General features: G+C 45.0%; 1 protein-coding gene across 1 annotated transcript; it reads left to right on the top strand.

Annotated features, from left to right (window-relative positions):
- Window positions 1–9,764: 9,764 nt before the first annotated feature.
- LOC144250063 (forkhead box protein L3-like) lies at window positions 9,765–91,368 on the top strand. Its single transcript, XM_077792454.1, has 5 exons — window positions 9,765–9,860; window positions 9,974–10,243; window positions 90,264–90,364; window positions 90,752–91,267; window positions 91,299–91,368. Exons 1-5 carry the CDS (start codon window positions 9,765–9,767, stop codon window positions 91,366–91,368), a joined length of 1,053 nt encoding a protein of 350 aa, XP_077648580.1.
- The last annotated feature ends 15,431 nt before the right edge of the window (window positions 91,369–106,799 follow it).

The raw sequence follows: 106,799 nt of genomic DNA, 5'->3' as shown, positions 1-106,799 counted from the left end.
CTCCTCCCCCTCCTCCCCCACCCTCTCCTCCTCCTCCCCCTCCTCCCCCACCCTCTCCTCCTCCTCCCCCTCCTCCCCCACCCTCTCCTCCTCCTCCCCCTCCTCCCCCACCCTCTCCTCCTCCTCCTCCTCCACTTCCCCCTCCTCCTCCCCTCCTCCTTCTCCTCGTCCTACTCCTTCTCTTCCTCCTCATTCCCCTTCTCCTTTTCCTCCTCCTCCTCCTCCTTTTCCCTCTCCCCCTTCTCCAATTCCACTTCCTCCTGCTCCTATTCCTCCTCCTCTTCCTCCTCCTAGTGTTCCCTCTCCTTTGGCTGCCTCTCCTGCTGCTCCTCTTCCTCCTCCTCCTCATTCCTCACCAAGATCCACTCCTGTCCCTTCCACCCCAAACCCCAATACCCCGGGCCAGCACTCCACTAGGAGTGTCCCTCCCACCCTAATAGCCATGTCATCGGCTCACCTTTCCAGAATCCCGCTGTGCTGCCTGAGGACATGGCCATGGACACCACTCCCCCTTCCATGGTGGTCATTTTGCCGTCTTCTGTGTCCAGTGACAGCAATGTCCATGGCCATAGGCAGCTCAGGCAGCCAGCAAAGGGACCAGTCCTCCCCAGCCCCCCAACCCTTCAGGTCTCCCAACCCAACCCCAATCTGTCCCATTCCATTGTCCCACCACCCACCCTCAGCCTTCATCTAGGAACCCTGCTGGACAGCAAAGAGCCTCTCTTCCCAATGCCCCCACGGTGACCACAATGCCAGTGAAAGACCACTCACCGGCCTCCACCCTGGCACAGAAGGCCTCTGCACCACCGGCCTCCACCCTGGCACAGAAGGCCTCTGCACCACCGGCCTCCACCCTGGCACAGAAGGCCTCTGCACCACCAACCTCCCAGGCTGCCAGTGAAGAGCCCATGGATACGACCCCTCCACCACCGGCCTCCACCCTGGCACAGAAGGCTCTGCACCACCGGCCTCCACCCTGGCACAGAAGGCCTCTGCACCACCGGCCTCCACCCTGGCACAGAAGGCCTCTGCACCACCGGCCTCCACCCTGGCACAGAAGGCCTCTGCACCACCGGCCTCCACCCTGGCACAGAAGGCCTCTGCACCACCAACCTCCCAGGCTGCCAGTGAAGAGCCCATGGATACGACCCCTCCACCACCGGCCTCCACCCTGGCACAGAAGGCCTCTGCACCACCAACCTCCCAGGCTGCCAGTGAAGAGCCCATGGATACGACCCCTCCTTCGAAGGCTGTCAAATTCTAGTCACCTCCTGCCTGACAAGTTCTTAGACTGACTCAGTTTGGTAAGCAGGGCAGATACGTCGACAGCTATTTCTATATTGTAGGCCTGGTGCCACATATTTGGGGTTTGATTTCTGCTTTCTATTTTTTCCCAATGTTACTTTTGAGGTAAAATGTGCTTTGCAAATGTTGGCTTTTGATACAATAGCTGAAGACATAATCACCAATGAAGCAGTGCATATGTGTACGTGCACACACACACACACACACACACACACACATACACAGAAATGCCACAGTCTTTGTCTCTAAGTTTCAGAAGTAGGCAAACTTGAAAATTTTCTGAAACTATAAAGGAGTCTAAAGAGATGTGATAAGTGTATGAACTGTGGGAGCCTGAACTTAAATCAAGCATGGAGGATGGCAACAAGACAACTAAGAAATTGGGCTATAGACTAGAGGAAAGTATTATGTCAATGTTAGTTTCCTGAATGTAGGAATTTTCCAGGGTTATGGGAGAGAATGTGCTGTCCTGGACAATTCACAGCAGAGTAAAGGCATTAAGTGCACAGGGGTAGGAGACACAAATACTCTACTCAAACTGTTCAGAAAGGTTGAATTAGGGAAAGAGGCAAGATAAAGTACATGTGGCCAAATGTGAAAAGTCTGTGACTCCTCCTAGACATTCCAAATAACTCTCATGGAGAGACAGGAAATAAAGTTTGTCCAGGCAGTTTCAGTCGTCTTCCCTCCCCCACTAGGAAGAAAAGCTTGGCATTCATTTGCAAACACACTTCAATATTTCACATGTATAGATGAATCTTTCAACTATTATAATATAGACCTGTCTCCCTCATTAATGATGTGTTAAAAATCCTTAAAAGCTGTTTGCTCAACAAGATTAGTTCAACAAGATTGGCTAGATCAATTAGGAAAGAATTCCCATATGGAATTCTCTTAAGAGTATTTCTAAAGTTTGAAAATCCTGCAGAGTAAAAAATATCTAAAATTACTATAAAGAGTAAATAACAATGGATTGGAACTGATGTAACAATGACTGCAGATTGTGTTTACATAGAAAAACAGAATTGGGCTTTACAGGAGGAAATGTGAGCAGGCCAGAAACAGGGCAGCAATGAAGTTATGTAAGTTGTCAAGAGTTTGATAGCACCATGACGTTGATCATAAAACTGTTCCATGATGTGTGTGTGTCCTCATGAGAACCCTGAGGTGCCCGTTTCCATGACTCTGTACACTATGCTTTGCTTTGCTTCACATTCTCTATATTGAAGAAGCTGGAGTAGAGCAGCTTTCTATTTCTCAAAAAGATTCAATTTAATCTCAATTGGAGGAAGACCTTTCTAACATGTGGGACATGAGTAGTCACATTGGGTCTGGCCTTGTGATCCTCAGGTGGCGTATTTGTCATCAAATATAGCAGTTGACCTTGTGGGGAGGATCAGTATTCAGGGTCAGTATGACCATCACAGGTTGAAAGCAGAGCACTGCAGCACCAAGAGAATGAGGTTCTTGACTCAGCTAACCATTGGTGAATTAGGCTAAGGCTTGTTGAATATTTGTTGATACTTGCCCTCAACTAGCTTTGAACTATGAATAAATATATCTGAGCAGCTGGCTCTGACAGAGGGCAAGATGGAAGCACCCAATAGAGAATACTATGAACCAATGTTCTTTTCCCTGGAAGTGTCTTTCTTACTCTGATTTTTCTACTCCTTCCCATTTGCAGGCCCCACCTCCTTTGCCATAGGAATGAACTCACCACCTGGACTGGCCCATCAGGGAACTCAAACTTCCCCAAAGAAACAAAGGATGCAAGGTGGAGAGGTGTTCCATAGGGAGACCACCCAAGTGGAGGAAGGGGAAAAGAAAATCAGACACACTGCCATGAGGACTGGTCCACACTGTTTATTTTTTTGCATTAGCTTCAACCAAAGGAGGAACGGTAGTTTTATTGTCTCAGTGAGACCCTCCATATCATTCATTGTCTTCTGAAGAGACTACTGGTCACTGCAGAATAGAAGAAAAGATACTCATGCTCAAATTCCATTCCACTGTAAAGTGCACAAAAAGAGTACTACCACATGAAAAATTCATGTGTCAGGAAAAAAATTCTTGAAAGACTGATCACAATTTTTATTAGATGTTTTGGCCATGAGTCATTTATTCCCTTTATGATTTTTTTTTTATTTCTGGGGAAGTAAAGCAGAACTTGCAAATGAGAAAAGTTAACATTCTTCACTTTTAATAAAATATGGGTGTGTTTTATAAACTAATTCAAAGATCTTACATCTTATTAGCTTCATCTCTTTAATTCCAGTATGGCAACAAGAATAACTGCTCAATAAACTTAAGATAATACTACTAAACTGAATAAAAAACAGATTAATAATAAGATTTCATCAGTTCATCTGTCATATCAATACTTAGGAATTAATTGTGGATTGTAAATTTCATTTTAGTTTACTTAGAACTATATATTTGGGTGCTTCCCTATGATTTTGATCTAAATATATAAGTAAATAATATTTTTAGATTGCTATAATAAAATCTGTCAAAGTTATGTTTATTTTTATGGTAATTTCTTTCTCTTCCATTTCAAAGTGTGAGGGAAAATAAATTTATCTGTTCAAATTCTATTTTATGTTTTGTATTAACAATTACCAAAAGTCTTTCTTGAACATATCATTTCTGGAAGAGGATGATTATGATAAAATGTGAGGATACAACTAGAGTAGTAGTTACAACACTAACGCCACATGCAATGTGAAGGTCAAGAGTAATTACTCATAAGTATTTATTGAGTATATTCTCTGCATGGTACTACCTATAAACTGGTGATGAGCAAAATAAATATGGCCATTACTTTCAAGTAATTTCAGACTAATGGGAGGGTAATGCTTCTAGGAAACAAAAGTCTAAAAGAATTGCAGTGTTTAAGCACTCTATCATAATTCCCTTGGTGACAGGGACAGAGACTGGAGACAATAAAGATCTTTTTTGTCTTAGTTTGGAGGAAGTAACTAATTTTCATATATAAAAGTGTGGTTATGTTAGGAGACATCAGAGGACAATAAGGTAATAAAGGATATAGAAATACTGTGGTTTTCCTAACTAATGGGGTGATTTCCATCAGGAAGGATAGAAACTATGTAAAGTTTGAGGTGTAACCTAAAAACTTAACCTGCAGTTATAAAGAATGCTCTGGGAGAGCAGTAAACTGAATGTAACTAAAAGAGATCACTTTAAGGAAAAATACTAGACAATACAAGAAAAGAAAATTCTACAAGGGAGAAAGGAATGTAAACAGACATACAAATATCTGAAAACGTCCAAAAGATCACAAATCATGCCTGTAGACCTTGGGAACCTAAAACTTAGAAAGAATTCAGAAAGAACTTGTTAACACAATTATGGGATGTTAAGAGTGTATAACGAAAGTAGTTTTCACTGTATATATGTTATAGTCTCTTAAGTTAACTCCTCCTAAGTGGAGTAATCATTCACTGCATTGTCTATGTTGAGTTTGTGTGTATAAATACAATCCAAACAAAGTGATATAACACATTCAATTAGTGTAACCCACCCAGGAAGCTCAGCCCAGGCTGTGGGCTTGAACTCAGCAACCCTTCAACCCTGAATAGCAGCAATGGGCTGCTTGGTCTTGTGGATATGATGTCAACCCAGATGCCCTTGTGCACATCACTCAACAGCTGGCTAGGCTTTCCTGTAGTGCAGTGCAGGGGTTTAGAGTCTCCAGGACAGGCTTGGACTTTGTCACAGGTGGGCTGGATATGGGACATCATATCCAGACTTCCCATTTGCCAGCTTCCCTCTCAGGCATGAAGTGGTCTTGAAACCTGCACTGCTGGGCCTGGAGGGAAAGCTGGTTTTGAAGTGCTCATTCAAGCTGGTTTTGAAGTGCTCATTCAAGTCCTGGGGCCCACAATGAAGCCCAGGTTTAAACCCTGGGTCTAGTATAAGAAAAAGTAGTCCCATGTTGGCCGAGGAACTGACTTTCTTAGCAAGAATCCTAATGCACAAGAAGTAAAATCAAGAATCAATAAATGGGATATATTCAAACTAAACTGTCTCCTCAGTAAAGAAAACAATAATGTGAAGATAGAGCCTACAGAATGGGATAAAATCTTTACCACATGCACCTCAGATAGAGAATTTCCAGAATATATAAAGAATTCAAAAAACTCAACACCCAAAAAACAAATAACTCAATTAATAAATGGGCTAAGGAACAGAACAGACACTTAACTAAGAAGATATACAATCAACCAACAAATACATGAAAAAATGTTTAACACCTCTAGTGGTTATAAAAATGCAAGTCAAAACTACTCTAATATTTTATCTCACTCCATTCAGAATGACAATTATCAAGAATACAAGCAATATTAAATGTTGATGAGGCTGTGGGAGAAAAGGTACAGTCATACATTGCCCGTGGCCTTGCGGATTGGTGCAAACATTATAGAAAGTGGTATTGAGATCCCTCAGAAAACTGGGAATGAAACCACCATTTGACCCAGCTATCCCACTCTTAGGTTTATACTCAAAGCACTTAATATCAGCAGACTACAGTAATGTAATCACATCAAAGTTTATCAATATTTATCAATTCACAATAGATAAACTATTTAACAAACCTAGGTTCCCTTCAACAGATGAATGGATAAAAACATGAGGCATATGCACACAATGAAATATTACTCAGCTTTAAAGAAGAATGAAATTACGGCTTATGATTTCATGACCAGTATGATTCTACATCACATACAAACCAAAGAATGAGAGGCTATACTCCATTTATGAGTCATGTGTCAAAATGCATTCTATTCTCATACGTAACTAATTAGAAAAAATTAGAAAAAGTAAAACAAAGAAAAAAACTGACTATATTTATATTGTTTGATTCTCAGTCACAAAAGGGGAAAAAAGGAAGATAAGTCACCACAATCCTGATCTTCCACATGAGTACTGCATTGAAATGAATAGGTATTGGACTTGGTTGAATGTGGCATATGTGCAAAAAGTGATATATATCTTGACACACCACGTCCTTCAATCCTCAGATTGAGAAATGTGTCCCAGGTCCTAGGAGGCTTCACAGCAGCTGAGGGATTCCAGGACTGGGATGTGTCCCACTCGTCCTTGAAGCCATACTGTCCCTGCTTGAGGCCAGGACTGCTTGCCCACAGGGCTGCAAATCTGGGTGCAGTGGGTGGTCCTGCCTGCAGGAGGAGCCTGGGAGACTCTGAAGGCCAGGTTTTCCCAGTCCTTCCACACCTAGTGATTCACTGACCATGGCCCTGATGAGTTGGGGTTGGACAGGCAGAGTGGTTGTCAGTCCCTGCAGAGTAAGAGACTGAACCTCTCTAGTGGCATCTCCATCAGGGACACAGTGGGCAGCCCCCCACCCCAGTCACACACCCTGGTGCCAGCAGCACCTGCAGCCTCTGCGTCTGGATAAAGGAGACACGGAGCCTCATCCTGGCAGCAGGAGGAGCAGCTAGGGAGTGGTGATGGATTCCCTGGGAGAGTGTTCTGAGGCTGCTTCAATGAAATACGTGGATCGTCCCATCCTCTTGTCTCCACTTGTGAGCTCACACAGTAGCAGCCTCTGCGGAGCTCCCCTCAGTGTGTCTGGTTTCTTCCTACATCATCTGCCAAAAAAGTGAGCCCGGCACTTTAGAACATGGGCACCCATTTGTCTTACTCTGTATCCAGCCCCCGAATCTCACACTTCCCCTCTTCCTCTTAGTATCCTCTCATCTCCTTCTTCCAGTAAACTGGATTCTGGTGTAGGAGGTTCTCCTTCTCCCCTCATCTCCCCACAGTGGTGGGGTACACACACTCATCCCAGACAAAACACTCCTGAACTATCCAGTCCTCGCCGTGCCCTGTTATCCAGATGTTGACGGTGAGGAAGAGAAGGTGATGCTGCTGCACATCCTGAACCTGCAGAGAGTGGGTGCACTGCCCTCCCTCCACCTGACAGATGACAGAACTTTGTCTCCTGGCTCCAGGTTGTGCCTGTGAGAGTTCAACCCCCACCCTGTGCCCTGTCCTCCTGCCTTCTGCCATGCACAGACACAGCAAGAATGCCCTCAGCAGTCCAATGCTCAGCACCTGCATCTGGGACTCCATGGTCTCCAGAGGTGTGAGAAAGGAATTTCTCTTTCTCTTAGATGACCATCCCCAGGTAATTGGTTGCAGAGCAGAAAGAGTCTAGGCAGAAATAAACACTCATCCCAAATAAGATCTCCTGGGCTTGTTGCCTAAGAGGTCATCACCAATCAGAGCCCAAGGCTAGATGTTTGGGTGACAAGGAGAGAATGAGCTCATCTCCTGACAAAGGTCAACTTTCCATATAGAGCTAGAAAAGGTGGTAACACAGCACACTCAAAGGTCATGGAATCAGATCTCTTGACACAAGGTCATTAAGATATGAAAACTATAAAGAGACCTGCATTCAGACATATATTTTTGGATTCAAAACTCCCTCCCCAGGTTCAAAAGCAGCAGTGTCCTCCAGCTCTTACAGAGACCTGCTCCCTTGGTGTCCTACCTTCAGTGTGTGACTGTCTAGTGGGTCATCCCATTCACTGCTGAAGACAAAGATACTCTCCAGGATCCAATCATACAAAACAGAAACAAACACCAGGTGGCTACGGAGTGGCTCTGCCATTGCTCCTACTGCTGAGTCAATGCTGGGCCACACAGCATCTTCTTGCTCTGACTTCTGTGTTGTCAGGCCCTCTGTTGGGCACAGAGTCAGGTCAGGGATGGGCCACCGCCCAACAATGGCAGCCACCTCTAGGACTCTAGGCTTCCAGATCCTTCTTGCTGATTAGGAGGAAAAGCCAGCCCAAAGAACCCGCCAAAGATCCACCAGCAGCAGCCCAGGAGCCCAATATGGAACTGACAACAGGCACTTACAATCACCTGGCCAATTGTAATCTGGCACATTTCCCTTAGGGGCTATATAGGTCCCTAGAACCACACCACTCCTGCTGCAGATGCTTCTACCTATGCTAAATAAACTGATCTCTGGACAACTTGGTGTGCTCCCTCACTTTCTGACTTCCAGTGGTTGGGGTCTTTCACTCTCCCTGGGTTCTGTGCAATCAGAAGCCTTCCACAAGATAGTGTAATCAGAACAAAGGCTCTTCCACTTGGAGTTTCAGGAATCTATGCCTCTAATTTGGAAGCTCTTCAGTGAGATCCACAGGATGTTCTACATGAACGTAGAGTAAGTGTCAATACATGGGTCTGGTTGAAGATTTCTCAGGCAGCAGGGTATGGACACAGGGCTGGAGTGGTTGGGGGTGGTAGAAAAACACTCAGAGATTGCTGAGAGCCACAGCCGAGTCTGTATGGCTCCTGGGCATTTTGCCAACAGTATTGATTGACAGGCGAGGCATTAATATCCTCCTCTGCCGCTACTTTTGCATTCTCCCGCTATTTTGGACTTCTTGCGCTATTTTGAGTTCTCATGGGGATTTCCGGGGATTCCCCGAGAGTTCCCATTGGTTGGCGAAGTGCAGGAGGAGGGATTTCCCGGGGAGCTATTTCCCGCTGGGGTTTCCTGCAGGAGCCTCCATGGCTTTTTCGGGAGGATTCCCCAGGAGCCTGTGTGAGGTTTTTTCTTGCAGTTCAAAAATAAAGTTTGTTCCTGCTACAGTGGCTCGTGATTTGTGCCCAGCCAGACTGTGGCAAGAAACAGAGTTGCTGCTGGGACATGATCTATGGTGGACAAAGAAATATAAAGGCATGGATCAGTAGGGCATGAGAAGTGGAGCCTTGGCTTCTCTAGCTAAAGCCCTGCTAATCAACGTGGGATGGAGAATTTACCAATGGGTTAAAACATAATAAACGCACTGTACAATTCAAAGGCAGCATCTCCATCTCGCCACTCCTCCTGCCCATTGTGGAGTCCTGTCAAGTCCCCACTGTTCTTTCTCAATATTTTATGATCATTTGGCTTCCTTGTTAACTCCATGTGCTTCTAGAGAGCTTTAAAATTCTTTTTTTTTGTAGTATGCTGATTTATTTTTAAATTGATTAATTAATTTTAATTAGGTGTATATGACAGCAGAATGCATTGTGATTTATTGTACACAATTGCAGCACAACTTTTCATTTTTCTGGTTGTACGCGATGCACCATTTGTGCATTCCTACATGGACCTAGGGTAATGATGTCCATCTCATCCCACCATCTCTCCAGCCTCCATTTCCCCCTTCTCAATCTTCCCTCCCTTTGCCCCATCAAAGTTCCTCCATCCCCCCTTCTCCAATTATGGATCAGCATCCACTTATCAGAGCGAACATTCAGCCTTAGATTGGAAATAGCTGCAGAGTCCTGCGCTTTCCTTGGCGGCTTGGCGGCTGAGTGGCCGACCAGCCAGCAGGGGGCGCACTGTCGGCCGTGGTCCCTCCCAGCGCCCGCGACCGCTAAGGGAAGCCTGGACGGCTGGATCCTGCGGGATGGCGGTGCCGCTCAGGTCCCGCTCTGGTCGCTACCTGCGCTGCCCGGGCACGGCATCCACTGGCCCGGCCTCACGCTCCGCCCGTCGCCGGCAGGTGTGCAAAGCCGGACCGGCCGAGGCGGCCATTTCCGCGGCCTGAGACCCGCGGCCCGAGGCAGCTGGAAGCTGGTGGCTGAACCAGAACTTCGGGCGCCTCTTTCCCGCTAGGACGCTGCCTGCCCCGCGCGCCAGGGCTGCGGGCAGGTGTCCTCCAGGAGGAGCCTCTGGGACCCGCGGCGGGCGGGCGGGCGGGGATGGCGCGCAGCAACCCGTGTCTTCCTTACCTTCGTCCCTGTGGTGCCCGCTGATGGGGACTGGGTGCCGCGGCCCACCCAGGCCGGCCTGCCGCCTGGGGCGCCCTGGAGCTGGGTAGGGGCGGCGGTTGAGCACCTGAGGGAACCTGCAGCCACCTGTCCGCCGGCGCGGGGTGGGGGCCAGGTGAGTGGTCGGTGAGCATGCGTGGGCTTCAGGTGGTGCAGAGGGAACACCGCGGGCTGTGCCAGTTGTGCCTCCAGGCAGGAGCACCAGAGGATGAAGGACAGGCCTTGCTTGGCTGCCTCCTGGTTGATTTCTGTCTGTGTCAGGTCCCTGCTTTGGAAGCTTTCCCTAAGGATGACCACTCACTCTGAAAGCTCCTTTTTCCACTTCTTCCTTTTGTACCTAGGCAAACACTTTGTCATGTGCCATGCTTTGTGATTTGTGTTTCTAAGTTTGATTATTCACTTTCTATAGATCAATTATGAATCTCTCCAATTAGGACTTTAATGTTTTTCTCAAAATTCAGTTTTTGTTTTTGACCTAAAAGCAACCCAAAACTTAGCATTTAATGCATGCCTTTTTCTTCATTAATTCAGCTAAGAAATATGTATGGAACATCCACTGTGTGCATTGTGCTGGGCACTGTACTGGACACCTCCATGCATATTTGATTAAGGCATAGGCTTTTGCTTCACATGTCCTTTCAGTTTGGAGGAAAAGAGAAGAGAATCAATTGCTCATTATCTTTCTTGCTTGGCATAATCTCAGCCAATACTCTCAAATTTCACTTTTGTTCAAGGATTCTGATTCTTGCAAGAACATTTTAATTTCTTTGGGGAGTTCATTTAGTATCTGAAATTTTGTGTGTATTTTATGCTGCCTTTCTATAATATGCCTTTACTGGCTTTTTAAAGTGCACATATGTAACTTTTCTGAAGACAAAAATGAGGCCTTTACCTATAATGGAGTCCTGTTTGGTTTTTAACACAGTATGCAGTGTGGTTACTGCTGAAGCTGAAAACCTGGTATTCTTTCTCAGTAGTGGTAATGTTTTTCTGGCAATTGCCATACTAGGCCTTTCACATTCTTGGAGTATATTGGAACTTTATGAATATAGAAATGTTTAACAGGCTTCTGACTTTATCCCATGTAACACTTCAATTGAGAGTCTCTTGTTTTCTTTGTATATACTCATACCCCAAATTCACTACTTAATTTTGAAGTTTATCTTTCATTTGATGAACTTTTCCCCCTCACAAAGAAACCAAGTTTTTGTCAACTCATGAAGCCGATGATACATAAACAACTGTAAAGAGAACCACAAACTGAGATGTGTTTTCCTTGCTATCTTCATCTAGACACAGTTATGTCTGTCTCCTGTCCTACCCCACCTTGGCCTTATGATACAAATTCATAACCCAGCAGAATTACAAAGTGTTAAGTCCACAAATAATTGCCAAGTCCTGTTCAAAGTCATTCTTTCTCACCTGCCTTTACCTGTGCTTTGATTTTGAATAGCTTGTGCTGTTTTGGAGCCTTCATTTCTTAAAAGTTAAAATGGACTGGTAGAGAATAAACAGAGCACAGGAGGAGTGATTTCAGTGACTTAGTCACCAACCAACACAAAATATTTTAATGAATGAATGGGATTCAATTGTCATTTTGTAAATGATCATCTTTCTTCCTTTTCTGGTAGGGTTTTTAGACCCTGAGGAGGAATTGGAGCTGATCCACATTATGGGAATGGAAACCACCGAACCTGAGCCAGACAGTGCAGTGCAGCCTGCCTCTTGTCCTGATGACCTTTCATGCCAAATGAGACTCTGAGAAGATCACTCCGTTGAAGACTGTTCTACGAAAAAGCAGGATCAGAAGAGATTGGGAACTCAAAGAGGTCTTGAGACCAATGTTAAACACTTTGCTAGAATCTGGATCAGTTCATGGGGATTTTAGATCTAGAGACGAGAGTGGTGATGAGAGCAGTTTACATGAACCTATGGAAATGAAACCTCTGGAGATTAATCCATCATGTCCAACAGAAGAAAATGGTGTATCTGTCCTGATTCCTGTGGGGGACCAACTACCAGAAGCCCATCTTTCCACTGATGTTCCAGAAAAAGCGGTTCCAAATCACAGCTTTCCACCAGAAACCACGAGTGAGACAGTGGTCCATTCGACCGCAGGGCACTTCCAGACTGACCTTTTTTAAAAATTTATTTATTTGTTCTAATTAGTCCTACATGACAGCAGAATTCATTTTGATTCATAGTACACAAATGGAGCACAACTTTTTATTTCTCTGGTTGTACACAAAGTAGAGTCACATCATTCGTATATGTATCTAGGGTAATGATGTCCATCTCATTCCACCATCTTTCCTACCCCCGTGGCCCTCCCTTTCCATCCCTCCCCTTTGCCCTATCCAAAGTTCATCCACTCCTCCCTTGCCCCCTCCCCCATTATGGATCAGTATCTACTTATCAGAGAAAACATTCACAATCAGTTTCAAGTGATATTCCTACTAGCCCCGACTGCATATACATTGTAATGGATTGATTATATTCCAGGGATTTTTCAAGACAACAGGCTTATAATTCAGTACATTGGGACATGAGCGATAAATTGAGTACTGAGCTCTTCCAGGACAAAATTGAGGAGGCTTCCCTTGACCTAGTGTTTGAGCTGGTAAGTCAGCTACAGTGTCACACTCCTAAAGAGAATGGAATTGAAATTTGCATGGGGTTTCTGCAAGGCACTTGTATTTATGGCAGGAATTGTTATTCATGCTTAGAGCACTGTATATTATTTTTCCTATTTCAAGAAAATTTACCATTTGTAAAGGAAACCAACTTCCCATTTAAAATTGTCTGTTAACTATGAAAGCTGTATACTTGAGTCATTTGTATATCTCTTCATACTGTAGTGGTCTTTCCTTTGTTATTGACTGATACAGTACCCTGATTACAAGGTTATTTTGTACTTGTCTTAATACATTAGTATAATAACAACTGCTTAAAAATAAAATAAAATAAAAGTACCATGTGATATACATGTATCTTGTACATTGATGATTAGTGTAATCAAGCTAATTAACATATCCACCCACTCATATATGTGTGTGTGTGTAGTGAGAAGAACACTTTCAAGCAGAACAATTAAAAAATTTTTTTAGTTGTAGTTGGACACAATACCTTTCTTTTATTTATTTTTGTGTGGTGCTAAGGATTGAACCCAGGACCTCACATGTGCCAAGCAAGTACTCTGCAACTGAGCCATAACCCCAGCTCACAGAGCAGCAAATTTAAGCATACAACAGAGTGTTATTCACTGTGGGGACCCAGTTGTAGGACAGATGTCCAGAATTGGCTCATGCTGCATCACTGAGGTTTTGTACTCTTTGGGTAACAGCTCCTGTTTTCCTAAACCCCAAGCTCCTGGGAACCACCATCCTGCTCTCTGCTTTTACAGAGCAACTGGTTTTGATTCCACACTTCATTGAGGTCACAGAGCACGACCTTCTACATTTGCTGTTTTCACTTAGAATAATGTCTCCTAAAGCTCATTAGGGTTTCAAATAACAAGATTTCCTGCATTTTGAAGGCAGAATATTGTTCTGGGTGTCAAATGGTTGACATGTTTTTGTATGTGGACATAATCTTAAAACACCAGTTAAGAAAATTAACGAGAGTTTTTTTCAGAAGTGATTTATGAAACATTATTTTTATTTGTTTTAGTACCAGGAATTGAACCCATGGGAGGTTAACACTGAGCCATATCCCAGCGCTTTTTGTTTGTTTGTTTGTTTGTTTTCAAATTTTGAGACAGAGTCTTGCAAAGTTGTTTAGGGCCTTGCTAAATTGCTGAGACTGGATTTGAACTTGCAATTCTCCTGCTTCAACCTCCCAAGCTCTGGAAAGTAGTACAGAAATCCCTCAGAAATCTTGCAATGAAACAAGCCTTTGAACTAGTTATCCCACTCTTTGGCATATACCCAAAGTACTTAAAATTGGCATACCATAAGGATGCACCCACATCAATATTTTTTGCACCTTAATTCACAATAGCTAAGCTCTGGAACCAACCTAGGTGGCATTCAACAGATGAATGGAAAAAAATACACACACATACACATACGTACACACAAACATACACACACACAGGAATATTACTCAGCCATAAAGAATGAAATTATGACATTTGCTGGTAAGCAGATGGAACTGGAGATGGAGACTATCATGCTAAATGAAATAAGCCAATCCCCAAAAACGATGATTGAATGTTCTCTGATATGTGGATGCCAATGCACAATAAAGGGGTGGGGAGGGAAGAATAGACGTTCATTGGATAAGACAAACGGGAATGAAGGGAAGGGAAAAGGGATGAGAAAAGGAAAGACACTAGAATGAACCAGATGTAACTTTCCTATGTTCACGTATGGATTCATGGCCAGTGTAAATCCTCGTCATGTACAGCCAAAATATGGGGAGTTATACTCCATGTACCTATAATGTGTCAAAATGCATTCCACTGGCATGTATAACTAAAAAGAACATAAAACATTTAAAATTCATCTGCCAGAGGCTTTAGCGGGGCCTATCCTGGATCACAGGGTGGGCAGTACATGGAACAGCGGTGTCAGAATGGCCCAGTGAGCGCAGGAGGAATTGTGTGGTCCATGACAGGAGGGTGGGTCTGTGCACACAGTCTGGACCTGCCTGCTGGACCCCATTTTGCACTGCCATGCCAGGCTGCACAAGCTTACTGGGCTCGTCTCTCCGAGCTGTCACGTATGGGAGAATTGTTCCTCAATAAAGAGTGGGGGCATCAGAAGTACTTCCACTGTGGGTGGGGACAAATGGAGTAATTGTGTCCTAGAAAACCTCCTTGGTGCCTGGGACTGTTGCACTGGTCAAGCAGAGTCTTCTGGGCAACCAAGACACCTGCAGGGACCGAATCAGGGGGTGACAGAAGCAGCATTGGGTGGTGGGGTGGGACATGGCTTCCACAGATAATCTTACTTCCAATAGTCCCAAAGGTGTAGACAAGTGTCCCAGCAAGGATGCAGGGTGGTGGCAGCTGCCACATCTAAGCCGTGTCAAGGTTCCACAGGATGAGAGCAGCTGGCTACCGGGCTGTGTGACAGGGTGTTGGCGACTGTAAGTCCAGCATGTGGACCACTGTACCCGACAGGAGAAGATGGGGAGCATGTTGTGGCAGTGACAAACAGACACCTGTCCCTTTGTTTCCCGCCTTTCCAGAGGGAATGGGGTTTGTGCCCTCTGATCCTTTGCCTGCCTTCTCCATTTCCTGATCCCAAGGTGGAAGCAACATGGGTCTTTGCAGTGCAGGGTCCAGCAGAGGTCACAGCTGGGTGTGGTCACAGTGATGCAATAGGCAGCAGGGACAGCAGACTACCATGCACCATGGGGCACCTAGAAGAGCATGTCCCTACACTGGTCCACAGTGGAAGCAGCCAATGTGAGTGTCAAAGTCAGAATGGTGCCTTTTCCACTGTTTCTTAATGAGAAAACACAAGGATGTTGGACTTGCTTTATGTTTGGATAGGGAGTGACCAGGAGAGAAAAGCAAACACAAAACCATCAATTGCAAAATGAAACACACCTATCCCACTCCTTGAGTTATGCCTGAATGACTTAATGTGACACAGCCACATTAATGTTTATAGCAGCTCAACTCACAATAGCTAAACTATGGAAGAAACCTAGGTGCCCTTTAGCAGATGAAATGGAAAAGAAAATGTGGTATATATACACAATGGACTATTACTCAGTCATACTAAAAAAACAAAATTATGACATTGGCAAAATAAGCTAATCCCAAAGAACCAGAGGCTGAATGTTTTCTCTGATTTGTGGATGCTAATTCACAAAAACGGGGGAGGGTGCCTAAGGAAGAATAGAAGGGCTTTGGATTAGACAAAGGGAGGGGAGGTGGCATGGGAGTAGGAGGGATAGTAGAATGAATCAGACATTATGAGCTTATGTGCATATATGATTCCATGACCAGTGTAATTCTACAACACGTACAGCTGGAAGAATGAGAAGTTATACTCCATTTATGTATGATGTATCCAAATACCATCTACTGTCATATAAAACTCATTGACTCTGGATGGGTACAGTCATGTCCAGTAGAACCGTGGAGATACTTTTGGAGCCAAGTGGAATGACTGCCTAGGTAACCCAGAGGAAAGCAGCCTCAGAATGACCCTCTGGAGGGTGAGGATAACTGTGTGGTGGGTGTGGGAGAAGAAGCAGCACAGTGTCAGGAGGAGCCTGAGCTCAGACCAAGGGGGGGTGGGGGTCTCTTCACCCTGGAGCCTTCCTTTGACCAACCGCCTTGGCTCAAGTCCTTTCTGCGTCACAGGTTCCATCCAACCGTCACAAGGGCTAAACTGGAGTTCAGCCTTTGGTCCAAGGAGGAGCTGGCTTCTCAGCCAAGCTGCTCTGTGCTGACCAGGGTGGACTTCTGTCTTCCAGTGACGAGCCCCAGTGCCCTCCATGGGCAGTCTTCTTAGCCAGTGCGGGCGCAGGCTGCGCCGCAGGGCCCTGGTGGCCCATCCAACGCCCCTCCGCCTCGCCCGGGAGGCCCCCGCTCCTCACAGGGACCACCCCGCCGCACCTGCCTCTCCCCCCAGCCCTGCCAGCAGGCGTTTCCTCCAGGATCCCCGACCTCCACCTCGGGGGCCTCCTGCTGCTGCCAGGGCCAGAGGCCCGCTCCTCTCTAGGGGCATCCTGCTGCCCGTGTCCTGGGGGCCAATCCCTAAAAAGCCGCTGCTATCGAGGAACAACTCCCGGATGTTCGGCCCCTGGACAGCAGTCGGGGTCCCCCCTCCTGGGCGCTGGCCACTCCTCCTGCCTTCAGTTCCTCAGCTCATCCACCAAGCTGAGGGGCCCATGACAGCTGCTCCCTGCCCTGTTGGTGCATCGAAGGCAGCTGAGCGGAGGGCCCAGGAACAGGGAGAAGAAACCAAGATCCACCGGGAGGAGGAGGAGGAGGAGGAGGAGGAGGGGGAGGAGGGGGAGGAGGAGGAGAAGCTGAAGGAGGAGGAGAAGGAGGAGGAGAAGACGGAGGAGGTCACTCGGGGAGACCTCAGTGCCCTGGAGGCCAGTTCGTGGCCCCCAGAGGGAAATAGTGTTCCCGAGAGGCCCCCCCGTGTCTCCCAAGAAGTGGATCTGCCTGTCTGCCTCCCCATCCATCCAGGGAGAGCAGGGCCTGAAGCCGACCTGGGTTCCATCCCAGAGTTGGCCCTCACTAACTGCTGCTTCCAGGAGGCCGCCTAAAAGAAAGCTGCTCATGCCAGTGGCCCTGCCATCACTGATTCCCTGGCATCAGGATGGGCTGCCCCCACCTGCAAAGCGGCCACTTTTATGTTCCAAAGGCACCCCAAGGATGGTTCAGAGTGCCAGAAGTAACAGGAGGGTTCACAGTGCCAGAAGTCATCACGTGGAGCCTGAGACACAGGTCGCCCAGGGCGGAAGAGAGGCTCTGGAGGACCGCACCACCACTGTCCATTCATCCTCCCCACCTGCAGGCCCTACCTGGAATGCAGGCCCCCTCCCCCCACCCACTGACCCCTCCCCCATCCCAATGGAAGTCCAGCCTGCTGGGCCCCTGAACCTACCCATCCCTCCACCTTCCCCCTCATCTAATATTCCACTGCCTCTTCCCAGGAAACCTCCTTCTCCCTTCAGCCCCAGTCCCCAGGTTGGAATTACCCCTAATGTGTTTCACCTTCCCACACCTCTTACCCAGGTCCCTTTCCCCTCCAATCCTACCTCTTCCAGAATGGAATCCCCAACCCCCATGTGCGTCGATCCTCCTCCTCCTCCTCCTCTTCCTCTTCCTCCCCCTCCCCCTCCTTCTCCTTGTCCTCCTCCTCCTCCTCTTCCATTTCCTTCTCCTCCTCCTTCACTTTTTTCTCCTGCTCCTCCTCCCCCTCCTCCTCCTCCACCTCCTCCCCCACCCTCTCCTCCTCCTCCACTTCCCCCTCCTCCTCCTCCTCCTCTTTCTCCTCTTCCTACTCCGTCTCTTCCTCCTCATTCCCCTTCTCCTTTTCCTCCTCCTCCTCCTCCTCCTTTTCCCTCTCCCCCTTCAACATTTCCACTTCCTCCTGCTCCTATTCCTCCTCCTCCTCCTCCCCTTCCTGCTCCTCCTCCTAGTGTTCCCTCTCCTTTGGCTGCTCCTCCTGCTGCTCCTCTTCCTCCTCCTCCTCATTCCTTCCCAAGACCCACTCCTGTCCCTTCCACCCCAAACCCCAATACCCAGAGCCAGCTCTCCACTAGGAGTGTCCCTCCCACCCTAATAGCCATGTCATCGGCTCACCTTTCCCGGAATTCCGCTGTGCTGCCTGAGGACACGGCCATGGCACCACTCCCCCTTCCATGGCGGTCATTTTGTCCTCTTCTGCATCCAGTGACAGCAATGTCCATGGCCATAGGCAGCACAGGCAGCCAGCAAAGGGACCAGTCCTCCCCAGCCCCCCAACCCTTCAGTTCTCCCAACCCAACCCCAATCTGTCCCATTCCATTGTCCCACCACCCACCCCTCAGCCTGCATCTAGGAACCCTGCTGGACAGCAAAGAGCCTCTCTTCCCAATGCCCCCACAGTCACCACGCTTCGAGTGAAGGACTGCCGCAAACTGCCCGGGCCCCGGGCCGGCTGAGTCCTGCTCCTGCTGCCGAGCACTGCCTGCGGCACCCCTGCTGAGCGATCCCCTGCTGAGCTGTCAGTGCACAGGGGCTTGCAATCTTGCAACCGGGTTGGGCACAAAAACACAAGCCAGTCAAACTGAGACAAAGTTTTATTTAGAGAGAGGCCGTGTGCGTCCCCTAACAGGTGGGTCCGCCACGTGTGTGTTCTACCTGAGCGGGGGGGGGGGGGGGGGGGGGGGGTTCCCCTTCCCCCGGAACACCCTCCTACCATCCTTTCCCAACCAATGGGAACTCTCCCATTACAAGAGTGACATGAGTAACCTGAGTCCTGAAAATGGGCCCAGCTAGACAGCATGAGTCCAATTACCATATGAATGTGAATTGCTGGCTGGCAGTCAATAAAATCCAAAGGTGCCTGTATCAATATTTTTGCTGTGGCTCCTAACAAAGGACCACTCACCGGCCTCCCCCCTGGCACAGAAGGCCTCTGCACCACCAACCTCCCAGGCTGCCAGTGAAGAGCCCATGGATACGACCCCTCCTTCGAAGGCTGTCAAGTTCTAGTCACCTCCTGCCTGCCAAGTTCTTAGACTGACTCAATTTGGTAAGCAGGGCAGACACGTGGACAGCTATTTCTATATTGTAGGCCTGGTGACACATATTTGCGATTTGTTGGCTTTTGACATAATAGCTAAAGACATAATCACCAATGAAGCAGTGCATATGTGTAAGTGCGCACACACACACACACATACACAGAAATGCCACAGTCTTTGTCTCTAAGTTTCAGAAGTAGGCAAACTTGAAAATTTTCTGAAAGTATAAAGGAGACTAAAGAGATGTGATAAGTGTATGAACTGTGGGAGCCTGGACTTAAATCAAGCATGGATGATGACAACAGGACAACTAAGAAATTGGGCTATAGACTAGAGAAAAGTATTGTGTCAATGTTAGTTTCCTGAACGTAGGAATTTTCCAGGGTTATGGTAGAGAATGTGCTGTCCTGGACAATTCACAGCAGAGTAAAGGCATTAAGTGCACAGGGGTAGGAGACACAAATACTCTTCTCAAACTGCTCAGAAAGGTTGAATTAGGGAAAGAGGCAAGAGAAAGTACATGTGGCAAAATGTGAAAAGTCTGTGACTCCTCCTAGACATTCCAAATAACTCTCATGGAGAGACAGGAAATAAAGTTTGTCCAGGCAGTTTCAGTCGTCTTCCCTCCCCCACTAGGAAGAAAAGCTTGGCATTCATTTGCAAACACACTTCAATATTTCACATGTATAGATGAATCTTTCAACTATTATAATATAGACCTGTCTCCCTCATTAATGATGTGTTAAAAATCTTTAAAAGCTGTTTGCTCAACAAGATTAGTTCAACAAGATTGGCTAGATCAATTAGGAAAGAATTCCCATATGGAATTCTCTTAAGAGTATTTCTAAAGTTTGAAAATCCTGCAGAGTAAAAAATATCTAAAATTACTATAAAGAGTAAATAACAATGGATTGGAACTGATGTAACAATGACTGCAGATTGTGTTTACATAGAAAAACAGAATTGGGCTTTACCGGAGGAAATGTGAGCAGGCCAGAAACAGGGCAGCAATGAAGTTATGTAAGTTGTCAAGAGTTTGATAGCACCATGACGTTGATCATAAAACTGTTCCATGATGTGTGTGTGTCCTCATGAGAACCCTGAGGTGCCCGTTTCCATGACTCTGTACACTATGCTTTGCTTTGCTTCACATTCTCTATATTGAAGAAGCTGGAGTAGAGCAGCTTTCTATTTCTCGAAAACATTCCATTTAATTTCAATTGGAGGAAGACCTTTCTAACATGTGGGACATGAGTAGTCACATTGGGTTTGGCTTTCTGATCCTCAGGTGGGGTGTTTGTTATCAAATATAGCAGTTGTCCTTGGAGAGGATCAGTATTCAGGGTCAGTACCAACTGCAGAGAACTCAGCCCATCACAGGTTGAAAGTAGAGCACTGCAGCACCAAGGGAATAAGGACGCTGCTCTTTTACATCCACTCTCCAACAGTTTTCATTTTCAATCAGAGTACTTAAGTAGGATTGATTGTTCTTCCAATGGTAATGTCCAGTTCTTTGTTCTCTCAAGAGCAAAGCGTACCAATTGTAGCATAAAATATTTTGCTTAAAAATATTTTTCTATTACATAGAACCTTTATAGTGTCATACACTCTGTGCAAAACATCACATCATGTTATGTAAGTTTCACAATTCTCTGAACTAGATATTATGAGTCCCATTTTACAGGTTTATAAAATGAGCTTAACGGAGGGAAGCTTGGTTACTTTTCTTCCAAAGCCACTCAGTGGTAAGAAAGAGCAGAGGTGATTTCAAATCTGATTCCAAATCCATAATGATTTTCCTGTATACTCAACAAACTTTACAACATGGACGTGCTGAAAAGAGGCTTACAAACTGCTTTATGAAGAGTTTCTTATAGGAAACCTCACAAATTAGGCATTCAAAATATGCTACCATCCATTCAGTAACCATGTGTGCCAACTGTCTTGTAGGACCCTGACAATGAAATAACAAGTTGAAATTAATCATGTAATAAATATAGAGCAAAAAATGCAAAGAAGAGATATTTTCACCAATTATTTAAAATTAGTATGAAAAGTACATTTTAAAAGGAACTAACATATTGTAATACAATTCAAAATGCAAGATTTGAGTCCTGTTTGTGCTTAGCAATGCCAAAAAATACTATATGAATACGTTCTTTCCAAATTCTGTGATTTTCTGAGGATAAATTTAAATTTATTATTGTGAATCTTATTCAAGCTATAGCTCCATTAGGCATCAGATATTTCAAAATATCTGATTCCCTCTTAAACACTAACCCTGTGTCTTCCATTTCTGAGTTCATCTTCAGCACTAACCCTGTCCCTTCATTTAAAGGAAGTTCAGTGAAGTTCAATTCCCCCTAAATTACTGAAAAATATCAAATTCAATTTTTGAAAAGGTCTGAAAGAAACAAGGGTTTAATAAGATGCTGACTTTGGTTTCTGTTCCTCTCATCATCATCTTGAAGCATCTTGACTCAGCTAACCATTTTTAATTAGGCTAAGGCTTGTATGTGTTGATACTTGCCATCAACTAGCTTTGAACTATGAATAAATATACCTGAGCAGCTAGCTCTGACAGAGGACAAGATGGAATCACTAAATAGAAAATATTAGGAACAAAATGTTCTTTTCCCTGGAAGTGTCTTTCTTACTCTGATTTTTCTACTCCTTCCCATTTGCAGGCCTCACATCCTTTGCCAAAGGAATGAACTCACCACCTGGACTGGCCCATCAGGGAACTCCAACTTCCTCAAAGTAACAAAGGATGCAAGGTGGAGATGTGTTCCACATGGAGACCACCCAAGTCCTGCAGTGGCTGATTGCTGTGAAAGAGAAATGCCTCTCCATCTGACATCAAGAACTAAACAAGCCAGATATATGTGCCGCCCTGTGTGGCTTCTGTGAATGGGAACACGAGGATGCAACATGGCTGCATTTTCCTCTCATGGTGGTGCTAGTCACCTTCTAAACTGCTGTTTGTAAGGCCAGACAATCTCTCCACCTCAGCTGCTTCCTTCTTGTTCAGTAAACAAAGACCATCCCTGCTCAGGGAAAGGAGGGTGGGTATGGAGTTTTCACTCTGATCCAAGGCTTGTTACAGCCTCCATTACCACGGCCAAGAAGGTGACTGAACATTCAAGAGCCAGACTGGATTTCCACACAACCTTGTTCTTTTGTTGTATCAAGCACTGATGCACGAGTTAGTTCCATGTCACAAAGTTGGATGACATCTACCATTAAGAATTAATTTTGAAAGACAAAATGTGTCAGTTGGGCAAAGGCTTTCCTACAATGCCATTGGCAGGCCGGATCTTTTCTTACTTGATGGAATACACCGCTTAGCATCTCTATCCCAATTCCTGAAATTTAGTACTCATAGGAAAATATTTCTCCTTTACTTAATTTTTTAAGCATACAAAATATTTCAATTGTTAACTATTTATAGGAATTCTTCTGGTTTCTCCCTGTAATTAATTTAAATTTCTACAATAGGTGCTTCTGTCAACTCAGTGACAGTGCCATCATAGCTTTTACACCAGATCACCCTGTAGGTGAGTGGGCTATGCCTTCAAGTTGCAGATGCACAAAGTAGACTGAGGACAATGATGAAAACTGCAGGTACTGAACTCAAATGTCCTCCGAGTCATCAACTGACTAAGAGCTTTCATGCACTGCAGATCCATGCTATGCATCCTGCCAACTCTGTAATGGAGGAGTCAAGGTTTCTAGTGCCTACAATGCTGGGCAACCTCTGTACAAGACAGACAAGAGTTGGGTGATATTTTATGATACAGGCAGAACAGCACGGATCATCAGGATGAGCAGCACAATTCATGTGCTTCAGTATTTATGCACAGAGTTGGTCCATCATTGTTTTACTATTTTTTTTAAATGTGTGTGTCATATGTGAAGAAATGACAGATGCGACAATCACAGGATCTTTGGACAATGACAAGGATTTGAAGGTGCTCATGGAATGGTTTCATTTTGCATTACTACTAGTCCACATCTGAACCACTCCCAATTCATCTACAATTACATTTTTCACTTTGGGACAGCTTCTCAATGTGTTAGGGATTATGTTCAGATAAAGTTGTACCCTACCTCTTTTTATTGGCATGAACCTTGGTTATAGGCTTATGAGTCTATTTAGCTCAACTGTCTTGTATCAAAGTTCCTCAGGCACATTCCCACTGTGCAAACATCACCACCACCTACCACGCACTACTTTTTATTGCTACTCTATTTCCTTCCTGTGACATGATGCTTCTCCCAGGAGGTGGTGTTCAACTGTACTTAGAGTTCTGGGGACTTGCACACAGGTCAAGCCTTCATTATCCACTAAAGAAAGAATTGAATAATTCACATGGACTTTCTTCAGTGAATTTAACTGACCTCATCATGTTCTACTCAGGAGTAGGGACAATTACTATGAATTTACATACTGAGCCTAGACCTCATATGAGTCTTAGAAAGAAATATCTACACACAAATTGGAAAATTTAAATAGAATTAAAATAATTTCTCTACAAGAAAAAAATGACTGGTTATCAATGAAGCCTCTGAAACCGAGAGACATGAATTATTTTTGCCAGGCACTAAACCAGGTAGAAATGTCAGAATGCTAGATTGTTTTATGCACTGTAGAGACTGTACATTTGGGAGTCCCATCAGCAGTGTATGAGTGTGCCTTTCCTCCCCACATCCTTGCAAATAGTTATTGATTTTGTTCTTAATAGTTGCCATTCTGACTGAAGTCAGATGAAATCATGGAGTATTTTTTATTTGCATTTCTCTAATTTGTAGAGATGTTGAGCATTTTTCATGATTGTGTATAATTTTCTGAGAGGTGTCTTGGTTCGTAGCAACCTTTTCTTTCTGTGTGTCTATTTCTCCCTTTGGAATGGAAATACTCTCTGCCACTGAATATTGGATATACATAAGTTGATTTTGATTTCCACAAAGGCTGACAAAAAAGAGTTTGAGTCCCAGAAGAGACTTTGGACTTGAAGTTTGGGGAAATGCTGGAACTGTTCAGATTTGTATCTCCAGTGTGTTCTGGAGATACACTGAATGTATTTTCCATGGTGAGATGTTCATAGCCTTTTGGGGATCATGCTCGGCATGTGAAATTTTAGAATTAGGAGTATCTCAAAAGCTGAAGTGAGGTAATGCAGGAATGTTCAGAGGTGAAATTATTACATTATGAGACTGGTAACAATCTATGAACAAATCCATTGGGTGGATGAATAATTTGAAAGTACTGGGTAGTAAATGGAAAAGTTTGGGCATGTCTGGAAGAAGTAGGTCACTGGGGGCATGTCCTTAGAGATTATATTTTGTCACTTGGTCCTCCTTTCTCTCTGCTTCATAGCAGCCATGAGTTTAGAGGCTTCCTAAAAAATGCCCTTCTTCCATGATGTTCAGACTCACCTCATGACCAGAGCAATGGAGCTGGCTTCCCATAGTTGAGACCTCTGAAACATGAGGTGTTCTGAATCACCTTGGGCCACAGCACAGCAGCCAGCCCAACACAGACTGAGATCTCTGAGAAATGTGGTCCTAGGCAACAGCAAGAATATTGGGTCCCCTAAAGATGATTCAGAAATAAAGGCATATGTATTATTTTTTAGAATAAAAGGAACTTCATCCCAATCAAAATGTCCTTATTTTGCCTGAAGCTAATATCAAAAAGATAGGCACCATGACTGGTCCTGATTTCTGTTGGACTGTTCCTTCCACACACCATTCTATTGGTTTTCTAAAATTATAATATGCTGCAAATTATTGAGAAAACCTGAGTTGAGCAGTTCAGGAGTAATCGGTGTCAGTTTTGATTGGGTAATTGATAAATCCAGATGACTACCTCGTGTCAAACAGAAGCCATACAGATATTATTTGGAGTCATGTGGTATAAACACCTAAATAACCAATAAGAAAGCAGCCCCAGAATAACACTCTGAAGAGATGAGAATCATTTGGTGGAAAAAGAAGCATCGCAGAGTCCCAAGGAGCTCTACACTCAGACAAACAGTGGACATTGGGCCTTGCTCCCTTTCCTGGGGGCCTTCCTCTGACCAACCAGGCTTGTCCCCAAGCCCTTTCTCCATCATACTTTCCAGCTAGAAGTCACAATAGGTGAACTCAACAGTGCGCCTTTGGTCTCCAGAGGAGTAGTTGTCCCAGCCGAGCTCCTTTGGTCTTGTCACTAGTGTCCAGTCAGATCTCACCAGCTGACCTGAATGGTCAGTCCTCTTAGCAAGCATGGTTAGGGCCATGCCACCTGGCCCTTTTGGACCATCAAGCATGCCTGACCCACAATGCTTTGGCTCCATGGCAGGATCACCAAGCTGCTCCAGGAGCTGCCATCATATCTGTCCCCAGGCAGTTCCACCAGGATCACCATCCTCCCAGGCCTGGGTCAGCTGCCTCACAGACCTTCTCCTGCAGGTGCTGCCCTCCTCTTGGGATCCTGCCGCTGGTGTCCTGAGGTACCTCCCTCATAAAGCCAGTGCTGTCCTACACCAACTCGCAGATGTTTGGACCACCCAGAACAGTAAGGGTCTCTTCCTGCTTGCTGCAGACCAGTACTCCCACCTTTACCAGTTGAGCAAGTCCATCAGGCTGTGCAGACCATGATATCCACCCAACCCCCTATCCCTCATTCAGAGGAAACAGAGCTGACAATCAAAGAGCAGCCTGAAGAATTAGTGGTCCACCAGGAGGAGGAGGAGATTTCCCGAAGGAAGAGACAGGCAGGAGGATCTGGAACTGGGTGCCCTGAGAATAGAAGAAGAAACATTAGTAAGGCCTCAGGAGACCCAGGGAGAACTCAGTTCTCTGGAACCCAATCCTGTGCCTGGGGAAGGAAACACCTTTCAAGAGAAGACCCAGGACATTTCCAAGATCTTCCGTGTGGGGGACATGTCATCTGCAGCTCCCACAGACCTGTTGCAGGAGGGCTGACCATGGCTCAGACTGATGCAGAGGCAGCAGTGCTGCCAGAGCTAGACCCCAGCTGCTCCTCACTTCCAGACAAGGGGGCCAAAGAAAGGCTGGAGAAACACCATCTGCCCAGTTCTCCCAGCTCCCAGGGCTCAAGCAAGGTAATGCATGGACAGAAGCATTTCTGTGGTCCATCAGAGAGATGTCCTCCAGCCAGAGCTTCTACCTGGAGGTCCAAGAAGAAGAAGCCAATGTCTATGGCCCTGCCAATGTGGCTGCCCTGCTATCAAGATGGTCTGCCACCACCTGCTAAGAGGCCTCTCCAGTGCCTAGAGAAAGACACAGGCACCCTGCTGACAGAGGTTCCAGGTGCAAAGAAGAAGAAGTTGGAGGTAAAATGAAGAACTTGGAGGGTAGAAAAGAAGCTATGGAGGACTCTACCACCAGACTGCCTGTTTATTCTTGTGTCCTACCTGGGGCCCATAGTGAGACTACTGACACAATGACACCACACACAGACCCCTCCCACATCCCAGATATCCAGCCAGCAATCACTGGCAATTGCAGCCTGGTGGACACCTAAACCTCTCTGTGCATCCTCCTTCCCCCTCACTAAGTAATGATCAGTGGGGAATCCCTTGTTCTATTCCCCTGCTTCATCCCACTAACCCTGATCTCCCATGAGGCCCAGTCCCAATGAGGGAGTTACCCTACATTGTTTCATGTCCCTCCTCACCTGAGAAGGGCTCTGGCACCTCCTATTTTTCACCTTCCCACACCTCATATCTTGTTCCCTTTCAACTCCAAGCCTACACACTGCAGAATGGAATCCCCATTGCCCATGGGCCTTGATCCTCCTCCTCTGCTTCCTCCTCATCCATCTGTTCCATCTCCCATTGGTCCTCTTCTTGACCCTCATCCTGATCCTTCTCCATTTCCTCTTCCTCTTCCTCCTCCTCCTTTTACTCCTCTGTTGCTTCTCATCTTCCTCCTCCTCCTGCTCCTCCTCCCCTTCATTCCTTTCCAAGGCCCACTCTAGTCCTTTCCAACTGCACCCCAATAGCCTTGGCCAGAACTTAACTGCTACAAGAGTCTCCCCCACCCACACAGCCAAGTCCTCTGGTCACTTGACTCACCATCCACTCTGCTGAGGCCATGGCCATGGACACTACTCCCTTTTCTCTGGCAGTAATATTTCCAGCTGCACCTGCCTCCAATGACAGCTCCTGCCCATGCCCCAGGTCCATGGCCCTAGGCAGCATAGGCAGCCCACTGGCTCCCCAACATCTCAGGTCTCCCTCCTCAATCCCCATTTGAACCAGTCCTTTGTCCCACTAACCACACCTCAGCCCTCATCTGGGAGCCCCCCTGGGTTCCATGGAGAACCTGCCTTCGAAATGCTGCCCTGCTTATAGCAATCCCAGTTAGGGTCCATGCACTGCCTCCCACATAGTACACAGTGTCTCTGCCATCATCCTCCTAGCCTGCAGCACCAGAGGAACCTTTGGATACCACCCCTCCTCCCTAGGCTGTCTTAGCACAATCCCTCCTGCCTCCTACTAAAATTTTGGAACATAATATGGGCTGCTTCCTGGTTCTGGGAACATCCTCATAATGGCAGATGATTCCAGATCCCCAGCAGTTCTAGAGCCACCTCTCAGTCATGTAGGAGCCCTGGTGGGCGGTGGTAGCATAACATATTCATTTAAGGTAACCCACCCAGGAAGCTCAGCCCAGGCTATTAGGTTAAACACATACCCTTCAACAGTGAGTGGCAGCATTGGGCTGCCTAGTCTTTTGGGTATGATATCAACCCAGTCCCTCTTGTGCACATCACTCAACAGCTGGCCAGGCTTTCCTATAATGCAGTGCAGGGGTTTCAAGTCTCCAGGACAAGCTTGGACTTTGTCACAGGTGGGCTGGATATGGGACATCATATCCAGACTTCCCATTTGCCAGCTCCCCCCTCAGGCCTGCAGTGGTCTTGAAACCTGCACTGCTGGGACTGGAGGGAAATCTGGTTTTGAAGTGCCAATTCCTGACCTGGGGTCCAAGCTGCAGCCCAGTGTTAAACACTGAAGATCTAAAACACTCACTGTGGAGCATAGAGATCTACATATATGCCTGACCTGACGCCACCACAAAACCCACACTCTGGTTTGATGGTATCCTGTTTGATCTGAGCTGGGCAATTTTCCTGGCCATCAACCTGGCTAAGACATTCATTGCTAGCTGAAGGGGCTTCCTATTCCCTCATGTATTTGCCTCCAAGGCCTTCATTTTGCCCCCAAATGTGCTTAAATTCTTATTGTTTTTTCTGACTCTGTTTATGCATCTACATTGCTTTCTGATTAGATGTCAGAGAAAGTCATAGTATATGTTCATGGTAATGTGTGGAGCCTGACATTATGCAAATTTGGAATAACAACATGTTTTGTGTGTCCAGTAGATAGATCCAAAGGTGCACTTCCATTGAGGTTTACAGAATGCTTTTTATTTTTCATTTTGAGATGGGGACTCACTCTTTGAGATTCTGCCTCAGCTCCTGAATGACTGGGATTACAGGAATGCACCACCGCACCTGGATTGCCTAATAACTTTTAAGTCCCTTTCCCTTATTTCTTAAATTTAAACCACATTTTTTTAGAGTAAAGCCTCATCTTCACCATGGTATAGAATGTATTCTCTCATCAAACAGCATGGGCCAGTGCTGTCTGAGAAACTGGGCTATGCACTGTGTGTCCTGGGCTCACTAGGTCACTTCTGGTCATCATTACTGGGTGGTGGATATGGGAACATGTATAGATTTGGACTGGAAAATAACATAACTTTCTATCTCTGTTTAAGACAAGTGAGTGGCCAATGAGCCAGGAGGCCCTTGTGACCCTCAAGATCCTACCTCTGTGGTTAGGGCATTTATCATCCTTTGTGCTCTGTCTATGCCTTCAGCAGCATAGCATCAGCATGTGGAGGAGAACCTGTTGCTACCCAGGAGCCCTGCCTCTCACCTTGAACCCTCCCATCAAGTGCCCCAGGACGGTGTTCAGACAAGCCATTGACCTTCCCTCTCCACAGCCTTTGTAGCACTACTCAGTGCTTAAAATCGCCTACTACAGCACTGCTCAAATTCTTTCCTCCTCTGTGGTTTCAGAACTCCAGGTTCATCTATCCAAATGTGATGGATGAATCCCTTCCCTTCAAGGCAGGTGTCCCTTCTAGAACATCTAGCTGGTTTATAGAGCAAATACAAAGATAAGTCCCATCCTTCTGTAGCCTCTCAGAACAAAGCTGCCCCTTCTGCATATAGAGGATGTGCCCACCCTTTCCATACTTGTCTTTGCAGCTTCCTTTTCCCCCTGGGCTCCATCAATGGAATGTGTGAGAGGAAGGTGATTCTGGTACCAGGGGGTCAGCCCATATGAGAAGACAGAGAGCCTTATAATGACTTGTCTTCAGACACAAGGAAATGATAACTGCAACAGTGGGAGAGGTCCTGGGTGTGTGGGAGAAAGAATGCTATGAAACCATGGCTGCCTCTCCCTGAAATCTGAAAAGTTAAAACAGCAGAGCATCTCCACACCAGATATATACAGGTTGGCCCCAGGTAACTCCCCTATTTAAGGGATACTCAGCTCCTTAGGTGACCCAAAGCCTGAAACTCATGGACACAATACCATCAAACCCGGGACTTGCTGATAGTGCCAAAAAATGACTGGCACAGGAGGGTAGATGTGCTTTGATCCTGGGACAGGTGCCAGTGGTCCCCACACACAGAGCACCATCCCCCAACCAAGCAGGGCTGCCGATGTATCAGCTAGATTCGAGGGCCCCACTGCCCCTTCTAGTCATACCAGCCCCTGATTTCGCCAAGTGGACCCACCATTCTCCTTTTCACTGCAAAAGGAGCCTGTATCCCTAGAGATACACAGTTTAGAGGCATAATTGGAGGGTCCTGGAGTCAAGGGGTCTCCTGGGTTTCCAGTTCTGACTAGCCTGTCCTGTGGGGAACTCCTAGCACACTGCTGTGTAAGATTACCTCAGAACCACAATAGTCTGGTTCTTATAGTCTCAGCCCCAGACCCTGCCCTAAGACCCATTGCCCTCTTGCTATCAGATTGGTCTTGGCAACACCAACAGGTCTAGCCATCCCCATGATGACTGGCTTTTCCTGGTTATAGACAGATAGGGAGGGAGATAGTCTAGCCCCCAGGCCAGCCACATCTGGTAGATGGCAGCCTGGGTGGAGCGGAAGGGAGGAGGAGAGAGTAAGCAGAGAGGCAGGGAGGGAAGCAGGAAGGAAAACAGACCCTGCATTTGTCTGACCCAAGACCTTGGAACTCAAGTTGCCCACTAGGTGCCAGCAGAGGACAGGGTTCCTGAGAACTCAAGCAATGACAGCAGTCCCTGCCTCCTGTGATCCCATGCCAGGTCCCAGGTGAGCAATCCTATGTACCAGGCAATGGTGTCAGGGAAGAGGACATCAAGGGAAGGAGAGTATGAGACTGGACATACCTGGGTACTGAGAGAGCCAGGATCAGCCTTGCATTTGGGACATGCTGGTGGGCAGAAAGAGCAGAGTCCTCTCATGCAACAGCCACAGGTTACACAATGCAGGTTACACTGGAGAGAGCTGCATCTACCATCAAGGAGGTAGCCCAGGCTGTCCTGCTCTAGGTGGAGTCCAGCACCCAGTGGCTCGCAGACAGAACTGAGACCTCTTGGTGGCCCATATGGGGATCGAACCCGTGACCTTGGCGTTACCAGCACCAAGCTCCACGATGTGCCCGTACACTGCTCCCACAAAGATGCATTTATTACTTGGTCTCCAAAAGGGGGGTTCTACTGACACCCACCCAGACAGTGGAGTTCACAGAGGTCAGAGAACGCCCCTCACATTACCCTTTTTTACATCTGCCAACACCTGCCCCTTCCAATGTTGTGCTCACCCCACAGGGTGATGAGCTCTCCTTGGCAATGTATGCCAAGAACTGCCGACTGAAGGGGCAGAACTGAAGCCCAATAGGTTATGCCTCTTGGAGGTGCTGCACTGGGCCCAGTGTCTCCCTGTCTCTGCCACTCACTGACCATGTGCCTCAATTTACCCCTCTTTGGCACAAGTTGAAATTCCACCCTACATATCTGGTGGCGATGTAAGTCCAGGACAAACAGTTCTGTGGCTGAAGCACATGCAAGTAGGACAAAAAGGCTCCTGTCCTCTCTTGCCTAGGAATGACATCCATCAGGCCATAGGCAGGCCAGCCAGATATGGAGGGCCACTTCTTGGGCTGGAATGGAGAGCCTTGTTCTCAGTTCATGTCATCATACATGAGGTCCTCAATGCCCTGGAAATCTGGGTTGGAATGGAAGTAGACCAGCCCTTCATTGTCAAGCCCTCACAGGTTATCCCAAGGTAGAAGAATCAAATTTACACTCATTTCTAAAGCTGGTTACCACCTGGAATTTGGACTTTGGAATGAAATGAAGTCTTGTGGTTACCATCTCCAAACACCTGGTTTTGCCCACTGAAGCTGGTTGTATCTGGAGTGTGCGAAGTGTTGTCTGGTAGTAATATCATCTATGAAGTAGAGGAACCCCATATGACCCTGAAACCAAATAAACTCTCCCCACCCAACATCTTACACATAGACACTATGCAAATGCTTTCTGTTTTTTGTTTGTTTGTTTTGTACCAGATATTGACTCAATAGGCCCTTCAACACTAAGCCACATCCCCAGTCTGTTTTTTATTTTTTATTTTATGACAAGGTCTCTCTACATTGCTTATGGCGTCTCAGTTGCTTAGGCTGGCATGTGATTCTCCAGCCTGAGTTTCTCAAGACACTAGTATTGCAGGCATGCTTCCTGCAAATTCTTAACAATGTTAGAAAAGTTGTGAGGTCAGTTGGAACCAGACTGTGGAAGATTAATGAGGCCTTACCAGGATTATCCCAATTAATCCTGGAAAGAAATCTGCCATTATTGAAACTATTGGACAGGTAAAGATAGTGGGGTTGGAGTAAGGCATCCTGAGCTTAGATAGGAAGCAAGCTGCAGCCCTCCAAGTCCAGCCAAGGTCTGCAAACAGAGGTGGTACAGCTCACACTACATTCCACTGTAGATCTTTCAGACTTTCTGGGTAGCTGCCCTCTACCACCTCAGCCTCCTGCATGTAGCTGCAAGGTAGGTCATGGGGGTGCAAGTCTGGGAGATGTCTGTTGGCAGGGACAAGGCTCTTCAATGTGCAGGTGCTAGGAGGACAAGGGGCACCCACTAAGTAGCCCACTGTGGGAAAATTCCCCCCACTCAATTCCATGATGTTCTAGTAGTTAGGATCCAGCTCTCCAATAATGTCTCTGATGACTTTTGTAGCTGGGCAGGGACATAGCCTCTTGCCAAGGAGGTGCACAGACTTTGCAGTCTCCTGGAGGGTTGGACAGTAGCCAAGCAGTGCATGATGAGAGGGGAGCTGTGATTCTTCCCCTGTGCTGGCCCCAGTGGCTCTCCTTCTTGTCGCTCTAGTACTTAGGTCAATGAACATGGGAGACAGTGAGAACAATGTTGGGATTGAAAGGTGTCACCTGGTCCTGGAGGTGGGGCTCCATGACCCAGGAGCTGGGGTCATGAGATGGGGCTCTCCAAAAGGGTCAGGTTCCATCTTCTAAGTCCATATTGTGGCTTTTGCCAAAGTTGCCATGAACTCAACCCCTGGAGTTGGGGGTCTGAAATAAAAGGAGCTTTCTTTCTGCTCAGGACCCCAGAATGAACACTGGGAAATGTAGAAACAGCCCACCATGCCCTTTGAGAGCCCTGCAGCTTGTCCAGGAGATGTACTAAAAGCTGCTTGCTCTGGCTATTATGCCAGGTGCATGGGGCAAGGAGAGGTATTGTATTGGGGACAGGAACAGAATTCAGGTGCTACCCTTTGGTTTCCTTTCCCCACCAAGCATCAGTTTCCATTCCTAACTCTTCCTTCCATGCACAGGCTCATCTCCAGTGCTGGTTAGATCCTTTCCTACTTGCAGCTCTCAGCAGCAAGCGCTCATCTGTGCCTGTGGAGGTGAGAGGGCCCCTAGGCTTTGGGAGCCACAAAGGCCACTGCCTGGCTGAGTGGTAGTGTTAAGGCCTGTAGGCCTGGGTGGGATCCATAGCTTCCTTGGGAGGCAAGCTCTGGCTTCTGCCCTCCAGGATATTGGGCACCAAAGTGATGAGGGTGACTCTAAGGTCTGCAGAGGAGGAGGCCAGCTCCTTACCTGGGTGAGCTGGTCCACCACTGGGCAGAAAAGATCACTGTGGCCAGGTTCCTGTACTCTGACCTCTCAGACTAATAGATGCCACCACAGCTATCCAACCCTCTAGGAGACTGCAAAGTCTGCTCACCTCCTTGGCAAGAGGGTATGTTCCTGCCCTGCTGCAAAGGTCATCAGGGGCATTATTGGAGAACTGGATTCTAACTATTAGAGGGGCATGGGATTGAGTGGGGGAATTTTCCCATAGCAAACAAGGAACCTACCCAGAGAGTGGTTCTGTGCCTGGCCCACAGCTGAATTCAGAGCTGTTTAAGCAGTGCCAAATCTGGTCAGCTCTCTCTACACCCCTACTCTGTGTGTTTTAATCATGGAAATAGCATGTAAACATAAATCACACCCTTATCATTATTTTAAGATGAATAAGCTCTGAGTTTGTATCCCATAATTGATACTCAAAGGAAAAAAATATTAGGTAGGTTAAATTCAGTGGAATTTATCTGAGCAAGAGGGAAAAACAAAAATTAAAAAGCAGTGTATGAAAACATGGCCTGCTCCATTGGGCCAGGGCTACTTCCACCTAGTCCACCAAGGGTTGGCTCCTGAACTGCTTGCAGAAACTGGGACTAGGAACAGGGCCAATTGCCTGCTAAGGAAGATGGAGAGATCCTTTCCAACAAGGTTCTGTGTGTATTGACCCAAATCATGTGTTTCCTCTGAATGATTTTTGTTATTCCAGAATTTCTGCACACCTCTTTCACATGCATATTTCATAGCATTCATGGAGAAGATCATTGGAGGCCATTTGGCACACATCTTGGAGACTGAGTGAGTTCCTGGCTCTCTTGTCAAGAGACTGAGTAGTGACTCCAACCGACACTGTAACTGGTGTTTCTCAAAGGTCATCTTCCCTGACTGATCTGAGGACACTTGGAATTTGTACACAGGTGGCAAACAAGATATTATTGTTCCATGAATGCAATACATTTTTTAAATGTTCAATTTGCATTGCAGCAATCAGGGTTAAATCATTTGCATAAAATTAAACAAGATTTTTATAATGAATGTAAACCTTTATCTTAATGTTACTTAAAATAATTTAAAAGAGAAAAATGGGAACTTAAACCTTTTTATGCTTCTCTTACATTTACATTGAATTTCTATATTCCCAATTCTTTAATAAGAGAACTATATCAAGAAAAATCTTTTTTTCAGAAAAATTGCCTTTTTCCATTTGTTAAGAATTTTTATATAAGAACAACAATATATGCCCTTTCTTGTACTGTGGAATATGTGCTGGAAAAAGAGCAACAAAACTTTACTACCCAATGAAGGGTATTTGTAAATATTCTAAACATCTGTAAACACTCTGATAAAGCCTGGAGATGATGCAGACAGAACCTCCCGCCCATGTGTGATTTCCCCAGGAGGCTTGCTAAGAGAAAAAGAAGATGACACTCCTCCAGGAAAGTGTGATTACCCCCACAGGCTGGTTAACATTAATTTGTTTTAAAATGTGATGTCATATGGAAAACTATTTTGATAGAATTTTAAAATTAAAAGGATATAGTTTTGTCTTCTGTAAAAACGATATGAAATTTTTCTGTGGTGGTCACTTTTTTGTCACTGTGACCAAAATACCTAACAAGAACATCTTAGAGGAGGAAAAGATATTTTCACAATATCAGAGGTTTTTGTCCATGATCAGCTGGCACCATTGTTCTGGGGCTGAGCAAAGGCAGAATTTCATGGCCAAAGCCCATGAAGGAGGAAAGCTATTCTGTCCCATGGCAGCAGGAATACAGAGGGACAGAGAAAGCTCCTGGGGACAAATTATAACCCATACGAGCGGGCTCCCATGACCTCCTTCCTGTTGACTCACATCACCTGCTGGCAGTTACCACCCAGTACCTAGTACTCTCAAAAAACCCTCTCAAAGCCATCAGGGTCTTTTAGGTCAACTGTGAGGTCACAGCACTCATAATCTAATCACTTCACTGTGAGCATTCCTGCATTGTCTCCCATGAGCTTTGGGGGACAACTCATACCCAAAGCATAACACATATTAATTGCCAAACAGCAAATAGTTTTTGCTTAGTATACAAGTAGGTTGATCATCACCAAAACATAGATGCTGTAATTCTGTCCATTCTGTGGCCTGGTGAAACCACTTTCCAGGACTTCTATGGAAGTTCCATCAGATCCATGCAGCACAGCAACACATTGGCTAATATCTACACCCAATTATGTCCCATCTCAAGTTCCACTTCCAAGGCAGTAGCATCAGGCACTACCACTTACAATGCAGCAGTTTTTTCTATACCTACTGGAGTCTTTGAAGCACAGCTGCATTTTAGATGATGCTTTGTTCAAAGCCCCACACTGCTTTTGTCTTAGAGATGGTGCTACATCTTCATACTTCCCCCCACCTTCAATTAATGCTAAAGCTACCAGCACTGGAGCCCTCCCAAGGCGCACAATGCCACAGACAGCAATGAAACAGCCAGATCTGATTTGAGGGTGATACAACATCAGTAAAAGCCAATCAAGCACATGCATGCCTTCTTTCTCCACAAGAAGAGTGTCTAGAGTGGCTTCACATACTCTTACTCTTGGTGTAACTCCAAATCTCTTAAATTCTTCTTCCAATTGACCTACATTTTCATTGAATAGATCCTGTGTAGGAAGGAATCTTACTTCATACACATGACATTAATTGAAGAAAAGATAGCCTCTTCAGGGGCTGGGGTTGTGCCTCAGCAGTAGAGCACTCCTCTAGTACATGCGAGGGCCTGGGTTCGATCCTCAGCATCACATAAAAATAAATAAAATAAAGTCATTGTGTCCAACTACAACTAAAAAAAATATTTTTTAAAAAGATAGCCTCTTCAACAAATGGGCCTGGGAAAACTGGAAATCCATATGTAAAAAAAATGTAATTAAACCTTTATCTCTTACCCTGCTCAAAACTCAACTCAAGTGCACCAAAGACTGAGGCAATGGAACACAGAGCCTGGATCTAACAGAAGAAAAAGTAGTCCCATGTTGGCTGAGGAACTGACTCCATTAAGAAGACACCTGATGCACAAGAAGTAAAATCAAGAATCAATACATGGGATGGATTCAAACTAAACCTTTTCCTCAGTAAAGGAAACAATCAGTAACATGAAGATAGAGCCTACATAATGGGAGAACATCTTTACCACATGCACCTCAGATAGAGCATTAATCTCCAGAATATATAAAAAACTCAACGCCAAAAAAAAAAACCACCCAATGGCACAATCAATAAATGGCTAAGGAACAGAACACAGCTGCTCTGTTCTGTTTTTATTAGAAAGAGGAGAGTAAAGGGAAGGAAGGGGGTATGGTTGGAATAAGGATAATAGAATGAATCAGATATTTTTACCCTATGTGCTTATATAATTACATGACCAGCATGATTCTACATCATGTACAACAACACTTCATGGAAGAAGAATAGAATCAATCAACAACTATATGAAAAATGTTTAACATCTCTAGCAATTAGAAAAATGTATACCAAAATTAAAATTTCATCTTCCTCCAGTCAGAATGGCAATTTTCAAGAAAATAAGCAACTGTAAATGTTTGTGAGGATGTGGGAACAAGGTACACTCAAATATTCCTGGTGACACTGCAGATTGGTGCAACCATTATGGAAAGCAGTATGGAGATTCCTCAGAAAACTTGGAATGGAACCAACATTTGACCCAGCTATCCCACTCCTTAATATATACCCAAAGGACTTAAAATCAGCATACTACAGTGATGCAGTTACATCAATGTTTATAGCAGCTCAATGCACATAGCTAAACTATGGAACCAACATTCTTTATCATTAATCTATTGAAGTGCCCTTCAATAGATTAATGGATAAAGAAAATGTGATATATTTTTAAAAAGGCATATAACTCAGCCATAAAAAAGAATGAAATTATGGCTTACACTGATAAATGGATGGAGCTGGAGAACATCACACTAAGCAAAATAAGCCAATCCCAAAGAATCAAAGGCCAAAGGTTTCTCTGATATGCAGATGCTAATCCATATTGGGGGGTACCTTGGATTAGACAGAGGGAAGTGAAGGGAGAGGAGAGGTTATGAGTATAGGAAAGATAATAGAATGAATCAAACATTATTACCCTATGTGCATATATGATTATAAGAGCAGTGTGATTCTACATCATGTTCAACCTGAGGAATGAGAAGTTATATTCCATTTATGTATCATGTGTCAAAATGCATTCTAGTCTCACATATAACTCATTGTAACAAATCAGAAAAAGAAAAACTGACTATATTATTTGATTCTCAGTCACAAAGGGGAAAAAAGGAAGATAAGTAACATACAATCCTGATCTTTTAACTCTTCCACATGAGCACTGCATTAAACTGAATAGGTATTGGACTTGGTTGAATGTGGCATATGTGCAAAAAGTGATATATTATATATCTTGACACACCATGTCCTTCAATCCTCAGATTGAGAAATGTGACCCTAGGAGGCTTCACAGCAGCTGAGGGGTTCCAGGACTTGGATGTGTCCCAGCTTATCCCTGAAGCCACAGTGTCCTTGCTTGAGGCCAGGCCTGCTTGCCCAGAGGGCTGCAAATCTGGGTGCAGTGGGTGGTCTTGCCTGCATGAGGAGCTTGGGTGACTCTAAAGGCCACGTTTTCTCAGTCTTTCCACATCTAGTGATTCACTGACCATGGCCCTGATGAGTTGGGGGTTGGACAGGTGGAGTGGTTGTCAGTCCCTGCAGAGTAAGAGATTAAACCTCTCCAGTGGCATCTCCATCAGGGACACAGTGGGCAGCCCCCTCTTAGTCACACACCCTGGTGCCAGTAGCACCTGCAGCCTCTGCATCTGGGTAAAGGAGATATGGAGCCTCAGCCTGGCAGCAGGAGGAGCAGCTATGGAGTGGTGATGGATTCCCTGGGAGAGTGTTCTGGGGCTGCTTAAATGAATTATGTAAATTGTCCCATCCTCTTGTCTCCACTTGTGAGCTCACACAGTAGCAGCCTCTGCGGAGCTCCCCTCAGTGTGTCTGGTTTCTTCCCACATCATCTGCCAAAAAAGTGAGCCTCGCACTTTAGTGTGGGAGGCCAACCTTATGGGTGACTGAGTTACACTCCCCAGCTGGGTGCTGAGGTGCTCAGTCACAGAAATGGGTGTGTCTTGCTACAGCCCCATGGGAGTAGCTATGCTCACCTGTTCCTTTGTAATATAACCCCTTGCCCTGTTTAGGATAGACTCTTCCATGGAAGTGCCTTGTGTGTGTCCCCTCCTCTTACTGTGCCCTTGGGTGTGGCCTACCCAGGTGTCAGTCAACCTGCTGACAGTGGACATCATGAAGATAGACTCAGCCCCTAAAACCTGACCCCTTGCCTCATTTGAATAGCTTCTCCTCAATAAAAGGGGTCATCACGTGCCCTCGCTCTCTCTCTTTATGAGGACCCTTAAGGTCAGAGGAGCCATCACAGCAACCCCAAAGAAAAAGGTATTTGTGTCTCTTGTGTGGTTATTTTGTGCAGCCCAGTTAGCCCAGTTTAATTAGAGTGACCCCTGAGCCTTTTAGTTGTGAGAACAGAAACCCAGCACTTTAGAACATTGTCACCTGTTTGTCTTACTCTGCATCCACCCCCCAAATCTCACACTTCCCCTCTTCATCTAAGTTTCCTCTATTCTCCTTCTTCCTATAAACTGGATTCTGGTGAAGGAGGTTCTCTTTCCCCCGTCATCTCCCCACAATGGTGGGGCACATACTCATCCCAGACAAAACACTCCTGAACTATCCAGTCCTCGCCGTGCCCTGTTATCCAGATGTTGACAGTGAGGAAGAGAAGGTGATGCTGCTGCACATCCTGAACCTGCAGAGAGTGGGTGCACTGCCCTCCCTCCACCTGACAGATGACAGAACATTGTCTCCTGGCTCCAGGTTGTGCCTGTGAGAGTTCAACCCCCGAAGACCATGCCTTGTCCTCCTGCCTTCTGCCATGTGCAGACACAGCAAGAATGCCCTCAGCAGTCCAAAGCTCAGCACCTGGATCTGGGACTCCATGGTCTCCAGGGCTCTGAGAAAATAATTTCTCTTTCTCTTAGATGACCATCCCCAGGTAATTTGTTGCAGAGGAGAAAGAGTCTAGGCAGAAATAAACACTAATTCCAAAGAAGATCTCCTGGGCTTGTTGCCCAAGAGGACATCACCAATCATAGCCCAAGTCTAGATGTTTAGGTGACAAGGAGAGAATGAGCTCTTCTCCTGGCAAAGGTCAAGTTTCCATGTAAGGCTAGAAAAGTTGGTTACAAACACAGCACACCCCAAGTCATGGCATCAGATCTCTTGACACAAGGTCATTAAGATATGAAAAATATAAAGATACTTCCACTCAAACTCCATCCCCAGTTTCAAAAGCAGCAGTGTCCTCCAGCTGTTATACAGACCTGCTTCTATAGTGTCTTACCTTCAGTGTGACTGTCTAGTGGGTCATCCAATTCACTGCTGAAAAGAGAGATGCTCTTCGGGATCTAACCATACAAAATAGAGACATAAACATCGGGTTGCTACAAAGTGGCTCTGACATTGCTCCTACCTCTGAGTCCATGCTGTGTGGACAGCATCTTCTTGTTCTGACTTCCTGTTGCCAGGCCCTGACTGGGTTCTGTGCAATCAGAGGCCTTCCAACAAGACAGTGCAATCAGAACAAAGCCTCTTCCACTTGGAGTTTCAGGAATGTATGCCTCTAATTTGGAAGCTCTTCAGCGAGATCCACAGAATGTTCTAAAAGAACATAGAGAAAGTGTCAGTACATGGGTCTGGTTGAAGATTTCTCAGGCAGCAGTGTATGGACACAGGGCTGGAGTGGTTGGAGGTGGTTGAAATTCACCCAGAGATAGAGTTGCTTTTGGGACATGATCTATGGTGGACAAAGAAAGGTAAAGGCATGGATCAGTAGTGCATGAGAAGCAGAGCCTTGGCTTCTCCAGCTAAAGCCCTGCAATGTGGGATGGTGAATTTACCAATGGGTTAAAACTTAATAAATGCACTGTACAATTTGATGGCAGCATCTTACCACTCCTCCTGCGGGGGTGAGGTTGTGGCTCAGAAGTAGAGCACTTGCCTAGCAGTGTGAGGCCCTGGCTTCTATCCTCAGCACACAAAAATAAATAAAAATAAAAATATCATATCCAAATAAAAAGTAAATATTAAAAAAAGAAGAAAAAGCCAACATATAAATGACTTAACATTACATCTCAAATCCCTAGAAAAAGAAGAACAAATCTACACCAAAGCAGTAGAAGATAAAAAATAATTGAAATCAGAGCTGAAATCAATGAAATTGAAATAAAAGGAACAATTGAAAAAATTGACAAAAGAAAATTGATTCTTTGAAAAAAATGAATAAAATTGACAGACCCTTAGCCATGCTAACAAAGAGAAGGAGAGAATAAACTTAAATTACTAACATACAGGATGAAAAAGCAGATATCACAACAGACACTACAGAAATACAGAAGATACTTACAAATTATTTTGAAAATTTGTAATCCAATAAAATAGAAAATATCAAAGGCATTGACAAATTTCTAGAGTCGTATGATTTGCCCAAATTGAATCACGATGATATACACAATTTAAACAGATCAATTTCAAGTGACGAGATAGCAGAGAACATCAGAAGTCTACCATCCAAGAAAAACCTTGGACTGGATGGATACACAGCCGAGTTCTACAAGACCTTTAAGAAGAACTATCACCAATACTCTCCAATTTATTTCAGAAAATAGAAGACAAGGCAGCACTTCCAAATGCATTCTATGAGGCCAATATTACCCTGATTCCAATACCAGGCAAAGACACATCAAAAAAATAGAAAACTTCAGACCAATATCTCTAATGAACATAGATACAAAAATTCTCAATAAAATTCTGGCAAATGAATTACAAAAACATATCCAAAAAAATCATGCACCATAATCTAGTGGGATTCATCCTAGGGATGCTAGGTTGGTTCACCACACAGAAATCAATAAATGTAATTCATCACATCAATAAACTTAAAGATAAGAATCATATGATCACCTCAATAGATGCAGAAAAAGCATTTGACAAAATACAGCACACCTCCATGTTCAAAACACTAGAAAAATTAGGGATAACAGAAATATCTCATCATCATAAAGGCTATTTATGTTAAGCCCCAGGCCTACATCATTCTAAATGGAGAAAAATTGAAGGCATTCTCTCTAAAAACCTGGAAAAAGACAGGGATGTCCTCTTTCACCACTTCCACTTAACATAGTTCTTGATACACTGGCCAAAGCAATTAGATGATAGAAATTAAAGGGATAAACACAGGGAAAGAAGAACTAAAATTAGCATTATTTGCTTATGATATGATTCTATACCTAGAAGACTCAAAAAAAATCCACTAGAAAATTCTACAATCAGTAAATGAATTCAGCAATATAGCAGGATATAAAATCAACACCCACAAATCAAATGCTTTTCTGTATATCAGTGACAAATCCTCAGAAAGGGAAATGGGGAAAACTATCTCATTTACAATAGCCTTAAAAAAAATACTTGGGAATCAACTTAACAAAAGAGGTGAAAGATCTATATAATGAAAACTACAGAAACCTCAAGAAAGAAATCAAAGAAGACCTTAGAAGATGGGAAGCTCTACCTTGCTTTTGGACAGGCAGAATTAATATTATCAAAATGACCATACTACCAAAAGCACTATACAGACTTAATACAATTCCAGTCAAAATCCCAATGACATTCTGCATAGAAATAGAAAAAGCAGTCATGAAATTCATCTGGAAAAATAAAAGACTCAGAATAGCTAAAACAATCCTTAGCAGGAAGAGTGAAGAAGGTGGCATCACTATACTAGACCTTAAACTATATTACAGAGCAATAGTAACAAAAACAGCATGGTATTGACACCAAAACAGACTGGTAGAACAATGGTACAGAATAAAAGAACACAGAGACTAACCCATGAAATTCCAATTATCTTATATTAGACAAAGTTGCCAAAAACATACATTGGAGAAAAGATAGCCTCTTCAACAAATTGTGCTGGCAAAACAGATAATCCATATGCAACTAAATGAAATTAAACCTCTATCTCTCACCATGTACAAAAGTCAACTTGAAATGGGTTAAGGACCTAAGAATAAAACCAGAGACACTGCATCTCATAGAAGAAAAAGTAAGCCTTAATCTTCATCATGTGAGATGAGGCCCCAACTTCCTTAATAAGACTCCTATAATGTAAGAATTAAAATCAAGAATCAATAAATGGGATGAATTCAAACTAAAAAGTTTCTTCTCAGCAAGGAAACAATTTGTGAGGTGAACAGAGAGCCTACATCCTGGGAGCAAAGTTTTTCCCCTCACACATCAGAGCACTAATCTCTAGGGTATATAAAGAACTCAAAAAGCTACACTCTAGGACTGGGGATGTACCTCTAGTTGTAGCGTGCTCGCCTAGCATGCGTGAGGCACTGGGTTTGATTCTCAGCACCACATAAAAATAAATAAAGATATTGTGTCCACTTAAAAACCTAAAAAAATATTTTAAAGAAAGCTAAACTTCAAAAAAACCCAAATAACCCAATCAACAAATGGGCCAAGGACCTGAACAGATACTTCTCAGAAGAGGATATACAATCAATCAACAAATATATGAAAAAAATGTTCATTATCTCTAGCAACTGGAGAAACGCAAATCAAAACTACTCTAAGATTTCATCTCACTCCAGTCAGAATGGCAGCTATTATGAATACAAACAACAACAAGTGTTAGTGAGGGAAAGGGTACACTCATACACTACTGGTGAGACTGCAAATTGGTGCAGCCAATATGGAAAGCAGTTTGGAGATTCCTTGGAAAATTAGGAATGAAGCCAACATTAGACCCAGCTATCCCTCTCCTTGTTCTATACACAAAGGACTTAAAAACAGCATACTATAGGGACATAAGAGTCCAATTCACAATAGCTAAATTGTGAAACCAATATAGATGCCCTTCAGTAGATGAATGGATAAAAAATGTGGCATATATACACAATGGAATATTACTCAGCAATAAAAGAGAATAAAATCATGGCATTTGCAGGTAAATGGATGGAGTTGGAGAATATAATGCTAAGTTAGCCAATCCCCAAAAAACAAATGCTGAATGTTTTCTCTGATATAAGGAGGATAATTCATAGGGTAGGGAAGGGGAGCATGGAAGGAATAGATGAACTCAAGATAGGGCAGAGGGATGGGAGGGGAAGGGAGGGGGCTTGGGTTTAGAAATGCTGGTGGAATGTGATGGATATCATTATCCAAAGTACGTGTATATAGACACGAATTGGGGTGAATAAATTTTGTATACAACCAGAGATATGAAAAAATTGTGCTCTATATGTGTAATATGAATTATAATGCATGCTGCTGTCATATATAAATAAAAAGTTAATTAAAAGGGAAGATTACAGTAAGGAAGTAGCACTATGAAGTATATTACATTAATATTTCAAATCAATCCTATCACTTTCCTCATTGAGTTCACTATTATTTTAATCTATTCTGGTGTTAGCAGTAAAAATATGACTAAATACTCATCTTTGTACTTTGAGGACTAGATCAAGAAGAATAATCTATTAAGTAGACGTACATGTGTAGTGATTATTCATTTGCTGTCATCTGTGAAAGTGACAATTTTTCAGTGGCACTATTTCACTAGCAACCTATTTCTGGCAAGGGTGTTGTATGTGCATTTTGCATACAATCCTTCACTAACAAACCATTAATTTCACCTCCCTTTACTCTATTTCTCACATATGCAAAGTCAACTGTGGATATGGGAAAATCTACAGAAAGCTATCTTTAAATATGGTGACCCATTGGTTTCCTTTAAACCAGCTTCTACATTCTTAATTGCTTGTTAACAAAGTCCCAGAAGCAGCACTAGAGAGTAACAATCCAACAATTAAATTCTATCACAGGGAAATTATTGCCCCAGTCAGTCAAATATCCATCGGTAAACTGAGTCAGAGATCAGCTAACTTCAATAATAGAAATTATGCTCTTCTTATTTCCAAAAATAGGGGATGAATCATCATGTATATGTAGCAATGTCTACATAGGAGGTATATGGAATTCTTTCCTTTACAAGAATTTACATACTGTATTATCAATTGAACTAGGAATGGATGCTTAATTTAAAAATGAACCATTATATGAAATAGAAAAAAAGAAAGAAAAAAATTCGAGAAGTGATAGACTATTTCAATAAGGAGATAGAAATCCTGAAGAAAAATGAGTCAGAAATCTTTATAATGAAGAAATTTATCAAACAAATTAAAAACTCAGTGGAAAGCATCACCAACACACTAGACCACTTGACAGATGGAGATTCAGGCAATGAAGACCTTGTCCCTCTCTTGAAAGGAATTCACTTCTGAGTCTCAGGACTTGGTTTTCATGGTAATTGGGTCTCCCTGTGTCTCCAGAGGCTTGGAGGGTAATGCTTCACCCTGGCTAGGGGCAACACTTTACTCTTCACCCAGCCCATCTGTCTCTCTGTGGCCCTCCTCCTGCTCCTCACCCACCATGATTCCTCTGGCTGCACCTGGACCCTCTCCTCTATTTTCTTTAGTCCAGGGAAAGGGAGGCAACTGGGTATCATACATTCTACAGCTTGGAATACCTGTTCAGGACCGGACCTCCATAAATGGGATGCTTGTGAATCTGGTATTGTTGAAGAAGCAGACTGGGTGAGCCAATTTAAGTGCCAGGGCCAAGAGTAAGATGGATCATAACTGAAAAGGTAAAAAAGTGGGAGAAGAGGTTGAAAATTTCCCCTCTCCCTACCAGCATGTGCACATGTCCATGAGAGATGACACTCTGCTTGGTAAAACTGGAGAGTATGTACAGGAAGAAAGCTAAGGAAATTACAATAGAATGGCTATTTTGGATTTGGGACACTGGTGCTGAAGATATACTCATATTAGAGTAAAATGAGGAAGAGCACATTAGTCACAACCTAATCTACATTACAACAATGTATATACGTACCTGTAAATGAGGAAAATGAGGACACTGCCATCTCTTTATTGTCCTGGCTGATAGCTTCCTGAAATTAGGATTGGCACAATATGTTGAAGTCACCCATGGCACCCTGTGATGGAAGTCCATGGAAGAACTCCAAGACCTTCTGAGGAAGTTAGGGTGCAGCAGGCCCTTCATGCAGCAATCTGCACTGGTCCTGATAATGAACCATTCACAGAAGAACTGAAGGACCATTCTCCTAGCATCTATGAGGCAGTGTCATGGAAGCATGGGGTCATTCCTGATCTGTTGATTGGCATTTGATGTTTCTCAAGCCACACAGGTTGTGGCTGTATGGGATAAAATAAAATGATAAGGAAGTGAGGTTACAGAGAATATATGTTAGAAGTGGGGAGAACTAAAGGGGAAAGAAAATACAAGATGTCCAATGAGGAAAAGCAAGGACGATATGCATTTGTGTTGGAGCGCAAGGGTGGTCTCTGTTCTTTCACAAGGATATTTGCCTAGTCTACTCTATGTTATGGGATGGTGTTGCCACCTCTGAGCTGGACATAACCTGAATAAGTACCAATGTTTTATTATTATATTGATGATGTGGCTTTAATATCTGTATCTTTACTCCACCTAGAGACTGCAGCTCCAAGAGTGTTGGCACATCTCCAAGACAGATGATGGGGTGTAAACTCCTCCAAGGTGGAAACACCTGGGGTGTCTCTCATGTGTTCAGGGGTTATTTGGTTGTATCCTGCTGTTGCACATAAAAAGCAAATTTTCCCAATTCCCAGACACACACCTTTCTTGATGTTGAGATGTTTTCATAATTTAGGATTAATGTTGAAGACTTTGTGTGTTTCAGTAAAAGCTTGGCCTGGTGGGACTGGGAAATGGAACATCTCAAGTACTTTTCTAAACAAAAATCATTGTAGAGGAATTACAAGCCTTGGGTATATTAGCCCAAGCACAACCCTATAAATATATTTTCCTGCCTTGATGGTTTTAATGGGTCATTAGGAAATATCAGGGTAATAAATGAGTTCAACTTTGGTCTTGGTGACATCCTTGGAAGAGGCAAAGATAATGAAAGACATTTGGGATCAACCAGTGCAGACTGTGCTTCCCTGTGGGAAGAGCAACAATGGACTTTGTTTTCCACGTGGCATTTACATAGCTTGATAATAGGTTATGGGATGGTTGTGGCAGCTCTGATCTTGTGGACAAGATCACAGGAGATGCCAGAGGGGACCAATTGAGTCTATTGGCCATGGGAATGGCAAAAGGGTCTCAATGATGTGGTTTGCTAGTCCATGGGCAAAGGGACTAGACCAAGACATACAAATAGGGGAAAAAAAACCTACCAGTAGAGAATTTTTCATCTCTGCGTGAGTTTCTCATTTCATTATGGTCTGTAACAACTGCATTGTTGACATACTTTTCTTTGCACAAGGACAACTTGAACAAGAAATATGGTATTGTAAATGTGGTGATGGGACACAGGCTGGAACTATCCTCACTTAGATTCATCAGGTTGCTTATTGTTGCTGAATAATCCAATTTGTCTGTATTCACTCCTGTGCCACTTTATCCTTAGAGCTAAGGTATTTATATACCAGACAAATATCATAATAGATGTGCAGAAGAAAATGATTTCTGGTTGTACATTGAGGTGCCTCTGTCCTCTTCTTCTCCTCTCCCGTGGCATCTTCAGTCAGCCACCTTGGTGTAGAGGGTGCAAATGTGAAAACTAGAGCCCCAGCTGCAGCTCATGGACACAGCTGGACAACTGCCCTATAGAACTGAATGTAAATGTATCTTCCTTTAATGAAACCAAATAGCATGACTTCCATTGTATGTGGAAATAACTAACTATGACAAAGCTTTTTCTGGGGTCCACTGTGTTTGACAGCTTGTGGTGGCTGGGTACAACACGGGTGGAAATGACAAGGAAATTTCCTCCCTGCATAGAAAGACACAATGACAATACCTCCCTCACCTGGTAAGTTTGGGCTGGCTCCCTATCCATCAATGTAATTTAACTACTCTCCCCACCGACCCTGACTGGTTGGTGACTGTCAGTTGAGCATGTGGACCCCTGTAGCTGACATTTGAACAGTTGGGAGTATATTGTGACAGAGATCAACAAACACCTTTAAAATTCCCTTGAGAAGAGGAACCACTAGGAATGGGTTTCACCATGCTCCGTCAATCAGATCCTCAAAGGCTGCCACAGCCATGGTTTCAAAAGACTTAGCTACTGCTTCACATGGAGATATACCCTGGCTTCAACCACTTGGTGCTGGCTCTGCAGGAATGCAGGATGCTGTCCTGAGGTGGTCATGAAGGCTTCCAGCAAGATTTCAAAAGAAGGCCTAGCAGGTCAAAGTATAATGAAGCTAGAATCCCTGTAGGTAGTCCCTGAGAAGGTAATTCGTGCAGCTGTGAGAAGAAATCTGAAGCTTCAGAAGAGAATCCTTGGATTAAAAGATGCTGATAATGTGCAATATATGTCAGGCAATGTCACTAGCTGAGCACTGAGCTAGCCTACATGAGACGCCAAGGGTCAAGGCTGCCCAAGTCCTTTGGAGCCCACTGTGACATCATGTGCCCCAGATGCTGAGCATGGGGATAGAGGACCTCTTGGCCCAGCTGGGTTTTTGTCTTGACTTCTATCCTTTTCTTCTTTCTATGTGCCTATTTCTCCCTTTTGTAATTTAAATATTTATTCTGTGCTACTATACATGGATACACATAAGTAGATTTTGATTCCTACACAAGACACAACAAGAATTTGATTTGAGTCCCAAAGGAGAATTTGGACTTGGGCTTCAAGTTTTGGGCAAAGCCAAAGCAGTTGAGAATTGGGAATCTCCTGGAGATCCACTGAATGGATTTTCCATGGTGAAAAGTTCGTAGTGTTTTGGAGACCAGGGGTCCTGTCAGTTATTGAGATTAGGTGTATTTCAAAAGCTCAAGTGAGGCCTTCAAAATGCTAAGAGGTAAAATTGTTAGATGATGACATTGCTGCCATAATGTATAAGTAAATCCATTGGGTGAATTAATAATTTAAAACAACTACTGTAGTTGGTCATAAATGGGGAAGATGGGGCATGGCTGGAAGAAGTACGTCACTTGGGGCATGTCCTTGGAGATTATATTTTGTTACTTGGTCCTCTATTCTTTCTGCTTCATGGCTGTCATAAATTGAGAAACTGCCTGCAAAATGCCCTTCTTCCATGATGTCCTGCCTTACCTCAGACCAGAAAAATGGTTGCTCCTGGCATGAGACCTCTGAAATGTGAGGTGTTCTGCATCACTTTGGGCCCAGAGCACTGCACTCAGCCAAATATGAACAGAGTACCTTGAGAAATGTGGTGCTAGGCCACAGTAAGAATATTGGATCCTGGGCTGGGGATACAACGAAGTTGGTAGAGTGCTTGCGTTACATGCACAAGGCCCTGGGTTCAATAACCAGCACCACACACACACAAAAAAAAGAATATTGATATGGTTCAGAAAGAAAACTATGTATATACACTAGTTAGAATAAAAGGGAATTCACCCTAATAAAAAAGTACATATTTTGCCTGAAGTTAGTATCAAAGAGTCGGGCACCATTACTGACTCCAGAATCCTGCTGGACAGTTCCAGGAACTAAATTTCTAGTATGCTGGGAAATCATGGAAGAAAAACTACCAGAGCTATTCTGGGTCAATTTATGGCCATTTTGAGTAGGTAATTGATGACTCTAGATGACTACTTCAAGCAGAATCCATACAGATATATGGAGTCATGTAGAATGAATGTTTAAATAACAAATAGAAAAACAGCCCCAGAATAACCTGGAAGAGGTAAAAATAATTTTGTGGTACATGTGGGAAAAAAAGCAGAGCAGTGTCCCACAAAACTCTAAGCTCAGACCAGCAGTGGACATTTGGCCTTGTTCCTTACCCTGGGGACCTTTTTTTTTTTTTTTGACAAAACTGTCATAGCCCCAAGCTCTTTCTTCACCATGCATTCCAGTTACACATCATGAGAGATGAACTCAACAGTGGGCCTTTGTCCTCCACAGGAGCTGGTGACCCAGCTCAACTCCTTTGGTCATTTTGGTGGTATCCTGTCAGACTGCCCCAGGTGATCTGAATGGGCAGTTTTCTCAGCATTGTCACAGGTCATGCTGCCCGGCCCTTTTGGGCCATCAGGCACCCATCCATCTGACGTGCAGTGCTCCCGTTCCTTGGCAGGATCACCCTGTGGTCCAGCAATACCATCAGCCCTGCCTGCAGGGACTCCCACCAAGATACCTATCCTCAAGTGCCTGGCTCAGCAGACTGCCACAGAGGCCCTCTCCTACAGGTGATGCCTTCCCCTCTGGGGATCCTGCCACCAGGATCTTGGAGGTCCCCCCTCTGAAAAAGCTGGTGCTGTCATCCATCAACTCACAAGGGATTGTACCATCCCCAATTGTAAGTCCTTCCTCCTCTTCAGAGATCAGTCTCCCCTCTTATAAACCTTGAAGTCCATTGAGTAATGAAGTCCATGATACCCGATCAACTCCCTGTTCCTCAGAGGAAGAAGAGCTGATAGCCCAAAGCAGCTTGAAGAATCAGTTGTCCTCCAGGAGGCAGAGGAGTGTCCCCAATGGAGGATACGGAAAAGGCTGCCTTGACAAAAGGGGAAGAAACACCAGCAGACCCTCCCCCTGGAGACTCAGGGAGACCTCAGTGCCCTGAGGCCCAGTCTTGAGCTCTGGGAGGGAAACACCTTTCAATAGAGGGCACAAGTGCCTCTCAAGAATTTCTCTATGGTACCTACCATCTGCAGCTCCGACAGACTTGCAGCAGGAGTGCTGACCATGGATCACGCTGATGCAGAAGCTGCACTGCTCCAGGAGAAGACCTGGGCAGCTTCTCACATTGAGAGAGTAGGCCAATGAAAGGCTGGACAAACACCATCTGCCTACTTCCACAGTCTCCCAGGGCTCAACCAAGGAGTTGCAGGGCCAAAAGCTTTCCTGTGGTCCATCAGAGAGCTGTCCTCTACCCAGAGCTGATGCCTGGAGACTCAAGAAGAGAAAGAAGCCCATGCCAATGGCCCTCCTGCTGTCCCTACCCTGGCATAGAGGTTGGCTGCCCCCAGCTGCCAAGAAGACTCTTCTGTGTCTGGTGGAAGATGTAGGCACATTGCTGAGGGAGGTTCCAGGTGCAAAGAAGAAGGTGGAAGATGATATCAAGGTCTTGGAGGGTAGAAGAGAAGGTGTGGAGGCCTGCACCACCACTCTGCCTGTCCATTCTTGCTTCCCAGCTGGGCACATAGTAGAACTTCAGATTCACTGACTCTACCCATGGACCCCTCCCAGAACCCTGCTGTTCCTGCAAGCAAGCAGTGGGAATTGCAGGCTGTCATGCCCCTTAACCTGCCTGTCCATATACCTCCCCACTCACCAAATAATGATGAAGGGGAAAACCCTAGTTCCCCTTCTCTGCCTCATCCCGCTAACTCTCTTTCTCCATTGAGGCCAAGACGCAATGTGGGAGTTACCCTTATTTGGTTTCACCATGTTGTTCTTACAATAGCTGTGGCATCTCCCTTACCCCCCCACACACACACACATCATATCCAGGTCCCTTTTCCCTGCTAAGCTACCCCCTGCAGAATGGAATCCCAAACCCCCATGTGAGTTGATTCTTCTCCTCCTTGTGCTCCTCCTCCATTTGCTTCTCCTCCTGCTGTTCCTCTTACTCCTCCTCCTCATTCCATTCCAAGTCCCACTCTGGTCCCTTCCAATTGCAACCCCAATAGCCATGGCCAGAACTTAATTACTGCACGTATCTCTCCCACCAACACAGCCAAAGACTCTGCTCACCTGACTCATCATCCCACTGTGCAGCCTGAGGACATAGCCATGGATACTACCCCCCCTTCTATAGCAGTGATATTTCCATCTCCCACTACCTCCAATCACAGCTCCTATCCAGGACCCCAGGTCCACGGCCCGAGGCAGCAGAAGCAGCCAACAAATGGATGAGTCTCTACTGGATCCCCAACTCCTCAGCTCTCCTGCCCCAACTCATATCTGAATATTTCCTATATCCCACCAACCACTCCTCAGTCTGTATCTAGGAGCCATCCTGGGGAGCAACAGAGAGTCTTGTTTTGTGATGCCCTCCTGTTCATAGTGATCCCAGTTCTGAACCCGCACTGGCCTCCCTCCTGGCAAACAGAGCCAGTGCACCATCAAACACAAAGTTTGAATTACAGGAGCCCATGGATACCACCTCTCCTCCCAAGGTCCTTACAATCTCCTCCTGCCTCCCAGAACCTCTTTGGGCCATAGTATGGGGTGTTTACAGGTTCTAGGATCCTCCATCAGACTCATAGCATTACCCCAGCTCCCTTATCCAAAAGTTGGGGTACACATCATGCTCAGGGACCACGTGCCAGTGTCCACAATACATGAGGTTCTGTAGCCACCTGTCAGCCCCCATCTAGAGCCACTGGTGGGCAGCAACAGCACACACATTCTTTTTGGGAAACCCAGGAAGGAAGCCCAGCCCAGGCTATGGGCTTAACTTTTCAACATTTCAATTGCTGAGTGGTAGCAAAGGGCAATCAGTACTTGGGGATATGACATCCCCCCAGGCCCCTTGGGTACACTACTCAAGAGCTGGTCAGCCTTTCCCAAGGTGCAGTGCAGGGAGTCATAGCCTCCTGGACTGGCTTGCACTTGCCCACAGGTAGGCTGGATCTGGGACAGGGCTTCATAATTGTCCAGCTCCACTCTCAGACCTGTAGTGTTCTTGGGACCTGCAACTGCTAAGACTGGATAGAAGGCTGGTTTTGGAGTGCCCATTCCAGACCCAGGGTCCAAACGCGCAGCCAGCCTTAAACACCGTGGATCAAAAACATCCACTGTTGAGCATGAGGGAATCTGCATGGACACCTGGCTTGACACCCCTACAAAACACACACCCTTGCTTGAGGTGAACCTGATTGATCTGAGCTCTGGACCTTTTCCCTGGCTTTGGATCTGACTAGGATGTTTATTGCTAGCTAGAGGGCCTCCCTTTCCCCTCACCTTTTTGCCTCAGTGGTCTTCTTCTTTCCCCAGAAATGTACATAAATTCTTGTTACTTCAAGTTCTTCTATCTCTGCTTATGTATCTTCCTTACTATATTAATGATGTTATAAGGTGATCGCTTAGATGTAATCCAATGGATTATGTGAATTCCTAATGGATGAAGACACAAGACCTAATATAAATACAGATGGTCTCTGACTTGCAATGCTTTGACTTAAGATAACTCAACTTTACTATAATGCCAAAGCCCTAAGCATGCAGTGGAAACCTCATCATAATAGATGTAAAATAATCACCATAAGCCTATGAAAAAATTCAATAAACTCAGCAAAACCAGAAAACCAATGGCTAAGCAATGCTGAGACATATAAGAGATGTGAACAGAGAGTGAGAAGGCAGATAGCCACACAGGTGTTTCCCTGACTAAAGGAGTATGTCACACATGGTCTAGATTGCTCTTATACATGTTCTCTTGGTTTTGCATTATAGCATCATACTTGAAGTACTGTGTACTCACACCATACAAGTACTGTGCTGGGTTGTTTGGCACTGGATCTTTCTAAACTCCTTATGTATTGGTAGGATTCAGCATGAAAACAGATTTAAAGACATAGCTAAATATTGTATAATTTTATTCAAAGTCATTGGACAAAAAAAGATGAGGCAGATCTATACTCTCCTTCAGGCACCCTTGGCCTCTCTCAGCGTCCAGGATCACCTTCCTCTCTGGCCAGTCTCCATGCTCAGTCCTCACCCCAGGAGCCAGTAGTTAGCTCAGAGCAGCACCTGAGCATGGATGGCCTTGACTGTGGTGGGCTGGTGTCTGCCCAAGTGCTTTGAGCCCAGAGCTGCAGCTGGGAGTCTCTGGGTCCTTCCACTGATGAAGCTCTCCAAGGCCTTCCCCACCTCTTCCTCATCCTGGTTCTTCTGCTTTCAGCATAGAGAGCATGGCACCAGTAGTGCGATCAACTGCAGGGGCTACAGCTGGACATGCTGCAGTGATGGTCTCCTGGTCCACTTCTTGCTGTTCAGCTTCTGAGGCTGGCAACCTTTGGGGCTCCCTCTAGACCTTCAGTTCCATGGTCGCTGTCCCCATCGAGCTAGGAAGACCTAACTCTTCACTGACTTCCACCAGGACGCGCTGTGGTCCAGGTGTGATGCAAGCTGAGCCCCTGTGCACCTCCTCAGGCCAAGATCTGGTAACCAGACCAACTCCGCCCTCTCCAGCTAGGAACCAGCTGCTTAACATGGCCGCGTCCTGCAGCTTCTTACAACCTGCAGCCACAGCAGCTGCAGCCACTACCGAGTCCAGGTCCCCGCTCTAGGTGCCCACCACCTGCATGGGTTCCATGCTGCCTGGCCCCCCTTACCTGCAAGGGGTGGACAGCGGCCCTCCCACGACGCAGGCGGCACATCAACCCTCACTGGTTTGCCCCAAGCCTCAGAGGACAGACCCCCACAAGGCAGCTGAGGTGCTGTTGCCAGAGGGGGGCCCCAGAGCCTGGCTTACTTAGCCTACTCACTGAGCACCTGACATCCCCTACTTGCTGAGCCCTCCCACGTCCAATCACGCAGCGCAGATGCCCGGGGGGCACACCATACGGGGGGGCATCCGGGCGACAACGGCGTGAGCAAAGGTGGCTGGAGCAGCCTGGTACCCATTGGCGGCCAAGAGCGCCAGTACAGGTAGATGTCTGTAGCCCGGAGCGCAGAATACCATCATCACCGTCACCACCTGAGTCTTTAGTTGCCTTCATGGGTGCCACTGATGCCTGCCTGGCTTACTGTGGCCCTACCAGACTAAGGTGCTGCTCAGCTTGCAGAGCCAAGCCTGAGCCCTGTTAGCAGTGCCTAGGGGCCCAGCCAGACCTGCTGGAGGACTTGCAGAGAACCACAAGTGCACATACTAGGCTCCATCAGATGCCTCCACTTGATACTCTCAGTGCTTTGTGTTTGAAGTTTAGAGTGTGCTACATGAAGTGAACCTGCTCACAAGGAGCAGTGGTTCTTCAATCAAGCAATACTGAGATTAGAGAAAAGAAGTGCACTGACTTCACCCTGCCCAGACCTCTAGGTTTCAATTAGCTCTTTGCATTCCAGTGTAGTTCTCTTATGGGGGCATCCTGGTGAAGTCAAATTGAATTCCACAATTCACTTATCTGCACATTTGTCATGATTTTTCTTGCAGAAATGTCCACTGCCATTCATATATTCATAAATGCATGGCCAAGGGCACCCTGGAACTGAGAAATATGTTTACCCTTGAAGACAGTGATGTCATCTTGCAGTGGTTCCTAGGGGAGGCCTTTCATTCATGGTGGTGGCCACAAGGCAGGGTATTGCAGTGTTTGTTGCTGGGTGGATGCAGCAGTGCCATAGTGGAGCAATAGACCTCCATGCAGTGAGCAGCTCCCTGGAGAGCCCAACCCAGAAAAGACCCTCAGCCAAAGGAGCCAATATTAACACCAAGTCCAAAATTCTGTTTTGGGCAGTTTTTATAAGTTATAAAATTTATAATCCAGGCAGGGTGGTATACATACCTGTAATCCCAGAGATGTGGGAGACTGAGGCAGGAGGATCACAAGTTCAAAGCTAGCCTCAGCAACTTATTGAGGCCCTAAGCAACTCAGTGAGTCAATCTCAAAAGCAAAAGTAAAAAGGGGTGGGATTATAGCTCAGTAGTAAAGTGCCCCTGGGTTCAATCCCCAGTACCAAAAAACAATAACAACAAGAACAAACATATGAAATAAAGAAATTTTAAAGACAAAACAGAGCCCAGGAGTTAACTAAGTGACTCTCACTATGATAACTTATATAAAAAATATACCTCAGAAAGAATAGTGATCATATAAGATCACAGATTAAAGAACAAATATTGTGCAAAGGAAAAAGGACATAAACATGGACTGATGAGAACAAACATTAGTTATCTTGATTACTGAGGGATTTTTAGTGCTTTCTTAAATTTTGTGCCCAAGGCACGTTCACTTTACCATAACTTGAGGAAGTATCTCACCATTCTATGTGAATAATTTCACATTACCCTATATTCAATATGGTCCCCCACCTCCTATCTCCATCCTTAGCTATCTAGAGTTTGGCTCAATATTTTGAGATAATTAACTTCTAGACTTTTTTTGTGGAGGAAGATTGTTGTTATGCAGACACCCAGAAATTTTCCTGCTTTTATCCTTACATGGGATGCTTTTTATAAATACTCAAGTATTTTCAATTCCTGGACCTTTCAATCCCCAGTACAAAAATAAATAAATAAATAAATAAATAAACATACACAAAAGGATGAAATAAAGACATTTTAAAGACAAAACAGAACTCAGGAGTTAACTAAGAGAGCCTCACTACAATAATTTCTAAAAAAACAAAAAACCTCAGAAGAATAGTGATCACGTAAGGAAGATCACAGATAAATGAAGAAATATTGTGCAAAGGGAAAAAATATTGTGCAATGTCAATTGACTTCCTTTACCGCTTTCTCCACTGCCAGCTTAGGTTTCAATTTTTTGAGGGTTCATCAAGTCAGTTATCAACTATCTCTCCTGGCCTCCAAAATTGTGTTCTTTACTTCTATTATCAATGCCCTTGTGAATTTGTATTGCTTTAATTTCTTTTCATAATGCAATTAAAACTGCACTGAGATTTCATTTCACTCGAGTCAGAATGGCAATTATCAAGAATATATGCGCTGGGGTTGTGGCTCAGTGGTAGAGTGTTTGCCAATCATGTTCAATGCCCTGGCTTCAGTCCTCAGCACAACATAAAACAATAAATAAATAAAATAAAGGTATTTTTAAAAAAGACTATGAGAAGAAAAATTGTTTTTAAAAAAGGATACAAGTAAAAATATTTGTTGGCAAGGAGTTGGGGAAAGGGTACACTCATACATTGCTGATTAGACTGCAAATTGGGGCCACTCACTGGACCAATTGAAGATTCCTTTAAAAACTAGGAATGGAAACACCATTTGACTCAGTTATCCCACTCCTTAGTATATATCCACAGGATAAAATCAGTATACTACAGTGACATAGCCACATTAATGTTCACAGAATCTCAATTCACAATAGCTAAGCTATGGAAAGAACCTAGGTACCCATCAACAAATGAATGGATAAAGAGAATGTGAGATATATACACAATGGAATGTTACTCAGCCACAAAGAAGAATGACTCTATGACATTTGGTGGTGAATGAGTGGATCTGGAGACTTCCATGTTAAGTGAAACAAGCCAACACCCAAAAAACAGAGGTTGAATGTTCTCTCTAATATGTGGATGCTAACATACAATGGGTGGGTGGGTGGTGAGTGGTAAAAGTTCAGTGGATTAGACAAAGGAGAGTGAAAGACAGGGAGAGGGGTTAGGAATAGGAAAGGCAGTGGAATGAATCTGACATAACTTTCCTGTGTACATGTGTGAAGATTCCACAGTGAATCTAGGCATTATGTACATCCAAAAGACTGGAATTAAAATACAATATATCAATTTTGTATTTGTATAAATATATCAAATATTTATTATAAATATATCAGAATCGATTCTACTGCCATGTATAGCTAAAAAGAACAAATAAAAAAATTATAGAGAGAAAGAAAAAAGAAAACCCAAATTCCTTTTCCTAGAATGTTAGTAGAGTTTTGGTTGGATGTGGAGATTTTCCCAGTCTGCCATATTTCACTTTTAGTCCATCTCCTGTGACTATATCTTTACTAGTGATTTCCCCAGCAGACTTTCCCTTTCATCTCAACCCTCAGAACTAAGTCCCACTCCCAATCTCAAACTGACTCAAAAAGAGAACAGCACTCTCACACTGATTTGGGGGGGTGTAAATGTTTGAGACCACCACAGCAGTCCCTTCTGAGGTTTGGATGTGATTTTCCTCCTAGGTTCATGTGTTGGGATCCTCAGGGGGGCAGTATTGAGAAAGGGTGGATCCTGTAAGAGGTGAGGCCAAGTGGGAGGCCAAAGGTCATTGCAAGAGTGACATCAGAAGGACACTCTGTGGACAGAAAAACCCTGGTTTCTGTCTGATGATGTGATTTTTTCTTCACCATCTCACATCAAATCACTGTATTTTTTTTGTTGTTGTTGTTTGTTTTTTTTATATATACTTTTTTCTTTTTTTATTGGTTGTTCACAACATTACACAGCTCTTGACATAGCATATTTCATACATTAGATTCAAGTGGGTTATGCACAAGATGTGGCAGAGCCAAGAGGGCCCTGACAAAACCCATGCCCTTGAACTTGCAAAACTATGAACTAAATAAAACTCTTTTTTTAAAAAAGAAGTTAGACTGCCTCAGGTATTCCATTAGCCATGCAAAAGTGACTATGTAGTCACCTTCAAAAACCTTAATTGGGGCTTAGAGAGTCAAACTCCAAACCACTACTCAAATGAGGAAGTAACCTCTTCAAGGCAATGGTCATATCTCTTAATGGTTTCCATCTTTAGCAATGGCTGTGGGTGTTTGACTGAGGGATAATCTATTTCATAGATACAAGATATGGAGAACATACTTATGCAAAAATGGTGAAGTCATAAAGGCAAAATGAACCTGAGATAAGAACAGGAATAGTGGGGAAAGGAAAGTTAAAGTCTGTGTTTATACTGTCTGATTTGCAATGGGCTAACCAGGAAGAGTGACCCTTTCTTTCTGTGTGAAGAGGCATATTAAATGTCAAGAAGCTAAAAGACAGGATGAAGGTAGCTCTCAAGTTAAGACTAAATCAAATTACTTCAAGGCCTGTTCTCTTAAGGTCATGTTGATATAACAATGGCCAAATTGCACTAGGCTAAAAAGTCTGGGCTGTTCTCTTTACTGTGGTCTTGTATTTATACCTGAGGCATTCATTTGGAAATCCCAGTTCTATTCTGCAAGACAGTAAAAGAGCTTCTAAAAAATTTAATCAAGCAATGTTTGAGAATGAAATTAAAATTGGACACAATCATAACTTTGGCTTAATATGTGATATTAGAGAGAATATCAATTCACTAAATAGAATAAGTCATAAACATTGTATTTGAAGAGGAAAGAATTGGAGACAATGAGCCCCCCTGCCATCCCAACCCCCTTGTAGTACTGGGTGTTCAATCCAGGGGCTTTTGCATGCTAGGCAAGCACTCTACTACTGAGCTGCATCCCCAGCTACAGAAAGTATTTTTCCCACTTTCCTTTACAGTGTTTTGTTGAGAGTACTGAAAGTACTTTTACAATTTTATCCTTTTATTTTCTTTTTTTGGAAACATTTAAAAATCGGCACAAAATAATTCTACATATATATTACATATAGTGAGATGTTTCAATATATGTACTCAGTTTATCAATTTTTGTGTTGTGAACATTCATTTAATGTATTCTTTATAAAAATATTATTTTTTAGTTGTAGTTGGACACAATACCTTTACTTCATTTATTTTTATGTGATACTGAGGATCGAACCCAAGACCTTGCACTTGCTAGGTGAGTGCTCTACTGCTAAGCCACAACCCCAGCCCCATTAAATGTACTCTTAAATGCATATGTTGGCATAGATTTGGAGTTTAAGTATCTGAATTTATCTAAAACTGTTATTTGAACTTGGCGTTCATGCAGAATGCCAGAAAGTCACTAGCCACTTGGAACAGCCAAAGATACTGAGCCACAAATTTTTGAAAAATTAAGATATATAAAATCATGGACTTCTTTCAAAGAAAATTGAACAATTGATTGCTTTAAATATTATTTTTTTATTTTTTAGTTGTAGTTGGACACAATACCTTTATTTTATTCATTTATTTTTATGTGGTGCTGAGGATCAAACCCAGGGCCTCACATGTGCTAGGCAAGTGCCCCACCACTGAGCCAAAGCTCCAGCCTTGCTTTAAAATTACACAAAAATAAATAGTGCAAGTACCTTAGTGCTTTTTGTCTGTTTCCTGTACGATACATTGATGAGACAATTGACTTTCCTGTCCATGCCACAACTTTAAAAGTGGGGGTGGGGGTCTCTTCACCCTGGAGCCTTCCTTTGACCAACCGTCTTGGCTCAAGTCCTTTCTGCATCAAGCGTTCCATCCAACCGTCACAAGGGCTAAACTCCAGTTCAGCCTTTGGTCGAAGGAGGAGCTGGCTTCTCAGCCAAGCTGCTCTGTGCTGACTAGCGTTGGACTAGTGTGGGACTTCTGCCCAGTGACGAGCCCCAGTGCCCTCCATGGGCAGTCTCTTGACCAAGTGAGGTCGCAGGCTGCGCCGCAGGGCCCTGGTGGCCAATCAAACTCCCCTCCGCCTCGCCCGGGAGGCTCCCTCTCCTCACAGGGACCACCCGGCTGCACCTGCTGCTCCCCTCAGCCCTGCCAACAGGCTTTTCCTCCAGGATCCCCGACCTGGGGGGCCTCCTGCTGCTGGCAGGGACAGAGGCCAGCTCCTCTGTCCGGGGATCCTGCTGCCCGCGTCCTGGGGGTCCTTGCGCAAAAAGCCAGTGCTATCCCAGAACAACTCGCGCATGTTGGGACCCTTGACAGCAGTAAGGGTCCCCCCTCCTGGGCGCAGGCCACTCCTCCTGCCTTCAGTTCCTCAGCTCATCCACCAAGCTGAGGGGCCCATGACAGCTGCTTGCTGCCCTGTTGGTGAGTCGAAGGAAGCTGAGCGGAGGGCCCAGGAACAGGAAGAAAAAACCAAGATCCACCAGGAGGAGGAGGAGGAGGAGGAGGGGGGGGGGAGGGGGAGGAGGAGGAGGAGGGGGGGAGGGGGAGGAGGAGGAGGAGGGGGGGGAGGGGGAGGAGGAGGAGGAGAAGCAGGAGGAGGGGGAGGAGGAGAAGCTGAAGGAGGAGAAAGAAGAAAAGCTGGAGGAGGAGAAGGACAAGGAGGAGGAGGAGAAGGAGGAGGAGGAAGAGGAGGAGCTGGATGAGGAAGAGAGAAGGAGGAGGAGGAGAAGGAGGAGGAGGAGAAGGAGGAGGAGAAGGAGGAGGAGGAGGACACTCGGGGAGACCTCAGTGCCCTGCAGCCCAGTTCTTGGCCCCCAGAGAGGGCCCAGGTGTCTCTGAAGAAGGTGTCATATGGGAGCCCCGCCACCTGCAGCTCCCACGGCCCTGCTCAGGGAGTGCTCCTTCTGCTTCAAGCCGAGGGCCACTCAATGCTCCACAAGGGGGCCCAGGAGCATGTAGGTGAACTGGATCTGCCCGTCTCTCCAGCCTCCCAAGATGCCATCCAGGGAGAGCAGGGCCTAAAGCCGACCTGGGTTCCATCCCAGAGTTGGCCCTCACTAACTGCTGCTTCCAGGAGGCCGCCTAAAAGCAAGCTGCTCATGCCAGTGGCCCTGCCATCACTGATTCCCTGGCATCAGGATGGGCTGCCCCCACCTGCAAAGCGGCCACTTTTATCTTCCAAAGGCACCCCGAGGAGGGTTCAGAGTGCCAGAAGTAACCATGTGGAGCCTGAGACACAGGTCGCCCAGGGCGGAAGAGAGGCTCTGGAGGACTGCACCACCACTGTCCATTCATCCTCCCCACCTGCAGGCCCTACCTGGAATGCAGGCCCCCTCCCCCCACCCACTGACCCCTCCCCCATCCCAATGGAAGTCCAGCCTGCTGGGCCCCTGAACCTACCCATCCCTCCACCTTCCCCCTCATCTAATATTCCTCTGCCTCTTCCCAGGAAACCTCCTTCTCCCTTCAGCCCCAGTCCCCATGTTGGAGTTACCCCTAATGTGTTTCACCTTCCCACACCTCTTACCCAGGTCCCTTTCCCCTCCAATCCTACCTCTTCCAGAATGGAATCCCCAACCCCCATGTGTATCGATCCTCCTCCTCCTTTTTATCTTCCTCCTCCTCCAATTCCTCCTCCTCCCCCTCCCCCTCCTCCTTCTCCTCCTCCTCCTCCTCCACCACAACCACCTCCTCCCCTTCTTTCTTCTTTTCCTCCTCCTCCTCCTTCTTCCCACTCCTCCTCCTCCTCATCTACCTCCTGCTTTTCCTCTGCCTCCTTTTCCTTCTAATCCTTCTCCATTTCCTCTGCCTTCTCCAACTCCTCTTCCTCCTCCTCCTCTTCCTCCTCCTCCTATTCCTCCTCCTCCTCTTTTTCCTCCTCCTCCTTTTCCTTTTCCTCCTCCTCCTCTTCCTCCTCCTTTTCCTCCTCCCCCTTCTCCATTTCCTCTTCCTCCTCCTCCGATTCCTCCTCCTCCAACTCCTTTACCTGCTCCTCCTCCTCTTCCTCCTCCTAATGTTCCCTCTCCTTTGGCTGCTCCTCCTGCTGCCCCTCTTCCTCCTCCTCCTCATTCTTTCCCAAGACCCACTCCTGTCCCTTCCACCCCAAACCCCAATACCCAGGGCCAGCACTCCGTCCCTCCAACCCTCATAGCCATGCCATCAGCTCACCTTTCTCAGCATCCTGCCGTGCTGCCTGAGGACATGGCCATGGACACTACCCCCCCTTCCATGGCGGTCATTTTCCCATCTTCTGTGTCCAGTGACAGCTCTGGCCCACACCACAGTGTCCATGGCCATAGGCAGCACAGGCAGCCAGCAAAGAGACCAGTCTTCCCCGGCCCCCCAACCCTTCAGTTCTCCCAACCCAACCCCAATCTGTACCATCCCATTGTCCCACCACCCACCCCTCAGCCTGCATTTGGGAAATCTGCTGGACAGCAAAGAGCCTCTCTTCCCAATGCCCCCATGGTTACCACGCTGCCAGTGAAGGTCCACTCACCAGCCTCCACCCTGGCACAGAGGGCATCTGCACCACCAACCTCCCAGGCTGCCAGTGAAGAGCCCATGGATAAGACCCCTCCTTTGAAGGCTGTCAAGTTCCAGTCACCTCCTGCCTGCCAAGTTCTTAGACTGACTCAATTTGGTAAGCATGGCAGACACGTCGACAGCTATTTCTATATTGTAGGCCTGATGCCACAGATTTGGGGTTTGATTTCTGCTTGCTATTTCTTCCCAATGTTACTTTTGAGGTAAAATGTGCTTTGCAAATGTTGGATTTTGACATAATAGCTGAAGACATAATCACCAATGAAGCACCATATGTGTGTATATGTGCACACACACACACACACACACACCCTAGAAATGCCACAGTCTTTGTCTCTAAATTTCAGAAGTAGGCAAATTTGAAAAGTTTCTAAAACTATAAAGGAGACTAAAGAGATATGATAAGTGTATGAACTGTGGGAGCCTGGACTTAAATCAAGCATGGAGGATGACAACAGGACAACTAACAAATTGGGCTATAGACTGGAGGAATGTATTGTGTCAATGTTAGTTTTCTGAATGTAGGAATTTTTCGGGGTTATGGGAGAGAATGTGCTATCCTGGACAATTCACAGCAGAGTAAAGGCATTAAGTGTCCAGGGGTGTGAGACACAAATACTCTTCTCAAACTGTTCAGAAAGGTTGAATTAGGGAAAGAGGCAAGATAAAGTACATGTGGCAAAATGTGAAAAGTCTGACTTCTCCTCGACATTCTAAATAACTCTCATGGAGAGGCAGGATATAAAGTTTGTCCAGGCAATTTCAGTAGTCTTCCCTCCCCCACAAGGAAGAAAAGTTTTGCATTCATTTGCAAATACTATGACTTCAATATTTCACATGTGTATATGAATATTTCAACTATTATAGATCTCTCTCCCTCATTAATGACGTGTTAAAATCTTTAAAAGCTGTTTGCTCAACAAGATTGGTCAATAAGATTGGTTAGATCAATTAGAAAGGCCATATCGGGATTCTCTTAACAGTCTTATGACATTTCTAAAGTGTAAAAATCCTGCAGAATAAAAAACATCTAAATTTAGTATAAAGAGCATATAACTGTGGATTCGAACTAATGTAAGAATAAATGAAAGTAGAATTGGGCTTTACAGTAGGAAATGTGACCAGTCCAGAAACAGAGCAGCAATGAAGTTATGTAAGTGTCAAGAGTTTGATAGCACCGTGACATTGACCATGAATCTGTTCCATGATTTGTGCCCTAATGAGAACCCTGAGCTGCCCGTTTCCATGACTCTGTACACTATGCTTTGCTTTACTTCACATTCTCTATATTGAAGAACCTGGAGTAGAGCAGCTTTCTATTTCTCGAAAACATTCCATTTAATTTCAATTGGAGGAAGACCTTTGTAACATGTGGGACATGAGTAGTCACATTGGGTTTGGCTTTCTGATCCTCAGGTGGGGTGTTTGTTATCAAATATAGCAGTTGTCCTTGGAGAGGATCAGTATTCAGGGTCAGTACCAACTGCAGAGAACTCAGCCCATCACAGGTTGAAAGTAGAGCACTGCAGCACCAAGGGAATAAGGATGTTGCTCTTTTACATCCACTCTCCAACAGTTTTCATTTTCAATGGGAGTACTTAAGTAGCATTGATTGTTCTTCCAATGGTAATGTTCAGTTCTTTGTTCTCTCAAGAGCAATGCGTACCAATTGTAGCATAAAATATTTTCCTTAGAAATATTTTTCTATTACATAGAGCCTTTATAGTGTCATACACTCTATGCAAAACATCACATCATGTTATGTAAGTTTCACAATTCTCTGAACTAGATATTATGAGTCCCATTTTACAGGTTCATAAAATGAGCTTAATGGAGGGAAGCTTCGTTACTTTTCTTCCAAAGCCACTCAGTGGTAAGAAAGAGCAGAGGTGATTTCAAATCTGATTCCAAATCCATAATGATTAACCTGTATACTCAACAAACTTTACAACATGGACTTGCTGAAAATAGGCTTATAAACTGCTTTATGAAGAGTTTGTAATTAGGCATTCAAAATATACTACCATCCATTTGGTAACCATGTGTGCCAACTGTCTTGTAGGACCATGACAAGGAAATAACTTGTTGAAATTAATCATGAAATAAATATAGAGCAAAAAAATGCAAAGAATAGATATTTTCACTGATTATTTAAAATTAGTATGAAAAGTACATTTTAAAAGGAATTAACAAATTGTAATAATATTCAAAATGCAATATTTGAGTCCTATTTGTGCTTAGCAAAAAACTGTATCAACACTTTGTTTCCAAATCCTTTGACTTTTCTGAGGATAAATTTAAATTTATTATTGTTAATGTTATTTAAACCATAGCTCCATTAGGCCTCAGATATTTCAAACTATCTGATTTCCTCTTAAACACTAACCCTGTGCCTTCCATTTCTGATTTCATCTTCAGCATTAACCCTGTCCCTTCATTTAAAGGAAGTTCAGTGAAGTTCAATCCCCCCCAAATTACTGAAAAATATCAAATTCAATTTTTTTAAAGGTCTGAAAGAAACAAGAGTTTAGTAAGATGCCGACTTGGTTTCTGCTCCTCTCATCATTTCCTTGAAGGATCTTAACTCAGCTAACCATTTTAATTAGGCAAGGTTTGTTGAATTTTGTTGATACTTGCCCTGAACTAGCTTTGAACTATGAATAAATATACCTGAGCAGCTAGCTATGACAGAGGGCAAGATGGAAACCCCCAATAGAAAATAATATGAACCAATGTTCTTTTCCCTGGAAGTGTCTTACTCTGGTTTTTCTACTCCTTCTCATTTGCAGGCCCCATCTCCTTTGCCACAGGAATGAACTCACCACCTGGACTGGCCCATCAGGGAACTCAAACTTCCCCAAAGTACCAAAGGATTCAAGGTGGAGACTTGTTCCTTATGGGGACCACCCACGTCTTGCAGTGGCTGACTGCTGTGAAAGAGAAATGTCTCTCCATCTGACATCAAGAACTAAACAAGCCAGGTATATATGCCAATGTCTTCTTTGATATAAGGAGGGCAACAAAGAACAGAACAGGGAGGAAGAGCATGAGAAGAAGATCACCATTAAATAGGGATGAAAGGGGGGAGGGAAAGGGATAGAGAAGGGAAATTGCATGGAAATGGAAGGAGACCCTCATTGTTATACAAAATTACATATAAGTGAGGGGAAAGGGAAAAAAAAACAAGGAAGATAAATGAATTACAGTAGATGGGTTGGAGAGAGAAGATGGGAGGGGAGGGAAGTGGGGATAGTAGAGGATAGGAAAGGCAACCCATATAATCCCTTGGTGCATGGATGGCAAGTGCTCATAAATGGAGTGACCGTGGTTCTGGAAGATGATACTTTCAGTACAGGCTGCCATCCTGCTTCATGAGCACCAAGTGAAAATGCCGTTGCCTAGTCTGTGCACATTTGGGGAGGAAAGGGAATTTTGTATTGTCATTCTCTAAATGAATACATAACCTTGCCAAATTGTCTGACCACCTTGTTTACTTTTGATCAAGGATCTCACAAAACTAATGATATAGAAAAGAAACCTTTGGTAGGTGCTACTATCCCTATATTCCTTGTGATGATACCCCTCATATGCATAGTATGTGGCTTTCATCTGCAGTGTCTTAGGCATATCTGTTCTTGAACAATATATCTGGTGCTGCAGAAAGGGAAACAATGAGACTGTTAATGCCCTGGGGTGCAGCTCAGTGGTAGAGCACCTGCCTGCCTTGCACAAGACCCAGGTTTCAGTTCCCAGCCCCATAAAATAGAATGTTATGCTTATTGGAGACTAAGAACTTGAAAATAGATTTTCAAAGAGTAGATTGAAATCTGATCAGGGCCAATCACTCACCCCTGCCCACCCCAACTTCATTCTTCAACTGTGGACTCTGTCATATGTATATGCTTTTTATTTTTTTCAGGGCTGGGGATGGAACCCAAGACCTCATGCATGCTAGGCAACACTCTGTCACTGAGCTACATCCCCTGCCTTGTACATACTTTTATTATCAAGCATTCTTGATGTCTGTGTACCTAATTCTAGGAAATATTTTTCATTTCTTTTTTTTCACATGAACTCAGAGAGTCTTTCAAGAATAATCAAAAATTAAGTTTCAGTAGGTGAGGGCTTGGTAGACTTGGACATATAATTCTTGAAGTCTCCATGGAAACGTCAGTTCCCAACTCTTTTCAGACATGGGATCATTCTGCAGTCCCACTTCTTGCCTGGGGAGACCATAAACAAGAACATGGTTCCTAAGCTATAGAACTCAATGTGGTTCTGTTACAAAGCACAGAGACTTGATTGGCCTTTGTCTTGGCACAGTAGCTCCAAGCTTGGAAGAAATACACCACAAGGAGACATTAGATCTTGCAGCACTATTTCATCTCATTTGTACATTTTCTCTGTGATTTTGCAATCTTAGAGCATCCAAATAAGAGATGGTAAAAGTCAGGGTTATAGATTTCCTGCTGGCATTGTTACAAATTATGAAAATGGAAAAACAATAGAGGCTAATACAATATGGCCTAGAATTGCAACATTTTAAAAAATACCATACTTTAAACATTTCTGTCAGGCCCCAAAGGAAAATTGTTTAATATGGTTTGGGTTTCAATTTGAGATGTCACATTGATGGACTGATATGGGTGGGAGGTTTGGGACTGAGGGTTATTTTGTTATTTACTAATAAATGAGATTACTTCATCACAAAAATATATCACAGCATTTCTTTTTAATATTTGGCTTAGAAAAAAAATTGGTGCTCCCCAACAGATGACAAAGTCCAATTTCTCATGCTTTTGTAAAGATTTTTTTTCATTTGTTTTCAGACAGAAAGGAGACTGTTCTGAGCTGCTCCCCACATAGAATCTGAGTTGCTTTTTGTCCCTATATGGAGTATTGTTTTCCTCTCAGTGACATATGCAATGTTCAAGTGAATTGGCTACTGAGACATGAAGTGATTCATGAGGTCCCCTGAACCATTTGCTCTGAGGACACATCATGGCCTCCTGCATTTCCAGAAAGTGCCCAGAATTCCATGAAAAATGTGTTGAAACCAGGCACCTTCATTGTAAATGGCACTACCTAGTCACCAAGCTGTGTCACCTCTTGCATTTTAAATGAACAGATATTATTTTTGCTCCAAACTGGATTGCAAAACATCTATCTTTTTTAGCTCTTTTTTTGCCAGTTAAAATCACATGAACAACAATACCTGAGCTACTTGCCAGAGTGCCAGAAATATTTGTTTTCCAAATCAAGCATGTAAAGTACTCAGAAGGTGAAGGATTTAGTCTGGCAGCATTGAAAGAATGGACTGGAAGGAGGGCCAGACTTTCAAGGTGTTGGTCACTAAGAACCAACCTGTTGTGGCCACTCTGCTTTCTCAGGGTGGGCCTGCAGTTAGAGAAGGCAGCTGTAAAAGGGTAATGGAGGTGTCACAGTTTCTGAGTGACAGATCAGTATATATATATATTTTTTACCCAGGTAACTCCCTGCTCCTGAATTCTGCCATGCAACCAGACCTGACAGTGAGCCGAACATACAGTGGTCCCATCTGTCTACAGGACCCGCTGGACAAGGAACTCCTGACAGAGTTCTCCCTCTTCAACCCTTTGTCGGACATCAAAGTCAAAGTGCAGAGCTCAATCATGGTTTCTCTGGGAGTGTCTGAGAGAGCCGAGTGCCACAGCAAGAACCACTCTGGGACTTTTCCCCATGGAAACAACCGCAGCTTTAGTACAATGCATCCCCGAAATAAAACGCCATACATCCAAAATCTGGCATCACTCCCCACAAGGACAGAACTGAGGACAACTGGTGTCTTTGGCCATTTAGGAGGGCACTTAGTAATGCCAAATACAGGTGGGTGGTAAGTGTGTGCCTGTGTACTTTCCAGAGTTTGTTTAAATACTTCATATAGTTATATCCTGTCAAAGTCATTTTAGGATGTTTATCATCCCTTTGTCAGAACAGAAATGCCACCACTCTACCGGTCTATTGGATTTACACAGCACACCAGGACCAAGGCTAAGATTAGGCTTTGTGGTTGTTATCTCAGAAAGTTTTAAATGCCTGTTAGAGTTGGTAGCCATATTAGCTGGAAGTGTCTAGGTAGTCCCCTGGGTTTAAGTCCCTTTGAAATATGTTACCTAGGGCATGATCAGGTAGCCCCAAAATCATTCTTTGGCATGACCACAACAAGTACCATGTTTATAGCTTTGCATGGCTTATATGCAAGTAGATAATTTAATACAATGATAGTCTCATTTCATCAGTAAATAACCTAATAAACACACTCAGTGTTCATAGACCTTGCTAAGCATGTTCCTTCATGATGAGCGATGATGAATAGTCATTGCAAAGCTGCTCCTTTGAATTACCACTTCAGTTACTGGGCTGTGTTGTAAGAACAATTAAGTTCCAAGTATTTTCTTTCTTTCTTTCTTTGGGTTGGAAGAGTGGAGATTTTCTTGATGCTTTGCAGGACACATAAGGTGCCCAGCTCGGCTCACTTTTAAAATGACATCCTAACTGTGGATTAGTTTTTGGAGTTGCAGCCTGGGACTTAAATGGGTGGCAGAATTTCACTTTGTCCACTGAGTCCTAAGCAATGAGAATTGGGTAGTGTGCTGAGTCACAGGGTGTCTGGCTGAGAGGGATGGGGCCATTGGATCTGCAAGCATCATTAGATTAGCACAGATACAAGGCTGTGGCAGGTTTCTCTCTAAAGTAAAGCTAACTAAAATTTTATCTCATAAAATAAAATCTGTAATAGGACTAGTCCAATATTATTGTTCTAGCCAACTGAACTCTCTAACAGTTTACTAACTTGAAACTCAACTTTTCCTTAAGTTGATGAATGTTGACTTGTTCATTCTCTCCCAAATTAATTACTTTCTTTAAACGTCATTTCAAAATCTGTTTTACTTCTTTTAAATAACCCTCTAATGCCACCCTAATGACTATATTTGGATAAAATTCCAATCCTTCATACCTTTCTTGGTTAGCGTTTTAAGACATGAAAGGATCTTGGTTGAAATATGTGTGAGCATCAGTGTATAAATGTTTGCATAGATGTCACTCTTCTTTTGATGACTCAACGTAGAGTGAATCAGTCAACCATATTTACCAAGTACTCTCCCTGTAAGGTTTCATAAGTTACAAGGGTGTGTTCTGGATGAAGAAATGTAAAAGACACATCCCCTACTCTCTCAAAGAACAAGATACACACATCATAACTCATACAAAGTCATGCATTGAATCATTGTGCTTTCACCTTATGTCCTCTTCCTAGCTCATGATTGGCATTGTCTCAGTAGTTATGAATTGAATAGGTTGGCAAGTACTCCTCCTTTCTCTTCCCTTTGTCATTTTATAATGTGTGTGTGTGTGTGTGAGAGTGTGTGTGTGTATGTACACGTGTATCTTCTACACATATCAAAGGAATGCCAAGACCAACCCACTCATCAGCTATGTTTATTTTATGTTCATTAAAGAAAGTGAGGAGATTAAATCATGATGAACCAAAGAGCTCTCTTTTCCTCCCCCTCTGACTTAACAAAGACCCAAATTGAAAACTAAGAACTCTGATAGCTCTGTCAATGATTCTCACACACCTATTCTGTGAAAGGGGAATTTTCAAAGTTCTTGACAAGGAGCACTGAACAAGAGTCTATGCATGTGTTTGGGGAAAAATAAATGTGGGGAGTTGAAACATATCTCCTGTTATTTGCAGGATATAAATGCAAAATATGCCCTGGGGATAAAGAAAGCAACACATAGAAATCAGATTGCTCTAATGCCATCCATCCCCAATTGTCATATGGCACATTCTAGAAATGATTTATATTATGCAAAATATAAAGCAGGAAACTCAGACAGGTGGTTCTGTTGTCATATTAAATAAAAGGCTGTCAGAGTAGCAGGTGGATTTGCGGGGGAATATATTTTCTTTGATCAGAGTTGACTAGTGAATGACATACTGAAAATGAATACTTCTTTAAGAACCATAGGCATAAAACTTTCCCACAGTGCCTCTCATTCTTCATAATATAACTTGCCAACAATACCACCTCCCTCTACAACCCTTGCCTTGATTGACTGTCTTCAGACTCTGCATACAATTTGCATGTTTGGGTGGGAGGAAGGAAGTATGTTTGACAGATAATAATAATAATATAATTTCTGATTGAAGAAGAGGAAAAAATAGTTTAAAGCTCCAATTATCCTGTAGATTCTGGTTGAATTTAGGAGTATCATGAATAATGTTTCAATCTAAGCTCAGGGAATTAAGCTGAGTTGAAAGAAAAAAGATATGCTGTGCTGCCTAATAGCCCCTTTTCAGATAGCTTCATTCATATTCCTTCTCTTTGGATCTGGAAGTAGATCATTAAGCCATGATGATCTACACCAGACAACAAGATTTACAGCCTGGCGTTTTTACTAGGAATTTTTAATCCTCTTCATTTATTCATATGTGTATGATCTGTTTAGTGTGTTGCTGCTCTGTGCAAGGCATTCTGCTAAGTGTTGTTGATGTGATGTGGCATTATGAAGAGTAGGGGTTGCCTGTGTCTTTGTCAACATGGGCTAGAGAGCCTGAAGGGAAGGCAGCAGCAGAGAAAGTGATACGTCAAACTAAGACAAGGCACAATAACTAGGACATGTTCAGGTTGACAACCAAACACACCGAATATCCTCTGCATTGCAACTTGTGTTCAACAGCAGGAAAGGATATCATGGAGGCCCCTTCTTTTGGCAACTCTGTTTAAGGAAAACTAGAAAATGCAAGGAGGCACCTTCCTGATTGGAGGTCCCTAAGTGTGTTGGTGAGAGTTCTCCTACTACTGAAGTTAAGGTCCAGAATATAAATGGGTCTCTGTGCTGGAAGGCTGTGAGCAAGATTTAAATGTGCCTCATTCTTAGTGCTATTGAAAGATACTAATGATAACTAGCATGTTACTAAATATTGTTCGTACATGTGAATCACAAATAACTTGTTTTGCAATGAGTCTTGCATTCCTCTACTGTATAGCTGCTAATATAGGCATATAGAAGTCTAACAAAAAACAAAACAACAATAAAAAAAAACTTGCCATCTCTAGATTTAAATTAGCATCAGCAGCCTGAAAGCTTTTTGTGTGATTAACTCTAATGAAAGAGAGAAAAAAAAAAGATGAGGAGATGCATTATTAAAAAAATAGGATGCCCTGAGATTTTATTATGTAAAGATTATATTATTACTCCATTTCATTTCTTTTTATAAACAAGAAACTACATTAAAAAGAATCTCAGCTCTCCCTAGACATCTCTCTTTGCCAATGGGAAATATTTTCCTCACTGCATTCAAGAGAAGAGAGGGGACATTTAAAATGCAGTGTGATGTGACTTCCTATGCCTTTCCTCCTTGCATTATGTGATTTCGCTCATAACACTGCTGGGTTTTTTGCAATTTCACATTAATATGAATGTGGGTAAGGCACTTTTAGCTTAACTCTTTTAGCTTCTGTTTGCAAATTTGGGACCATATTCGTTACACAATAACCTAAAAGGTTCCTCAGCTTATCAGAGGCTTTTATTTTTCCTAGTTTTCTTGGCAAACTGTGTAGGCCTCTGAGTACCACCTCATCTTGCTTTCTCATAACAGATGCACACAAATCTTAGCTCACCCATCATCCCAGGTACATTTCTAGAAGTGAGTGGATACAAACAAGATAAATACATTTTAAAATTTGGGAGCAGATAAACTTATGTATCAATATTCTCAAGATATGTTTTATACTATATATATATATATATATATATATATATATATATATATATATATCCCAGATATGTGTGTGTGTGTGTGTGTGTGTGTATGAATACAAGTGACAATAAATGGGACTACAAATTGATGCAACTACACTGGACCAATTGAAGATTTTTTTAAAAACTAGGAATGGAAACACCATTTGACCCAGTTATCCCACTTCTTAGTATATATCCACAGGATAAAATCAGTCTACCTCAGTGACATAGCCACATCAATGTTCACAGAAGCTCAATTCACAATAGCTAAGCTATGGAACCAACCTAGGTACCCATCAACAGATGAATGGATAAAGAAAATGTGTTATATATACACAATGGAATATTACTCAGCACAAAGAAGTATGACTTTATAACATTTGCTGGTAAATGAATGGATCTGGAGACTATCATACTAACTGAAATAAGCCAATCCCAAAAAACCAGAGGTTGAATATTCTAACATGTGGATGCTAACACACAATGGGTAGGTGGGGGTGGGCCATGAAAGTTCAGTGGATTAGACAAAGTAGAATGAAAGGCAGGGAGAGGGGATAGGAATAGGAAAGACAGTGGAATGAATCTGACATAACATTCCTTGTACATATGTGAATATACCACAGTGAATCTCGGCATCATGTACATCCACAAGACTGGGATTAAAATGCAATATATTCTGTAATTGTACAAATACATCAAATAGGTTCTACTGCCATGTATAGCTCAAAAAAACAAATGAATTTTTTAAGAAGAGAGAAAGAAGAAAGAAAAACAAAATTCCTTTTCCTAGCATGTTAATGGAGTTGTGGTTGGATGTGAACATTTTCTCAATCGGCCATATTTCACTTTTGGTTCAGCTCCTGTGACTATACCTTTACCAGAGATTTCCCCAGCAGACTTTCCCTTTCATCTCAACCCTCAGAACTAAGTCCCACTCCCAATCTCAAACTGACTCAAACAAGGAGAACAGACTGTCACGCTGATTTGGGGGTGGTGTGAATGTTTGAGACCCACCACAGCAGTCCCTTCTGAGGTTTGGATGTGGTTGTCCTCCTAGGTCCATATGTTGGGATCCTCAGGGGGGCAGGATTGAGAAGGGGTGGATCCTATAAAAGGTGAGGCCAAGGGGGAGGCCTAAGGTCATTGGGAGAGTGACCTCAGAAGCACACTCTGAGCACAGAAAAACCCTGGTTTTTGTCTGGCTTTCTGTCTGCTGATGAGATTTCTTCTTCACTATGTCACATCAAGTCACAGGATGTTTAGGTGATAAGGGGAGAATGAGCTCTTCTCCTGGCAAAGGTCAACTTTCCATGTAAGGCTAGAAAATGTGGTTACAAACACAGCACACTCCAAGTCATGGCATCAGATATCTTGACACAAGGTCATTAAGATATGAAAAATATAAAGATCCTTCCACTCAGACTCCATCCCTAGGTTCAAAAGCAGCAGTGTCCTCCAGCTGTTATACAGACCTGCTTCTATGGTGTCCTACCTTCAGTGTGATTGTCTAGTGGGTCATGCAATTCACTGCTGAAAACAAAGATGCTCTTTGGGATCCAACCATACAAAACAGAGACATAAACACAGGGTGGCTACAGAGTGGCTCTGACATTGCTCCTACCTCTGAGTCCATGCTGTGTGGACAGCATCTTCTTGCTCTGACTTCTGTTGCCAGGCTCTGACTGGGTTCTGTGCAATCGCAGGCCTTCCACAAGACAGTGCAATCAGAACAAAGCCTCTTCCACTTGGAGTTTCAGGAATCTATGCCTCTAATTTTGAAGCTCTTCAGTGAGATCCACAGGATGTTCTAAAAGAACATAGAGTAAGTGTCAGTACATGGGTCTGGTTGAAGATTTTCTCAAGCAGCAGTGTATGGACACAGGGCTGGAGTGGTTGGAGGTGGCTGAAAAACAGCCAGAGATAGAGTTGCTTTTGGGACATGATCTATGGTGGACAAAGAAAGGTAAAGGCATGGATCAGTAGTGCATGAGAAGGAGAGCCTTGGCTTCTCCAGCTAAAGCCCTGCAATGTGGGATGGTGAATTTACCAATGGGTTAAAACTTAATAAATGCACTGTACAATTTGATGGCAGCATCTTACCACTCCTCCTGCCTTGTGGAGTCCTGTCAACTCCCCGCTGTTCTCTTTCAATGTTTCATGATCATTTGTCTTCCTTGTATCTCCATCTGCTTCTATTGTATAAATCGTCTCTCTATGAGAGCTTTAATATTCTTGAAATAGGTGCTGTGTCTTGTGCTCTCTTTGACTGGATGGCCTGCACGCGACTCACTGCATTGCCTACAGACCCAAGGCCCCAGATGCAGGTGCAGATCCCGCCGGCAGGGCGCCTACTGTCCGCCCTGCTCCTTGGCAGCGCCTGCTCCCGCTGAGAGAGCTTGAGGCAGTACCTGGCGGAGAGCGGCGCCACTCAGGTCGCGCTCTAGTGCTGCCCGGGCTGCCCCTGGCGTGGCGTCCGCGGGCCTGACCGTGCGCTCAGCCCGTGGCAGGCAGCTGTGCAAAAGCGGACGCGCTGAGGCCGCCCTTTCCGCGGCCGGCTGCAGCACGAAGTTGGCCGCCGCCCCCAGAACTTCGGTCGCCTTCAGCTTCCCGGGACGCGGCGCGGGCGCCAGGCCATCCTGAGGGCGGCAGGTGAGTTGCTTATTGGAGGCGCCATTCGGGCCCACTGATGGTGGGGATGGCGCGCGGCGACTGTGACCAACTGACAGTTGGTCCCTGTGGTGCGGGCTGATGGGAGCCGGGTGCCCCGCCCACCCAGGCCGGCCTACCGCCAGGGGGCGCTCTCAAGCTGGGTAGGGGCGGCGGTTGGGCGGTTGGGCGCGTGAGTGTGGCCCCACAGGTCCCTGGGATGGGCTTCCAGTGTGGGGGTGGGAGAATCCCTGGAGCTGTGACAGTTGTGCCTGGAGGCAGAAGCACCAGAGGATCAATAATAACCCCTGGTTTGGCTGCCTTCCAGTTGATTCAGGCCACCTGTTAGGTCCTAGCTTCCTGAAGCTTTCCCTAACAATGCCAGCTCACACCTAAAGCTCCTTCTTCCATCCCTTCATTTTGTACTTAGGCTAACTCTTTGTCACTCTGTGTTTTATGTTTCTAAGTTGGATTATTCGCTTTCTACAGATAGATTATGAATGTCTCCAATGAGGCCTTTAATATTTATTTTTCTCGAAACTCAGTTTTTATTTTTGACCTACCAGCAACCAAGAACTGAGCCTTTAATGTGTGCATTTTCTTCCTTAATTCAGCTAACGAAACAGTTATAGAACACCTACTGTGTGCATTCATTGTGCTTGGTGCTGTACTGGACACTTACCATGCCACTTGTGGTCTAGCAAACGACCTTAGTGCCCTTAACAGTTGCAGTGGTCAAGCAGAGTCCTCAGGGAAACCAAGACACCAGTAGGGACTGAATCATGGTCTAGTAGAATCAGCAGTTGGCACTGTGGTGAGACAAGCTTTTCATAGATGACATAGTCCCAAAGTTGTGGGCAAGAGTCCTATCAGGAATGCAGGAGTGGCAGCAACTGCCATAACCCATCCATACCAGGGATCCAGAGGGGTGACAACAGTTGGCTTCACTACCTGGCTGTGTGACAGGGTGATTGGTGACTGTCAGTTGAGCCTGTGGACCACTGTACCTGACTGTTGAACAGTTGGGAACATGTTGTGGCAGTGACCTAAACAGACACCCATCCCTCCCTTTCCCATCATTCCTGAGGAGCTGGGATTTATTCCCTGTATTTCAGGCCCTGTGGCCTCACCTCTCATCCTTATTCTACTTCCTCACTTTTGTCCTCTGAAGGGGGAGCATATAGGTCACTGCAGTAAAGGGTCCTGCAGAGGTCACAGCCTGGTGGTGGTGGCAGTGATGTGGCAGTGGCAGTGATGTGGCAGGGAGCAAGGACACCAGGCTCCCATTCCCTGTGTGGCCCCTAGGAGAGCATGTCCCTGTTCTGATCCACAGTAGAAGGAGGCAATGTGAGTGTCAAAGTCAGAATTATGTCTTTTCCAGTTTTTCCTCATTATCAAACACATTGGTGCTGAACTCTCATTGTGTTTGGATGTCCAGTCACCAGGGAATTCAGCAAAACTCAAACACCAAACCATCAGTTGAAAAATGAAACAGTTTATCCAACCACATTCCATTTAGTCACCTCTAGGTCCCCCCCTGGCACCATTCTCATTGCTCAGTCTGGGTTCCACGGAACCTTCTCATCATAGGACAAATCGTATTTGAATAAGTCCAGTATCAGGTGTTATAATTTCAAAATGAGGTGTCCACTAGAAGCTCACATGTGAGACAATGAAAGAAAGTTTTGGTGTAAACAGATTGGGATGTAAGAACCTTAACATAAACAGTTCCTTAATTGCCACAGTCTTGGCTGGGCACAAGATCACAAGCCACCACACACCTTGTAGATTCAAACAGCAATTCTTTATTCCCAAACTCACACCGGCCTTCTACAAACACGTTCTGGGGAAATCCACGTTCTCCCGCACAATTCACGTCCCAAAATACTTTCTGAATTCCACTCAACGGGAACTCAGGCAGCAGGAACACCCTATTCCCAGCAGCAATAACCTTCAATCTGGAACTTCCCTCTAAACCCAGATTGTCTTAAACCGGGAACGACATAAACCCAAATTATCTTAAACCTGGACACTTCCTAAAACCTGCAGGATACACCCTAATCCTGGATCCACCCTGGTCCTTGAGCAGGGTCACCTTTCTCAAAGACACATGCAATGTCCAAGGCAAGTCCATTTAACATGGGGTAGGCTGGCAAGGAAATTTCGGTGCATCATTCCTACTTGGCAATGGCCCTCAGCACTTAATCCACCAATATGGATAAACTGAGGGGTAACTCTAGACAGGTAGAAGTTGGTTAGAAGAAGTAGGTGACTGAGGGCATGCCTTTGGGGCTTATACTTTGTGACTGGTGCTTGCTCTCTCTCCTACCCGGTGGCCATGTTCTGAACTGGATACTTCCACCACATTCTTCTGCTATGATGTTATGCCTCATCTTGGGCCTGCCACCCCCTGTGCACATAGGTCGTTATTACCTTCTTGAACCTGATCAATTAAAAATGAAAAGAGCTCATCTCCTTCCAGCCTCCTGGCCTGTCATGAACATCCAGAGGCTTGGGAAGCATTGGGCACTGCCTCCTGCAGCAAGAGGGCATGGGCTGAGTGACACACTCCCCTCAGATAGGAGAGAGCCCTCAGGCCCCTGCCTCCATTACCTCCTTTCCTCTAGATCCAGGTCTCACTCACATGTGAACTGGGTTCCCCAGAGAGCTTGCAGTGCATGAGTCTTGACTTGCTCAGCACTTCAGCGAGCTTCTGACCCTGGCCCCATCTCAGGCAGCTTGTGAAAGACCAAAGGACCAGCCATGGGGCCAGCTATAGCGAAAACTGCTCTGCATCCCTATGACACTCCACACTGGAGCAATTCAGATGCACAGCATGGTCCCTAGGGAATGGTGCCTCTTAACCACAGCAGCTCCTACTGGGCTGTGATTTGTGACTACACTGTGGCACCTTGCAAGGAAGACACACACAGGGTCAGCAGCACCTCACAGGATGAGGCCCTCAACACCCACATCCTCTATCCTCAGAGCTCAGAGGCATCACAAGGTCATAGCCAGCCTGCCAGGCTGCATGTGAAAAAGGGGGCTCCTTGTACACAGACCCACCCAGCAGAAGACATCCTGGCTTTCTATGGCTGTTTCTCAATGGGACCTGGGAATGGACCAAGGAGAACTCACAGAGAGTCTGGTGGGGACACAGCCCATCCAGGAGGACAGGTTGTGTTGTGCCCTCCCATACCCTGATGCCTCCACCCACAGTGCCCCTTCCTGCAGAGAAGGCTGGCCTCACAACCATCACCAGCCAAGGGCAGAACTTCCAGAGTCACAGCAGTTTGGGGGAAGGTGGGAAAGGTAGGCAAGTCTGCCCCAAGTCCACGGCAACCTCTCTCGGCCTGCTCTAAATGTTCTCCTTTCTTTCCTCAGAAAAGAATCCAGCAGTTTCTCCAGTTTTGTCCTAAGAAACCATGGCTTCCTCACTCTGTCTCAGGACATCAGTGTTCAGAGCTCTATCCTGAGTCCTGGGCTAGCATCCCTCCTTCATCACTAAGGAGATTTCACAAAAAAAGTAGAGTTCTGTTCCTGGGCAGAGAGCTTGGAGATGTCCCTGATGTCAAGAGTTGAGCCCCTCACATCCCAGCCCCCAGCCCAGGGGCACATCAAAATGTGTGAAGGAGACTGACCAACTGCCCTGAAATCTTAGCATTTCCCATTCACCAAGCACAGGGGCAGGAGTGTCTTCCTGTTCAACATGGCAGGCTGACCACATGATAAACTTCCTTGTCCTCCCTCAAGACCTCATTGATGTAAGACTAAAGGTATGCAAAAGTAGAAAGCTCTTGGCCAAAAGGAGCCCCCAGTGACAAAGAGAAAATTCCTTTCTGGATCAATAGGAACTGGTTTTGGAAGCAACACTCTGAACAATGCACTGCTGCTGAAGTGGGGGCCCTGCTCCAGGAGAGACTGTGGGTGCCATATCCCGATAACGTGCAGACACTTGCACATGATCAGGTATTACACATGTCACTCGGGATGTATCTTGTTAACTTGACTCATCACCAATACCTATCCATGCAAAGTGCCGGAGCCTGAGGTGCTGCTTGTTTCTGTCTGTGGAGGGGCTAGTCAACACCCGCACCACCCAAAACCCTGTCTTGAAAGGTATAATGTCCTAATCTCCAGGGAAATGTGATGGCCCCTCACCCCCGGGGGCTGCAGAGCACTCAAAATGTGGCTACTGCCACTGAGGAACTAAAATTTTATTTAACTTTAGTTGATTCCAATTGTAATAGCCAAAGATAACTAGTGGCTGCTAAATTGGATAGTGCAGATGCTACACTACAATTAAATGGCACCTCTTACAGAGTGGACACGGCTGTCATGGTGGTAGTACTAGTGATATTGGTAACAGTAACAAAGTAATGGCTCCAATCACTAACCTGTTTTTACCATAAAATCATCCCCCTAATCATGGTGCGGTGTTTTAAAACTAGTACCTTGTGGTGGTTGATGGTTTTTGAAGTGCAAGAATCTCACATTAGATTTCTTGCCTCCTCTTAAGTAGAAGTGAATGGGGTACTTGACATCACACTGCAGAATCCATGTGACCCTTTTGCATATGGGACAACCCAGGCAGACCTGCTGTAGGCACAGTTTCAGCAGAGGGGGAGTTCAGAGAGGAACTGAACGGCTTCACTTGGCTTGAGCACATACATCTCCCAGGTCCCCAACTGCTGGAGTCAGCCTATGCAGGATGGCCCTGTGTCTACCCTCTGCCCTGGGCTCACCTGTTTTTTTTTTTTTTTCTTAGTTGTGGATAGGTCTTTAACTTTTTTTATTTATAAATGATGCTGAGAATGGAACACAAGGACTCTGACATGCAAGGCAAATGTGCTATGACTGAGCTACACTCCCAGCCAATGTGGCAACTTTTTAAAAAAAGTGTCAGAGATATAATTATATAGGAATATGTATACAGATATGTAAAAGTATTTTTAAGAAACAAAACACTAGAGGGACAGGGGATGTAGCTCAGCGGTAGAGTGCTCAACTGGTATAGGATAGGCCCTGGGTTTGATCCTCAGCACCACATCAAAATAAATCAATAAAATAAAGGCATTGTGTCCAAATACACTCCCTCAAAAAAACCTAGTAAAAATATATTTTATATATGCATGTAAAATGATTACAGTGGACCACTTCTTGGTAAAATTAAAAAATTAGCCACAGTACCAATGAATGACTCATTTAAATTGAAATTCTTGGACTAAAGGTAGGCATGCCCTTTAAATTTTGGCATATTTTCTGAAACTTCTCTGCAGAAGAGGTATGACAATTTTGTATTGCAATTATCAGAACTTGAAAATTCCATTTTCCAACACTGTTAACATTAGATTTTCTCACTATCTTGATTCTTTGTATTTGATAGGCAAACACACACATGTACTTTATGTTTCCTTTGGATTCCTCTATTGTGATTTGGATTACTAAATTTTTGGTATGTCATCTTTTATAAACAGCAGATACTGGGTTTTACCACTTTTGTAGGCTCTTTGTTTCTCCCTATTGACTTGTAGGAGGTCCCTATGTTATTAAGCTCTCCGAAGCAGGGCAGATTCCCCCAGAAACATCACCAAAAACCTGTTTTCTAGCAATTGGCCACAGTTTTGCCTCTTGCAGAGAGCTCTTTGCCAGCTTGACCTGAGAACTTCCCTTTACTCTGGCCTCTCAAAACTTGCACAGCCTCCCAATCACCTTGCACTGTGGACCAAGCCTTGAACATAGTTTGCCTTGAGAATCCTCAACATCTCAACCATAGATACCCTTCACTGAGTGCAGTGAATCATGTAAGCTCTGTTCCCAGGGGAGAGAAAGTCCATACCGCTGTGACAGTTTCCTATGAATAGGTGTCTGCAATTCTGCGTATTTCAATATTCACTATTATGTGGTGAAGTGGAAATCCTGGAGAAAGTTATGGAGATTTTGTGGAATGGTTTTCATTAACTCAGAAAGGAAAGATAGGAAATAAAAATAATTACTAAAATTTAATCATTCGTAAATAAATAATAAATTTAATTATTAAATAATTATTGAAGTTTCATAAAGGGAAGTATCGAGAAGTCTATAAAAAAATGACTTCATTCCATCACTGCCTTTGAGAAGATGAAGAGTAGCGGTAGTATTTCTAGCACTAAGACAAATTCGCCACTGGGATGTAATTGAGAGAGGGCTTCTTTCCACTTGATATATTTTGTATGAATATTCACTGACCTGTGTTGTTTGGTTTTCTGGCATTCCCTCTTATTTGGATTCAGACTTGCCCAGGGCTACCCTGCAATAGGCCATATTCATACCAGAAAGACAGGTTACTAAACCCCAGTTAGGATATGTAAATGATACACATATCTTTCAGTTCTTAAGATTCTCATTTTATCTGTAGACACTAAAAATTGTTGAACCATCTCTAGGAAATTTCCAGTTTCCAGGAAAGGAAGATGCAGTCCTTCCTCTCATTCTGTCTGTCTCCCTGGCTGTGGAGTCTGTATGTGTTCAGGGGATTTTCAGATATTTGACAAGGGCCCCAATTCCCATGATTGTTCAAAGCAAAGGCCTTATAGGAATTGTGCCCTGTTCTCATTAACCATGCAAGGATACTCCTAGGAAATTTGTATCAGCATAAAGGGACAGTTATGAAAAGAGTGTGAAGCGATAGATTCTTTATTCATTGGTAAATTTTTCTATGATTTTTATTCTCTTTTATATTAAGTGAAACTTACCTGAACTGTCAGTTAAAAATGAGAAACAATGCCACTAAAGCCTAGAGTAGTCAGCTCTTTGCTGCTCTGAAGACAAGATCTGATCAGAACGATTTAAGGGGAGGAAAAAAGTTTCTTTGGGGGCTCACACATTCAGAGGTCTCAGGCCATTGAGAGCAGACTCCATTCTTTGCAACCTCAGAAGAGGCTGAACATCATGGCAGGAGAGTGTGGCAGAGGGAAGTAGCTGACATGATCATCAAGAAGCCGAGAAAGAGATTTCCACTTTCCACCTACAGGTACACAGCCCACAGCCTTGACCCCCAAGACAGACCTTCTCCACCTGAACCCCACCTGCCTTCAGTTACCAGCCAACTGATCCCAGCAGGTGAGGAGTTCACAGATTGGGTGAAGGCTCTTGACACCCTATTAACTTCTACTATCCAAAGATTCAAAGGAATATTAACAATAAGAGAAAACAGCCTCCTCCACCCAACACTACACAGCATGGTTGGAAAATATCCAACAGAACCACAAAAGGCTCTAAGGATGTATCCCAAGAGTTGTGACTGGATGAATATGTTACAAAGAAGCCACCTTTGTCAATACCTGCCATGGCCACTCAGTCAAATGAGAACAACTAAGATATTCCTGTACCATCTCTTCCTAATTTTCTCAAAGAAACATCAAATGGTACAAATGCTAAACAGAGGAAAGGGAGAAAAGGCAGATCCAAGGACCAGCTCTCTTTTGTCATCAACTCTGGGTGGCCCAGCTCCCATGGAATTTGACTTGCCTGCTGAACAACCAGTATTAGGCCACCTAATTTGATATTCAGCCAGGGCCTGCCTCAGAAAGGTACTACAGAGCAAATACAGGTGCAGGTTCTCCTTTGATTTCATGCCCTGGCATAATTGTGAGTATCCTTTCTTCCTCAAGAAGAGGCAGATAATAGCCCACCCTCGGTGGACAGCTAACCCTGGATACCATACGTGGTAACAGAAAAAAAAAAAAAAAGAAAGAAAAAGAAAAGAAGAACAGCAAAAAGGCTTACTGAACCTTGATCCCTCCAGATGATCCAATATTCTGCAACCCATACAAGGGATCATGCCAAGGACATGGACTTTGCAGATATTCACTGTCCCCAAACCTCTCAACATGCACTCCACTCCAAAATCCTCTCACCCTGGTTTGGATTCTTGTCAGGAAAATGCCTGAGTGTGTAAACCCATGCTGCCGGGAAATGACTGCAGAGCAGGGGAAAGTCCGGCACTCAGAGTGGAAGCCTCCAGCATCCATCCACTTCCAAGTCTACGCTCTGGCAGGAGATTGCACTTGTTTGTGTTCCCTGTGGGTCTCTCTGGGCCTTGCGCACCAAGGGTCCCACTAGGTGCTGCTATGCCCTCCTGGCAGCTCTCCAAATATCTTCCAGTGTCAGAGACAGGTGGACTGCCAGCGTATTGACGTTAGCGTGAACGGGTCAGCAGAGGAGCTTTCATTCCTGGCGGCATCCCAGGAAGATCCAACCCAAGCAGCAGCTCAGCGGTCATGTTAGGAGGGGAGACCTTGGCACGCAACCCCAAGAAGGTATGTCCTTTTCAACACATGCGGCCCCAACTTCTTCAGCCCCTGAAAGTGGAGCGTGGTTCTCCTGGTGGCCTGTCCAAGGTGCCCTCAGGGCAATCCTGCTCCTTCCAGTGCCCTGGACCCAGCAGCTGTCACTGGCCTGCTGTCACGACCCTGCAGTACCGCTAGGCGGCGCTGTCCGCGGTTAGTCGCACCAGGCAGGCAGAGCGCCCTGCAATCCCTTATCCCAGAGCCAGCACTGGGGGCTCCACAGGTGCAGCGAACCTGGGAGGGCTGGAGGGCTGGTGAGCACCAGGAGGACGCAAGGATCATCCCAGGTAGCACCAGCTCCAGCAGCCTTGCTCTCCTGTCCTGTTCCTCCAGGGCCTGACTCCACTGACAGTTGGCCCAGTCAGGGAACTTAGGTTCCTGGCGGCCCCAGGGAGCAGCTGCTAGGGACAGCTGAGGGCAATTATGCATCTAAGGCAGCGTGGCAGGTTGGAGGAACATGGAGCTCAATAACATGCCACTAACTCTGTCTGGCTGCCCTTCCGTTCCTAGAAAACCAATCTAGGATATTGAGATCGCTGCACCGGGGGCAGAATGTAGGTTAAGAGCAGGTGCAGGTGGGCCCCTTGTTTTCTAGGGAGGGCAGCAAGGGAGGGAGTCCCTGAACATGGGTGTCAGAGGGAAGGAATAAGAGAGCAAGGGAGCTTCCAGTGCACTGCACCATCTGCACCAACCAGGCCCCACTATGGCGACAGCGGCTGTAACACCTTCAGCAGCAGCTGCTGCTCTGCTGCTGCCAGGCACCAAGTCCAGTCCAGAAATCCTTTGGGCCCTACTGGCTAGATATTTCTGCAGAGGCAGAAATATCTAGCCAGTAGGCCTGAACCTGAGGGTTCTTCCTCTTGGCCTGCCTCTTGGCTCTCAGACATAAAGCCCTCTGAGACAATGCAGGGGGTTCTTGGGGCAATCCCTGGATGAAAAGATTTCACCAGAGTGTCACAGCCTCTGCCAAAAAGATGCTTCACAAAGGACTGTGGAATGAGCGCATCAAGTGACCTGTAGGGACCTGATCATCAGGCTCAACCAGGGCTTCCTGTCAATTTCACACATCAGCCTTGATAGAGGAGTGGAAATGTAGACGTTTCTAAAGTTGGATATTAAAAATGGGGAGAGCTCAACATTTTTCTGTGGAGCCCTGAATCCAGAAAGGAGTCGGAAATGAGAGGATGGTATTTATTTCACAGACACTGAAAGAAGTCGGTATTGATTTGCCTCTGACAAATACCAGTAGCGTCATCAGCTTCAATATACCATCTGCAAGAACTACGGGCAGAAGATTCTGAAGCAAAAATCATAACAGACAAGACATCAACTTCCATAGAATATAAGGCTCTTGCAAGTTCTGAGCCATTTCTTCTTGATTGCAGTGAAGAGCAGATCACACATGTGCTAATGTTGCTTTTCTGGGAGAAGATGGAAGAGGGAAGACTTTTCTGGCAGAATAGGACCTTCACCTAACTTCCAAATCAGAAATCAACCATTCTATGAGTCAGATTTTCATCATTTGAATGAAGTACCTGAGGCAACTAACGTATAAAGACAAAATGTTTATTTTTCTTATGATTCTGGATGTTCTAACCCAAGCACTAAGGATCCTTTTTTTTTTTTTGCTCCTGTAGAAAGGGAAGCACAACATGATGTAAGTACATGGCAGAGCAAGCTTCTCTCCTCATGAGCTAGGAAGCCCTGGAGCACAGGCCGGGCCTACAATCTCCTCTGGGGGAAATGCACAGTGACCTGAGAACTTCTCAGGTCCAGACCCCTGACCTCTCCAGACTTGCACCGCCTCCCAATCACACTGCCCTCTTGATCAAGCCTTTAACATATGTGCCTGGAGAGTCTTCAACATCCCAACCAAGCTACCCTTCACTGAGTGCAGTTAATCATGAAGCCCTGTTCCTAGGGGAGAAAAAGTAAATACCATGGTGACAGTTTCCTACTCATAGGTGTCTTCAACTCTATGTACTTCAATATTCACTATTATGTCATCAAATGGAAATCCTGGAGAAAGTTCTGGAGATTTTTGTGAAATTCTTTTCGTGAACTCAAAAAAAAAAAAGATAGGACATAAAAACAATTATTAAATTTAATCATTAATTAATAATTAAATGAACTTACTTATTCAATAATTATTGAAGCTTCATATAGAGAATTTCAGAGAAGACTATAAAAAAATAAATGAATTCCACAACTGCCTTCATTAAGATGAAGAACAACGGTAGTCCTTCTAGAACGAAGGACTGTGATGCCATATGAAGAGGACTTCTTTTCACTTTATATGTTTTGTATTAATATTCACTGTCCTGTGTTACTTTGTTACCTGGCATTCCCTCTTATTTGGATTCAGACTTGCCCAATGCTTCCCTAGAGTAGGAAATATTCATACCAGAAAAACAAATCAATAAACTCCAGGAAGTACATGCAAAGGATCCACATATCTTTCAGTTCATAAGATTTTCATTTTATCTACAGACATGAACAATCATTGAAATGTCTCTATGAAAGTTCATCTTTCCAGGGAAGGAAGATGCAGTCCTTCCTGTGATTGTCTCCCTACCTGTGGAGTCTGTGTCTGTTTGGGGGATTTTCAAATATTTGACAAGGGCCAGAATTCCTTTGATTGTTCAAAGCCAAGTCATTATTCTAAGTGTGCCCAGTTTTCAATAACCATATAATAATACTCCTAGGAAATTTGTACCATCATAAAGGGACAGTTATCAAAAGAGTGATAAGTGATAAATACTTTCTTATTTGGTAAATTTTTGTATAGTTTTTTTCTTTAGTATTAAAGTGAGCTTACCAAAACTGGAAGTTAAAAATGAGTAACAATACCAGTGAAGCCTAGATTTGTCAGCTTTTTCGCTACAGTGAAGACCCGATCTGATCAGAATTATCTTAGGGGAGCAAAGTTTATTTGGGGGCTCATGAGTTCAGAGGTCTCAGTCCATAGAGAGCAGGCTCCATTCTTTGGAACCTCAGGTGAGACAGAATATCATGGCAGAAGAGTGTGGCAGAGGGAAATAGCTGACAGGATGATCAAGAAGCAGAGAAAGAGATTTCTACTTTTTACTTATAGATAGATAGCCCACAGCCTTGACCAAAAAGACAGACCTCCTCCAGGTCTGGAGGCACCCTGCTTGCCTTCAGTTAGCTTCCAACTGATCCAAACAGGTGAGTAATTCACAGATTGGGTTAAGGCTCTTGATGCCCAATTAACTTCTACTCTCCAAAGATTCAAAGAAGTATTTACCAGAAGAGAAAACAGCCTCTGAAACCCAACACAGCATGTTTGGAAAGTATAAAAAACAAAAACAAAAAAGACAATAAAAATGTATCCAAAGAGTTGTGACCAGATGAATAGCTTACAAATCAGCCACCTTTGTCAATACCTGCCATGGCTGCTCACTCAAATGAGAACAACTAAGATATCCCTGCACCAGCTCTTCCTCATTTTCTCAAAGAAACATCAAATGGTACAAATGCTAAACAGAGAAAAGGGAGAAAAGGCAGTGCCAAGGACCAGCTCTCTTTTTTCATCACCTCTAACTTGCTCAGCTCACGTGGAATTTGGCTTCCATGCTGACAACTAGTATTAGGCCTCCTAATTATACATTCAGCCAGGGAGCCTGCCTCAGAAAGGTACCATAGAACAAATTCTGGTGCAAGTTCTCCTTTGATTTCAGGCCTTGGAATAATTGTGAGCATCCTTTCTTCTTCAAGAATAGGCAGACTAACACCCCACCCTCGGTGGACAATCATACCTGGACACAATATGTGGGAACAAAAAAGAAAGAAAAAATAAAAGAACAGAAAAGACAAGAGAGAACGACAAAGAGGCTCACGAACTTTGATCCTCCAGATGCTCCGATTTTTCGGCAACCCACACAAGGAATCATGACAATGACTTGATTTCCAGACAGTCACTGTCCTCAAACATCTCAAACATCTTCTTCTGCCTATTCTTGAAGAAGAAAGGATGCTCACAATTATTGCAAGGCAGGAACTCAATGCACTCCACTCAAGAATCCTCTCACCCTAGTTTCAATTCTTGTGAAGGAAGTGCCGAAGTATTTGAACAATACCCCGGTGAAATGACTGCAGAGCACGGGGAAAGTCCGGCACACAGAAGGGAAGTGTCTCATTGCCATCCACTTCGGAGTCAAAGGCCTGGAGATCCTAGGCTCTGGCAGAAGAGTGCACTGGTGTGCGTCCTCCATGGGACTTTCTGGGCTTTGCGTGCCAAGGGTCCCCCTTGGTGGCTGCTATGCCATCCTGGCTGCTGTCGACATACTTGCGGGTGTCACAGGACAGGCGGACTGACAGCCCAATGACGTCACCGTGTGCCAGTCATCCTAGGGGCTTCCTGACCTGGTGGCATCCATCCCAGGAAGATCCAACACAAGCAGCAGCTCAGTGGTCACGTTCGGAGGGGAGACCTTAGGACCGAACCCCATGAGGGCATGTTCTTTTCAGCACAAGCGGCCCCAACTCCTTCAGCCCCTGCAAGTGCAGAGTGGTTCTGCTGGTGGCCTGTCTAATGTGCCCTCTGGGCACTCCTGCTCCTTCCAGGGCCCTGGACCCAGCTGTCACTAGCCTCCCAGCACCACCCTGCAGTACCGCTAGGCGGCGCTGCCTGCAGTTGGTAGCACCAGGTAGGCCTAGTGCCAGAACACCCTGCCTCCTGGCGCCAGCCCACTCTGGACTCTGCAGGTGCAGCGAACCTGGGAGGGCTGGAGGGCTGGCGAGCACTAGGAGGACGCGAGGATCAACACAAGTAGCACCAGCCCCAGCGGCATTGCCCTCCCATCCTGCTCCTCCAGGTCCTGGCCCCGCTGAAAGTTGGCCCAGTCAGCGAATTTGCCTGGGTTCCCAGCAGCCCTAGGGAGCAGCCACTGTGGACATATGAGGGCAGTGGAATATCCAAAGCAGCTGGGCGGGTTATGGGAACTTTGAGCTCCACCACCTCCTTCCACCGGGTGCCCCTCCATTCCTAGAAAGCCAGTTCTGGAGATCATTGCAACCTGGTCAGAATGAAGGCTAAGGGCAGGTGGGTGGATCTGTTGCTTTTTGGTGAGGGCAGCAGGGAGAGAGTACCTGAACATGGGCGACAGAGGAAAAGAGCAAGAGAGCAAGGGAGCTTCCAGCATGGTGCACCCTCTGCACCAGCCAGGCCCACTTTGGTGGCTGCAGCTGCTGCTGCTGTTGCTACTACTTTTGCCACTGCCTGGCACCAAGTCCAGTCCAGAAATCCTCTGGGCCCAACTATCCAAGGGTCCCTTCCATTTACCTGAAGCTGCAGAGATATCTAGCCAGTCGGGATGAACCTGAGGCTTCCTCCTCTTGGCCTGACTCTAGTCTCTCAGAAACAAAGCCCTCTGAGACAATGCCCCAGGTTCTTGGGGCAACCCCTGGAGGAAGACATTTCACTGGAGTGTCACAGCCCCTGCCACAATGATGCTCCAAAAAGTCTGTGGGATGAGTGAACCAAGTGCCTGATTGTAACCTGATAATCAGGCTCAACCAGTGCTGCCTGTCAATTTCACACATCAGCCTTGCTAGAGGAGTGGAAATGTAGAAGTTTCTAAAGTTGGATATTAGTAAAAGGGGGAGAGCTCAAAACTTTTCTGTGGAGCACTAAATCCAGAAAGGAGTTGGTAATGAGAGGATGGTGTTTATTTCACAGACACTGAAAGAAATGTAACTGGTACTGATTTGCCTCTGACAAATAGCAGTAGCGTCACCGGCTTCAAGAAATCATAAGCAAGAAGCACAAGTGGAAGATTCTGAAGCAAAAAAAGAACAGAAAGAATTCAACTTCCATAGAACATAAGGCTCTTGCAGGTTCTGAGCCATTTCTTGCTGATTGCAGCACACAGCAGATCACACATGTGCTAATTTTGCTTTTCTAGCAGAAGACCTAAGAGGGAAGACTTTCCTGACAGAATAGAACCTTCACCCAACTGTAAAATAATAAATCAACTGTTCTATTAGTCAGCTTCCCATGACTTCAATGAAATACCGGAGATAACTGGCATTTATAGACAAAATGTTGATTTTTCTTATGATTCTGGATGTTCTAACCCAAGCACTAAGGACCCCTGTTTTGCCCCTCTAGAAAGGGAATCACAATATGATGTAAACACATGGCAGAGCAAGCTGCTCACCTCATGAGCTAGGAAACACTAGAGCACAGGCCCGGCCTGCAATCTCCTCTGGGGAAATGTACTGTGACCTGAGAACTTCCCATTACCCTGACCTTTCAAAACTTGCACTGCCTCACAATCACACTGCCCTGTGGACCAAGCCTGTAACATATGTGCCTGGAGATACTTCAACATCCTAAACAGATACCTTTCACCGAGTGTCGTTGATTAATCATGAAGCCCTGTTCCTAGGGAAGAGAAAGTAAATCCCACTGTGACAGTTTTCTACTAGTAGGTGTCTTCAACTCTATGTATTTCAACGTTCATTATTATGTTATCAAATGGAAGTCCTGGAGAATGTTCTGGAGATTTTGTGAAATTGTTTTCATTAACTCAGAAAAGAGAAGTAAATAAATGTATTTGAAATGTGGAACATTAGTGTAACGTTGTACTCTCAGTTGGAATCTGGCTCATTAGGCTTTTTGGTTTATAACAGAGTTCTTTGAAAATACTGTGGGATACTATCTGCAATGCTGATTTTCTCTATTATTTTTTAGTTCTATCTACTTAGTCCTCGTAAAAGTATGCGTAATTTCTTTTTTCAAATATCTGTGTTCTTCTAAGGATAGGCGTTCCTATACTCATTTAAAAGAATACAAACTAATAACCAAAGTGAAAGTAACTGCAAAGACATAAGAATATTATTTTTGCTTCTAATTTTAATATTTATTACTTTGTCCTTGATAAATGTTGACATGTGCCAAGGCATAACTGATCCAAGTTAAGTATATTCTGAATTTTCATTAATAATAATGTTTATGAAATTATGGTCATACATTTGGTACTACTATGTAAACCATTTAATTTATTTGATACAGGAAAGACAGAAAATAAAAATAATTATTAAAAACTACGACGCCGACGACTACCCAGCCGGCAGCTCAGAGAAGGAAAAGCGGCTCACGCGGCCCGCATACAGGTGCCTGAGGAGGCCGGTGGCGGGGCTCTGGGGACAGCCAGGGGCTCCGAAACCGGAGACTGTCCGGGATGGAGGGAGAGAGGGGCTTTCTTCCCTGGGGCGGGCTCTGGGAGAGAACGCACCACGCGCACTTTGGGGGGTAGCCGAGAAAGCAGCCTGGATCTCCCACCTGGCGGCACTCCGAGTGCAGGAGAGGTCCCAGGGTCTGGGTGGAAGCCAGAGCTGTGTGCACGGGGTCTCTAGCCAGGACAGCGCTTCCCTTTCCCCCTCCAACCCCGCGCTGGCTGCCTGGGGAGGCGGAGCAGTCGGCCTCGCCCACGGGGCGGGAAGGCTGCCTGGCTCCCTGCGCTCTGCACGGTGCCCGCTTGCCTGACGCCCTGTCTGCAGCTACATCGCGCTGATCGCCATGGCCATCCAGCAGAGCCCCGCGGGCAGGGTGACCCTGTCGGGCATCTATGACTTCATCATGCGCAAGTTCCCTTACTACCGCGCCAACCAGCGTGCCTGGCAGAACTCCATCCGCCACAACCTGTCGCTCAACAGCTGCTTCGTCAAGGTGCCCAGGACCGAGGGCCATGAGAAGGGAAAGGGCAAGTACTGGACGTTTGCAGGCGGCTGCGAGTCGCTGCTGGACCTCTTCGAGAACCGCAACTTCCACCGCCGGCGCCGGGGCCCCAAGCGAGAGGGCCCGAGGGCACTACGCACTGAGGCCGCTGAGGGGTCCCTGGGTCCATCTGAACTCGCCGCGCGCGGGTCTCCGGCCCCAGACGGAGCGCCTGCCCTGGGCCACGAGGCCCTGGCCCCCGCCCGCCCTGGCGCCCTGGGAAAAGAGGGCCACAGAGACATCAAGTTCAGCATGGACTACATCCTGTCCTCTCCAGACCCTTTTCCAGGGCTCAGGGCTCCATGTCTTGTGCCCTTTCCCTTCTCATGGCCCTGGGTCCTGGGCACCCCCGTTGGAGCCCCAGCAAATAAACCTCCACTTCGGAGGCAGTGAAAGATGAGACTGAGGTTGCTTCCTGGTGGCCACTACAGAATTAGCCTGGGGTCTGGGGTTAGTTTCTCCCCAGGAAGCAGGTCTCAGCCCCACCTTGAGCCATGAAGCCCCCTGATTTCGTTTTGCCACGAACTTTGAACTTTCTCCCCAGTCGGACCCTGAGTTCCTGGGTTGGAGGCAAAGGCGGAAGACCGCCTTAGGAGAGCTGCTTACTGTGAAGTGACTTTATCCATTCCGAGAAAAGTTCCCCAGCAGGAACAACCCTCTTGGGTCCAGTTTGACTTTGGAGTTTGCTTGTGGATTTTTCAGATTTCAGTTCCACAGGAAGAATGCAGGGAATGTTCCCTGCAGCCACATAGCAGTTCATTCCTGGTGAGGTGAGAAAGACTCGTGGACAGCCGTGTTCCAGAGCTGGTGTGTGCTCAGCAAGCAGTCAGTGAAGTTGGCTAACACCTCCCTGTAGGTTAAAAAATAATAAGGTAAAAAAGATGAAGACAGACATATACTGATCCTTGTGAACAATAATGACCCCACATTCCTGATGCCCTGTGTTTGGGTTAATAGGATCAAAAGTAACAGATGTGTCTTGTGTTGTCAGCAATGTTTTGATGATGGTTTAAAATGCCCCTTGCACAAATACAAATATGGGAAAGAAGAAAGGAAGGGTGGGAGGGGCCCAAATTTGGGAAGGCACTGGGCAAAGCCAGTTCTTCTGAGCAGGCATCCACTCCTGCTCTGGCACCAGCTGGCTTCCCAGAAATGCAGGCTTGGACAGCAAACTGTTGGTAGAGCCCCGAACACAGAGGTGCAGAGCCAAGCATCCGAGCTGGGCACACTCCATTTGAAATGTAAATGATTTAATTACTGTGTAGAGACAAGCAGTTTTAAAAACACAATTATGCATAGTGAAACTATTTGACCAACCTTATCATTTTTCACCAGCCCATTTTCGCAGAGTTAATTGCTTTCTGTGACTTAATTTGAACATTAGTGTGGATTACACCTAATCAGATTGGCTAGGTGACAATGATTGGCTAATTTTGTGAACAGCAAAAAAACACACCCAAAGAGGCTGGCTGTCTGGATTGGGAATTATAGTCTTGTATTATCGGGACTCTCTTAAAAATGGGCTCTGAGTAATGAAGGCAAGCAGGCTGCTGAGGCAGACCCGAGCCACGTGTGAGGCCCGCCTGGACCTGGCTGTGTTTCTGTTCAGAGGCCTGACATTTTGTTAATTCCAAGTACTCCTTTGCTCACCTCCCTGTAAATAGAGACTGTGTACGCCTTTGTTTGGGGAAGAGGGGAAAGTGTTCCTGACAGATGTTGTGAACAGCCGGGGCTCCTACTCTACATTGAAAACTAGTGAGTTGCCGGCTCCTTTGGTCACCAGGCCCTGCCAATGGCAGCCTGAGCCCAGGAGCCGCTCTCGGCCCAGCAGGAAGAGAGGGAGCCAGCCTCAAATGCCCTTTCCTGAAAGCATAAACAAGACCTGGGAATGAGGCCTCTCCTCTGCAAATGCTACTGCTATTCCCAGACCTCTGCTGGCTTACACATGAGGCTCCCCAGCCTGCCAGGATGACCTCAGCCAGGACACGCCACCTCCCGGCATCTCCCAGGCCCTGGGAGCTGGGTGGGAACTGCAGCACAGGCATGAAGCCCCCTGCTGGCCCCTTCCTCTGCACTGTCTGGTCTGGGTTGTTAGAAGGGCCATGTGCACATGTGTGTTGCTGGTATGTGTCCTGTGTCTGTCTGCATTCCTGTTATTTATATCCCTTTGTCGGATGTGCTAAAAGAATTGATTTAAATTATACTAGATATAATTTAGATGGTGATAAGGCACAGATGGTACTATACATAGTGCATGGCATAGAGAGTATCTGAAGATATATTTTTCTGTAACCAACTGAACAAATAAAATTTGCACTTTATCTTTTAAAAAAATAATTATTAAAGCTTCATATAGAGAAGACTATAAAAAATCAATGACTTCCATAATTGCCTTATTAAGATGAAGAGTAGATGCCGTATTTATAGAACTAAGATAAATTTGCAGCCAGGAGGCAATATGAAGGAGACTTCTTTATGAAAGGAACGTGACCATAACACTCAAAGTGACCAAGATATCTTTATTGCAGCAGTGCAAAAGAGGAGATAAAGAGATACAGAGAAAGAGTGGGGAAAGAGAGAAGAAAGAGGGGAGAGCAATGAGAGAGAGAGAGAGAGAGAGAGAGAGAGAGAGAGAAGAGAAGAGAAGAGAAGAGAAGAGAAGAGAAGAGGAGAGGAGAGGAGAGGAGAGGAGAGGAGAGGAGAGAGTGAGAGGGAAAGTGAAAACCAGAGAAGAAAGGGAGAGCAAGAGCAAGAGAGAGTGAGAGAGAGAGAGAGAGACAGAGAGACAGAGCGAGAACAAGAAAGCATGAGAGAGAGGCCCAGCAGGAGAGAGTTTTTATAGCCTAAATCTAATAATGTCTCTGGGTCTGCAAGCTGCCTTCTTGGCACAAGTTGGGGTTAAGTGGGGGGTTGAGTGCTCAGCCTTGAGTGGAGTTGAGTGTTCAGACTTGACGCAAACAGGTGATAAAGGACCAGATAGATGGGGGTTTGGGTGCATGGGTTATCCTGCAGCTAAGGTTTGTTCAGCCTGCCCTGCAGACAACTTAGTTTAGCCTGACCTGCACCTAACATTTCTCCCTTTTTGTTTTTCTAGTTGACATGGGGATGGTGTAAAATCATCTGGCTACTTCCTGCTTAATGATGGGAGGTGTGGGACCTAGGAGGGAAAGTGGAGGAATGTCCGGGGGACAGGTCTGGAACACCAGGGCAGCTAGAAATAACATCCAGTGGCTATAGACAGTTATCTCAGAAGGGGCAAAGTCCATAAAGGTTCCTTGAAGCCATAGGTTGTCAACAGCATCAAACCATTTCTGAGTGGAGGAGATCTTCGGTATCAGCCATTGGTCCCATTGTAGGGACTTTAGGAAGTATCGGAGGTGGCTTAGTTGAATCCAATATTGTTAATGGTGACAGCCTGATTGCAGCCAGTGGAAAGGCAATCACCTTGACCCATAAACTGAGAGTGGGTGGTGTCATCCTGGTACCATGTCGCTTGGATGTTAAAGCGCCATCTGTGGTTGGGATAGAAACTTGAATGAGATTAATGATTAGTAAAAAAGCAGAGAATTGGCAAAACATCTTGAGTTTGGTGGGTGTGGTGGGAGTCCAGGACTGGAAATTTGGAACAGGTGCCTTTTTAAGGTGAGAGACATGTTACCAGGGAGAGTGGTCCAAAAGCTTGGCCATCATTGGGGTAGTACCTATGACTGTATGGGGTCCCATCCAGTGAGGTTCCAACGATTGAGGATGCAGTTCCCGAAGTAATACTGCGTCATCCAATTGAAGAGAGTCCAATTCAGTTCCTGGTTGTGTTGGGATTGCGGCACTGAATGGCGCAAGAAGGCATCAGTCTGCGTGTTCCCTTAGGAGTTTGTGTAGAAGTGTGAGACAGGACAGATAGGATACAAGAGGAGGAGGAGTGATTGGAAAGCTTTGGGTGGTTAAGAAAGGGCACCCATAGAGTTGCTCAAAGGGACTAAGGCCTGAAGGATCTCTGGGGGCTGCCTGAATTCAGGTGAGGGTCAATGGCAGGAGATTGGGCCAGGACAGCCTGAGTTCAATAGCATGTTTAATGAGATGATCCTTGAGAATGCTGTTAAGCCTCTCAACCTTACCCGAGGATTGGGGTTGGTGGGGGATGTGGAGCCTCCAAGTGATGTTGAGGTATTTGGAGAATAGTTGAAAAACCTGAGAAGTGAAGTCTGGACTGTTGTCTGACTGAGTGGAGGCAGGAAGTCCAAACCTGGGAATGACCTCCTCAATGAGGGTGGAGGTGACAATGTTAGCAATTTCCCTGGAGGTAGGGAAGGCTTATATCCAACCTGAAAAAATATCAACCAAAGTAAGTAGGTAGTGAAGCTTTTTGTGCCTAGGCATGTGAGTGAAGTTGATCTACCAGTCTTTGCCTGGGTGGTGGCTCCTCATCTGATGTGTGGGGAATTTAGGTTTGTTGCTTCTTTGTGGGGATGCTGTAGAGCAGACAGAACAAGCAGAGTGGACCTGCCAAAGAGTAGTTCTCATTCCTAGGAAGTGAAAGAGGAGTTGTAAAATCTGGAAAAGGGTTTAGGGAGGGTTTTAGGTGGAGACAGAGTCTCTGGAGCTGGAGGAGTTAGTCATGAGTCATAGGTCTCTGTCTTGGGCATCAGGGGCTGGTAGTCTTAAAGAAGTAGTTGATTGACTGGTTGGTGAATTTGTGTATCTGATCTTTCAGGAAATTTTGTCAGCAATTTAACAGACATGGTCCTATTAGGAGAAAGATAAAGAGGACAAATAGGGGTCTTGCAAGGGGAAGAAGCCAAGGTCATACTTGACTGAACATTTCCCTTGGAGACCATTGGCCTAGTTGCTGTCTCCTCTTTTCTAGCTGTTCTTGTCCCTCATTACTCCTAGGAATGACTGTGTTTTGGCTTAACTATTTTTGGTAGGTGTTTAAGATCAAGCTGTCAAAATTGACTTTGTTTCTATCTATTGTCAAGAGTCAGCCTCAGCCGAGTTCCCGTAGGGTTCACTTGTGGAGGTACTTGAGAGCAGCTTCTTAGTTCTGCTAGTGCCATTTACGCTAAGATGGGTCCAGATCTTGCTTGACAATGTGGCTTCCCTTGGAAGCATCAGGAATGACTCCTGACTCCAATGACCCTCGTATTCACGTATTCACAGCAAGTGCACTAATTGGCTTTTCATTCTCCAGTGGTCTCATTAATCTCCCTGATCAGGAGGTTATGTGGCCCAGAGTTGCAAAACTCTTTAGAGAGTTCTCTGTTCCCTAGATTCAGACTGACTCAGAGGGTAAGAGCCAAATATTGGTTTTCTTGGCCATTTTAATTTAATTTTAATTTTAAGTTTTGATCTTAAACATCTAGCAAAGTCATTCTGACATTTAGTAACATGAGAGGCAGAGCTTTATCTCACATAAGGCGAGGCTCTTTATAGATCTTAGGTAAAGTGTTCTAGTATTGAAGCTGATCTTTGTTTTTAAATATCATTTTATGAAGTTTCCATATATTGTTGCTTGATGTCACATGAATACTAGGTAACACAATATGATATTACATTTAAATTGTACCCCAGTTTATAGAACTTTATATTAATCTTATTGATAACAGTTCCAGTTATAGAAAATTAATGATATAAATAAATCTCCAATATGTTATTTTTATAAGCCTAAGATTACCATGCAACCTTTTGGAGAACATCAGCTTGATGTAATTTTTTTTTAAAGCTTCTATCTTAAAGACTTATATACCTGGAATATATGAACACATTTAATATACAAAAAAGAGTAATAGTACCACAATTACATTGATGTTTTTATATTAATCAAGTTCAGATCTTAAAGAAATAACATATTACAATATTGCAAAATAACAGTTGTTGTTAACCATAGTTGTATAATCCTTAATTTCATCAAGATTACTTGCTCAAAAAACTTACATATATAAGCAACTTACACAGACCTTCTTTATCACTTACTTAAATATATATAGCTAACATACACAGGCCTTCTTTATCACTTGCTTAAACCCTCTTATTTATTTAATCACATAGACTCTCTAATCCAGAAACACATTTTCTTCTATTAAATCCATATTTAGAACCTTCTAATTACTCTTTATCATCTGTTAACTCCTTCTTTATTTACTCTTTGAAACAATCCTTGTAAATTTCTAAATTTAGGCAAGTTATTCCATTTTAATAAGGGATATTTTGTTATTTGAGGTACACAATTAATCACATCTATTTACCACTTCATAAAAACATAAACAATGTTTAAGTGTATAGAATTATGTTGTTGAACGGATGAGCAAGGCAAGGCACATAAGATAGCATGGGAGATAGGGAAACAGTTTTATTTAGTTGCAGCCAGATTCAGAGGGCAAAGCTTCTGCTGTAATCAATTTATCCCTTGAACCCCAAATTTAGGTAGTTTCAGAATTTTTCACATAGCATGTAAGGGGAGGGGCTCAGAAGTTCACAGTCTTCAGAAGTTCACAAAAAAAGCATTTTTTTTCTCTCTCTGTTTTGGGCAAGTTAACCCTTCAAGGACACCTGAGAAGGGGAGAGCTGCTTCTTCCCTTTCTTCAATCCGCATGCCAGCTGTTACATTGGAGCCCAGTTGGTAAATCCCTTATCTTAGAAATGTAGCCATCACTGTGAAGCCCCAACTCAAGGCCAGAGGCCTTGTTTACATTTTTTGTGAAAACACTAGTAAGGGGGTGTCCAGAACCTGGAGTGCTGATTTTTTTCCAGCCAGTGGCCAAGTAAAACAGGGCAACACGAAAAGAGGAAATTTATCTCCATTGAACTTTTCTATAGGGACTCTTTGCTGACAATCCTAAAATCAGCCATGGTACAGATTCTGTAGAAGGTCAGTTATGACTTTTCTGTGGGACTGGATAGGAAGGGGGAAGATGGGAAGGTGGGGCTGAGAGCATCTCCCATGGATCTGAGAATGAGGAAGGAGATGTAAAAGAATAATTAAAAAGGGGCTTGGGATTTTCCCTAGCAAGGAAAACTTGAGCAGTAGAACAGGTAGAGCAGAGGGGAAGTTAGGAGTGAATATATCAAAAAGCCTGTAAGGGACTTTAATTCTTAGTAACCTTGTTTTTAGTGATGATAAAGCAACTTTAAAGGCCATTTTCATCAGATTTTGGATAGGGGTCCGAGGGTTCTCCTCAGCTAGTTTGATCTTTGGGTTAGCTGGTAAGAGGACCTGGTTGGACCCAGTGTGGGCACTGACAGGAGAAGAGAGGAGTGAGTAGGTGGAGGGATAACTTCAGTACCTTCTACCTCAGCAAGGGGGCTACGGTTTGAGGAAGGGTGGTAGTTTGGGTTTTGGATCTAGTAAAGGGAGGGGAGAAAGCAGGTTATTGAGGCAGGGGAGATGGCAATTTAACAGACATGGTCCTATTAGGAGAAAGATAAAGAGGACAAATAGGGGTCCTGCAAGGGGAAGGAGCCAAGGCCATACTTGACTGAACATTTCTCTTGGAGACCATTGGTCTAGTTGCTGTCTCCTCTTTTGGTGACAGGGTGCAGGTGATAGATTCATCAGGAAGGTCAAAAGTAGTGGATGAGTCTGGAGGAGGAGAAGATTGGGGATTGGTGGTTGTAGGGGCTAGTTTGCAAGCGAAAAAATCTGTAGAGGTTTGCAAGAGGTGCAGAGAGCAGGATTGAATCAGAGCAAGAAGAAAGCTTGGAAATAGTGATCTCTACCATTTTTTTCAAATGCTCATGGTAATTGTAGAGATCCCTTAGAATGGAGGGATCCAGGGACCCAAAAGAGGGCCAATTTCTTTGGTTGTCTAAGGGATAAATGGGCCAGGCCTGAATGATATATTTGATCAATTTTTGGGGTTCGATGTCTGGTGTCAAGGAGAGGGTTTGAGATTATCCAGGAGGCATTGTAGGGGAGCGTCAACAGGCAGAGAGGACCCATTATCCATGTGGCAAACGCAGTATAAGGAGGTGGGAAGAGGATTGCAAACACAGTATAGGGTAGAAGGAAGGAGACACAAACATAAGGGGAGAGGGAAGGAGATGCAAAGATAGTATAAGAGAGAAGGAGTAAACTGATTTATTGGCAAAAGGGGTATCCCCCCTAGAGCCAAAAATCAGGAGTGCCTAGTGGCAGGTTAGAGCTACAAAGATTGGTCATCAAAGAATCCTTACAGTCAAGGAGGCTTTCATCCTGGTTGGAGCTGGGCCATGGGACACCTTGGCCAAGGCTTTTCAGGACCTCTCCTGGAGAGGCGGAGACTCCCAGGGCCCGAAAGAGGGGAGAGAGAGAGGCAGGAGAAGAGAGAGGAAGGGGAGGGTAAGCCTCCATCTAATGGCTCAGTCTTAAAGGTGCGAGGACTAGGACTTTATGAGAGCCACCAAAACCGTGAAGGTCTGGGTGGGGTGTGATGTACAGTTGTCTGTTATGTGTTCTGAGAGGTTACACAGTCCTTTGAGGGAGACCTACAAAGCCTATGCTGGTAAACTACCAGCTGGGAAGGGGATGGGAAATAATTTTGAACACAAGAGTCAAATCTGCCTGAGGAAGGAGTCCCTCAGGGCCACCATGGCCTTAAAGGCAGTGGTGGGGGGTTTTCCTCCCCACAGGTGGGTGAAGAGTTTTGCCAGACAATCAGTGGTCAAATCCTCCTGATACCACAATTGGGTATAGGACTCCAGGAAGGGGAAACCCACCAATCAAAGGCCTGTGGTGGATGGAGTTCTGCTGGTAGAGAAAATGGGTTCAGGCCATCTAGTGAGTGGCACTTCTGAATGAAGAGGGATCCAAAAGTGGGTTTTAACCCTCTTCCTGGTTTTCGGCACCAATGAAAGGAAAGTAACCACAACACTTGGAGCGACCAAGAGATCTTTATTGCAGCAGTGCAACAGAGGAGAAAAGAGAGAAAGAAAAGTGGGGGGGGGGGGCTGGCAGGGGAAGGCTTTTATAGACCTTCTGCTGTGCTGCCTAAATCTAACAGGGTCTCTGGGTTTGCAAGCATTCAGCCTTGAGTGGGGGCTTGAAGCAAACAGGAGATAAAGAACCAGACAGAGGTTGAGTGGTCAGGTCGGCCTGCAGCTAACTTTGTTTGGCATACCCTGCAGACAACTTATTCAGCCTGTCCTGCACCTAACACTTAGGAGAACAACACCTGAGTGCTGCATATAGCTATTGAAATGGATTTTAATGGGATCTTCTTCTCTGGGTTCTACCACATTATTTGTTTTTATTGTATTGGGGATGGAACCCTGGGGAGCTTAACTACTGAGCTCCATCCCCAGACCTTTTTTGTATTTGATTTAGAGTAGGGCCTCACCGAATTGCTTATGACCTTGCTAAGTTGCTGATGCCAACTTTGAACTTGGAATTTCTGCTTCAGCCTCCATGTGACAAGACACCAGGCTCAAGCACTTTCTTCTTCACACTCAAGACACATTAGTTTGTGCATCCACGTACTCCTGTCATCTTTGTCCTCTTTCCAGAATCAACACCAATCTGGTGGAGCGAGCTTTTCCTAAATGTCCTGCCTTTCCTTAAACTCCTAGGGTTCTTTGACTGTCCTCCTGTTTGTAAGGCTTTTTTCCTGGCAGACTCAGCCCAAACATACCTGTGGGTGACTGCACTGACCCTGAGCATACCTGTGGGGTTCTGCATCCCACTACAATATTCCAGGACAGTAATGATCTGGTTTTCTGAGTATGGTCATGATCTGCTGATTCTCTGGCATGACCCCAAGCTGGAATCTCAGGTTCAGTCATGCTGGTGGCAGCACTCTTGTCATGCTTCCTGTGCTGAGGAGTCCTCAGGGATATCCAATAGAGGATAGGAGATGAGTGGCCAAGGAATTGACTAATTACACCACAGTGCAGAGAACCTCAAGCACCTTGATGAGAATTGTGGGACTTTCCCAAAGCTGGGCTCTGGGGACCCTGAGATTATCCCTAACCTCATGGAATCGAGATGACACCCTTGGAGAGGAAATGGCAGATACTAGTGCCCTAATGAAACTAGGGGGCTGGCATAGCCCTGCAGGCTGTGGAATGAGTCATTTCCAGTGGTCCCTGTGGGTCCTTGTAGGGGTTTGGGTTTTATATGGAGCAAGATGGAAAATCACTGGAAAATTTCACGTTGTAGGGTGACCTGATCTGTCTCCTTTTTTCCATGGTTTTGAAGATTAGTTGATTCTGGCCACATGTTGGACAAAGTCCTAATTGCTGATCTACTTTTTAATTTTCTTCATTAGCTTAAATCAGTTATGCATGCCAGGAGAATGCATTGATGCACTTGGATAGAGCATATATAATTTTTTTTAAAGGCCCCCTGGCCTGCTGGTTCAGGAGCAGAGTGAGGAGGCCTAGTGAGGCCTGGGGAGTGCCAGGAGGAGGTTGCCACACCATGCTGGAGGTGGGATGGAGCCAGGCCTACCTTGGGTTCCAGCTCTGCCCAGGAGCCTGGCCCCAGGGAAGGCCCAGTTTCTACCTGCCACTGCCTGACGCCCCACAGATACTTGGGCTGGGCTCAGGACTGCCTCCACTCATCAGCAAATCTCCTTGGGAGCTCAGGATCGGCCCAGGTCTCCCACGATGACATGAGGCAGCATCCTGGACACAGGGTGGTCACAGGTCCATCCCGCCTGGGGCTGACCCCTGCCAGAGCTCAGACTCAGCCCAGGAGAGACACCGCCTACTGTCAGGTGCCCGCCAGAGCTCAGGTTCCGCCCCACACTGACTCCGCCTACTGGAAGACACCTGCCAGAGTTCCCCCCCCAGTCCAGACTTGCCTCAATGACAGGCGTGGGAGCCTGACCCAAAGTAGGCCTGGCTCCATCCCGCCACCAGCCGACCCCCCATCAGAGTTCAGGCCAGACCTAGGACCGCCTCTGCCCACAGGTGAACACCTTCCAGAGCTCAGGCACCTGCCTGATCAGCCAACGCCGGCTGCTCGGGAGCCTGGGCAAGGGTAAGCACAGTTACAGCCTGCCACTGGCAGACCCCTGCGGAGGTCAGGCCCAGGCCTGATCCCCCCCCCCATGCTGAACTGCAGGGAAGCCCTAGCAGAGGGTAGTCACAGGTCCATCCCGCCTCAGGCTGACCCCTGCTGGAGCTCAGCCTCAGCCCAGGAAGGACTCCGCCCACTCTCCGAGGTCCTGCCAGATATCAGGCTCTGCCCTGCACTGACTCTGCCTACTGAAGACAACTGTCACAGTCCAGCCACAGTTCAGCCACAGCCCAGGTCAGCCTGTCTGAGAGGTAGGGGAGCCTGGCCCAAGGTGGCCTGGCTCCATCCCGCCACTGGCCAATCCTCACCAGAGTTCAGGCCAGACCCAGGACCACCTCTGCCCACAGGGAACACCTTCCAGAGCTCAGGCTCCTGCCTGAACAGCCGAGACCAGCTGCGTGGCAGCCTGGGCAAGTATAAGCAAAGTTCCATCCGGCCTCCTGCATAGGTCAGGCCCAGGCTTGATCCGCCCCATTGAACTGCAGGAGCCCCTTTACAGGGTAAGCCCATACCCACACCGGCTGACCCCCACCCGAGCTGAGACTCTGCCCAGATTCACTTTGCCAGAAGTGCACGGGAGCCTGGGCACAGAGTTCATCCTGCCCTTGCCAGATTAGCGCTGTAGGTTAGTCTCAGCTCAGGACTTCCTCACTCACCTGCCTGTCAACCCTGCCCAGGGTACACCCGGTTCCATCCCGCCACCACCGGCCGACCCCTGATGCAACTGAAGCTCTGTCCAGGAGCCGGGCCCCAGGGAAGGCCGGGGTTCAACCTGCCACCTGAGGAAGTCTGTAGGTCCTTAGGCTTGGCCCAGGACTGCTTCCACTCATCCACAGACAACCTTGGGAGCTCAGGATTCCTTCCAGATCTGCCACGACGACCTGTGGCTGAAGCCCTGGCACAGGATACCACAGGTCCGCCCACCACCAGCCAACCACTGTGGGAGCTCAGGCTTGGCCAACATGTGCCTTGCCAACCTGCAATGGAGCCCAGGCCCAGTACAGGCCCGGGTTCATCCTGCCACGCTGGAACCCAGCCTGAGTCCAGGTTCTGCCCAGGACACTTCTGTCCACAGGCAGACACTCTCTGGAGCCTTGGAAAGCTGTTGATTTCAATGGCAAATTGAGAAGAAGAACCAGAATTCTCAAGCTGGCAAGGGCTCACTGCAAGAGGCAAAACTGTTACCAGTTGCTACAAAACAGTATTTTGCCGATGTCCCTGTGGGTGTCTGCACAGCTCACAGGAGCTTCATCATATACCGACCTCCTACAAGTCACTAAGGAGAAACAAGCAGCCCACAAAAATGGGAAAATCCATATCAGCTGTTTATAAAAAATGACATACCAAAAATTGAGATGACTTTCCACATCACAATAGAGTAATCCAAAGGAAACCTAAAGTACATGTGTTTTTGCCTATCAAATACACAGAATAAAGAGAGTGTAAAAATCTAATGTCAACAGCGTTGGAGAATGGAATTATCATGCTCTCATAACTGCAACACAAAATTGTCATAACTCTTCTGCAGAGAAGTTTCAGAAAATATGCCAAAATTTAAAGTGCATGCCTACCTTTATCCAAAGAAATTCAATTTAAATAAGTTTTTCATTGTGACTAAGGCAAATTCTTTAATTTTACCCAGAAGTTGTCCATTGTAATCATTTTACATGCATATATAAAATATATTTTCACTAGTTTTTTTTTGGGGGGGGGGCATATTTGGACATAATTCCTTTATTTTATTCATTTATTTTTCATGTGGTGCTGAGGATCAAAACCAGGGCCTCTCCTATGCTAGTCAAGCACTCTACTGGTGAGCTACAACAGTAGCCCCCCTAGTGTTTTACTTCTTAAAAATACTTTTACATCTCTGTATACATACTCATATATAATTATACCTCAGAAACATTTTTTAAAAAGTTACCACATGGGCTGGGACTATACCTCAGGTCAGGTGTAGCACACTTGCCTGGCATGTTCGAGGCCCTGTGTTCCATTCTCAGCACCAGTTATAAATAAATAAAATAAAGATCTATCAATAACTAAGAAGAAAACATTAAAAAAGAATATAGATGGTGCTTTAAAAAAAGCTAACACAGCTACAGTTGTACATGTTCATGATATGAGACAATTACCATGTTAACTTTTTAAAAAGGAGTATGGTTCTATGGCACCAAAGAGAATCACATTATTATACAGCCATCACCATCATCTGTCCATCCCCAGGACTTTACTACTCAGGAATTCAACCTGTCCTCATTCAATACTATCTTACCACTTTTCTCTGTACCTCATCCTAGTAAACACCATTCTAATTCTTGACTGTATGAATTGGATTATTTCAAAGTTTTATTTTAAAACCACCAAAGTATAAGAGCAATGTGTGCTGGTATATGTATGTACACGTCCACACACACATACACCTCCACATACCTTCAAATCATGCATTCATAACCAACTTTGCCTTCTTACTTTCCATATTTATGTTTAGAAATCCTCCTATAGTTTGTAAACTTTCATTTATTTTGTTCCTTGACTTTGATGGTTCATACATTTAAATTATCAGAGCCTCTGGAGTTTATTTTGATGTACGTAATGAGGTAGGGTTTGGATTTCATGTTCTTACCTATATCATTAGGCATCTTCAAAATGGTCCCCTACCTTTTACGGAATCATTTGTCTTTCTCCAAATATTGGAAATGTGACCTTTGTGACATTATAAAGGGTTTTATCCATACATGTCTTTCCTGATCTCTCTTTTGAGTTCTGTTACTCTGTTCCCAGTTCCCACCCTAAAAATATTACAATTCTCTATGTGAAGATACATGTTGGTGCTAAATCCATGACTTATCTTATTTTTCCAAAATGATACTTTTCTGTGGGGCATGATGGCCTATACTTGTAATCCCAATGGCTTGGGGGACTGAGGCAGGAGTATTGCAAGTTCAAAGCCAGCCTCAGGAACTGTGAGGCACTAAGCAACTCAGTGAGACCCTATCTCCGAATAAAATACAAAATAGGGCTGGGGATATGGCTCAGTGTTTGATTGCCTCTGAGTTCCCATCCCTGGTACCAAATAAAAAATTTAAACACACACACACACACACACACACACACACTATATCTCACACATGTATACTTTGTGACTTAATTTTTCAAAACGACTTTAGACCTTTAGACTATTTTTTCTATCATGATACCTTCTGGAAGTAAGATTTTATACAGACTGAAAGGAGGAAAATAGATAGCTGGTCAACACTGGCCTCTCTCTGAAGGAGTATACTTTACCTATTATGATGTGATTTTTTATTTTCATAGTTTTATTTATGTAGAACCCAAAGACTTAGGAGAACAACATCTGAGTGCTGCATATAGCTATTGAAATGGATTTCAATGAAATCTTCCTCTCTGGGTTCTAACACATTATTTGTTTTTATTGTATTGAAGATGGAACCCTGAGGAGCTTAACCACTGAGCCCTATCCCCAGCCCTTTTTTGTATTTTATTTAGAGTCAGAACTTCACCGAATTTCTTATGACCTTGCTAAGTTGCTGATGCCAGCTTTGAACTTGGAATCCTTCTGCCTCAGCCTCCATGTGACAGGCCACCAGGCTCAAGTACTTTCTTCTTCACACACAAGACACATTAGTTTGTGCATCCACGTACTCCTGTCAAATTTGTCCTCTTTCCAGAACCAGCACCAATCTGGCAGAGCGAGCTTTTCCTAAATGTGCTGCCTTTCCTTAACCTCCTAGGGTCCCTTGACTGTCCTCCTGTTCACAAGGGTTTTCTCCTGGTGGACTGAGTCTCAGCACACCTGTGGGCTTCTGCATACCATTACAAGATCCCATTATGGTAATGATCTGGTTTCCTGAGTGTGGTCATGATGTGCTGATTCTCTGTCATGACCCCGAGGTGGAATCTCGAGTTTGATCGTGCTTGTCATTCTTCCTGTGCTGAGGAGTCCTCAGGGATATCCAAGAGAGGAGAGAAGATGAGTGGCCAAGTAATTCACTAATTACACCTCAGTGCAGAGAACCTCAAACACCTTGATGAGAACTGTGGAACTGCCCCAATTCTGGGCTCTGGGTACACAGATCATTATCCCTACCCGCATGGAATTCAGATGACACCCTTGGAGAGGCAATGGCAGGCACTAGAGACCAAACGCAGCAAGGGGGCTGCCATGGCCCTGGAGGCTCCCAAAGCAAGCTGTGGAATGAGTTGTTTCCACTTTGTGTTTTATATGGAGCAAGATAAAAATCACTGGAAAATTTCAAGTTGTAGAGTGACATGGTCTGTCTTCTTTTTTCCATGGTATTGAAGATTAGTTGATTCTTGTGACTTGTTGACCAAAGTCCTAATTACTGATCTACTTTTTAAAATTTTTCATTTGCTTTCATTAGTTATATATGACAGTAGAATGCATTGATGCACTTTTGAAAGATCATATGTAAATTGTTTTTTGTTGTTGTTTTTAAAAGGCCCCTTGGCCTGCTGGTTCAGTAGTAAACTAGTGAGGCCTGGGGAGTGCCAGGAGGAGGTTCCCACACCATGCTGGAGGCGGGATGGAGCCAGGCCTACCTTGGGCTCAAGCTCTGTCCAGGAGTCGGTCCCCAGGGATGGCCCGGTTTCTATCTGCCACCACCTGGCACCATAGATCCTTTGGCTTGGCCAAGGACTGCCTCCACTCATCAGCAAAGATCCTTGGGAGCTCAGGATCGGCCCAGATCTCCCAGGATGACATGAGATGATAGCCAGGGCAAATGGTAGTCACAGGTCCATCCCACCTCGGGCTGACCCCTGCCAGAGCTCAGATTCAGCCCAGGAAGAACTCA

Source organism: Urocitellus parryii, chromosome 14, assembly GCF_045843805.1.
Source record: "Urocitellus parryii isolate mUroPar1 chromosome 14, mUroPar1.hap1, whole genome shotgun sequence".
NCBI lineage: Eukaryota > Metazoa > Chordata > Mammalia > Rodentia > Sciuridae > Urocitellus > Urocitellus parryii.
Note: the sequence above shows the minus strand (reverse complement) of the source record. Positions and strands in the feature narration are given on the sequence as shown.

What these genes read in the sequence shown, in the direction of transcription:
- LOC144250063 (XM_077792454.1), top strand. Translation starts at nt 9,765, where the DNA reads ATGGCGGTGCCGCTCAGGTCCCGCTCTGGTCGCTACCTGCGCTGCCCG. An exon ending in GCTCCGCCCGTCGCCGGCAG is followed by an intron (nt 9,861 to 9,973) that starts GTGTGCAAAGCC and finishes CTTTCCCGCTAG; the next exon opens with GACGCTGCCTGCCCCGCGCG. An exon ending in CCTTTTCCAGGGCTCAGGGC is followed by an intron (nt 91,268 to 91,298) that starts TCCATGTCTTGT and finishes CCCTTCTCATGG; the next exon opens with CCCTGGGTCCTGGGCACCCC.